Below are 144179 nucleotides of genomic sequence, written 5' to 3' on the forward strand. Positions count from 1 at the left end.
TGGGTCTAGCAACCATGCTAGACCATGACGACATGGGCCTGACAACCATGTCAGACCCAAGTCGTGCCAGCCCCAAGACACTTGAGTCTGGCGATTTGCATTTATTTAAAATTTGGAGGGCCAAATTGTAACTTTCCCTAAATGTCTAACACATCATCATGTTTGGGGCCCTTTTCTTTCTGGTACCTATTCTTTTGAATTCTCTCTTGATAGAGAAATCAAAATCAAAAGGCCTTTAATTAGGATTAGATCACCCATGATAAAACTTCGACAGCCAAAATGAATCATTAGAAATTGCACAATATATCCACAATATTTTTTTGTTTGTGTGGGTATTGCTAATCAAGGGCAAAAAAGCCAGCGCCTTTTAGATTTTTGCTTGATGTTCATAGTTTTGATATTTTGCCTCTATTTGATGTTTTAGTTTGATCTTCACACAATCTTCAACCACGCCAGGCATAAGTGACTTGGGTCTGGCAACCGTGCCAAGCCCCCAACGAGTTGGGTTGGCAGGGTTGCTAGACCCAAGAACTGGTGGGTGAGAGGAAAGGATGGCTGAAATCCGGCCTAGAGAGAGAAAATTGTCATTTCTTCGATTTCGGCAATCAAAATATTAGATTTTTGTTCCAAATAGTTTCATATGATGAGAGAAGTTTGACTTAGGAATTTTTTTTTTATCTTGAAAGTGCCTAAAAATATCAGATATGAGATCGAGAAGAAATTGGTTTTCAAGTTGATTTTTGGTTTTTGATCTGTTTTTTGTGCTTTTGAAGGTTAAAGATTTGCTTAAAAGGTTACTAAGGTGATTTTCTAGGTGTCTTGGGTTGAGAATGGTTTGAAAATGGGTTTCTAGAAGAAAAAAAAACAGTTACCCTAATTTTCTAGCAACTATGGTGGCCAGAATCTGGGTATGATGAGCGATACGTCGTCTGACGCGTCTTTTTTTTTTTAATTCAACTAGGACGGACGACATGTTGTTCGCACCATTATTAAACAAAAAATAATAAAGGCTCAAGATACTTAGGTCTGGAAACCATGCCTAATCCAAGTGCTTGGGTCTGAAAACTGTGTCAGATCCAAGTCGTTTGGGTTTGACTTGGTTGCCAGATTCAAGCGCCATGAGTCTGAAACTAAGCCAGATTCAAACGACTAGGGTCTGGCAACCAGCGCAATGATATAAAAATATGTCGCAACGGAGTGCGGAGATGTATTATATATATAATTTGATTAAGAAACTTCAAGCCAAGTCAATAAATGCATGTCTAACTCAAACTCATTAAAAATAAGCAAGAGTACTTACTAACTTGTAGCATCTAACACATTTTAATTTATCACTGCTTCCTCCAAGAGAAACTGAAAGATAAAAAGAAAAAAACTGTGTATGTTTTCAGCTTTAAATATTATTTTTGATATCATGTGCATGGAAATACTTAATATATTTATAGGTTGGAAGTGAAGCTTTTTCTTCCTTTCTCTCTTTCTAAATAAGACTAAAACCCGCGTATATAGAAACATTATATAACGTCAATGGTCAGCACCCTTTTAATTTTTAGAGCGATATAGCTAGTTAGGCTGTCATCTTTAAATTGTAAAACATCTCATTGGCTATATATTCCTCAATTTTCTTAAGATAATAATAATAATAATAATAATAATAATCTCACTTTGATTCAAAAGTTATTAATTAGTATTCAACCAGTATTTGTTTCCCGACCAAGAGTAGGAGACTTAATTAGTAGAAGTACAAAAGGACACTCATAAAGTGTTCATAATTAATTAATTCTACAAAAGCATAGTCATTGAACTCATTCATTCATCTGAAAGGAAAAAGAATCCCAAGAAATTATTTAAAAAAACAAAGTTGTCTATGATAAGCCTTATAGTACATGGATAGCATGCTATTATGATAAAATATTTAGCTGGAGATAGAAAACACCGACAGGTGACTTTCAAGAAGATCATGGCACACTAAGCATCACATGCACTTGCTTGCTTGCTTGCTTTCTTCATCTTGTACATATATTCCGTACTTTAAAGGACGTGAAAAAACGCGTTTTCATTAATTTCCATCGTTAATTATCTGTTAATAATATCCTCAATCAGAAATAATATCGACATATTCCCAGAAAGAAATTAATGCATCGATTCAGATTCTAAAATAAACACCGACAACCGCGTATATGGGCATATGTTTGCCTATAAAATGGAGACACTTTCCTCGAGAATTTTGTGTACTAAGTTTTTTGAGATTATTTACAAAGGAAAATGGGACCTTTTGTCACTCTTTCTGTTTTGGTTTGCCAATTTCTTTTCTTTGTTTGCTTGCTTAGTTTGAAGGGGATTAATGGTGGTTGGCTCAATGCTCATGCAACCTTCTATGGCGCCAATCAGAGCCCCGCCACTCTTGGTAAGTCTTAGTTTCTTAGAAAACAAAGAACCCAAGAATATTATTGTAATGTGAGATATAGAATATATGCATAAAAATGTATTATTTTTAATAATGAATACGCGTAAATTACAATAAAAAATTGTAATTTTAGTTTGCTTATCTTTCTCTCTCTTTTTCTCTTCCTTCAATGTTTTTCAGGCAAAATTTCATATATTTAATATAATCATCAATAAAATTTGATCATCATTAAAACAAATCAATCAAAATGTCCAACAATTTATAATTTTTTTTCTTAAAAGTTCCATGTAAATTAATTAAACCACTTTATGTACGGAGAATTTAAATGCATAGTAATTACTTTGGTGTGTATTCTATACGTCAGGAGGAGCTTGTGGATATGACAACACCTTCCATGCCGGATTTGGAGTGAACACGGCGGCCGTGAGTGGTGCACTGTTTAGAGGTGGAGAGGCATGTGGTGCTTGCTACCAATTAATGTGCAACTATAGGGCAGATCCCAAGTGGTGCCTCCGACGTGCAGTTATTACGGTAACTGCCACCAATTTCTGCCCTCCAAATAATAATGGAGGGTGGTGCGATCCTCCTCGCCAGCATTTTGACATGTCCATGCCTGCTTTCTTTCGCATTGCACGACAAGGCAATGAAGGCATAGTTCCTGTGCTCTATAGGAGGTAATAAAATCATATAACACGCACACAAATTCCCATATAAATTTATATTTTCTTTATAGTATGTTTAAAATATGATTTTGAAAATGCATGAATTGAAGGGTATCGTGCACAAGAAGAGGAGGAGTTCGTTTCACTCTGAGGGGACAATCAAACTTCAACCTGGTCATGATCTCTAACGTTGGTGGTAGTGGTGATATCAAGGCTGCATGGGTTAGAGGCTCAAGGGCAAGATCATGGGTGCCATTGCACAGGAATTGGGGTGCAAATTGGCAAAGCAGTTTCGATCTTCGAAACCAAAAACTGTCTTTTAAGCTCACTTTAGTTGATGGAAAAACACTGGAATTTTTTAATGTTGTTCCTTCAACTTGGATGTTTGGACAGACATTTTCTTCTCGAAGTCAGTTCTCTTAAAACTAAGGAGATTTTTTCCTCTTTTTACATGTCTTGAACTGGCATTTTTCGATGGTTCAAGAACATGAAGATGCATTTTTTTCTTTTTTAAGTAAAACATCTTTAATTTGGAGGAACGACATATTATATATATTTCGTGGATTAAGATATATGTTTAACAAGTTTTTGTTACATGGTGATTTACTTTTGCAAAGCTCAATAATCAAGAGCAATGCTATTTTGTAACCTGGATTGAAGATATATTATTGATATAGCAATAAAAGGAAAATTACAATAAATCTAAATATATATATATAGCATGACTGATACCGAATTTTTGCATCCTTCAAGCCTATGTGATTCACATTTTTCATCAAGGATTTGTTCCACTCATGTCAAATAACCAGGTTTGTGCTTCTCAAATTCAATTCCTAACAGTCACATCCAAACAATTCCACGTTTAGCCCATAAACCGTGCTTCCCTTGGTTGATTTTTTTTTTTCAATAAAAAAAATGAATAAAGAGACATTTTCATTGTATTTTGATTATAAAAAAAAAAAATACCCAATTATAAATTGAAATGCTTATACATACTGCACCAAATTAAGTCAAAGGATGAAATGTGAAGGAAAACATAAAAAGAAGCTTGAAAATCAATTTTCAAAATACAATAAATGTCTAATGATGAAATTAAAAAAATTAATTTAAAAAAATTCATAAAAAAATAAAGTTAACCTAAGTAAACTATCGAAACTCATGACCGTGGTCAAAAGGCCTGAACCAACCATATAGAAGGTAAACCCAAAAAAACAATGAAGCAAAGTTATTAATAAAAAAAATATTGAGTGACGAAAATGAAAAGAAAAATAAAAAAAAATAAAAAAAATCCTAGTTAACCTAGGCTAACCCCCTAACTACACAAAAGGAAACCTTACAGAAATGAGGATTGAGATAACCTAACAGAAAAAAAAAAAAAAGAACAAAAACTAATTAAAAAAATCAAATGTTCAATGATGAAATTAAAAATAAATCAATTCTATAGAAAAACCTAGAGAAAAAAATCAAAATCAAATCATGTTAACCTTCGAAACTCGTGACTTGGTCATGAGGTTGAAACTAACCCCATAGAAAGCCGTTTAAAAAAAAAAAGCTAATGTTAAAGGACAAAATTAAAAAAAAATTAAAAAAAAAATATGTCGACCTGCGCTAACTCTCCAAGCCCGTGACATAACAAAAAAAGAGCAAAGTCCAATCTCTAGTAAATTAAACGCTAAAGGATAAAATTAAAAAAAATCAATGCGACAAAATGATATAAAATATAAAAAAATTATAATTAAATGAATGATTGTGATTATCAAAATAAAAATTAAATCAAAGGGCAATAAAAAAATTTAGATCAAAAGGCTAAATTGAAAAAAACTTTAATAGAAGGGAAAAAAATCAAAAAAATGAGGAAAAAAACACCATAAACTACTAGGAAGAGGTGCCGCCCAATCAAAAGAATGAGGAAAAAAGCACCATAAACTACTAGGAGGTGCCACCCACGTGGCTTAAGGACGCAACACACTAGCTTTTTCGAATAAAAAAAATAATTAATAAAGGAAGAAAGACCAAACTACTCTTAATGGCAATGAAATTAACAAAAAAAAACTATATTGAAAAGATCAAAGTGCCCCTAGACCTATGTTTTAATTCCATGGGGTCAAGGGGCAAATATGTCTTTTCTATGTATTTAAAAAACTTAAAAGACCTAATTCTTTTCATCAAATAGTTAAAATAAAAATATATAATCTATGGAGCAAAGAGATTATTTTATTGTTCCAACAAACTTGAAAAGTTACATAATCACCCTCACAAATCATTAATTATGAATGGGATAAATGAAAAGATTAAAATACCCTCAACAATAGTCATCTCAGCAATGAATAGTAAAAACAAAGTATGTCCAAGTGTTTTCCATAATGTTTTTGCTTCATGCTTTAGATGTTGTTCATTTACACAGCCACATCATGTTTTTTATAAATTGATATTTTTTTGTTTTATTTTTTTTATTTTTAGATCATTTTGATATAAAAAATAAATTTATATATATATATATATTATTTTAATATATGTCTAAATAAATTATTTTTTTAAATTATCACCACAACTTTTTATTAATCGGTTGTTTATGCTCCAACAATGACAATTAAAAAAAGATTTGTAATTAGGTAGCCTCGAGTGGGATTTTGTTCAACTTGGGTGAAGTTACTCATCTAATTTCCTTGGACTGATAAGGAAAAAGTGGCCCTCTATGCATAGAGGAACTAGCCTTAGGTTAGCCATGTTGTGTGTCCAGCCCAACTTCCACTCAGGCTTGACCCACTCCTTTTGATATAATTCCCAAAATAAATAAACGCTTGCTCCTTTCTTTTCTGTCCCTTCACTCTCTCTTTTTAACACCATATTTTGTTTTTCTTTTTTTATTTCATTATTGTTTGATTGGTAGAATTTCTTTTGAAATAAAGAAGAAATATCGTTCTAAAAGCATTGCGTGGTAAACACCGACGGGTATTTCGTCCTTTGATATTATTATACAACTTCGCATACTATTGCAAAACGCGGCTGAGAGGGTAGGCCTTGTAGCTCCATTGTCCTTTGTCAACTTTAATTAATATATATATTTGTCTAGTCAAGACAAACAACTTGTGAGTTCGTGTCGATGTTTCTCTTAATCATTAAGTCACTATTAAGTGCTTAATTAGTTAATTGGCATTTAGTATCACGACAAGTGGCACATTAAAAAGCTTCATCTCTTAATTACAAGATTCAGGCTTAATCACTCTCGAGTGCTAGATGGAGTGCAGCTAGCCGTATATAGTGGGACTTTACATCTTGTGCATGCTCCCACTAAAACATCTTTTTATGCTTTAACAAATTCAAGTTGCTATATTTGATTCTATGGGCTTTAAGCGTTCATAAAACCATGCGCACTTGTTCCTAGACTGGAAGGAAGAGACGGTGGACACAAATTAACCCAGATAATTAATTAATTTTCTTTATTTAGAAGATCATATGACTACAAAATCCCACTTGCTATTTGAACCATGGGGCAATTGGGTGTTCGTCTTTCTCACTTTCTCAACGCATATATAACACGATCAACTAGTAAGTTGTGAGCTGTGGTGCTGATAATAAGCTCTGAGGACTGAGCCATGAAGCCTTTTTACTTGAGTTGCTTTATCTTAGCTTTGCTTCTCTTGACCTCCTCGGGTACGTATTAATAATTCTCTCTTGTTAATTTAAAGTTTCCCATACAACTCCTTGTGCGTTTCCCAATGTATTTAAAGATATCTAGAGGTGCCTTTTGATCGTCTTCAAAGATATTGGAAAAAGCACATGACATTCCTTGATAGTTTTATATCTTTATCTTGTTTCTCTCCCATGGTGTGTGTGTGTATATTAGAATAATGTGTTTTATATACCAATTGAGTTAGCAACCATGCACGCATGTAGAATAATAGTTTGTTTGCATGAAATACCAGTTTCTATGGCTTACATGGATATTATAAAGTTCCTGCTTCTCGATTTTCTTGGTAAAAACAGCGGAGATGATGGAAGTGATGAGAGATAACAATGGAAGGTGTGCCGCAGTGATGGACCCTGACGGATGCAATCTTTCATCTTGCAGGCAACGCTGTCTTCAGCAGAAGAATGGCAATGGTGTTTGTCTGGCCAATTTGAAGGGGGGGAGTTACCAATGTGTTTGTTACGTAAATTGTTAATCAAGCTGCTTCCTGTTGGGATTAGAACGAAAGCTCCTAAAGTTAATTAGCACGGATTAACGTTTGCAAAAGAAGCATTTTCATTACAAGCTAGTGTTGCACGAATGTTTTGTTGTCTTTCAATGTCTTCGACATTTGTATTCTTGCAAAGTAAGAGAAGCGAGGTCTTTGAGTTCAAGTCTTCCAGCACAGTTTTACTGCAAATCAGCTTAACGATATATCAGAAAATGAAATATCATTATATCGACGACCACCATCAACCACGGTGCCGATTAGTGTAATAATGTCTAATAATGTTTTACAAGAAACCAATTAGAAGAAGGGCGTTGCCTCGAGAATTACACTAATCAATCTAAATAAAGAATAGATCGTTCAGGAAAAAGACTTTAGACAGATAGCTGCAGCTTCTTTTCAAGGCCTTGTGGTGAAGGCTGAAGAATGGAATCTGCATTGTAAACAACCAGAGCAGGTATAATGGCATGTCAACTTCTGTTTACAAGGACTATAAATTATTCTGTATGCTCAGCAAATTGCTCTTCCTTCTCCCCGTCATGCGGGGTGCAATAGAAATGATCACACGTTGATTCAATCACGGGGAGGAATATGTACCGTTTATATTGAATAATGTTCTGCATCCAGACATTCTTAAAAAAAAAACGAAAGGGAAAGAATACGGAAATAATCTCACTATATTTAGGCACAGTTTTGAATTTTTTTTTGTTTTTTTAAATTGTTTTAATTAATGTGTTGATTTCGTAAATAAATTTTAAAAAATAAAAAATATTAATTCAGTATATATAATATATTTTTAAACAAAATATACTTTAAAAAATAATCATTACTGTAATATTGGGCTCTTAATCATTATTTGGCCAATCTCAGCCACCACCTTAGCTTTTAGCAACGCAGCTGGGGTGTATTTTTGTTAAAATTAATTTAAATTTTTTTATTTTAAATTATTTTTTATATTTATGAATCATTTTGATTTATTGATATTAAAAATAAATTTTAAAAAAAATAAAAAAATATTTATTTAATAAACTATAAAAAAAATTAAAAAAACATATAATCACAAAACCAATCATTACAGCTCCACCGCCAGGTCCTCCAGTGCTGTTGTGTGATAATAAAACAATTAGTTCTCGTAAGATAGCACCAAGCCACCAACCTCAGCAGCTCAGCCCCATTTCCTTAACAAGAATAGAACAGGAAGAAAGACTCCTCATTGCCAATGTGAATGCAAAATCTTATAAACATCAATCAGAAAGAAATAGGTGAGTTGTTTCAGCATTTTCTTTTGAAAAATAAAATCACCACATTTTTTTCTTAAATAGAAAAGTATTTTCTTCATATAAAAAAGAAAAGTATTTTCTTTTAAAAAAAATTATTATGGTATTTATCAGAATTAATTTTTGTTAGTTTTGGTTCAAAAAAAGGGTTGCAGGAAGAGTTGTATACACTATTTTTTTCATAATTTTCATATATACTATTTTTTTCATAATTTTCATACTCTTCCTCGCCTAATATTTTTAATTTTTCTCTTTGTTTTTATTTTCAATCTAGAATTTAGATTCAGTTTTGTAAGAGATATTTATATGTATTTTCTCGTGTTTGTAAATCTTGTTTAAAAGTATATCTAAACAAATTAATATAGTTAGAATCTTGTTTAAGCAAAATGTGCTGCTTTTATTTGTAAGTAAGGATATCCTTTAACTCTCTTTTTTTTTTACTTTCATTTTTTGTTTGATAGTAGATAAATGACATGAATTCTCAAAAACAAATAAGCTTTTCTTTGGAAAAATATTGGAAGTTTGTTGTGAGTTTCGAAATATAAGTTTTTCCTTCAAAAGAGGGGAGTTAATAGATAAAATGAGAGTATAATACTTTCTATCCTTCTTTAAAATAGGAGTATTTTTGGATTTTTTAGAATTTTAAATAAAAAGGTTAACTCTGCTAATTTGAGGATGGAAACCATAATTTCTCCAAAAAAAAAAAAAAAAATTGCAAAATATAACGGTGTTTAAAACGGAGGATGGTGGAGGTAATTAACTCTCAGCAAAAACAATTTGGAGTCACTTATACTCACCAAGGATGCATAATTTTGAAGGCATGTTGCAACTTATCACTGCCCCCACAACTGAGAAGTTACTGGAATTCAAAGAGCCCATGGACGAGAAATACGTGATTCTCAGAAGCATGCTTCTTCCTAGGCCTGAACATTTGCATAGCTAACAATCTGTATAAGAACAAATAAATATGATGAGATTGAACAAGGCCTTTAACATCATCAAATGGACAGCCAAGATACATGCATGATCAGAATTATTAGGGGGGCATCCAAAGAATTGAAGATAGAAATAAAAACGGGAAATTGCATGGGGCATTATTAGTGTCGCATCGCATTCAACAAATTGAAGAGAAAAACAACCATAATATCAGCAAAAGGCTTACAAATCAATGCAATTAGCTGGTGATGCTTGGAGGAGATCAGAAGGAATTAAGTTGAAGTGGAAACTTACAGAATACAACTTCAGAACCTGTAGAAGAACTCTGTCATGAACAATATGTCAATACGAAAGGTTTGCATTCTCTCTACCTTGCAGTTGTAGAGCACATCTGTAACAAAAACGGGTGCTGGGAACGAACAATTCAAGGCAAAAAGTCAATTTGATAAGCATATGCAGAGCCCTTTGGACAATTTAACAACCTCTGTATTACATCTTCTTTTGAATTATCAATCTCCATCTCGTATCTGATAGTCATCTTCTTCAAGACCCGAGCATTCCTTAAGCAATATTCCACAATTTTTATCTCTGCTAACTGCCCTTCAAGATTTTTAAACTCAATCACCTCAAGGCATGACGACAAGCAATGGGACAGTACCGCATTTCCATGAGGACCTCGCCATTGAGGGGTATCCTGATTATCCTGAATGAATATTAAAGTTAGAAACACACAAATGCATGCATGGGTTAATTAAGAGTATTTATATAATTGGAACTAACCTTCTTAGGGATTAAAACCTCCAAACTAGCACATTATCTGAGTATAAGAAGCAAAATCAACCACTTATCTGCACTGGCTTCAACCTCCAAACGAGTAAGATACCAAAAAGGCACGAAATTTTGCAAGACAAGACAAGTCCAGTTCATGTGCATCTTTTAAACTCCGAGGAGGGAATATGCGAGTTAGTGATTATCCAAACCACAATTAGGAATATAACCATTGAAAATATAAGCATAAAAGTAAATGGGGATGGGAATCATTCCTTCCATAGTAAAATCAGACAAAACTAGAATCCTAACATCAGAGATCGATCATTATGAAAAACCCAACCACCGTTTCTGCATAATCATCAAAATATTTGGTTAAAAAAGGTGGATGACCATGACTGACAGTTGCCTCTGCTAGTGAGAGTGTCTTGTGCAATATGTTCAACTCCTCGGATGCAGAATCAGTGAGTTTAAGAAGCTCTAGGTTCGGGGTGTCAAGAGTAAGTATTCTATAAGCTCGAAGATCATCATCTTCAAGGTAGTCATAAGCACGTAGTAATTGCATCATCAAACGTTTCAGTGATAATACTATCTCTATGCAAGCATTACCATGCATTGGGGAAAGACAATCAAGATGAAGGACCTTTAGACGTGGAAAGCATACAGTGCTTGGATAAACATGAAAAGCAATCCGATAACAACTAACGTTCAAAAGCACTAATGTCTCACAACTAAAAAGACTATGCTTGGTGTCTTCCGCAAGCATAAGCATCTCCCCAACTCTAGCCCTAACTGCTGAGGAAATCCATGCACTAACACTGGAAGAATGATAGGTTCCAGATATCCTGAGCCGAGACTTTTGCATGGGAGTGGAGCAGTACGTAGATTAAAACACCACTCCACGAAATTCGTAAACACTCTTTAACAAAGAACTAAATTAACTTAAAAGTATTAATTCGTAAACACCACTCAACGAGTGACACGTGTGATTTAAAAGTACGAATATAGTCTAGGGAAAAAAGTCACGGGTCAGCAAGATCACCGAGTCAACTCACCTTAAAATTGTAAATTGATTTGCAGAGTTTCAGGTTCAGCCGCAATGACTTGCCAATCAACATCTTAAGAGAGACTTTTACAGAACACAGCTCAGTTTGGACCCAGGATAAACTCTCCATTTACACATTATCTAGCCCGCAAGGCACAAACATTATTTGGAAATTTTTATCGACTGGCCACCCTTAATGATCAAAACTTCAACCCACCTTTTAAAGGATAGTCAAGTCTTCTGCTTGACAGTTTAGCATTGAGTTTTTCTAGTTTCAGACAAGTTGCTGCGAGACTTGATAACCTATGATGCCAGATTTTGGTTGTGAGCTCCTAAACATGTATTTTTCCGCAAAACTCAAGTGCTTTGGGTCAATCGCATCCACTTGAATTAGTATTATCTGACCATTCCCTTCATCAGTCCATTTGATTGATTCCTTCTCCAGTTGTTTCATGATCTACACAAGAAGATATGCAATGATAAAGCAATTCAAGAAGCTTACATCTGTATTAGCATCAAGCACCTAAACAGGGCATTCTATTTTAAAATACATCTCCCCTGCATAATCTCTAGATTAACGTTACAAATTCACTAGAAACTAGACAGATACGTATCCTACATCAGCCAAACCAAAAGGTTAAAGGCAGAATAATCACAGACACCTAGAATGTATGCCATATATGGTTAATTTTTCAAGAACAATCAAGTCCAGGTTCGTCTTTTCAGTTTTCACAGGAAGCGAAAAATAGTTGTTCTTCAATTCAGAAAAAGAAATGAAGAAGATAAAATGGAAAATCATTTGGCACATTTTTTCATAGTGAATTTTCTTTTTTCTTTTTTTTTTTCAATCAATTGTCATTCCTTCTATTAATGAAACAACTGGAAGTTTTTTTTAATGTTAAATATGTTGAACAGAACATAGTCAAAGCATCAAAAAAGTCATCAAGGGATCTACTAACTTTGCATATGAATCTGACTAAATCTTTATTGTTCTCCATTTCCGGACTTTAATTTATAATTGATTAACTCTTGTTATAGAATTATTGGTTTCTTGCAAATCTCAGCATCCTTGAATATTCTGTTACTAATCTATTTAGGTATCAATTAAGAACCTTGCTCAGAGACATTTAGAAGATAAAGCAAATCCAATGTTATGTATCTGATGAGGATAGAAAATCTATGGAAGAATTGTCTCCTTCTCACTTTTCCAGTTGATGCTGTAATATCGTTGGAACTTGACTGCTCCCAATCTACCAATGTAGTTTAAAAAAAATGCCTAAAGCTAACAGAAATGAAATTTATAGCAGAAAGTAACCTTTAATCTAGTCTTACCAGTCTTCTCCGTTTTCCTTTTGTGGTATCTTTTTCATCATTCTCAATTACGACTCTGAGGTATTTAATAGCTGACACAAAGCAAGATGAACAAATCACATAGTGCTTCTCTAATACTATGTGGAAATAGAAAGGAAGAGAAAAGTAGCCTACACGGGATGCCAGAAAAGGAAGTTAAATGAAACCTCAAAGAATGTAAAGCTTCCTTGGGTTCAAAGCCAAGCAAATCCAGAGATACTATTTCATCATCTCTACGTTCAAACTCACATTTTGTTACTTATCGTATAATATATAGACAGAAGTCAAAAGCAAAATATAAATTTTGCACCAACCTGGTTTCCATAAGCTTTTGAAAAGATTTTTCATCTGCTTCTCGAGCCTTTTCGTTAAAAAATTGTCCCTGGACATTCAACACATTCAGAAAATCAAGTATCATTGTCTTAGCTTTTTTAAAAGCATCATCCAGGTTAGATGCTCATGATGCTTGTACTTTTTTGAACTTCCAGTTAGTATAGGAAATCCTTTCCTTCTTAGAATGCCATGCCATGTTAGTTAAGTTTACCTTGAATCACAATATCTCAACTGCCTAGCAATTAGATTTATGGCAAAGTTACATACGTTGCTTGTTATTTATTACCATAATGTTGAAGCATTGATTTACTAATTGAAAGGAATTTTGCTTAAGGTAATTTTTTGAAAAAAAAAGGGAACTAATTGACGGTACTGATCTGTCAATGAGAGAATTACATCTGTAACAATGGTGATTGCTAATATTGAACTTTACACGCATAAGTAGTATGTTAGTAAGTGCATGTGGAAATGCACACACGCATGTATAGAAAAAACCTGGTCCATGAGTTTGTCTGCCCTTGCATGATCACCCTCAGCAAACGCATCAGCAGCCTGCAAAGCAATGTGGTTATGAGACAGATCAACAATGACATCCAACCCTACAGGTAGCATAGATGATCAACTTATCACAATTTTAAGACTGCAAAAGAAAATAAAAGGTAAAGAGCCAACCCGAAAAAAGTTCAAAAGAAACAGAAGAGTATGTAGTGGTTATTCAAGAAAAATGATCACCATTATATCTACGAATGCAGTGCAAAAATATCCTGCAAAAATATTTTCCACAAGTTTATACAGTAAAAAGCTTACAGCTTTGTAGAACTCTTTCTTTGTGATCCAATATTCCTTGACAGCTTTGCGTAAGACCTCATAGCTGTTTTCATCGCCTTCTGCTTCTACCAACAGAAAAATATTCATGTGGCATGGAGCAATAGCATTAGAAAAAAAATACTAAAAGATTAGAAAGGAAAATGTTAGAAAATAAACATAAACACAAACAGTAAACCATGAAATTAAATTGGACAACATGGAAAGTTAAATCACCCAACAAACTTAAGAATATTTGCTATTTGTGACTTCATGATTACTGGGTTTCAGTGGGTAATATAGCATCTTATATTACAAGATCAGTCCATGTGCAGGTGAACAACGAGTGGACCCTAATGAATCATAAAATCTAAATCACACATGAAAACTTAATCTGCATATTCAAGAAGGCTTCCATGTTTGTGGTATCGTGATTGATGGAGCTTGCATGAGATCAAATGGCATCTACCATAGCCCTAGGAGAACCAATAAACTCAATGCTATGATAGAGAAAGCAATACCTATGAACAACCATGGGGTGTATGTAGGCAATACAATTAAGACAGACTGCAAGGATCAATTTAAACTACCCCGTCATCTATATAACTCAATGTGCCATCTAACAAACTATTAAAAGCAAGACAGCCCAATTAAGGTGAATCAACATTTGGAAGTCCAAGTTGTTGAAAAACCAAAGAATAAACAGGAACCTGAAACTTCTTAACTTCATAAATGTCCTCCCTACTTTCATCTACTATGAAAATAATCTGTGGCATTAACAACTCTTTGAAAACTGTGAACAGCGTAAAAAATACAGTGGGAACCTCCTCTAGTATCTGCTAGTGGCTTTGCAGCAGAAGGCTTGTGTTCTTTAGCAGTGTCCTTGTGAGGGGTAACTGCCGGTTTACCAAAAACACTCCTTGCTTGCCTCACTAGGCGTGTCTTCTTTGGTGCCTCCTCAGATCTTTCTGGAAGATCAAATAAAGATTGCAGAATTTCCCTCTCGAGACTTACTCTATTGTGTTCTCTCTTCAACGATCCAGTTAAATTTTCTTTGTGCAACCGAGCTCCATCACTTCTTTGCATAAAAGGTAAAACAAAAAACAAGAGAGAGATAATGATTTATGCTGCTAGTGGACAAATATGACTTAATTTTAAGCGGCCTATTCCATAAATAACAAATTCTCTTGGCAAAATCGAGATTCAAGGAAGTAAACTAGTAAACAACAAAAATGGAGATGTGTATGGGAAACCTTTGGGTTCCACGTAGCTGCTGCGTCTGTTCTTGAAGGGAAAGGGATTCCTGGTCTGAACATTGTTTAGTGGACTGTTTAAACAAAATAAATGAAAAAACACTTTATCATTGTATTCTGGATTACATATTTTATGAAAGATGCAGCTATTATATTTACAAAAACTGGGTAGCATACATCAAAGGCTAAGGCAAAAGCTTACTTCTTCCATGGCCATGCTAACAGCATCATCGGATTTTTCCAATGTTGAAGCTGATAATTCAAGAAGTTCATCAATGCTCTGCATGACCAACAGAAGCAGTTTCAGAGGTTGTTGCTAAAGTTACAATGTTGATATGTGCCAACACAAAAATGCAAAAATGTACAATATATATGCTACTACAAAATTAGGTGACAGTATTCTAAAAATTGTATGAGCACTTTGGATATAATAAATTTCTCAAGGTTATTCAGCAGTAGTTGATAAATTGAAAAAAATCACTCAAGGAAAATTAGTGTATATTAGGCCAAGAATTGTTACGCCATGCAGCTTGGTTATAATAAACCCAAAAAAAAAAAAAAGAATTTGGAAGAAACAGTGCAAACAGCTAGGTTTATTCATCTTCTATTTTGTTAAACATGCAATTAGTTTCTGAAGACATGCACTCATAACAAAATTCCAGTCAATCAAGTAAAATAACAAATGCACAAAACAATGGCTCCCAACCTGTAATTTTTTCTTTCTTTTTTGAACTTTCAACAATGAAAATATGCAGTGTAAAAAATAGATGATAATCTTTTCCTTCTAGAAAACAATAAAAGAAAGGCCCAAAAATACAAAGACAACTGTAATTTGTTACTTTACCTTTTGAATATCATACCCACAACGGCCTGCAAGCCACATTTCAAATGACAGATTAAAGAGCAAGCCAACGAAATATGAAAAAGGAAACCAAACATGGACTAAGTTTAGGGGTAAAAGACAGAGAAGCTTTACCAAGAACTTCTTGAATCAGAGTCATGTCAAGTTGAAAGCCATTTCCAAGCATTTGAAAAAGAAATTCCTCAACGCCAGCTTGCATAATGCCATGTCTTGCTACCATACTTGGTGGGTTTTTCTCTCTCCAAACGTCAGAGACTGGAAAATCTTTGGAGTCTAATTTCAAAGGTTTTGTAGCTTCAACAGAACGATGCGTTAATGGCTTGGGTTTAGCATATTCTTTTCCAAGTACACTTGAAACGGCTCCCATTGATACAGGATATCTTTTTGACTTAAATTCTCTGGTATCTTTTTCTCCAATAGGAGCCATCTTAAAGACTTTAGGTGACAGTTCAGAGAACATTGGTCTCATACTGTCTCTTCCAGATGCCAACTTCATAGATACTGCATTTTCAGCCTCCGATTTGCCAGTATTAGCGGTAGTAGAGTTGCTACCGTGAATTCCACAAAGAGTTTCACCGGCCAGATTTTTATCAAAGTTGGCACTGACAAAAGCTGATGAAATGTCCTCAAGAGAAAATCCAGACCCAAGAACTTCAAATAACTCTTCTAAATCCTTCTTGTCAACATCACAGGATGCCGTGCATGAAATGTCCTCCATTTTTATATGCTTCACACATGAACAAGAATGGGAAGCAACAGAGGGAAATGATGTCAGCATACAGTAAGAAAACAGTCGACAAGGAAGAGGGTCAAACCAGCAAAATGGTAAGAATTTCATCTTGCACAACTTCATGTTACTGTGAATTCCCATGACTCTATCCCTTCTATTAGATAATTACGTAAAAAACACACAGCTCCATCTTCGCTATCACTACTATTCATCAAATTTTAAGAAGTTTAATAATTTCTTAAATAAGAAACTAATTAATATTAAAATAAAAAAAATATTCCCTACATTATCTCCCTAATTACTTAACAGATTAAAAATAAAGACAAGCAAAACACATAGAAAGGAACTTCAATCTAAACAAATCATAAATTGATTTCTTTTATTAAGATATATACACATACACACACCAAACAAAATTTTCTTTTAATTTGTTTTCTCTACAACCAAACAGGAATACTCCGAAAATGTGAAGAACAGTAACAAGCAAACAAATAGAGATTACAGCAAGCATTGATCAAACGCATTTCTTAACAAACTAGCGATTGAGCAAAAATCATATGTAACATTATAAAACGGAAAAAAAATCAATCGACAATGCTAAATTAGTTTCAAATCAGTATATGAGAAAATTAATGGAGTGATTAAAGTACTTACATTGAGATTGATTGATTGATTTTTGGGAGAGAGAACAAATGTGTTTGGTGTGGGGGTTGGCTCTAGCTATTTCCAGGGGTTTGCTTCGTATGCAAGTTAGCAAGAAAGTAGGAGGGTGAGAGAGAGTTTTGGTGTTCGGGTATACGAAGCTTGGTATAGTAATTAAAATAATTATTTTTTAAAATTATTAATAGTCAGTTGAGAAGGTAAATGATATATTATTTAATTTTATATGGACCTTGTTCCATTGAAGTAAGAGAAATGATTATTTATTTCAACTTCATAAATTACACTACAAAATAAATATTACTATGCAACCAAAAATGAAGTGATAAAATTAAGAATTTATGTGATAAAATTATTAAATCTCCATTGAATGGCATCCCAGAAGGAGCAAATTGAGGCGTTAGAAACTAGCTAGCTTGCAAACTGTGAGCTTGTTGGTATCTAGGATATTGTCCACCAATGGATTAGCCACACAGAGGAGGTGATCATGAAGGGACTAGGGAGGCGCCAACTGAAGCATGGACTTTTTCACATATATACAAGCATTCCAGATTCTTCTTGAAGTACACAGCACTCGAATAATTTTAAAAAAAAAAACTAAAAAGGCTCGGGTTTTACTTAGCTCCTCTCCTAATTCACTACGGATTTGCACCATAAAGTTATCAAATTATATCCCTAGAAAAGAGAAACACAAAAGATGGTGTTAGGGGGTATTTTTAGACTTTTACATGAGATATATTTGGTATTTTCAAATTGGTGAGGGGTATGTATGACTTTTATTCTTTTTATTGCACAGTGTGAAGTCCTCGATAACGTTAGGAGCAGAATTTCGGTTTGCTTCGGGAGAGGGTCTTTTTCGGTTTTTCCTTTTCTTGAGAATAGTGAGATTGCCAAAATAACTTTGGATTTTAAAATAAATGCTTTTGTCTTTAGAGGTATTGGCATCTTTTGGACTTTGGTTTTTTGTAAATTTTGTGTGGGGTTTGGAGTATTTTAGTATTTAAAAAAAAAAAAAAAATTGTTGGCGCTTGATAAAAACACGCTAGTGTGTGAAGGTTCTTCATGTCAATTGGGCGGTGTATGACACCTCCTTTGGTATCAAAAAATACTCAATCACCGTCTCAGGCAAAGCGGTGCTTTGTCCCGACCAACACGTGTTGACCTAAAGGCTGCCGTTAGATGGCGACTGGATTTTTTCTTCTCCACCCTCTTTTCTCTCTCCTCCACCCACCCAAAGTTAAAAAATGCCCTAATCTTTTGTATTATTTGAATTGTGGTCCTCATAGTTTTTATTGTTCTATATTTGTTTTAAATTATTTTTATGATTTTTTTCAATTTCATCATTTATCATTTTATTTTTATATTAGATTTTATCATCTTTCTTTTAATTAATATTTATTTTGCTTTTCACCCTTCTTCTAATTGATTTTATTTTCAATTTCATACCTAATTTATTTTTTTAATTTAGTTCTTATTCTTTTCATTGTAATTTTTTTTGGTCTCATTTATTTTTCTTAATTGATTTTTTTTTTCAGATTCATCCATCATTATTTGATTTTAATATCAAATTTGATCCTTATTTTTTCAATCTTGATTTTTAAACCCGATCTAGAGGTCGACCCTGGGCAAATTCTAGGTTACAAATCGAGTGGGTTGGTCAAGGTTACCCAGATCAACTTGGCCTAAAACAATATTCAACGAGTTTTAAAAAAAAATTACAAGTTGCATCCTTATTTTTTTAATTATGGTTTTTAAACCCGGTCCGGAGGTCGACCCCGGACAAGTCCCGGGTCACAGGTCGTGTGGGTTGGCCAGGGTTACACAGGCAACAAATTTTTTTATTTCACAAATATGTAAAAATGACATTATTTTGGTCAAAATTTTACAAAAAAAAAATCAATGGGTTTTAAGATGGGTTTAAAAAAATAAAAATAATTTAGTGAAGAAATTGGGTCCTCATTCTTTTGATCATGGTTTTTAGACCCGCCCTAGGGGTTGACCCCAAGCATCTCCAGGTTCATAGGTCGAGTAAGTTGACCAGGGTTACCTAGATCGACTGATTTTTTTATTCTCCAAGAAAGTCAAAATTATTTTTTTATATAAAGATTTAGCAAATAAAATCAATGAATTTTGAAAAAAATTTAGTATTCGTGATCGTGGTTTTTAATTAATTGTTTTTTTTGTTTCATCCCTTGGCATTCAGTTTATTGAGAATTTTGCTTTGTAATTTTTTCAGATTCACCTTATGTAATGTGGTCTCGGTCTTATAACAGGGGTTACAAGTTTAAAAGGTTAGCTGTAATTACTTTTATTTTTTTAGCGTATTTTTAAATCTTGTTTTTCAATATTTGGTTATGAATTAGCTTTTGTTATTTTTTATTAATTTAATTTATTTGTTATCATTATTTTTTTTAAGTATTATTAGATTAGATGAGATTCTTAAACATGTCGGTTCAATAATTCAATTCTCTAATTTTTTTAAAATTTTAAATTTCACATGAAGTCTTTTTATATTAAAAAAATAATCTAACCTACAACATATCACGAGTTATCTATCTACGGATCATCTAAATTTGAATTGTTTATTTGTTAACAGTTACAAACAAGCATTCCAGGGGAGAAGAGTGGTTCTCCACACCACGGGACATAAAGTACAAGAATTAACAATTAACAAAGAAAACTAAATCATGTGGCAAAAATGTTGTTCATCCACGCTCAATCGTATTGTGGGTACCAATAGTAACCTGCAGTAGAATTGAAGATCTTCTTCTTTAATTCTAGCCGTGCAAGAAGCAATATGTGACAGGTTGCTGGGCAATAAATGCACTGGCAGGCATTTAATGCTCTGACAAGCAAGTAATCCTGTCATGGCAGGCAAGAAATCTCAAGTATAGAAAGCAAATGGTTGGCCATTGCTAAATGAAATTCTGAGAGAAAGGAAAAGTCATGGCAAGAATTAAAGCATGCTATAGGGAAAGAGATAGAAAATTTAGAACCAAGTCAATAAACTTGCAGGAAGTCGATGAAAATATTGTAGGAAATGGGCCATTTACTTACTCTTCCCACAAACATAATCGTGCTATTTAAAGCTAATGGCTAATGCGTTAATCCAGGGCTGGCCTGCCATCTTTGGCAATCCCTTCTATGTCATCGAGACACCTTCTCCGAGACTCAAAAAAGATATTTATGTTGGAGAGATGCACTTGCTGATATCTAACACTGCTCATGCGAGCTCTTTAATGTGACTTCTAGGTGTCGCATGGTTCTAGACTCGTGGCGCTGGTTTCTAGGTCTAAGACGCTTAAGTCTGGTGTGGTTGTCAGATCCAAGTAACTTGGGTCTGACGCTTGGGATTTGCATAATTTTTATGAGCCAGGCAAATGAAATGGTTTTGTTAAGAATCAAAATACTCATGAAATATGTTGAATGGTCTGAGAACATCTAATTAATAATTCATTGTGAATTTTTAATGTATTGTTAAGAAAAAAAACAATAAATATCTCCATCAAACACTGTTGAATTTCAATAATTATATGCAGAATTTAAGCTAAACTCTGTTATGTTGATACCAATTGTTCTTTGCAAATTCAACATTAGTCTTGCAAAATATCACAAAAGTATGGTAATGATTTATCCATAATGAGTTAATAAATGCTAGCAAAAGAGTTTCTAGATCATGGTAAAAACAAAGCAGTGTTAAGGCAAATAACGAACTAAAAATTCCTTTCCAAAAGTGAGGGTCAATCCATTTCGAGCTAGTTGCCCTGCGTGAATCGGGTAAGCCGGGTTAGTACGCCGAACCTGTGAACTGGGTTATAGACTCTACTGGGATTATATTTTTTTTTTGTAATTTTTTTCTTTAACTACTTGATAACAAAAATAGATAATTGCAAAATCAAACACCAACTCAATACTGAGATATTTTTTTAGATCATGATAACCTCATAAAATGCGAAATAAAACCAATTATGAAACTGAAACCCCAATTAATCCAATATCTAAGGATTAATGTAACATCAAATGATGAATTATCAACATTATTATTATAACAATTATTATTCTTATCTTATTATTATCATTACTAATATTGTCATTATTATGACAGCTACCACCATTACTACTATCATCAATAAGTAATATCATAATTGAAATTTGTATTATTATCTTGATCACTGTCATTATCATTATTATTGTTGTTATCATTGTTATTATTATTATTGTTTATATTATTGTTATAATTATTTTCACCGCCACCATAACTAATATTATCATTATTTTTATTTTTATTACTATCATCATCATTATTATTACTTTTATAACCACAATTATTATTGTTGTTGTTGTTGTTGTTGTTGTTGTTGTTATTAGTACTACTACTATTACTATTGCCCGCGCTCTGCCACAATATTTTTTTTTATGTCATTGCTCTAAACTTGGTTCATGTTTGTGTTAAATATGTAAGATAACTTAAACTTTAACTACTAATAATGTAAAGAGAAATTAACACAAACCATAAGCAGTAACATAGATAGAAAGGTTTTAAGATGTAGAGAAGTTAATACACAACTAAGACAGCGAGAATGGAATCCAAATAAAAATTAAAGCTTGTCCATTGTAATTTTTGCCAATTCCACATAACATGGGTTAAGCATGCTTGCCAGACCCAAGATGCTGGACCCATGTTGCTTGGGCCTGACGTGGTTGCTAGACCCAAAGTGCTTGAGCCTGACATGGTTGTTAGACTCAAGTAGCTTGTTTGTTGAGGACCAAAATACTCATGCAAATGTGTTGAATGGTCTCAAGATATCTAACTAACAATTCTTTGTGAACTTCTAATGTATTGTTAAGGAAAAAAAGCAATAAATACCTTTGCCAAACACTGCTGAATTTCAATAAATAGATGCAAAATTTAAGCTAAACTCTGTTATGTTGATACTAATTGTTAGATACATGTCCGTGCTCTTGCAACTTTAAAAAACTCTGATCAAACGCAAGAATATACTTATTGTCCTCCAATAAAATGTTGATTCAACATACTCAAAGTTCCCTTGTTCTACCCATTAATTTGTTGTCCAAACTTTCTGTTACTCATTTCTAATCCTCCTAACATTATTGAAAAAAACAACAAAAACATGTTAGATATTTGGAAAGGATCCCACCTTTGATGTTAGAACTCATAAAGTCCAATATTTTTCCTTACAAATTTATGGGTTTGATGGTGAGATCAAGAATGTTCTCATTAGATACATCCATTTTGTTAATGGAAGAATAATTAATCACATCAAACTCTTAAGAACAGACAAAAGCAAACCACATAATTTTCTCCCATTAATCATACCATAAAATTCCACACTCTCTTTGTTGTCCTTTTCTCTCCGTCACAACTATGTCCTCTTCTCTGTCAATTTGGTGCCCTCTTCTCTTCCATTTCTTCTGCCGATTTGGTTGAGAATAAGGAGAAGGACTAAACACAGGAAGCACCATCTCCATCCTCTCTCTGCAGTTTCCTCTCATCTAATTCACTTTCATTCTCTTCGTGATCAGAGTTGTAAAAAAATAAAAGAAAATGAGAGAGAAGAAGCAATGAATGAGAAGAAAAGGAAAGTCAAATAAACATTTTTTTGCTTGCAAAAAGATGAGAAATTAAAAGTAAAATTACTATTACAATCCACAATAAAAGATCTCTTGATCCACAATGATTTTTTCAACCATTTAGGTTTTGTTATAATTTTAGATTTATTCATATAATTTTAAATTTGTATTAAAGAGTTACATGAATATCAATATAATTAAATTCATTTTATACAAATAGTAGTTTAACTGAAAAAATAACCAAGTAATTAAAATAACTTGAATATAAAGTAAACTCAATAACTTAGGAAAAGAATAATTACATTCATATAGTGATTCATACTTTGATTACATCCACGAATTGGAACTCCTTGATAATAAAATATATTTTTGGTATTTTTTATTTATAAAATTGAGATTGCAAACCTGCCTATTATAAAGAAAATTGCAAGCCTACTTAATTATCGTCTATAATTTTCAGGTTTGAAAGGTTCCGAGAACTTGATAAAACTACAATGCATTGATTTGAGTTTTTGTTTTCTTGTTTGTACCTTTATTTGTTTTACTATCTGCTTTATATAATTAAGTGATATCAACTACTAATAACCTCTATCTTTCAATCTTTTATAATGATTTCCACAATCTCACGTACACAGGAATTATTGCTCCTTTCTAATTACATAACTTATTATACATGTTTATTTACATGTCCCTTCTTTTATATATATATATATATATATATATATATATATATATATATATATATATATATATAGCAAACCTTAGTTGCCAGTGGTGGATTACTAGAAGGCCACCGGAGCTGATAAGAATTATTGCTGCCATTCTCGGGTCAGAAATTATCGAGATGACATGAGGTTCTCTCTGGGATATGAATTAAAGTGACACTAACAATTGTTCTTTCCTGGGTTTTGGATTTAATATTATATGCACACAATGTTTGATAAAATTTCAATTATGAAAGTTTTTTTTAATTATAACAAAGTATACAAAATTATAATATTTAATATGATTCCCTAAATAATTTGATTTTTTTATTGATTTTTCTTAGGTGAGATGTAAAATATTATAAACTTTAAAATATAAATTATAATTTTCAAGGAAAATTAAAAAAAAAACAACCTAATTATATAATGGTCGGGGTGATTTTTTTTTATTTTTTTATTATATTTTCAAGGGACAGGCCTGAGCTGTATAAAAATCAACCGGGTCTGACCTAGGCTCGGCCCGGACCATGAACAGGTCTACACGCTTAACGAAACGTGGAGACCTTGCTAGAAAGAGCTATTCGCACACCGCGATGTCTATTCGCACAGCTATTATATGCTGATGGACAAATTTGTCCCTTTAACTCTAGATTAACTTCCAGTCTGTGCTTTGGTGGAGCACAAATTAACATTTTTCAATTTAATTAATTATTTACAGTCTCTCTTCAACACTACGGTAGTGGCACTGCCAGTAGTTCCTTCGGCTTTCCCTATCCTACAAAAAGTCTCAATTGTTGTAGGGTTGTAATTGTTAGATTGCCATGAGGACAGATAAGTCCATTAACTCGAAATTGGTGTGCGGATAGATAATGAAGCTCTGCGAATACCAATCCCCGACCTCACAATAAAAATTAAAATCCCTTGATCTAGCTAAAACCACACTCCCGTTAACAGTCTTCTTCTTTGAAGAATCTGCTTCAACTCACAAACCAAGGTACTGTACTCTCTATACTCCATTTTATTCTTAATTCTAAATCAAGAAATGGTAAAATATCCAGATGGGTCTTTTACAATTTGCTTGTGTTTTGATCGCATCTTCTCTTAATCCTTTCCTTTTGGGTGTGTATCATAATGATATCTATTTGTTGTTTAGCCCGAGTTGTAGTTACTTAATTCTTGATCAGTTCTATTTCAATTCCTTAAATTTACTTTAGGAATCTGGATCAAAGAAAATCTAGCCAAGATGCTATTGATTTCTTCTTTTTTTTCACGAGCTATACGGGTTTAGAATGATTAATTAGTGTGTTTATCTCATCGTGGTGTATTCTTCCATTTAGATAAAGAAACTGTGTGATTCTAAACCCTTTAACTGTAGATTAGAAAGTGTTGGCTTGCATGCCCCAAGTCTCATATAGGCTTCTTGTTCTTACTGTAAATTTATTTATTTATTTTTGTTAAGGGAAAGTGTAGTGTAGGTAAATGACTAAGGACTAGCAACATTTATTTGCTTTGCTGAATATAATCCACTGGTTGTATCATGAGCAAATGGGAATTTCGAGCTCGTTTACACCTTCAATGTTAAAATGCCCACACATTTCTCCAGAATCATGCTTCTTTTGTTTTAGGAGGTTGAATTTGGGAAGTTAGGGAAAACGGGATTTTTGTTTTAGTTGATTAATTCTTTGATCCTTTTTAGGGTGCTATTTGTTGATCATGGTAATGTTAGCAAAATGCTTCAAGGTGGAAGTACATTTTTTTTCTGGAAATCTTTTTTCTTATGAATATTAGATATCCACTTCGGGATTTCTTTCTGCGAGCAAATGGTTTTCTTTCGTTAGCCATTGTAAAACTCTCTTGCACTCCCCTTTTTCCTGTTAGTCCATAATTTCCCCTCAACTGTTAGTTGATTAGCTGCTCATAGTTTTCTCTGCTCAAAATTTTCTATCTGTTACTTTTCTTACGAGATCTTCCTTCTCAGTTCCCCATTACTGCATTTATTATGTTGCTTATGAGAGAAATAATGAAAAGAAAAGTAGCCATCCAAGAAATCAACTTTGGCATTAATTTGTAGTGTATAATGGTATGTACTCAGCAGTACTTTAGTGGCTTTTTGCAGCGAAAGATGGGAGGCCGAGGAGTTATTGGTGATAAATGGTCCTCGAGGGTTCTTTGGGCCTGTGCTATTGGAAGTGTAGTCAGTATGTTTTCTTTACTCAACTCCTGATTTATTGCTAAAAATATTGTAAGACTGACAACCATTTGTTTTATTGGAATTGTTGCATCACGAGCTTTGTTTTTCCTCTAGGTTACCCTCCTTCTGATAGTTTCTGGTTATCTCTTATCTAGGCCTGTATATGGTTGTTGTTGAAAGACAATTACAAAACAGGGAACGAATGATGGCTGAAGGTTTAAAGAATATTGATGCGGAATCAGGCGCTGGTGACAATGTTTAAACGTGTGACTAAATGCCAATAAACTCTGCTGTATTTTCTTTTGAAGAGCTTTCTCACTGTGCTAAGTTGAGCCCCCTGTTAATGTAAAAGGTTGAAGATTTCCTCTTGTTTTGTTTTGCATTTGGAGCTTGAGGGTTCGTCTCTGGTAATAATTCATTTACTTCAGATGGATGTTAGTGTTTCATAGATCGGGATTTAACAGTTCACACCAAGGAATATAAAGGAGCAGCCTTTTAATTTTGCTATGCTCTGGTTAAAATCTTTTGGTTGTGTCATCAATATGGAAATGCTATGCCGTTGATGGATGACCCATTTTAGGTGATATGTTTTCTTTTTTGCTTATACAGCCAAAGAGTCGAATATTGTCCCGGCAGTCTTGCTTGAGGCATCTTACTAGATCTTCCGGGAAAAAGGTTTCCAGCTCAAGAAAATGATTACCACCACCCTTTCTGACGTTTTGGTAAGGAAAGGGTTCTTTTCTGAAGGACGAAGATTTTGATGTCTAATCAAAATCCTGACCGGAGGACGGAAAAGACCAAATCAGGGGGTTGCGCAAGGCTGTGGGCCGATTTAATTTTTTAAAAAAAAATCAAGCGGTAAAAAAAAACACTAAAACTTGGATTATTGAATTAATTAGAATTTAATAAGTTTGGTTTATTTAAATAATATAAATAAAACAAATACAATAATAATAAATAAATAGTTAAAAATACTATTAATGCAAAACAGATAAAAAAAAGAACCAAGTTTATCCTGATTAACTTATTAAATTTATAACTTTATTGAGTTACCAGTGTTTATGCCTTAGAAGAAGGTAGTTGCAATGGATGGAAAATTGAAAGTAAATTAAATAAAATCATGAAGTTCAATTATAAAATAACATAATGTATACGGGCAAAACTAGAAAAAAATTAATTAAAAAAAAGATTTGTGTCATTTTGGGTTTACCTGCTAACTCCACGGCCATAGATACATGATTAGGATAACCTCATGTAAAAGAAAGCAAAAACAAATATCAATTCTTAATAAATTAAATGTTGAAAAAAAATTACAAAAAATTAATTTTATAAAAGGACTTTAAAAAAAAAAACAAAATCAACCTGTATTAACTTTCAAAACCCGTGACCCTGAGACTAACTTATAAAAGACAAACCCTAAAAAAACAAAGTAAAATTATAAATCAATAAAATATTAGGGGATAAAATTAAAAAAATGCAATAAAAAAGTCTCCAAAGCAAAAGAAATGACAATTAAAAGAATGAGGAATAAATTTAATAGAAAAATAATTTGAAATCAAATGTTGAGGGGTGAAATTGAAAATAAATTTCAAATGGATTAGGGATAAAAAAACAACAATCAAAAGAATAAGGATGAAATTTGGTATAAAAATCAAATCAGACCAAATGATAAGGGATGAAATTGAAGAAGAAAAAATTAATAAAAATAAAATAAAAACAAAACAAATAACAATCAAAAGAATAACAAATTGGGTAAAAAAAAAAAACAAATGAAAGGACACATTTATTCTTTGGCAAAGAGAAGAGAGAGAAAGAAAAAGGAGAAGAAAAGAAGTTCATTAAGCCCAACCACTGCTATGATGGCAACACGCTCAGCATCGTTAGAAAAAACATGGCGAGTTGCTTTAAACACCACCCTGGAAGACAGTGTTTGGAAAGAGAAAGACGCTACAAACATCGTCTAAAAAACGCTGACATCACCGACTTGCTAGCACATACTAAAAAAACCAAATCGCTCCCAATACATATTAATTACAAAAAACCAGCTTGAAAATATGCAAATACCTCTAGTTCTAAGGTTTATTTGTTTTGACTTTTAAGGGAATGAATATCCTTAAAATGAATATCTTTACACTCTTTTTCATAAATATTAAAAGCTTAAATTCATCCCGAGCAACTTGTTAATTAAAAAAAAATCAACTTCATTACAAAAATAATCCTGCCTGAAAGTCTTTACAATGTTTTTTAAAAAATATATAAAAAAAATTAATTATCCTTAGACAAATTTAACAGGTAATATATAATGCTATTGAAAGGTCAAAAGACCAATTATCAACGACTCCTAGATTTTATTGTCTCTTTCAAAAAAAATTTAATTAAATTTCAATTTTACTTATGCATGAGTTAAACTTGCAGTTTTTTAATATATGATCAGTGGTTCTTTACAACTGATAAATTGGTGGGCACATGAATCCGAGTTGTTGTTTATGTCCCCATTTGTTTCATCATTCTAGTTCATAATAACCACTGGACTGCTGCTGCAAGAAGGTTTTTTTTTTTTTTTGTAATTATAGATATTTTGATTAGTTTACGTATGCTTTGATTAATTTTTAAAATTTTAAAATTAATTATCATATAAATTTTCAGTTACGGTTAAATATATAACACTCAAATTAATAATTAAAAAACAAACTCAACCTTACCGATTAAACTACATTCCATTCGATGACATTGAATTCAAAATTTAGCCGTAATCTCCAGTTATGCCTGTTGGGTTATAGGTTTGGTGTTACAGCTACAACACGTAAATTCTCACACAAGCATCGTGGCTGCGGGTTGCAAGAACAAACCAATGCAGACATTTTGCGCTTTTATTATTACACCATAAATACCAATTTAATTTTCCTCTTAAGCTTTCAGTATATAAAGCCATGTCTTGATTTGCTGTCTTGCAGATCGATACAAAACAAAAATGGCAGCACTAAAATGTGCCTACGTGGGTCTCTTGGTCTTGCTATGCTCAAGCTTCAGTTTCGCTCACAGATTCTTTTTGGACAATGATGACCAAATGCATGAAGGCGAACGCCATGGTAGTACTGATGATCCTGGGACCGGGACTGGAATTGGAAAAGATTTTGGGTTTGGCAGTGGCGCCGGGTCAAGTGGAGTAGGTGTTGGGTTTGGGTCAGGTTCTAGTGGACATGGCAATGGACTCGGGTCAGGATCTGGTGGTTATTGGTTAGGGTATGGAGTCGGGTATGGATCTGGTCGGAATGGATATGAAGATCCCGGGACTGGTGGATCCGGCTGGGGCATTGGAGTAGGTTCAGATGGGTCTGTGTCTGGAACTGGTGGAGTAGGCTTCATCCCAGGATTGCCTGGTTTTGGTCTTGGGGGTAGCATAAGATGGCCTGGCTTTGACTTTGGGGGTAACATAGGTGGAGGGATTGGAACAGGACAAGGCAGCGGTGGCAGCAGTGGTGGAATAGGGCAAGGTGGCAGCAGTGGTGGCACGATAGCAGGAATTGGTATGCCTCCACCACACTTCATTCCGGGGTATGGTCAAATAGGCAATGGATGTACCTGCAGCCCAGAATGTTATAATCAAGTTTCAACAATGAAGGGAGGATCAGCATCAAAAACAAATGATGAGCACAACAGTGGAGCTCAGAATGAGGTCTCTAGAGACGAGGCTCATGAGTCCATCGATGTGGCCATGGAGCCATGGAGTCCACATGAGACTCATGAATCCAACGTTGCAACCACGGAGCCATACAGTCCATGAGCAAGGCGCTACTAAAAACATGATCAAACACAGCGCAGAACCAATAAGTGAGAAAAACAGTCTGTGCTTTCCCCCGAATAAGTAGCTGAATGTTTCGAATAATTCCATCTCAAATTTCATTCAAGAATTGTTTAAAAACGAATAAAAAAAACCCTAATTCTGTATTATTTGGGACAAGAAACAAGGAGATTGTGAAGGTAGAAATGTAGAAAACATATATAAAAAGTAAATTGCCAAAATAAATAAATAAATAAATAAAACTTAAGGGAAAAACGGAAAAGACAGATGATCATCAAATCAATCCTGTTGGGTTAAAAAATCCTTTTGTCTCTAAAAAAAGATCTTGTGCGTTAATCATTGCATTACTTTAGCAGTCAATGTTTATGCATGGTAGAGTGATCGTATCATACGTGAAAATTCCGTGCCTTTTCTTCCTCCTAGCTATGTCTTCCCTAGCCATGCATGGAGTATACATTGTCTCCCATAATTATTCTCTTGAAATGGAGACGCTGCACAGTCTATGACTTTGTTCCCATCTGAAAAGGGGAGAAAGCCTTGGATGAGGATGATGATGATGGTAATCGGGCTACGATGTTAGAAATACTCCTCGCTTGATGCATGCATTGCGTCAACAACAGCTTAAGGATGGTTGCAGTCGAATAGGAGAGCTATACATATTTTGCACTACCAAAGAATTGGCTCACGGATTGCATTCTGCCTCTGGCTTGAAGGTTGGGGATCGATCTTCCTATCATGGCTCCGGATTACCCACTACCAAGGTTGTTAAAATCACGAATTGACTTTTAAAATCTTACGATTTTACGAGTCAACATGTATATAACGTGTCAAATCGGGTTAAAACTCGAAATCAGTCAAACTCAGTTAAAATCGGACCGATTTTATGAGTTTGACTGATTTCGAGTTTTAACCCGCAAAAGTTAAAATATTTACTGTCTCCCTGTCCGAGTCCCCTGACACTCCACTACTTAGTCCCCACTCCATAGTCTCCCCTTTCCCCGTTGCCCAAATCTTAAATTTTCAATCTTAATAGACTAACACTAGCATTAGAGGATCTTGAGTATGGGAAAGCCTTATACTGTATTTTAGGCCAGGAAGGCATGATCGGAGGATCGAAACCATGGGAAGACAGAGGTAGATGGTGAGGAATCAAAGGAGTAAAATAAGAGATAAGAATACTTATATAGAGAGAAATATTGTGTTTAAGACTAACCATTTGTTAATTACAAAGAGAGACGACAAAGACTCAGAGAGAACTTGAAATACATGTCTTGCTTGGTGGGATATTTGGACATTATTTCTAGGACTTGTTACTAACATAAAAAAGGTGGAAGGTGAGGTGGCATGAGATTAAATTGATGTCATTTTGTATGTTTTTGTTCTCGTTGTCACGGGTTCACTGTATTGGTCTTTGTTAATTTTTTTTTAAGTTGGTGATATACCTTAGAATGTTGTATCATCTCACTAGTTGCTTGCAGTGTGTTTCAAGACCTGTCCTCTAGAAAATGTTCTGAAACTCTATCAATAAAACATAGTTGTTCAATCTTATTTTTTTTCTTTTCGTATTTTTAAGTTATTTAAACCATTTATGAATTTTTATTTGAAGTATGTATTTTAAGGTGTTTGGACATTTGTATTGTTTATTTCAGTTTTATTTTAATTGTGTTATATTATTATTTACTACTTGACTGAAATTGTCAATATATAAATAATTAAAATATTTTTCTTGCGATTTTACGATTTTACGATTCGAGTTTATGATCCGAATTTATATTATATATTTCGTGTCGTGTCAAAAAAGCATTTTTGATAACCTTGCCCACTACCCATTTAGGAAGCGTTTGGGAACGCAGTTCAACCCGCGTTCCCAAAAAATTTGAATTTTTTTTTTTTTGCTAAAATTTAATATGGTTTGTACGTTTTGGATCGTTTTGATGTGCTGATGTCAAAAATGATTTTTAAAAAATGAAAAAACATCATTGGCATGCATTTTGGCACGAAAAGTTATTTGAAAAGCACCCGCAACCACACTGTCAAACACGCTCTTAGTCTGTCCCTTAAGCTTTCACTCACTATATATCCAAGACTTGATTTGCTGCCATGAATAACAAATCAAATCAAAACAAAAATAAGATGACTGCACTAAAGTGTGCCTGCGTGAGTTTCTTGGTCTTGCTATGCTTTAGCTTCAGCATTGCTCACAAGTTCCTTTTCGACACTAATGACCAAAAACTCGGAGACTTTCACCATGATAGTTCTCACGTTAGTGGGGCTGGAAAAGGTATGGGGTTTGGTAGCGGATCGAGTGGAGATTAGTACTTCCCGGGGATCTCTTGCTTAATTATGGCTATGGGATTGAAATAGGTAATGGGGGTAGCGGCCACAGCACAGTACCAGGAATCGGTAGAGGTTTTGGTAAATTAAGATGGTGTTTGGATATGCTGGTGCGGCTGCGGTTGAAAAAAAAGCAGTGTAACACATGTTTGGTTAACCACTAACCACAGTTTTTTTTTACGTGGGTCCCAGTTCAAACTGCGGTTGAATTGCAAAAATTGAAAAGCAATTACGCATTGCTTTTCATGCGTTTCTCCTCTCTCTCATCACCGATAATTTGCAATTACTTTCCCAACTGTCCTTTGTCCCTCTTTAACCCAATTTCCCAACGGTCACAAAAACCCAACAAATTGTTCACATAAGGTTTTAGATCAATGTTACCATTGATCTAAACTCCCATTTTCAACCTTCCCCATACTGTTCCTTCATGCGTTTTACTTCTCTCTCACCACCGACACTTTCCCAGTAACCATGGTCAATTACGGTCTTCTACCTCACAAATTTTTCTGTTACGGTTGCAGATCAATATTAGCATTGATGAACTAAACCCCAATTTCCTTCCCCAAACTGTTCTCCTCTCTCGTCTCTTACTACAACCCCGTTTCTATTTTACCCTAAAACCACCAACGCACAGGACGACGCCAGAGCAAGCTTCTTCCCCTCTGTCCCTTCTTTCCAAATGAAGATTAAAAACACAAACCTTCATCGATCTATCCCTCCATTGTTACAATTGCAGAAAAACCCAAGAGATTCGTGCTGGGAAAGGTCCACGAGCGAGATACCCGTAAGTACTATGCGTTCCCCTTGTCAATTTTGTTTAACATGTTGCTCAAAATCTAATTTCTGTAATGGGTCTCTATTGTTTTTGTTTTTGCAGAACAAAGCTGCAGCACCGTGGTGGTTTGCAAAACAAAGAGAGAGACTGAGGTAAGTTCCTGCCTTATCTCCATCTTCATTTTCATTTTTTTAGATGAAAAATTGCATGTTTGTGCTGCTGCATGCTCGATTATTGTTAACACTGCAATTGTTGAATTGATCTACAAATTTCATTGTTGTTGCTGCTTGTGTTCTATTTACTATGCCTTCGTCAAATTGTTTGAATTTATAGCAAATTTCATTGCTTCTTCTGCTTGTCTTCTGCTTTGCATATGTTTTTAAATTTTTTTTACTTGAAAACCTGCATTTCTGTGATGCTTCTGTGTACTGTGTTACCCATGTCAATTTTGTAGTAATTGTAGCTCAAAATCTAATTTATGTTCTGGATCTCCATTGTATCTGTTTGCAGGACAAAGTTGTAGAACCGTGCTGGTTTGGACACCTAAAGAGATAGACTGAGGTAAGTTCCTGCCTTATCTCCATCTTCATTTTCATTTTTTTAAATGAAAAATTGCATGTCTATGTACCTGCATGATCAATTACTGTGTGTTCTGCAATTGACAAATTTCATGGCTATTGCTGATTGTCTTCTGTTTATTGTGCCTTCGTCAATTGTTTTGAATTTATCAAAATTTAATTGCTTCTATGTACTACTTGTCTATTGTTGTTCTTTGTTTAAATCTGGTTTTGTTTTTTATGTCTACTACCAGCAGACAATGCTGATGCTGGATTATTTGCTTACTAGAAACAATGTGATGCTTTGAAATTTCATTTATGTGTTGTTCTTCATGGTCTGATATGTTTACTATGCACATTAATGTTGTTTCTGTTTGAGCAACCGTAGATTTCTTTACTGTGCGTGTGTTTATTGTAATCGTAATGAGTGCCCTGTTAGCATGTCGTGTAGGATTACTTTTATTTCTAATTGTGCAGTCAAAATCAGAATTTTGAGTTTCCTTTTGTGTTTGCATGCTGCGAAAGAAAGCTGGGTTACTTTGAATGTAGAAATAGATTCTGTTCTGTTTGTTTTTTTCCCTCTGTTTTCAGCTTCCAAACAACATGATGACAATGAAGTGTTGCTTGATAATTCAAATATTATATCATGGCTGAAACTGAGTTTTCTGAACAGTTGAAAATTAATGGGTTTCAATTAGTTTTCATTACAAATTAACAGGAACATTCTCATTCAAATACATGCATGGTTAATGTTTGTTGCTAACCACACAGCTTAAATGCTGAACATTGAGTGTTTTATTATTGTTTTAGTCCACGGTTTATGTATGTGCCACAATGTAATTAATATCATTGATTGATTTCAAACTTTTGTTAAATGTGTTAAAAGCTATCATGGAAGGTCTTGAATATTTTGATAAGGCTGCTTGGACAAAGGAAATGTTGCATATATTTTGTGATATATGCATTAAGGCAATTGATATGGGAATGAGACCTAATACTCATTTCGATAAAACAGGGTGGAAATTTCTTATAACATCATTTAAAGAACAAACTGGCCATGCATTCACTAAAACACAATTGAAAAACAAATGGGATGGATGCAAAAAGGATTGGAGGATATGGAATAAGCTGATTTCTGAAACTGGTGTTGGCTGGAATAGTGAATTAGGCACAATTTCAGCTAGTGATGAGTGGTGGAAACAAAAAATTCAGGTACATTCCTTGTCATCCTAACAATTTCTTTTATTGTTGTCAAATTCCAACACCAAAATTTTACTAGTCTTGATCCTTCATTACTTGATTTAATTTATATGCAGGAAATTAAAGGAGCCAAAAAATTCAGACATGTCGGTATTGAGCCGTCTTTGAAGAATAAAGTTGACCGAATGTATTCCAACATTGTCGCAACTGGAGCGTTTGCATGGGCTCCTTCATCAGGTGTACCTGATGGCAGTGATGTTGATCCTGGTACAAGCAATGCCGACATTGCTCATGATGGTTTGGAAGAGGGCAGCGGTGATTCAGAGAAAGATGTGATTCCAGATTTCCAGACTGACATGGCTCGAATGGTTGGAGGGATAAATATGTCTACCAGCAGCAACACAAAAAGCGGTGGCAAAAGAAAAGAACGAGATCATTATGATGTGCAAGGTAGAAAAAAGAAAACATCTGGAATTCAGCTATTGTCAAGGTGCAATCAACTACTTGAGAGTATGTCGACTAAGAGTGATTCCACGTCTATTAATTTGGATCGCGAAGGCTGTAGTATTAGCAAGGTGATGGCTGAGCTGCACTCAATTCCTGAAGTTTCAATTGAAGATGAGTTCCACGACTTTGCTACGGAGTATTTGAGTTTAAGAAGGAAAAGAGAAATGTGGGCTAGTATAGGTGATAAGGAGCAGAAGTTGAGATGGCTGCAACGAATGTATGCACGCACTAAACATGCTTAGCTGACATGGTATTATTACATTTTCTTAACCGTTAATCAATTAACTATTCACTTGCTTAATGTATTTATACAAGTTTATTTTATTGTTGCAGAATAATGGGATGCCGGTTTTAAAAAAGAGTTTTTTCCAATTGACGAAGTTTATCTGAGTCATTGTATTCTTCCACATTTCGTGTTGAGATATATGGGCATTTCCATTTGCGGTAATTTGTTTACTATTGTATTTATATTAAACTGCTTTTCGGGAGCTAATATACTTGTATGAGGATATTGTTGGTTTTTAATGTTGTATTTTATCAATGAATTAAAACTGTCACTTTTGTTGTTATTAATGTTAAATGGTTGATCATTGGATTGAATTTGTTGGTAATTTTCCTTCACTGTGTTGTTCCCTGAAGGTCTTGAATATTGAGTGTTGCTGTTAAAATGTATGTTCTATTATAATATACCATGTGCAGCCTTGTTTGTTTTCTTTTATACCATGAGTTAATGGGAGTTGTTGCCTTGTGTGTCCAGCTGTAATTGTAATAAACCATGTGCAGCTACTGTGTGAAATGTTGGTGTGTTTTCTTTTCTGCCGTGAGTTGATTAGTGCTGTATGGTGATAAGAAAGCTGCAAGTAATTGATATACAATGTGCAGCTACTGTGTGAACATTTGTTTGTTTTCTTTTTCAGTCGTGAGTTAATGGGTACTGCATGGTTATAAGAAAGCTGCAAGTAATTGAGATACCATGTGCAGCTACTGTGTGCTTGTGCAGTGTGATAAAGAGCATTTGTTTTCTTTTCTGCCGTGAGAATTGATGGAAGCTGATGCCTTGTTTGTTAATGCTATTCATTGCTGTTAACATGATTGTTTCAGCTATTGTGTGCAAGTGAGTTTTGAATATTGTCTCAGCTACTGTGTGCATGGGAGCCAGTGTATGAAATATATGTGTATGTGCTCCTATAAATGTTGTTTGAGCTGTCGGATTTGTCACCGATTATTGGAATACATGTTGCTCTCTTTGGTGCGTTGCTATTGGAGTTCATATATATAAATTATGTTTATTTTGTGAGGTGTCAATTGAATCTCCTGTTACAGTTCTTGGAATACAATATTTGTTGCTTTTTAGATGATTTCTGTACATGTTGGTGTGCACTGTCATGGTGATAAGAAAAGGAAAAAAAGTGGGCCAAGGAATCTTGACTAATAGAATGAGAACAAAAAATGAAAAAATACATGTCAGAATATATTAGCAGTAAGATTAACATTATATGTTACTTTTATAGTCTATACATGTGATAATGTACTTCTATTGAAAGCTGAATAAAATAACTTGTAAAAGAGACGTAAAAAGCAGTGAGTTTTTTCTATATAAAGAGGATTGTTGGTAAGCCAACTTTCAAAGAACTTTTTTGCTTCATAACAAACCTCTCAAACCTCAACTGAATTTCATACAAGCAAGTGGAACATTGTTTTTGTTGGCTTTACAGGTATGAAAAAACTTATGTTGCACCAACTATTTGATAGTTCTTTTTTATTGAATGATATTTAATTATTTAAATATTTTTATTAGCAACATATAATATTTTTTTTTGTTTTCATGTAATTGAAGTTATGGATGATTCACGGTTTAATGACATATTTAATGGGGATTTCGATGGCAATTATGATAATGTAATGAACCGCATTGTAGACCACATTAATTATCCTAGTTGTGAAGGTATTGGTGCCTCATTTTCTAGTGCTGGAGATGACAGTGATGGAAACGACGCCGACGATAGTAACCATTGTCGCACCCGACATCGCGGTGGCCTTAAAAATTAGTATTTTTAGGGAGAATGGATTTCTGGCATCCTATTCTTTGATGGGAAATATTCTTGTTTAAGGAGTCGACACCTAATATTATGGTCACTAGGAACCCTAACTGGTCAACAGAGATTCTATGGTATGAGACTGGTTACGTAAAAGGAAAGATATTATCACCCCTTAAACGTCTTGCCTAAGGCAGGCTGCATTGCTGATCTTTGTCATTGATTGCTAACATTTTTGTTGGTTTATACTATGATTGTTTGCGTGTAATATTCCTGACTCTGGCGCCAGTGAATATTCAACTACAGATATTTCCAACTCTGGCGTTGGTAAATATTACGTAGGTATCAAAATGAATAAATTTAAATCATTATTTCTTTTTATTCCTGACTCTGGCGTCAGTGAATAAACAAATAAAAATCAATTTATTTTTACGCATACACATTATTTTTATTTTTATGTAGCTAAATAAAAGCAAAATACAATAAAACAAAATAAAATAAATTTACATTAGTATTTTTATTCCTGACTATGGCGTCAGTGAATAAACCAATAAATTTATTTTATTTTATCTTATGTTTTTTTTTTGCATGCATATTTTTTTATATATATATAACTAAATAAAATACAATGAAATAAACTTGAATCGGTATTTTTATTCTGACTCTGGCGTCAATGAATAAAAAAAACAATAAATTCATATTTATATTTTTTACATACACAATTTTTATTTTTTCTTTATTTTTTTATTTACATTTTTGGTCTGGGCCCAGCTCAGCCCATATGGGCTGGGCTAGACCCAGCCAGCCCGGCCCGGTCACTGGCCCAAGCCAGTGACCCGGCTGGGCAAAAAAAACTAAAAGCACGCGTGAAGTGACTTCACGCGTGCATGAACACTGTGTGAAGGTAATTAATTACCTTCGCACAGTGTTCTTGTAACAATTCAATTTGAAATGAAGATGCAAAGGTGAATGAAGAAACGGGCGTACCTGCTTCTGGAGACCGAAGATGCTTGCAGCGCTGATGATGATTCTCGCCTACTGCTTCCCTTTGTCTTCCTTCTGTGCTCACTTGTCTGTGTTTTCCTTTTTTTTTTTCTCAGCTGCTTTTAAAACTAAGAAGATGATGTCGGCCTGCTGTGAGTTTGTTTTGGGTGTTTTCTTTTGTGCAGGGGTGTCTGCAGAGATGAAGGCAATGGCGGGGACAATTATCTTTGAATGCTGGTTTCCTTTCCTCTCCTTCTCTCTGTGTATTATTTCTTTCTCTGGTTTTTCGTCCGTTTTTGCTCTGGTTCTGACTCTGTTTTTTTGCTCTGGTTTTTTTTCGGTCTTTTTCCTTTTCTGGTTTTCTTCTTTGGTTTTCTGGGTTGGTTCTTCTTCTCTCTTTTTCTCACTGTGTATTATTTCTTTCTCTGGGTTTTTGCTTTGTTTTTGCTCTGGTTCTGCTTCTGTCTTTTCTTTTCTTTTCTTTTTTTCATTCTGGGTTTTTCTTCCCCTTTTATCGAGATCCAGCAGCTTGCCTCCAACTAGTCCTGCCTTTGCAGGACTGTTATTTTCCACTAACGAGATCGTGGGCAAGAGACGTGATCCACGATTGGTCGGATTTGTTGCAGATTTTCAGCTCCCCTGTTGAATCGGGATGGAGAAGACGCACGACTGTTCCCCAGCAACGGTGCCGTTTCGGCAGAAACGGGAATTTCCACTTTGACCCCTGCCTCTGGAAATTTAACAATTGGATCCCAAATAATAAATAAATCTTTTAATTTTGCCATTGAATTAATTTCACCTAAATCCCTAAAGTATAGCACCGTTTACAAAACAGTCCTTAATTCCTGGACTGTTCAATTTGGTCCTTAATTAACTCTTCAACTTTTAATTCTATTGTCTTAACCTCATTGTCTACTATATTTAATTTTTATTATTTGTTCAAAAATTAGGTTATGACAACAATGACGATGACAATGATGATGACGATGAATTTATTTTAATGAGGCATTTTGATACAAAAAAATTAATTATATACACAGCTAGAGCTATAAACATTTATTATATTAATTATATCTATAAAGAATCATGTATGATTTCGTATAATACAGGGATGCGTTGGTTGACAGAGGTTTTAAGAGGTCATTGGAAACGAAGTGTTAACATGTTTAGGATGGACGCAACCACTTTGTTGAGTCTGTGCACGGAATTAGAAACGCACCATGGCTTAAAACCGTCAAGAAGAATGAGCGTTATTAAAAAGGTGGCAATGATTTTATTTACAATAACAGTTGAGGCGTCAAATAGACAAGTACAAGAACGATTTCAGCATTCAGGTGAAACTATTAGTAGATGTTTTAAAGAAGTGTTTAAATCATTACGTTTGTTTGCTGTGGAGGTTATAAAACTAGTAGATCCACAATTTACGAGCACACCAAGAGAAATTGTTATGAATCCAAGATTTATGCCACATTTCAAGGTAAGATGAATTTTTGTTTAATTAAGTTTAATTAAGTTGTTTAAATGAGAATGAAATATGTTATAAATGTTTATGAGTACTTAACGTTTTTGTGGGTTGTAGAATTGTGTCGGTGCAATTGATGGAACACATGTCCGTGCCTGCATATCATCTGAAAGTCAAATTCCATTTATTGGAAGAAAAGGTGTACCAACACAAAATGTCATGGCCGCTTGTAGTTTCGACATGCAATTCATGTTCGTGTGGGCAGGATGGGAAGGCAATGCACACGATATGCGTATTTTTCTTGAGGCTATTGACAATAGCAATATCAAATTTCCAAAACCTCCAAAAGGTTGTGATTTTGACTAAATTGAAGATTTGGTAATTGAAGGAATATAATATTTTTTTTTAAAGTTCTGTTATTAATTACCATGTTGTTATTATTTACAGGAAAATACTATTTGGTTGATGCTGGATATCCAAACGAGTATGGGTATTTAGGTCCCTACAAAGGCAAGAGGTATCACTTCTAAGAATTTAGGCGACGTGGACAACCAAGTGGTCGGAAAGAAGTGCTTAATCGTGCACACTCGTCACTACGTAACGTGATCGAACGTTCTTTTGGGGTATGGAAACAAAGGTGGAAAATTTTGCAAAACATGTCTGCTTACCTATACAAAACACAAGTTGAGATTGTAGTTGCATCAATGGCACTACATAACTATATTAGAAGGAGATCGCAAGATGATGCAGTTTTTTCTGAGTATGATCGCAACCCCAATTTAATTCTAGATGACTTTTTACCTGATATTGTTTAGGCTTCGATCGTTCAAGGCTCACAAAAGCCTTCACGTATGGATTTTGTATGTGATGAAATTGCAAATAGTTTGATGAAACAATAAAAGAGTACATTAATGTATAAGGATATTTCATTTTGTTATGTAATCATAATTACAAAACACATATGTTTTGGAATTATATATATGTGTCTATATATGTCCTTTTAATTAATTCAAATCAAATATAAAACACAAACCATATTAACCAAACAAAAGAAACTATTTTTTTTAACCACAATTTAAATCACAGTTTTACCAAACACAAAATTGCTTTTTTTTCTACCACAATTTCAGCCACAGTTTTTTAACCAAACACAAGAAACTGTTTTTTTTAAAACCACAACTTCAACCACAGTTTTAACCAAACACCAACTTTTTTTAAAATCAACCTCATAAAAAATATATTTTATTAAACTATTTTTTTCAAATCACAATCACAGAAGTTTTACAATACCAAACACGCAGTATCGGTTACAGAAGCAGTTCCGAACGTCATCCAAGAGGGAGATCAAGATCAAAAGCAAATGATGAGCCTGACAGTGAAACCCAAAACTACGTCAACAAAGATGAGGCTCATGAGTCCATCATTGCAGCCATGGAGTCCACATGGCTCTTACGAGTCCATTATTGCGGCCTCGGAACCATGGAATCCACACAAGGCTCACGAGTCCATCCTTAACGCCCCAGAGCCATGGATTCCTTATGAAGCTCACGAGTCTATCATTGTGACCTGCCATGGGGTCCACCTAAGGCTCACGAACCCTTCGTTGCAGCTACAAAGCCATGGAGTCCCCGTGAGGCTCATGAGTCTACCGCAAGCATGGAGCCACGGAGTCCATGAGCATGGTGCTACGAAACGGTTGCAAGGCCACTCACGGTGCAGAGACCAGTAATTGAGCAAAACAGTCTGCATTCCCCAGGCAAAGGGGAGATGGTGTTCTAGAAAGTACGAGTTTATTCTTGTCTTATCTAACTTGTTTTTTAAAATATTTTTTTAGATGTTTTTAATTGATTTTATATATTAATATAAAAAAAATCTAAAAAACAATATATATATATCAAACATGAGCAACACACACTAAGTATTAAGTATTAGAATCAAGATTGTTAAAATCACAATTTAAGTATTAAGTATTAGGATCAAGATTGTTAAAATCACAATTTAGAATTCTGAAATGTGATAGTTATTGTTTTTTAAAATAATTTTTGTTTGAAAATATTAAAATAATATATTTTTTATTTTTTAAAATTATTTTTAATATCATATATCTAAAAATACTAAAAAATTAATTTTAAAAAAAATCAAATTTTCTTGAAAAATATAATAAACCACGGCTAGCATTGTTTGAGTTGACACATTGCATGCTATCAATTGAAAAACACGAATCAGCCTGATACAAACACATCAATTACCGAAAAAGGAAAAATAAAATCATAAAACAACGGGGGAAAGAAATATACACTCATCAAATCTTGTTGCCTTGAAAAAAACAACTTTCTCGTAGGTCCATCATTACTTCAAGCAAGAAGTTGGTTTGGTTCCATAGGAAACATAAAACATACAGTGGATCAATTCATAATAACTTGCATCATTTCTATTACCTGTAAGTTAATATTACAAAGAGCAAGATTCTATTACAGTAAACTAATGTATTGATTTCCTTCTTCTATGTACTCATGCTACGACTGAAATCCTAAGAGTATAGTATGAACCTTGATTCGATATTGGAAAATACCACATACGATCAAGAAAAGAGTACCTACTTTAGCTGGATCCTGAAAAGAACGAGGGAAAAGGGAACTGCTCAAAATACTAGGTTCGCTTATTCGTACGCTTTTCTACTTTCTATTTCATTCCCTTGTACTTTACAGGATCCCTGCAAAGCCTAAATTTGACGACAGAATACCTCCAATTTATTACCTTCTAACTGGCATAGAAGATGACCTAGGAATACCTTCCACGTTAAGATTTGGTGTTTCTGATGATGACACAGAAGCTGATGGACGAAGAAGAGGAGTGCCAACCCTACTTGAAGTTTCGTTGGCAACTGGGCCAGGACTAACTGAAATAAAAGCAGACTGCAACTCAATTTGAGTGACTGGACCATCACCAATCTCAGGAATATCAAGCAACTGATGATCATCTTCCTCAAGTGACATTACTGTGCTTGTGTCTGTGTGTATGGTAGAATCATCTGTGAAATTTCCATGCCTTCTCTTCCTCCTAGCCGCCTTCCCCCACCCATGGATTGTCTCCCTTATTCTTTGCGGAATTAATGCTGCCTTGTAGTTTGTTCCCATCTGAAAAAACAGAGGGAGCATTACATGATATTAATAATAACAGGAAATGATTGAACCTAAAAATATGAAACAATCCTAACCACCTTAACACAATGAAAACCTGCTCAAACATGATTCACGTTACTAGTCCTGAGGAGGGGGGCATGTCCTCCTCACAAGAGGATAAAGATGATTTAATGCCATAAAAAAATCAGGGCAATCTAGAGGACTCAACTCCATGACTTGTTCTCATGTCTATTAAAATATGAGGTTTGCTCCACAACCCATGCTCGGTGATGGATTGTGATACAAAACCACAGCATTGCTCCCAGAAAAGAAAGAGCAGAGGAGATTTAAAAAAAAAAAACTAAGACTTGGTAGCTGACAAATCAGTCCGTGAAGGTACACCCATAAACTGGGTGCTTGCGCAATACTGCATAAACATATAGTCACGAGGAACTTCACTCATCCTACTTGGACATATCAATGTATCTGATTGCCATTCAATAGTTATGTAACTCCGGCATTATTTATACACTGCATAGATAACTATATATAGATGAAGTGCCTTCTCTCTTTCTTTGAGATACTGTGGTTGGATTCAACAATAGGCCCAGGAATGGAGATATATGCAACTGGCATATGCTGGTAGGCTATATTGGCAGTCAAGAGTCTTTATCCCTGGAAGTTCCTGTATATCTGTACTGGATACAGGTTAAAACTAGCTTACAGTAGATTATGCATTTCTAATTTATTGCTCATGATATTTGTTTACTAGTAGATTATGCATTGGTATCTTGTTGCCTATAAATAAAAATTAACCAGTAATTTTCCTTGGGGAAAAGCACTTCCCAATGAATATGATACCTGAGTAACTAGTGCATATAGTGGCAAGGTGCTGTAGCTACAGAGGAACTGCCCAGCAAACCTACAAGATAATTCAATGATGCAGTGGCTGTAAAAAAGCTGTTAAATCCTCAAGAAAGTCTTAACTATCTCAGATGTATGCATACCCCAAAACAAGTCGTGTGTACACCAGCCAATGGTTCCTAATAAAGCAGGATTTGTACCCAAATTGCCACTGTAAATCAATCAACAAAAGACATATTAGTTCAATGTACAGATTCAAAATCTCATTAAGCAAGGAAAAGAAGATTTTTGTATTTCCTCATTTGTGATTCCTCTGGTCCGCTATATCATTCTTTAAGCGATTTCCAAATGTTTCTCAAATGAATTTAGTAAACATTGAGGCGACAAAACCGAGGAAAAAGTGAGATTTTTGTTCAACCAAATCATAGAAATTATAATAAATTTGAGCTTGGTAGATGTCAAGAAGGACAAAAGTGAACTCTCACAGTCCAGTGAATACCAATCAAGTAAGGGAAGAGGAGTTACCCAAAACCAAAAGAACGAAGCCAATTCAAATGCATTCTGCAATGAAATTTCAAAGGAAAAAAAAAGTGATGTCAGTTCTACTACTTTGGCACACCACCATAAAACCATTTTCTAGGAAAGAATGAACTGAAAGGATGGTATGTGTTACCATTTTAATTTGAGCAATTGATCACGGTGAGAATTGCTTACCTGGAACAGAACAAAATGAATCAATGACAACATTAATTCTGGCTTCTTGAACCAGAAAAGATCATCTCGAGGCTTCAGTTTTGCTCCCACAGAATGTCCAGTTAGACCAGCAGTCTCCAAAGCCAAGGTTGCAATTACATGCTGTAGCTTTGCACCCACAAGAAGAACAAGCTGCCCATGATGTGAAACATTAGAGAAACCCAATACAATTGCAAGGGTACATAAAGCTTTATTCACTCTAGATACAAAATTTGTTAGGTGCGATCAGTTGCCTGTTCAAGTGTCTGTTTCTCACAGCATACTTGTGCTACTACCTAAGAAAATGCCTTTTGCAGCATCCAAGTGATTGATAAAACCAAAACTCAAAAGAACCAGTACTCACAGTGATTGGAATGATTGCTATCCAGAAATAGAGATTAGATCCTGTAGGAGGTTCCAAATCAAACAAACCATAATTTAGTAAGTTTAAGACCTAGGATAACCCTGTCATACACTACACAACATATGACGTAGATCACATTATGTGCAGTCCAATGTATGAAAACTGAGGCTGGTAATTGTCGTGGTAGATTGAAAAGAGTCACAAATAATTCAAAAGAAAATGCACAAATCATCAAACTTGTATATTGTTATCCAAAAGCAAGTGCAAAACAAAAGAATTTATACCATCATTTTTCACCTACATAACTGTACCTTTTACATTAAAAAGCATGAATGCAACAACAAATCCCCACAATGGACCACTGCAAGGAATTGAACAAGCAGTCATTTAGCGGGTCCATTTTCTCCTACCTCAATCATACAAATGAATGACCTAAAAATACAAGAAACATCCAAAGTACATAGATGTTACCTCACACCAACAATTCTTTGGAATTCTTCTTCCATAGAGCGAATCATGTAGCTGTGAAAATCATATTTCAATGAGAGGTTGTGATTCTGCCATGATTAAGAAAATAGAAGGGATGGATGTTAATAAAGCAATCACTAATAGTACCACCAGTCTATCAGCAAAGACGTTCCAATTGCCAGATGCCTCAAACATGGATTTGGTTCTGACTCCGATTCAACATCTCATTTTAAATATCAAAAGAAGTAATATGGTGTCAAAATATTTTCCATTTACCATAATTTGAGGTTGGTTTCAAAATATTCCATGACAATATAATACCCATCTGTTATGGTCTATCTTATATTATGTTTTTTACTGCATGAGTTTATCTATGTATATATACTCCGATATCTTCTTTTTTTATAAACCCTAGTACAAGCCCCTGCCTTCCTTCCATACCATTGAATTCCTCACCTGATTCTGGGATCATAATTCTCCTACTTCCCTATTTCTCCAGGAGGAGAGTGCCATCTTACATTTGTAGTACATCCTAAATGCTAGTAAATTAAATTTCCCTTTATGCACCTTCAATGTTGTAAATGCTATTTGAAAATTAAACTTCACTTAAAGTATGGGCTAACAAATAACAACACAGTATACCATGATGAAGCCCTTACGAAGAGTAAGGTAGTCTGTGCGAACCACTGAACACCCAAATTGCCGGAAGAAACATGTCTGCAAGTTGATAAAACGAGCAACTTCAGCAGAAATTATCATCCGGACCCAAAAAAAAAGTGGCAAGCAAATATAAACAGATGCTCTTTCAAACAATAGAAGTAAAATGACAACAAAATGAAGAAAGAAAGGAGGAAACTAACAAGGTTAAAATGTACATTATCAACAAACATGAAAAGGAGGAAATTGCCTAATGCCCCTTCCTATACCTTCATGAAAGAAGAAACACTAGCATCTCAAAAACCCATAACAAAGAAGCTCCAGATGTAAATTCCAATGCTTCAATTTCAGTGATCCATATTTATTTATCTTTTTGGTGAGTTATGAGATTGTTTACAAAGTGGAGCATGGAGGATAGACACAAGGATTGTTTTGGATCAGGTGTGTGACATGAAGATCATATTGTGAATGCTGTCAATGTAAAATTGCAATACTGTCTCTCTGGTATTGAAATACATCAAACAAAGATCAACACAAAACAAGGCCTGGTAGCACAGCTCCAATTTTATCACAGAATTAGCATGAATAACAAGCAAGCATGGACTACCAGCATAGAGAGCATTAAAAGAGCAAGAAAAAGAGTTTTGTACCTACCACCCAAATAAGAAAACTATTCTTTACCAAAGGACCTGATGTATGATGTCTTACAAAGGTTGTTTGCCTTCGGAATGTCTTCTCTCTATTGATTTCTGTTACAGAATAAATTGCTAAAGTCATTATTTCTGTCATAAAAATATTTCTTATAAAAATATTTCTTAAATACGTATTTGCAATTGAAATGATTGGAATGTGAAGGTATCCCTTGCAAAACAGTGCTTTTTTATCACACTAATTATGGAAAGCATATCATAAATATGCTGAACTGCATCAGACGTAACGATAAGCCCAGGCCTACAGAGATCTGTCATGTTTCTGCTATAAGGATGAATGCTCAAATGAGAACTCAGGAGCCAAAGTAATATCTTTTCCAATTACTGTCTTCAATTCTACCTTCCTTCAGGCTCCTTGCTGACTTCATGTGAGGTCTCCAGTTTTCATAACCAAATCTACAGAGATCGGTCATGTTTCTGCTATAAGGATGAATGCTCAAATGAGAACTCAGGAGCCAAAGTAATATCTTTTCCAATTACTGTCTTCAATTCTACCTTCCTTCAGGCTCCTTACTGACTTCATGTGAGGTCTCCAGTTTGCATAACCAAATAAACCCTTTCTCTTGTCCAACTCAAAAAAAAAAAAAAACACTATTGCAAGTTCCTGTTCTTTCCTAAATATCTCAATTCCACCTTTGACCATCAAGATACATAAGATCAAGTCTCAATCTCCTTAAAGGTCTAGCATCTAGACATATATATGTATATAAGAACAAGCTAAATACTGTATATTGAAGAGAGTGAGAGATTGGGCATGCATATTCTAGATCAGCCATCTTCTATAAAGCTGAAATAGGCGAAAAGAATTAGGCAACACAACTACTGTTTAAAATTTTAAATCTATCCAAAACCACTTTCCTGCTTAAAGCTTACCTGTTAATACATCATGTCGATCCATATGAGCCACATCCTCCCATATCCTCCAACTGTGAATCTGGTGAACCAATTACAAAGTTAGACAGATGGCCACAGTGATAACAACATTATGGTTCTCTAGTTTCACAATTCAAATAATGTCTTGTCTTTAATGCAACTACAGTTCAGGGAAGAACTTGGTTTATATGGTCAACATGGTTTCCTCTCCTTGAGTCATCTTGACATAAGATATCACAAGTTTGACTTGCAAATACTGGATGGGTCAGCACATATATTCTTATCACAGAACAAACAGAACCATATTTTAGATACAAAGGACCAAAGGTTGAAACAGCAGATGCTGATTGTAAGGCAAGCATGTTGCTTCTGAGAATGCTGTTAAAGCTTCCAACCAAAAAGCTAATGCTTGTAGGAGGAGAGACACATATCACGAATTATAAAAGGCAACTAAACAAGATCAAACTGTATACTCTTTTCATAGTCATGCCAAACTTTATACTTATCCAGTAAAACATTACTCAACAACCCCCCTGATGTCCAAGCTTAACAGAGAGCACTCGGGCATACTTGATAGCAGCAACCATGGGCCCAGCACGAGGGGCAACAGCAACAACAGAAAACAAAATGGACTCAAAATAACTTGATGTTTAACACCAAAGAGTTAAACCTATAGGAGGAGAGGCCCGTATAAAACATGAGAACAAGTCATATTTAAACCAAATTGAAATCATTCAACCAACGGGGAATGCATACCTGGAACAAAATTTACAAACTCCTTTCCATCTAACAATAAACCAAAACATTTTATTTCTTCAAACACGAGAATAAATTGAATAGTGGATCTTGTTCTATACATAATTTATCCTTTTTCCTTTCATTATGTTGTGTAATTTTTTTATTATGTGAACTTAATCATTCCTAAAATCACTCCACCATTAAGAAAAGCAACAACTATAATGGAATACAAAAAAATGCTTAACCTTCACAATCGCCAGCAACATTGTTAAACAACTGTAAGATACATGTGTGATTGCCATGACAAAAATAAAGCGATGCAACTGCTCAAGACCTTGATATGACACAAACGGCTCATGTCCCTGCACATCAAACAGTTTTTAGAATACTAATTTGCCTTCTAAAAGTGACCCAAAAAGAAAATCTCTTTTCTACATATTTTATCATTGAGGAGACAAAAGCCATAATAAATCAATTTTATCAATACACTGTGTTGAAAATTCAAATATTTCAGACACCATAGATAAATCTCTAGCAAGATCATCAGCAATGTTCATATAAGATAAATGACATACCTCTTTGCAGGTATTCCGATCCAAGCCATTCAATATTCTTCGAAGTGGATGAGGAAGAACGGGAAGCATCAGCAGTTTACGTCCCTGGGAAGAATTATCTTCAACTTCCTCATCAATCTCAGACCTAGTGCAAGGAGCAAAATTACCATCATAGAACTTTGATGGAATGCAAATATTGGCAATGGTACTTGAGGTAGCTGTTAGTAGAAGTGATATGAATCCGAGCAGCATCAACTCTGAAGACAAGTACAAAACAATACTTGTGAATGAAAATTGCAAAAATATATGAAGGGGAACTAAGAATCACTTGTAACCAAAAGAACAAAAAGAACTTTCTGCAGCATCAAATGGTGCATTTAGAACTTGGAAAATACCTTCTTTCATTTTCTCCACGGCTGCAAGCAAAGGTTTCCTATTGGTTTTTCGCAACCACTGAAATACAAACATATAAAGCATCAAGTTTCAGAGCAGTCACCAAAGCTCTAGAAACTAACACAGTATTGACATTCCAGAAAGGAAAATAGACAAAATATGAGCTAAAATTACAAAAATGATCTGACAGATTCTGTTTCAGTTCATCTGTCAATATACAGTTCTCCTAAAGCAAACAGATTAAATTTATCATAACAGTCATCCAAAACGTAATTTTCAAATCTAAAGCATTTGATGCAATTGAAACAATCAATGAGATCTCAGCCTACAGCCATGACTATGACACAAACAGGAAACTAGAAGTATCAGCTAAAAGCCCTCAAAAAAGAAATAAAAGCTATTTCGCAACTCAAAGTCATCAAAACATGGGAAAAGAAGTAGTGGCAGAAATCAATTACCAAGTAAAGTGCCTTGAAATTTCAAAGGGCTCAAATATATAAATAAAATTTTAAGAGAATTCATTCTAGACCTTGAACTTTAAATAGAATGAAAGAAAAGAACAACAATCAAATTCTGTATAAACACAGACATCGCATGTCAAAGTGAGTCTGCTAAATCATAACAATGAGAAAATACAACCTCTGGAACAACAGATGAGAAAATAAGAAAATTACTATACAGTGGGTAGACGATGCCACTTACATTACTTAGTTTGTGAATTGAGCGCTCCACAATCAAAGAAACAACTACAAAGATTGTCAGCACAGTTGCTACTGACCATGTTGGAGTTAAGGCCAAGGATCTCATTTCTTTGGTATCTCCTTCCATTCTAAGCAATCCTACTCGGAGACACACGAACCTTTGTTTTAAATCTTTAACCCCCCAAAGTCTCTCTCTCTGTTAATTTTAAACCAACAGCAGCAAGCAACCAAATTTTTTGCCTAGAAAGCAAAACCTTTCTTCAAAACCACAAAAAAACACAACTTCAACTCCAGATTCCTCCTATAATGAATTAATCATACAAATACATATTGTACAAATACGAAAATCAAAATCCTAAATTTTGATCCCCTTAGTTTTCCAACTCCAGAAGCATTCATGTACCAGGGCCAAGTTCACATCTTTAGCTGTATAAAGAAACACACCAATAAAAATATCGTAAATGCAGAAATGGGATATGTCCCAAAACCTGAAATCTCTCTTACAATTGACTCCAAACTTTGAATTCTCTACAGAATCATGAAAAAATCAAAGTTCCTTCCTTTACCAATTTGCCTAGAGAAAACGCCAAAACTCCACCATTGGTGAGTGACGTTTTCTCAGTTGCATATCACAGTTGATTCAGGTACCAGAACCTCTCTCTCTAGAAAGATTGTATTTTTCTCTCTCAAAAAAAATAATTCCTCATGGAAAAGCTCACTTCTTTATGTGGTACGTGTAAAAGGGGCTGGTTACTTTATTGTTTGGGTTACTACATTTTGACCAGACTGGAAAAAAAATAAAATCCAGCTCAGAGACAACTGTAGAAGGTTTAAGTTGGTTTTTCCATACTATAGTCCCTGAAATTATAAAGGAGGAGACGGGTTTGTTTTTGGTAAAGCGGTACATATTATTTTTTTAAATGTATTTTATTTAAAAAATATATTAAAATAATATTTTTTTAATTTTTTAAAATTCATTTTTGATATCAACGTATAAAAGTATTTTAAAAAAATATTAAAACTAAAATATTTAAAATTTTAAAAAAATAAAATCTATCTTAATTTCAAACAATACTTTAATTTCGGTATGATAAACAAAGATAATATGTTTATGATGGTATTGTGTTTTAAAAAACATTTATTGTAAATTAAATTTTTGTTTTTTTTATTGTTTTGATATATTAATTTTTAAAAAAATAATTTTTAATATATTTTAAAAAATAATTATTATACCAATCACAATCACCACCCAAATAAATACACCTTCCATCAGCTGTTTAGATATCTGTCTTGCCTACCTTGTCCCATCTGGCTGTGATCATATTAACAAAATGACAGCTCAAATTTTATTTGAATTTATTGGCAGCCCGTTTAATGCCAAGTCCAGAAGGTTGCTGTATTAATGGTCGGGTTTTAGTATTATTAAAAAAAAACCTAACTAAAATAGTTAGACATTTCACTATAGATGGAACAGTATTTTCTTCTTCTTGACCTTAGAAAAAAAAAGATCCTTCCCATGTGTTTAAGGATAAAATAGTCTTTGTCTTAGGATAATTTTGGTGTTTTAAAATTAATTGGGTGCATGATGAGTATTTTGTGTTTTGATTATACAGTAAATTTACAACACTACTTTGAAAAGAAATAAATTTTTGAACTTTTGCTTAAGGTTAGTTTTGTATTTTCAATTAAAAATACAGAGTAAACTAACCTTTTTCCCTGTAGAATAATAAATAAATAAAAACTAACAGGCAGATGGCAAATGGAGGGTGTTTTTGTTATTTTCAATATTGTTATACAGTAAAAAGACTTTAGCGTTTTTGGTGTCAAATAATTTAAGTTTTAGATTAAAGGGTATTTTGTGTCATTTGTTACTAGTTTTTTTTTATATAATTAATTGGTCGAGTGAAGTCATTTGATTATTTTAATAATTAAAAAAGGATAAAAAAAGCTAACGCGTGCGACTTATTCCAACAGCCAAAAAGGTTATTCCAGGGTGGTCTTAGTTTCATCTCAACATCTCCTCTCTGGATATATGGTGCATGCATCGATAAAAAGATTTGGTTTGTCATCGGCAACCATTTTTTTTATTTCCTCTTTCTTCCTCGATGTTTGTGCCCTACCATTCTATTTTTTAAGTCAGCCCTTAAACTTCTTTATTTTATTTAGTCCCTTTTCTTTTGGTTATAATTTTTTTTTTAATAATTCATTGAATTAGATTTTTCTTTTGATTTCATCCTTGTTCAACCTTTTGCTTTGTCAAATTTGATCTTCATTCTTTTAATTGTTGTTTTTTATGGTCTAAGATAATTTATAGTTTTGTATTTTTGTTTTCAATTCCACCATCTGTAAATTTTTTTCCTGATAGATTTCATTCTTATTTTTTTTTATTCTTTTGGTTTTTTTTTTCTTTGCAAAATTTTCTAAAAAGGTATTTTTTTACCCGATTTAATTTTTCAACATTTAATTTTTTTGGATTTAAACTTGAGCCTTTGTCTGAGATTTCACGAGTTGCAAACCTTGAAAACTAACCTAGCTTCATGAGGTATGCCTAGGATTGCTTTAGTTTTTTTATCATTTTTTTAAGTTAATATTTTTTCGATTTCATCCTTTAAAATTCGTTTTATTGAAGATTGAGCTTTGTTTTTTTTTCCATGCTTTCTATGACCTTGATTTTATCAATTTTTTGTTTATTCTATATTTGAATTTAAAATTATTATTTGAAATCTTGAATAATAGTTTTTCAAGTCGGTAGCCTTTTCATTTGAATTAGGTCAGGTACATATTTTGAATATTTGAACTCAATCCAATCAGCTTAGGTATTTACTAGATTGGTGATTGTGTCGTGACTCAGGCTGTACCAAATTTTTTTTAACTATATAAATAAAATGTTGAATTATAAAATAAAAAAAATTAATAAAAAATAATAAAAAAATAAAATAAATAGCAATAAAAAAATAAAGGTTAAATCTGACATAAAATCAAAGGAGCAAAGATATTGAGGGATGAAATTGAAAAAATAATTCAATTAAAAAATTATATAAAATATTGAGGGATGTAATTGAAAAAATAATTTAATTAATTGAATAATTAAAAAAAATAACTTAACAATCAGAAAAACGAGAATTAGATCTAAAAGGTAAAAAAATCAAATGATGGTTGAATTGAAAGAAAATTCTAATTCTATTGATTATTTAAAATAAAAGAAATATCAATAAAATGAATAAAAATCAAATTTAAAAAAAAAGAATCAAATAGCTACTTTGAAAATATACATAGAAAGGCTTTGAAACCAAGAAAAAAAAAGGAAGGTAAAAAAACGACCACTAGTTGTAAACCAGATGTTCTTTCACCACACACGCCACCCAAGAATAAAGATGACACTGAAAGGATTAAAATGTTGTTAATGAAGCCAAAACTTGCCATCCGAACAGTGTGGAAACACCAATGCATGTTTGCGTGAATTTCAAGCGCAGTCAATTTTTAAAAATATATAAATATTATATATATGTCAAAATATTATAAAGTAACCTTCATCGAATCTAGAAAAAAAAAAGAGGAAAAGACAAAAAAAAAATAACCTTGACAAAAGGCAAAGAAAATTAAATGCAAGGGTACGTGACAATAATCTAGTTAATACTACTATACCTTGTAATTAAATTTATCAAAAGATGTTAATTACTAAAATAACCAATGGGAAATTTTTCCTTTCTTTGTTTCTTCTTCTTTGGGGGTGAAGTGGTTAAACAACACTATTAGGATCTTGGAACTCGAATGACGTATTGTATTTTTCTTAATAGTTATTTATGCTGCCCGATTTCAACCTTTTTTTTTTTATTAATTTTAAAGCCCCCGCTAATCTTGGATACTAAGAAGAAGACAAGAACACATGCTTTGGTTTTCTTTCTTGATTAGTGGATGCCACATGATTTGCTTCAAAAAATAATCCCACCAGACTCGACTTCTGGTCCCATTTTTCTTGCCCAATAGTTGACTTGTGCAGTACTGATCAGATTCCCTTTTGTTTCCCAGGTGAAATTCCTTCTCTACTCTAAACAACCATTTACCAAGAAATGTTTAGATCCATGTAGCTGCCCAATCAATTTATGTCTCCAGCTGATGAAGTCGGAAAAGAATCTTCACTTAAAAATCAAGTTTTTTACTGTATAAATTATTTAAATATCTTGATCATGTTGGTTTATCTTGAACATGAAAAGAAGTGTTTTAATTGATTGATATAAATATTAGTAGTGTCAAACTTTGAGAGTATAACTCAATTGATCAGGTTCTGGGTTTGTTCTCTAGAGATCATCAGTTCGAGTCTTACAAACCTCAAGGTTACTGGAGGCCTACATGGTTGTTAATTTCAGGGCTCGTAGGATTAGTTCAAGTGCACACAAGTTAGCCCGGACACCCATGTTAATCTAAAAAAAAATATTGGTATCCATCATTAAATAGTATCTAATACTATTATTGATTGGTAAATGTCAATCCGTGATATAATCACTATTTGAGAAAGTGGTGCTTGAGTTGTGTAGAAAATAGTTTGTATTTATACTCTTAATTATTAACTAAAAAATATGGTGAATGCTTAAAAATTTATGTTTGAAAAGAATCCATCAGAAAATTCAGAAAATATATCAATTAATTATAAAAAATATTGTATGTGTGAACGATTCACGATGCCGCATTTTGACTAATCAAAACTCAAAAAAATACGTTGAAACTAATTGATAAAAAAAAAGGGGGGGGTGGTGTCCGTTAGGCCATAACTCAAATAGTTGCGATCTTAGATTGTTGATGTCTGGGTCACATGGTCTAAACGGACGGGGACAAAAACAAAAGATTATTGTCGTTGGGGCAACAAATTAGTAATCATGCTAGAATCTTTGGAAAATCATGCTATATCATTATATCCTTGAAATTCTTATAATTCCATGGGTGGCTAGAATCTTACTAATTAGGTGTCCCTTAAAATGATGTCAAGTAATTTTACAGACTAAATAATTTATATATCTATTTTTTTTTACTATTAATATGAGTATCCGAGCCATCTTGTATGTACCTCGACTAATCCCGCAGGTTCTGAAGTTAACGATCATATAAATCTTCAGTAGTCCTGAAATTTATGGGAATTGAAGTGATAATCTCTGGAGACCATTCCATTTATATATCTATTTTTTTATTAACATGGATGTCTGAGTCAGCTTGTGTGTACCTTGACTAATCTCACGACCTCTGAAGTTAACGATCATGTAAACCTCAGTCGCCCTGAGATTTATGAAACTCAAACTGGTGATATTTAGAAAACAAATTTAGAACCGGATCAATTTAGCTACACTCTATAAATTTTATATATCTATTTTATTTTATACATACGTGTGTGTCAAAATGCTCAAAATTACAGTCAAAGTTTTTTCAATCCTATACATTGATCAGGGCGGGGGTCACGGGTCGCATTGATCTGGTGTCTTCTAACTACCGCATCCTATCACGGAGTATGGCATCAAGCCACCATCCATGTGAATCGACGGCGATGCCCAATTGCATCATCATGATTCATGAGCCATGCCCCTTGTACACTCTCTCCATATCCCTATTGGAATTTTGACTGCTATAGCTTTGCTAGTCAATTGATTCCACATAAATTGAGTGGTCTGGTTAAGATGGTCTGACTTGAAAACAATTTTTTAGTTTTGACTTTGGAATGAATCATTCTATTAGAAAAGGCGGTTGAAATTATAATTCCTAAAAGTTTGAATTTTTTTTAAAAAAATTATTATTTTTATATATTTTTAAATCATTTTAATATGCTGATGTTAAAATTAACTTTTAAAAAATTAAAAACATTATTTTGATGTATTTCCAAACAAAAAACACTTTGAATCGCAACCACTACCATACTTCTAAACATCCTTTTAACTACATTGAAGTTTAGATTTTATTCGAGGTGGTTCTCGTAGGTTTGCATGCTCTAATGCCAAAGTTTGTTTTTTTAGGATGCTTGCATTTTAGATCAACTCTTATGATCTTAGATTTTATTTTATAGTCTTAGAAACAGCTCAATCAAATATGTCTGTCAGATTTAATTTATGGAGTTAATTTTAGGGTCAACTAGCATAACTTACAAGGTATATGAAAGTCCTAACATTTAAGATCTAATTTAAACATAGAAAATGGATTCCATAGATGAGAGGAAGAGTAGTGATGATGCAAGCCAGGGACCAGCTTGGTCTTGGTCATGGGTTGCATAGTAGTGATGATGCAAGCCACGGACCAGCTTGGTCTTGGTCATGGGTTGCATAGGTAGAGCTTTGTCCTGTGACAAAATCAAAGTGAAAATGACAAGCTTAGATAGATCTCACCTTGCACGTCTTCTATTCACCCGTCAAGGAGGGATTGCCGGATGGTCGCTCATGTCCTTCTCAAACATACCTATGCCTATATACATACATATAGGTATACCAAGCACCTTTTCAAAGAGCAGTCATTGTTTGGTTTTTCGGGGAGGTATCGTTGTTATATTTTAAAGTATTTTTTATTTGAAAATATATTAAAATAGTATATTAAAATGATTTGAAAATATAAAAAATATTAATTTAAAATAAAAATTATAAAAAAATTTAAATATTTTTAAAATGTAAAAACAACATATTTTATGCATAGTTTTTAGATCCGGTCCAGTCTAAAGCCCGGGTTCTGGGTTTTGACTTGGTCGCCCGGGTTATTTTTTTTTAAAATTAAAATTACATCGTTTTAGTAAAAAAAAAAAAAGTCAACGGGTTGCAACCAGGTTTTTGACCGGGTCTTGCGGGTTAACCCGTCAGGTTACACTGAGTTTTTTTTTTTCCTATTTTTTCTTCAACCCGGCTTCATTTCAGCTCTAGATTCAAGATCAACTTGCCAGGCCGGATCAGATTTCAAAAGAATGGTTTTATGCCAATCGTTGTCGTGTGCTATACTTTCGATCGCTTTCTAATCTAGACCACTACACATGCCATGCAAAAACATGACGAAATCGACCATTCCTATCCCAGCATGACATAAGTTTGGCCCATCCATAAAAACCAAGGCCATGATGATTTGAACCAATGGCTCACAAGCAAGGCCATGACGATGCCAAATGTTGTTTTCTTGCAATCTTGCTGCCATGTTTAGAGAGCCAAAACGACAAATGAATGATCCAGTTTTTGGATGTCTCGCCGTGTTTGTGAAAAAAAAACACAGAGGAGTGGAAACTGGACCAGAAGAGCTGATGGTTCTCCTTTACGTGTCTGAAAGTGATAAAATTGAAGTAAGAAATTATGCCGCTAGAATTACATTTTTGCCCACTATTCGACCTTCCTAGCAACAAGGACTGATCCCTCTAGGTTTGAATAAAGTCACATGACATGTTGGCTCTGAAATTTTATCTGCTGCTCTATTAATGCAAGTAGATGCGCATTCAATTATAGGGTTTTCTCCTCTAATTAACAGATATAATAAAAGAGATTCGTGGTTTATCATGCTGCTATTATTCATCCTTTCTCATCTCATTATTCATAGCACTGCTTATCAGGCAAATTCCCTTTTTAAATCCCCCAAATCTTAGATGTGTTTTAGTTTGTTCACCGAACTTTATTTTCATTCAATTTAGTCCTTAAAAGCTCTGCTTTCATTGTCATGGGGTTCTTTATACTATTCAGATTGCATGTTATCGCGTGTCCAAATACCAAATATCATTTTGAAGCTCAACGGCAGGTGGATTTTGCATGATTCACCTTGGTGATCATTTCGGAGTTCAATAGGAAGTTGATTTGTATACTTTAATCTCTAATTATTGTAAGAAAAAATAATCATAAGAACAAATAACAAAGTTGACATTGATAAAATCAGAAGGCTTTCCTCATTATATTGTTCAAAAGGCGTGTAAAACTACATGTTAGCCCTTATGTTTTTACTTTTTTATATCATGTCCCTTCTATTTCTAGATTCTTCATTTGGTATCAAAGTTTTTTTTTAACTTTTCAATCCTTAGATCTTGAGAGAGTTGAGAGAAAAACACCAAAAAAAAAATTAGGAGAGGGAAAGCTCTTGGATGACAGGAATTCAATCACTGATAACTTTGATTTTGATTTCTATGAATTTATCTTTAAGAGAAAGACTCAATGGGGATGGTTTCCACCTTCAATAATGCAAAAAAACCTAGATCAAAAGTGGGGAATTTTTTTTATTTGATTTGATAATGAGTTTTTAGACTGATTAAAATGTGTTTCGTTGTTAGATATATGGTTTAAGAAGTTCATGGAATGTTTTATTTTTTTAATGTTTTTTGGATGAAAATTAGTTGAAATTCAGATTTTAAAGGTTAAAAAATATGAACCTTGATTTTTCAATCATTAGAGCCACCTCTAATAACAAGAAATGTTGTAGATAGATGACATATCGTTAGCCTAGATAGGTGACATATCATCCATTTACTTTTTTAAAAAAATAAATAAGGACAAACGATGTGTTGTACGACCTATAAGGAAAAAAACCCAAACATGTGGGCCTAAGCTTCCAGGCCCAAGCACACCTAGGTTTTAAATGTGGCTTAGGGGTGTAAGTTCATTTTTCCAGCCTATGCATGTCTAGTCCTTCAATTTTTTAAAAAAAATTTAATTATTTTTTATTTGCATTTTATAATTAGATTCTTTTGAAATAAATTTATTGAAATGATATTTGAATAATTATCCAATTATGTTATCGTTTCCAAATAATTCTAGCTTCTTTTATAATAATATTAACAATTATTTTTTTAATAATTATATATGAACCTTGAATATTTCATACAAATGAAATTTTGTTTGTTTATTTTTATATTATAAATTTTTTATATAATTTTCTCAAGTTTATTTTTCTTATATTTTTTTAAAAATGGAACCCCGAAAGTCAAAGGGAGGAAAGAAAAATGCAATTGCCACCTCGTTATATAAAAAAACTAAGAATTTTAAATATACACTGGTCTTAAAGATATAAGTAAGGAGTTAGTTATGCTTAAGAAAATATAGATATCTTTCGTACCACATCCTTCCAGCCGAAAGGTTAACTTTATCATATATTTTCTTCTAAATTTATTTTATGCATGCTATTTACTATCTAAAATATTTTATGAGCTTACTCGTGAGTTATTTATTTTTGGTTGATGTTTATCTAGTTAGTATTGGAGCCTGAATCATGAGTTTCACAACAAGATGATTTTTAGTTTTAGTTTATATAAATAATTTATCTTGACTCTTTATTATTATTGTTGTTGTTATTGTTGTACCAAAATATTGAAAAGAAAACCACGTTGGTCTGTATTTGAAGAAGACTCGTGGACTTAATATTGAACTCGTTTTAGGCTTTAAAGCATCGCACTGGGTCTACGCCAGTCTTTAAAACTAGGAGACATATCGATCTAATTGTTAAAAATTAAGCTTTGGTGAAAACATGATGTTAACTTGATGAAAACTCGTCGATGAATTTTTTATTCTTTGTTAGAAAAAAATATGAATAACTATACATAAGCAAAAATTTCAACACCTAGAACAAATTAATAATTACATCCCGGAAAAACTTGTTGAAACCCAACCTCGTCGCAACATATTGATTCCACTCTTAGTCCATCCCACAAACGACGCCAAATAATAAGGCTGAAAAAAATCATCAGGAGAAAGATTGCGGACACTTTTCATGGACTGATAAAATTGGACTTGGAGGATTTGGTTGGCCTGACGACACCTACAAGAAAAACACTTTGATGATTGAGTCAATATAGTGTTTGTATAGGTGACGGGGTGAATGGGTATTCTCTTGGCTTAAATATTCATTAAACCTTGTTTAAATCTTGTGTTAGACTTGTATTGTGTTAGACTTGAAGTCTAGAAAGATAATTCTACCCTGATCTTTTTATGCTTCTAAAGAGATTTATTTATATTAATATAAATATTTAATATAAATATCTTATAAATATATAGGATATTTATAGAGATATTTATAAAAAAGTATACATTATATAAAATATTTATGTAATTTTTTAATGTATCATCAATTATGATGTGAAGCCATGTAAACACATGCGGAGACTTCCTTTCTAACCCTTGAGTTAAAGGTCGCCCAACCACCATGGTTGGATAGCATAACATCATTGTTGAATAGTTTAGAGTATGTTTGTGTTTTTGTATTAAGAAAATATTTTTGAAATGTTTTTATAAGTTTTTATTTTTCTATGTTTTTGGATTATTTTGACGTGTCAATGTTAAAAATATTTTAAAAATAAAAAATATTATTTTAATATATTTCTAAGTTAAAACACTTTGAAAAACAATCGTTAACACAATATTTCAGTACAACAAAATTACGAGGGTTGATAGGAGCAGAGGTTCGATATGTACAACCCAATGAATTTATCATCTGAAAACTAAAATACTCAAAAGGAATTAATAATGTTATCACGGTACGTCTTTTCAGTAGGAAATGAAAACAGTTGCAGACTGAATTCTACAGGCCAGGCAGCCTCAAGAACAACATGGAACAACAGACCGCGAAGACCTTAGGGGGAGGGGATCACAAAAGTATGAATACCTAAAGCTAGCTCTATACATGAAAAAATTGCAAGCAAATCGGTATAGACGCTGCGATTAAGTAAGGTGTGACGAATATTTGACCTTCCAATACTTTCCAACAAGGCTCAGTTTCAATAATAACAAAATGTTCTCCATGATCGCGAAGAGCCTGAAATAAAATTCTCAAGCCCGTCACCCTATGCTGATGAGACAATCGCAACCCATGACAGGCAGATGGCAACAAAAATCCTTGCTTTTGCCAGCTTACCATCAAGAACTACGAAATTTGTCCGCTAATGGGTATCATTGGCTGCCATTCCTCTGTAACTTTCTATCACCATTGTTCTTATTTCGTATCCTTGTTGTCTCACTAACGGGTTGCTTCTACATTACAATCGAAATCCTCCAATTACAGACCTAATTGTTTTTGCATTAAAAAAAAAAATTAAAACATCTTGAAATTTTTTGTATTTTTAAATTCAAATTAATATTTTTTTTATATCTTCATATCATTTTAATATTTTAATATATTGATGTTAAAAATAATTTTTTAAAAATAAAAAATATAATTTTAATATATTTTCAAAAAAATAACACTTTCAAGAAATAAATGGTAACATACTGCCCGGAGTTTTTTACTGCGACTCCTCTGCCTTGCAGAACAGGTGTCCTAGAAGTGAAACTCAGGCTCAAACCAGCCCTCGTTACCTAACGGGAAAGGAGAAAAAGGGAGACAGTGCTAAGCCTTTATTACACAGTAGGGGGCTGAAAAACAAGATAAACGACTACGTATACTGGCACACAGTTTCTTGCAAAATCTTAGTCGTCTATTCTGTGGTTGGAAGCTCGTCAGCCATATCACCTTCTGTCCCTGAAGGCTCCTCAGGGATCTCATCCTCAGTTGCTACAGCCTGTTCATCATCATTGCCCTTTAACTCATTCTCACTAAAAAGATCCCTTTGAACAGGGACAGTTTTTTGTTGCTGGGATGACATAACATTTGCAATAGCTTTCAAAGCTGCAGATGCCTGATTACTATCCCCTGCATCCTCCGTGTCAATACCATTGACGGCATTAGGCTCCTCCTTGGACTCGTCTTCTAGGCGCGGTGGGGGAACAAAGAAAGGTATCTTACCCCTCTGCCAGTCATGAAGAACCATCTTTGCTGCAGTCATTTGGTCAGGTTCACCACCCTGAACACAAGTTGTTCAAAATATAGAGTTATAAGCATAATCCACGCAAAACATTGGATGAAACTTGATATTTATGTGTTTGAGAAGTGCATTTAAATGGTATAAGCAAAGCGAAGTGTTTGCAGTCGATACATCAAACATGCTGTTATCCAAATCTAACCCAGTATATCCTAAGTCAGACGCCATTAGCTCCATCTAGAGAAATTTTCCACTACATCATGCAATGCCAAATTATTTATCACTGTGTAAAATTGATGCTCTCGTTTTGGTTTTGCTTCTTGTGCATTCATTTTCTCTACATGTTAGGATTAATCAGGAGTGAGAAGCATTCTTCTCCTATGCACTTGGACAGACATTCAGCATTTTAAAGAGCTTGATGAGCCTACTGGCAGTCCCCCACTATTTCAATAGCACCAGGATAAACATGCAATCATGACAAGCATTTAACTGATTCCTTTTCTTTTCCTTTTTATCCAGGATAAACATGCAATCATGACAAGCATTTAACTGATTCCTTTTCTTTTCCTTTTTATTCCTCTCGTCTGATATTTAGGGTTTGGAAATTGGAAGCTTAGCACTCCAACAGCCTATCAATATTTGATATCAAGCACTTACAGGTTAAAACACATGTTCTGCTCTCACCAATAAACAAAACATACCTTCAAAAGTTTGCCCGTTGATTTGCAGAGCTGAAGCAGAAAGTCATTCTCATCATCCCTGACAACAATGAGGTATAGTTAATTGTAGCTCTTGCATGTTTTATATCAAATAAAGACTTCGGCGATAAGAAATGCATGTTTGGGAATCTCAAAACTCCATTTAAGGTCCATTGGTGCATCACATAGAAGTTAAGGTATACTTCTCAAATGACCAAATCCAATGAAGCAAAGTGGTAAATACAAATCAGTTTTGGCACATATTGATAAGTCGGAGTTTATAAACCCTCCAGTCCTCATAAGTCTCGAGAATCAGATGAACAGCAGAACAAAACATGGTGCATTTGTCAAAAATAAAATGCATTTCAAATTTATGACAGTCAGAATAACTGGCCACAGGCCCATGCTTCAGATCTAATGAGGATTCAGGGCAAGGGAAGAGCACTTGTAAGTAGCAATATGGTAGGGACATGGGCATAAAACCTCTGACACCCATCTGGAGCAGGAAGGCTTATAACTTAAATAGGAGAATTTATGGTAGGAGCCAAGCTCATCATTAGGCATTAGCCCACAGTCATACTGTTGGATTATGCATAAAGTGCATGGGAAAATGATGAGCCAAGATCACAAAATAATTTTTCTTTCACTAGGTGCTCCTTCCAATATTCTAGTTACAAACGCTCATTCCAGGTGCTCCTTGAAAAGAAAATCATAGACAATTAAGTAGCTCACCACTCTTTGATCTTATATGCTCTTCTTAGGTGCTCCTTCTTAACACGTTTCAGAACCTCTCCTATGTGTTCAGTAGCATCATGCAAGTTTGTGACACGTACCTGGAAAGGGCCCATTCATAAACAAATAAAAGGTAAATTAGAGTTACAGACTCGAGAGCAGAGACATTCACTAGAATATGCATGACTAACATATCTTTACCAAAATAAGCAATCATGGAACAGAAAACCCATGACCATGCATGGCTTACTTTGCAGTTACCGCGCATAGCATGTTCCAAAAAATGAGAAAGGAAAACAAGCAGCAGAGCAAATTCTGTTTCACCTATTTTTTGGTTTCTGAGAGAAATTTCTTCTATTGGATTAATTTTCTGAAAGCACTCAATAAAAGTTTTTCCTGGTCTCAATAATCAGACAGTTAAAATACGATGACCAGAAAAAGTATTGCAGAAATTATGATTTTCTGGTTTTGGAATGCCTAACAGTTATTGAGAACAAACAAACAAGCAGCACCTATGCTTAAATTGAATTCCAGTGCAAAAAAGGTCATGTCCATGTGTCATTGCTAGACTAGCAAACTCAGTAAAATAGTAGGAAAGCCAATAAAGAATAGACATGAAGATTGACTACCACACTTGTATATAGGTAATTTCTACAGGCAACTGAACAAACAACATACCACGCCCTTCAATACAATATCTGTTTCTGAGTCTTGGTTCTGGTATACAACCCCAGGGCAGTCAATCAAGAAAATCCTCTTTGTGAGTGTTATATACTGCCAGACCTTAGTTTCCCCTGGGATAGGAGCAACCTTGCAAACCTAAAAGGAAGGGACAAATTTTTATCAATTAAATTGGAACTAACAAACTTTGTGGCAACACATAACCAGAAGTAGCAAAAGGAGAGTGCAATGTTTACATTCTTGGTACGCAATGTGTTGATAACTGATGATTTTCCAACATTGGGGTAGCCAACAAAACCCACCGATATTGCTTGCTTGTCACTTTTTAAGCGGGCAAACTGTCTCAATACTGACAGAAGAGAACCCTAAGTTCAAGAAAAACAATTTAAAAAAATTAGGATACAGATTAACATCAAGATTAAAAAATGATTGAATGCTAAAATACGAGCACAATAGAGCAAAAATAAAATGTATGCGGGGGAGCAAGACATAATTTTTATAATTCTCAAGGTAGAAAGCTTGAATTTTTCTATCTATATTTTCCTTTAATTATAATTCTTTTCATATGCAGGTTGCAAATAAGATGGTTCGTTTGAAGATTAAATAAAAAGCTGAGAGAGACAACGGAATGAATACTGATTTATATCAAAAAATGTTATCAAAAAACAAGAGCATCCAAAAAGAAACAGTCCAATCACTCATGAGAAGGTTGCTAGGTGCATGGCAACAACTACAACATTATGGAAATCATAGAATTCAAAGAAGTAAAAACAACAGCATATAATCTTTATTGCATCTGAACATATTATAATACCTTGCCAAATGACTTGTTGATGCTTGCATGGAATGCTAGAGTTGGATACTCCTTGGATAAAACACGAAGCCATCCCTTTGTTGCCCAAGCAGGAATAAGATCACACTGTAGGAAAAGCGAGCAAGAAAGTACCAAATTATCAATATTTACAAGCAGCTTCAATTGAACAAGCAACATCTTCCTCAAATAAATGTTACAGAAGCCACAGAAAGAAAAAAACCAACTAACCTTGTTTAACAGAAGAATCATATGTTTGTGTTTGCAATGTTCTTTCAGATGCCTCTCTAAATGATAACATCTTGTGCCTTGGGGGTCCCTAGCATCTATAACCTGTAGTGGAAAGAAGGTGATATTCAGCATTTGGCATCAAGATTCATGGAAAATATTAGTGAATCTAAAATATACTTGAAAATTCTCAAGAAATATTTGGATATCCTGAGTATGAGAAGGAATGGTCAACATGCAATGGACATCATACTAATCACTAAATCACGGTCTGGGTTTAAACTTGCTTTTTTTTGGATAATCAGTGAATTTATGATGTATTTTATCATTTATAAAATCTCGTGGTTGTTGAACGTGACATAATTCTACAGTAGTAGAGCTCCATGTCTTTTGATTTAACCACAGAAAATTACACTAACCTGAACAACAACATCTGAAGAATCTATAACTTTGTATAGTTCACCCCATATACGCTTACTTTGGCCCTTCTCAAACATATTATGACGGACCAGATCTCTAAACCCATCTGCTTCAGTTCCTTCTCTAGTTGCCTCATCACCACACTTCTGCTCAAAATCATCTGCCAAGTTGCCAACAAAATCATTGAGCTTGTCATCTCATTATCTCACTCAGATATCACATATTCACATTCATTTACGATTCTAAGAAAAATATAAAAACAAAAACCAGCAGTTACATCTAAACAAGGCAAAGCCTGTGTATGGAAGGACAAAGATTTAATGAACCCCAAAAAACAAGGTAATCAAAATAAAAATCAAATCATTTACCCTGAGAACCATCAGCTTTCTTAACTAAAGACTCATAATCTGCTGCCAAAAGCCTTGGGCGTTTCCTCTTTGTCTTAGGTCCAAAGGCATCTTCAAAAGGCTGTGTATCAAGAAGATGAACTCTGGCTTGCTTCACAAATTTAAAACAAAACAAAATTTCAGAAAAAACTAAAATTATTAAATCAACAAAACCAAAACTTCACTCCCATGCATTGCATAACAATAGTTACCGTCAGACAACAGTTTCAAGAAAATCACCAGGAAGATATATTGAGAAATTACAAATTTACCTAATTGAGACTCATTACACATTGTTTAAACTTTTAACAAAACGGCATAGTCAATCATTCACTACCAAAAAAATATCGAAATCATCCAATATAAACAAGCATGTCAGTCAATATTGCAAGCTTATAATAGTAAAATTTCTCCATCTTTATCAAAAAAAAAAAAAAAAAAAAATGAGAAGGAGAAGCACTGGTGCCCTTATTTCATCAATTTTAAAATAAGTTCAAAATACACTACCTTCTGGTGATCATTCAAAAGCGACAAAGGCAGCTTCCTCTCCTTCAAAATAACATTATAACTACTAGACATCCGACTTTGTAACTCCTCGCGAAAAAATTCAAGCTCTTTCTGATTCACAACTCGTGTATTCCCTAAAATAAATAAATAAATAAAAATTAGCTAAGATATTTATAACTATGAAATTAGGACACTGCAAAAGTTAGTCATAGTCTGTTTGTAAATTGTAGAAATACATACCGAACCAACGGCGGTCGGGTTGGATGCGAGTGTTGGGAAGTTCGTTAGATTGAAAATCATGCTTTAAGATTTTTCCTTTGCTGTCACGTTTGGGCCTGACGTTGTACATCTGGAGGCGGCGCACGGTGGCGGCGCTGCGGGAATTGGTGTTTTTGATAGTTCCATTGCTGCGATTTGTGTCTAGTGAGTGTTTCGGCTTGCCGGAGATGTTCGACTTCCTCTCTTTCTGCTTTGCCATTTGTGAGGTTGGCGGTGCTAGCGATTGCAGACGAGATAGCTAGGGTTTTTCAAAAGAATGAGGAAATGGACAATTTGGGGATTTAAATCTAACTGGACCGGGTTTTGGAGTCGGTTCGATCCCCGCCCCATCAAGCCCATAGGCCTGAGCCTACTAAAATTCATTATAGCTCTAGCAAAAGTAAATATTTCTTTCCCTCAATGTGTGCACCTTTTTTTTTAAAAAAAAAAAAAGTTTAATCCATTTCTTTAACGTATTTTAATTTTTTCTATTTTTTATTTTTTAAAATATTTAAAATAATTCATTTTCTTCGGGCTTTTCAATTTCCTCTTTCAATTTTTCATTCTACTATTTTGTTTGAAATTACTTAATAATTTGCAAATTTGTAATTTTGATTTTTTTCTAATATGTCTTGGCTTTTTTATATTTTTTCTATTTTTCAAAAAATTAAAGTTTAAAATTCTATATTTTCTTATATGTTTTTTTATTTAATAAAAAATTTGATGAAATTATAATAAAGTGATTATATTAAGAAAATATTTGGAGTTGAAGGTTAGATAAATACAAAAAAAGAGGGAGAAAATTATTAAAGATAGAAAGACTAAATGTGCTCTTAATCTTTAAAAGGACTAATATCCTTTTATTGTTTTTTTAATAAATTAAAAAAACCTAAATCCCTATTTGTTTAATGAAAAGTAAATTTTTTTAAAACTTTTTCATATTTGTTTATCATTAGAAAATTTAATCAAAGAGAAAACATTTTCCGATTAAAGAAAAATTTAACTTATTTCTCAATAAAGTATTTTTCTTTTATTTGGGGTAGTATTCACTTTCTAAAAGTTACAGAAAATTAAAAATATTATATTATTTATTAATTGTATCAAATTTGATCCTTAATTTTTTTATTGTTATATATCTTGTTTTAAATTTATTTATTTATTTTTAATTTCATCCTTTTAGATTTGGTTTAATTTGATTTTTATATCAACTTTAGTCCTTATTTTTTTTATTGTTATTTGTTTTCTTAATTGAAACTTTTTATCTATTAGATTTGATTTTCATTTTTTTATTGCTATTTATTTTATCTGAAATAATTTATGTAATTGAAATTTTTTCAATTCCATCCTCCTTCAACTTTTTTATTTATCAGATTTAGTTCACATTCTTTTTATTGCTATTTATTTTATTTAAAATAAGTTATAAAATTTGATTTTTTTTTCAATTTTATCCCCTAACTTTTTCATATGTCAAATTTGGTCCCTGTTTTTTATTGTTATTTGTTTTATTGTCACCGAATACGTCTTTTGTCAATCAAAAATGGGTCGTCAATTTTTTCAATCTTGTACATTCTGTTCCTTCAACTTTTCACTTGTCATTTTGATCCCTCACCACCAACTTAGACAATCTTCTAGGCTTTCTTCATGTGTATCCTTTTGTGTTATTTGATTTTCTTTTTTTTTTTCTTAATTTTTTTAGGTAAAAAATGAGTAATAATAGTAATTCAAATAATGATTGAATTGAGAATGATGATTATATTCATGATGATATAGGAGAGCTTGCAGGATCTGATCAACATCAGGGGACCATTTCACGAGTGCAGACACCAGGTAGATGATTTACACATTCTTCACTTCATAATAATGTTAGGCAGAAATAATTGTAAATTATTTAATTGCAAAATTTTATATAAATGCTTGTTTGCATGTAACAATTTAAAAGGGGGAAGATCGACTAGCTACCCTAAATGAGACTAGTGGCATCAATTGTCTGACGACCGAGATATTTAATTGACTAGTTATCTTGAACAGGACTAGTGGCGTTAATTGTCCAACGACTGAGATATTTAATTGAATAGTTACAATGAACAGGAATATTTGCGTCAGTTGTCTAACGACCATGATATTTAATCGACTAGTTATCCCAATGCATACTAGTGACATTAATGGGATTGATAACCAGGATTCTTGATTTGATAAAAATTATCTAATGGAACCATAAAAGTAAATTGAAAGGAAAGTATATAATCGTGTTTGAATATTAAAAATGTATTTTTTTATCAAATAAAATCAGTCATTTGAATTGGGTGAATTAATCATATGGTTATATTTATGCTATGTGTTATATAATTTTAGGTACATCACAACCTTATACGAAGCAGTAACTATTCTTAGATATTATTGTGTCATAATATAAATCTTTATGGGATTTGTTTTGGAATGTGATAATATTAGAATAAATGATGTATATAATTTAATTAATAGTATTTACTCATGAGCATATAAATATTAAGAACTTCACCTTTACATATTAAAATTTAGCGTGATGATAAATGACTTGAAATCTGCACAGCAGGTCTCGAGTTTGAGTCAGGAAGTGCACCTCTTGTAAGAGTCTGGGACAACCAGAGCTTTCCTCGCTCACCTGAGCCCACAAAGTGCGCTTTCCGGGGGGTGGGGTTTCCTCGAATCCAAAAAAAAAAAATTAAAATTTAGAAATGCATGAATTTACTTTCTAATGTCTTTGTATGAAATGGTATATATAATTTGTCATGATTGTTTATTGTTATGTATCAATATATAAAATATGAAGTGGTTAAGTTGTGAGATTATACGTAGTCCAATCTTGAATTATGATGAGTGAAGTCCAGGATGGTTGGACCTTAATGACATGTTTCTTAGAATGACATGTTTATTGAGTTGTCGATAACTTTGTACCAATATTTTTAGAAGAAAATCTGTTGGGATTTTGGTAAAATATATTTAAAGATTTTTCCTAATTTTTCATTTATCTATAATGGTAAATGTGTTGATATGTGTTTTAAAAATTAGGGATGTTACAAGATAATTCTATAGAAAGTAAATCAAAATAAATTATGAAGTTCAATAGCAAGTAAACTCAATTTTAAATGATGAATTTTTTTTTTAAAAAAAACTAAGTTTATTAAAAAAAAAATCCTAAAAACTTTTAGGACTAAAATAAAAAAAAACGTTAGTATTTTATTGCTCTTTACCACAACTGAAATGACAAAACCTTTTAATATATATTAATGAGTGGATTAATGGCTATGCAGTGATAGAGCTTAACTGCTTCTTAAGAGATGGTGAAACCAAATATGATATAAACTCCAGTCATAATCACAAAACTACAATATATTATCAAATAAAAAAATAGATATAAAAACTATATACTATAAATAATTGTAAAAATATAATGTGTAAAATATATGAAATTGCATAATGCATTATTATTAATTAAATATTAACATTAAAATATGTATTTAATTATAAATTTTCATATCACTAAGTAGAAAAGAATTTGGTAATTCATTTTAAAAACATCAAATATAATTAAAAAAATCATAGACATAAATAATCTAAAATACAAAATACACTTCAATAATTGAAAATTAAATAGAATTAGAAACTAAATAAGAAACATAACTTTTCACTATATATCATTTGAAGAAAGGAATGCTAGGTGGCCTTTTTTTCCTAGACTTAAACATGAGAGGTGATATCCATACTCCCCTCATGTTATTATTATTAGTATTTATGTTATATAGCTAATTGTTTGGTTATATCATAGCATTGATTTTATTCATATAAAATATATTTATTATTAATAAATACATTTTTTATCTTTAATATTTATTTATGTTTGATTAATGAGTTTAGAGTAAAGACTATGTCTTTGAGACCAAAATGTTTTGTAAGAAAAATTATAAAGTTGTTATAATTATGATATTTTTATAGCTTCATGTTGCTCATCGATATTCTATTAAGATTGGACATTAATTATAGTAAATGAAACCGATACATATCATATTATTTTCTTATGAAAGGAAGCAATTGTTTTTATAAGCTGTGTTTGAGAAATACCTGAAATTAATATGTAAGTGCTTGTTAGATGATAAATATACTGGATAGATCACATATGTTTGTGAAAAGGCTCATGTAACCATTGTGTAAGTAATCCTAGACTTGAGATCATCAAGTTATATTATATAGAGAATATTATGCTTTGATCATGACTACACTTTTTCTTAATCAATGGTAACAAATGGAAACATATTGAGTATATTATGAACTATATAAAAGTATTTGAATGTTCAAGAAATGATTCATCACCCTAAGTGAATTAAGAAAAATGATATCGAATAATATTGATTATGAGATATTTGCGTAAGGTGGAATATGATTTGAAATCTTATTCAAAAAATCAATCACTATGATTTTGAGAACAAACATAATTTGATGAAGTAGATGCATTCCATGCTATAAAAAACCTAAAAGGGATAAGGGTTTCACTATAGCTCCAATCTCATTGTACTATGGATTGGAGCAGTGTGATGACCATGTTGTCATTTCAAAAAAATTAATGAACCTGTTATTTGGGGTAATAAAGTCTTTTAAACAATTCATTAGTTATTATCATATTAATTAGGTATAATTCGGTTTTCTAGATTTTTTAAAGCATGGTGAAATGACTAAAGTACCCTTTATAGTGAAAATTTTCAAACTAGCATCCAATGGTTCCTTTTTAAATTATTTTAGGTTCTTTTTCAAAATTGATTTTTTTTTCAATTTCATCTTTCAACATTTGGTTTATTGAAAATTGATCTTCATGCTTTTTTTTTCCCCACTTTTCTTTATCCTAATCTTATGCCTATAGTCTTGAGGTCAGCGGGTTAACCCGTGCTGACTTAGATTTTTTTTTAGCTCTTATTTTTATTTTTTATTTTTAATTTCACCCTTTAACATCAAATTATTTGATACTTGAACTTCATAGTTTTATTCAATTTTTTTCAATAGGGTTACCTCGAGATCATGATTATGTCACAAAATTTGCATGCTAACTCGAATAGGCTCGGGTTGGGTTTTTTAAACCTTTTTTACATTATTAATTTTTTTGTTGTATTTTTTATTCATATTATTTAAATCACTTGAGCTTACCAGTCACATCAATGACCCGAGTCTTAAATTGTTTTTCTTTTTTAGGAACACTTGTATTGCATTAGCATTTTTTTAAGATGGAAAAAAATTGGATTGGCCTGCGGCGTAGCGTGAGTCACCTATGAAGTAATGTCTAAATCAAAATGTTCACCATAATGAGATATTAATTACACTAAGAAACTAGTCACTAAAAGATGAAATCAAACCACGCATGACTTTTCTAATATCTTAATAATCATGACACGTTGCTAGATGATACTCTTGATCTTCAAATGTAAACAATCAATTATTTAATGAATAATAAATTAAGTTATTTAATTTATTTAATTCTATTTTGATTAAGATTATGATTTATATTTGGGCCAACATATTAAAAACTTAATGGGTCACACGCACATTAAGAACCATTGGTCAAGAATTAAATTAGGATGATTAATCAATTATGACATAATTGTAAATAAATTTTAGAAATTGAAAACTAGGATGTAATTAATACAAGAATTATAATTCTAAACCTATACAAAACAAGTAAGGACTTTATTGAATAGATTTCTAAAACTATCATGAAATAATATGTGTGATATTATTTAAATAAAAAATTAATATTTTATCATTTATAGGATTATCAAGTTTTTCTTATAAATAGAATGTCATGTCTTATATTTTGTGAAAGGTTATGTTACAAAACATATGGTATAAAGAAACACCTAAAAAAAAGTAATTACTCAAAGGCATATTGATCCCTATTTTCTAATAGGGTTCTAGGAGATTTCTCACTAGTGACTTTATGTGGATTATTGCTAGAAGTCAGACACTTAGATAACTTGTTATTTGTGACAATTCAACTTTGAAGAAGTTAATCAAACCTCAGAAAGAAGATATGATCTCCATTTAATCTTTGTTCAAACCTTAAACAACCATATATTGTCAAACATAGTCATTTAAAATTATTGTTTCTACTGTATCTAAGATTCTCGGGAAACCCAACATTGGTAGCGAAGCCATAACTAGATAATTAGGATTGTTAATTGTATGTTTTAATTGTTATTGACATTAATTATGAATTAAATTTATGTGTAAAAAAATTAAAATAATGAAAATCAAACTTGATAAGAAAAAAAATTAAAAAAAATGGAGACCATATATAAAAAGATTGAAGGATGATTAAATAAAAAAAACCAATTATATAAACTACTTTAAATAAAACAAAGTAATTAAAAGAATAGACACCAAATCTGTAGGAAAAACAAATTGAAGGGTTGCTTTGAGAATTTATAGGGTTAAACGTGAAAATCTAGTAGGAGAAAAAAAAAAAGAAAAAAAAGTTATCAATACTAAACCAAGATTTTATTTCTCACACACATTGTCTATTAATTAAGGGGTCATCGAAACAATCCAAACACCGCCCTTGAAGTCGGCGTTTAATTGGCGAGCATCACCTAAAATGCGCAACCACCACCCACCAGTTGAAACTTACAATGCATATGTTAGCCGTTATTTGAATAACACTTATAATTTTAAAAGAATAAAATTATGGTTCAACCAACCTGATAATAGCAACGAAAAAAACCCGGAAAAAAAAACGTGCTAGTCCAGCTTTAAGAAATCTTGAATCAAATTTTGTAATACAAGGACATGTCATATTTTAACGGAGGACACCAGACAAGCCATGGGAGTTGGGACCATCCACTAGCTCACAACATTTTTTTCATTTTATGTTAGACCCAACCAGCTCGCATCATATATATATATTTTTTATCATTTTCTCAAGCATGGGTCCGTCCAGCACAAGTTTTGTCAGAATTTACAAAAATGTCGTTCTCATAAATTCAAATCAGCTGTGCCGCTGTGGCTATTAAGAGGGCGTTTGTTTTAGGCTTTTTATGGTTGAGATTGTGGGAACGTTTGGGAACGCGGCTGTGGTTACGGCTGCGTTCCTAAAAAAATTAATTTTTTTTATTAAAATTTAATATGGTTTATATGTTTTGGATCGTTTTGATGTGCTGATATCAAAAATGATTTTTTTTTTTAAAAAAAATCATTGATATTCATTTTAGCACGAAAAATTATTTGAAAAGTACCCGCAACCACACTGTCAACTCGCTTTATGACTGTGTGTTTGGCCTGTACAGGAAATAATACGTGGATTAAAGGAGGCGTGTGAAAATAGCTTTAGCATGCCACGTGGCTTTCAAGATAAGAGCCGTTGCCTGCCCCTCCTCGAGGGCTTCATTTCTCTATAAAAGAAGGGATCGTCTCCTCCATTTCTCACAACTCAAAATCCCTCTGTAAGTTTAGCAGCTGAATTTCTCATCCCCTGCATTCGGTATGGCCCCTTTCCTTTCTTGGTTTTAACTCTTAATTATGGCTCGGCAGTGCTATTTTTAAGCTAATGTTTGTATGATCATTAAATCTGTGTGTTCTTCTCTTCTTTTTTTCACTATTCATCGTTGTTGCTGCCCGGAGGACAACAAGTTTGGTAGTCCTATTTTTAAATTAAAATGATATAATTGTAAATTCTCTCGATTTCTGTAATGTAACAATGGAAAAATTGTACTTTTTGGTGTTTTTATTAAGAAAACAAGATTTTCTTGTACTTGAAGGGAGCGTTTTGTAGTGCGTTTCTACCTGTGTTTTGTGAAAATTTGAATTTTTTTTTTTTTTGCTAAAATTGAGTGCGGTTTGTACTTTTTGGATCGTTTTGATGTGCTGATGTCAAAAATGATTTTTAAAAAATAAAAAAACATCATTGGCATGTATTTCGACACGAAAAGTTATTTGAAAAGCACCCGCAACCACACTGCCAAACACGCTCGAAAAATAGTACAAGGTACATGGCCAGGGTATATACGTTTTTTCAATCTGACCAGAAGCTTATTTCCGTGGAATCATTTCCTCCGTCGCCATCGAATCCACATCTCTTATCGTGTCGTGCAAGTAATATCTACGTACAACCATGCATTTGACATGCACATTTTAAATTAATATTTTTTTAATATTTATATTTTGACATGAAAAATAATTTTTTAAAATTAATTTAAATAAAAAATAATTTAAAAAATAACCACATTTATATTATCCAACACACTACAATTATTATGAGTTGAAAGTGAACATGTTGACTTTCGGAAAAATTGCAAAAATCACACTTGATTTTATATAATATATAAATATATTTTCTTCAAGATGATTAATGAACATATACAGTAAGTCGCCGGAAAGATTATCACGTTCTCGTAGCAGTAGCTACTAGCTAGATCAAGTCAGAACAGTACTAAGATTGTGACAAAAGGTCTCCGGTCCTTTTCGTTTCAGTTAATAATGCTAATTACTTTATCTTTTTTTTTTTTTTTGATATGTAGTACTTGTTCAAGAAAGTTAGTCAACACAACTGGCATCCATGGATTTCGACTTATCTCCAAGGTTAGCCCAACAGTTATTTGATGGAGAAGCTGGATCTTACTACAGCTGGTCAAGTTCTGAGTTTCCGTTGCTAGCAGAGGAAAAGGTTGGTGCAGGAAGACTTGTCCTTCAGCCTCGTGGTTTTGCTCTTCCCCATTATGCCGATTCCTCTAAAATTGGCTATGTTCTGCAAGGTATATGTACCAATTCATTAATTCTCTCCTCCTCCTCCTCCTCCTTACAAATCATTAGATATTTTTTCCTTTATAATTTATTATGGTTGGTGATGGTTAAATTAAGTGGGTCCGGTACAAGTTTTTCTGGCACGCGTGTCTGTAGTAAAAGACTGTAGAATTCAATTATTTGAGCTTTGATCATAATACAATAACACAACTAGCCATGAGAAAAAAATATATTTTAATATATAATATATATAAATTAGATCATGAGATCTTATCTAACGATTTTAAATTAAATAACTATTTAGTATAGTATTAGAATATTGTTATTAAATAATCACGATCTAAAATCTATTCATTTTATTATTTTTAATTATAATTAATTAATATTACAATATAATATAGTCTGAGTAAATAATTTAAAGTCTTCATTGTTTTTATACAATTATTGACATGTATAATCTTGGTCTCCTGCAGGTAGTGATGGAATAGTGGGAATGGTGCTCCCAAACTCGTCAGAAGAGGTGGTGTTAAGACTCAAGAAAGGAGACGTAATACCGGTGCCTCTTGGAGCATTGTCTTGGTGGTACAACAATGGAGATCACTCAGAAGAAGTCGTTGTAGTTTTCTTAGGGCAAACTTCCAAGGCACACATCCCTGGCGAATTCACCTACTTCTTCTTAAGTGGAGGCCAAGGTATCATGGGAGGGTTCTCGACAGAATTCATTAGCAGAGCTTATAAGATGAACGGAAAGGAAGCGGACAAGCTTGCTAAAAGCCAGACTGGGATTTTGCTCATTAAGCTAGAGCCAGGAATAAGCATGCCCCACCCTAACACGGAAATTGTTGAAAAAATGGTGTACAACATTGATGCTGCTTTGGCTGACGTTGATGTCAGAGGGGGTGGTGTGTTTAAGGCATTGACAGCAGCTAGATTTCCTTTTCTTGAAGAAGCAGGCTTAAGCGTTAACCATGTGAAAATGGAAGCTAATGCCATGTACTCGCCATCATACACCGCCGACGGCACATTTCAAGTTTTTTATGTTGCTAGAGGCACCGGCCGCGTCCAGGTTGTGGGGATTGGTGGTAAGCGTGTCCTGGACACCAAAATACAGGCTGGTCAATTACTTGTGGTGCCAAGATTCTTCGTGGTTGCTCAGATTGCTGACAGTGAAGGAATGGAGTTTGTTTCCATTCTCCCTGGTACAAGGTATATATTGCAATTTCTATTGCAAAATTAAATTAATATATTGGTTTAAAAAACCTCATATTGAATCCCAGTATTTCCATACATGTTTATAATTCAATCCCAGTAAGATTCTTGAAGAGTTTGAATTATTGTTAATGTTTTTTTTTTCTCTTGGCAGCCCCGCCGTTGAAGAGTTTGCGAGCAAGAAATCAGTGTGGAATGCTTTATCTCCAATAGTTTCACAAGTTGCTCTAAGCGTGACTCCAGAGTTTGAGGAATTTTTCAAGTCCAATATGCAGAAGACCACTATTCTTATCCCGCCCACCAATTAAATCTGAAAAATTAAAATTAATGTCTGTACGTGTATGATCATGATCTCCCCTTTCGGTCGATCAGGCTGTAATGAATAATATGTTGAGGTGTTAGATAGCACATCAGCAATGGTGGGAGCCATATGAAAGAATATTGATGATATTTGAGAATATTAATTATGACTTCTGAGGATTGCACTCGAACAGTCTCTGATTTAATTACTTTTGAAACTCTTGATCAGTAAGATGTCCAAATCTCTATAGATGGATTTTGGTATTTATCAAGATAGCATAAATTTAATTTATAATATTTAATAAAAAAATATTATTTTGATGTATTTTTAATTAAAAAATATTTTAAAAAATACTTAATTTACATTACAATTAATGTTAAACATATATGATTTGAGTATTATTTTTGCCTAACCATTATATAAGAAAATATTTGGCTTTGATATTTATATCTTTTTATTATTCTATACGGCATCAATTGGCAAGACCATAAAATACTAGTATTTCCATTGATTAGATATCAAGACATGTTTGTTTTTTATATTTAAAAAGTGTTTATAAAAAAATTAAATTTTTTATTTGCTTCAAATTAATATTTTTTTTAATTGTTAAAGAACCATAACTTAAGCTGTTAGGTAAAGTCTTAAGATATAATTTATATTATTCTTTAATATATCACCTCAAGTGAAAACTCTTTGATCTTGAAATTTATACAGACTCACATTACGTTGTGTTTAATTTTTATCAAATAAATAGAAATAGTGAGATTCAAACTTGTGATTACTTGATCATCAAAGCTATGATACCATGTTAAAGAATCATCTCGACTCAATAGTTTAAACTGTTACACAAAGTCTTATTATATGATTTATATTATTCTTAATATTTTCATATTATTAAAAATTGTACCGTAAATGGATACTGCATGTGGGAGTGGTTAGATGCATGCAAAGTAGTCCTAATTTTATGCAATCTTTTAATAATCACGTACAATTCCAATTTAGCTCCATAAAATTCTTCCCATATTGCTCAAGTTTTCATCACTTTGTTAATGTTTCCCCGAGGAATAATCTTGCCTTTAACTCCAATTGGCAGATAATCTAAGATATGCCACCGCCACATGCATTATTGCATGGGCAGTCCTCGTTTGTTGCCGTCGTGTAATGTTCTGCCGTAACAAAACTTTCCTCTGTCTTGATTACAAATTTGACTGCCGCATCGTCAACTTCGTTGCCGTAGTCTTTTTGGAAACCAAGACTAAACATCTGGCCAGAGGAATTCGGCGCCCTTTAGCTAGAACAGAGGAGTAATCAAAGTTTGAATGAGATCTAATCAGTCTCGTGATTCTGTTTCCATGCAACTATATCCATACATATCCGTCTAAATTGTGGAACTGCAGCATTGCACTGGCATAACTAATGTAATGTTGGCCTTTCTAACAGCTATAATCCTCGGTGAAAAGCATGATTTCCTGACGTAAAGTGCTGGATGCAGACCTATTAATATCAAAATTACTTGCAGGAAGATTGATTTTTGAGGAGTCGAAAACGAGGACAGCGAAAAGCCTCTCCGCAGGAAATTATAAACAGAGTGTTACATTATATACGTGTGTTTGTGTGTTAAATTCAATAAAATTGCCAACTACCTGGGACCTGGGAGAAACCTACTGAAATTACCTAACTAAGAAGAATCAGTTGTTACTATCATTAACATGGAAGTTCTATCAGGCTTTCTCTATTCAAGATTTTCAGGTTGCTGATGCCATTGCAGCATCTTCAACATTATAGAATAATATAAATCACATCTTGAAATTTTTTTTAATAATTTAAATTATTGGATTGAGATAATTTTTTAATATGGTATCAGAACCTTAATTACTAAGTGGTCACGAGTTCGAATCTTACTATCTCTATTTATTTGATAAAAATTAAACACAAAGTAATGTTTTAGAAGAGTGTGTTAAAGAATAATATAAATAATATTTTGAAATTTTATCTAACAGTTTAATTAATATAGTTCTTGAGATTCAGTAACAGTCTAAACTGTAGGATCTTTTGAACTTTGAAGTTGTGCAACTGGCTCCACTTCCTTAGTTTGAGCTTGGTTTGGATCTATTTATTATATATCTACCTGCAAAAAGGTTCGCTTCTTCTTGAACCAAAGGGGCAGCTTCTGCAAAGACACGTTTTTGCTGACAAAATTGCAGTAACAAACAGGAATCATTCAATTATCTTGGTGAACCATTGCCAGAAACAATTGGCTGCAATCAGAAAGCCAAAGCTGACTTGGTGACCCCGAGTCCTAGCTCATGCACCGAAGAGAGACGCGCTATCAAAATTTGATGCAAGGAAAGCAGCTTCTTAGTCTAGTTCCTTAAACCAAAGATGACGAATAGAGAAGAGCTCACCATTTTCTGAGAAAACAAAGCATGTACCAATTGTATCTTCGTACTTGCCAATCTGAGAAACCAAAAAAAAGAGAACCAAATTTATATTTGTTCTTAATTTGTCAACCAACTGAGAAAATACTTGGAACATGCAGGCATGCAGTGCCCTTCAAACTCAACATGAAGGCAAAATACGTCAAAATATATACATGATACCACAAGCCATACCAGCTTCACCTTGTCGTCTATAATCATTATTGGCTCCGGAGTGTCAAGACCCTGGAATTCAAACAAATGATTAACTATGACAAAAATGAAAGTTTTTGACATTAAAAATAACATCAATAGAGATCAATTGATTCCAAGGAAAAGGCACACTGAGTCAACATATTTCGGAGCCAAAAAAGAGTTTAGAAGCCATCATCACCCTTTCCAGCTATTTCCAACTAAAAACAAAGCACACAGCCAAGGCTTTTCCTTTCCAAATCATTCAAGCAGCACCATCAGCCAATTTTTTAATATGGGCTGGTGACAAGTAAGCAAAACGCCTTCTTCTTCATTACATAATTGTAATAAAACTTGAATTGCAGCAACAAAAAATCAATGAAAAGTATCCGAACTAGAAAATTACAAATCAAAACACGAACATATAATTGTTTCAGCCTATTTTAGAAAAAGCGCACACAATTTGAATTCAATGATCAAAATGATAACAATAGCATGGACATGTGAACTCAAAATAAGAAGACCTCCTCATTAATCCAAAAGAAGAAGAAAAAAGTCATAAAGCATGAAATGCAACAAGTAGAAATTAATAGAAAAGTTTCCAAATTGTAAACCACGGTACAGACTGTGTTTCAGCTTAAATAAACCAAAAAAAAATAAAATCTAAATTCAATGAGCAAAAATTATAACAATGGCAGGGATATATCAAAGAAATTGAAGGGCGAGGATGCCAAAGAAGTTAAAGATATAATCTTGAGTGTCAAAAGACACGAACAGAAACTTGGCATATTGTAAGAAAGGGATTGATTAGAACGTACAGAAAGAACATATGGTGTATTTGGAGTAATATCAACTTGAGCGAAGACAGCTTCAAGATCAAGAAGAACATAATCTTCTTCTTCTAGTGCTTCTTCATCATCATGGTGCATCAACTCTGCTTCCATTATCTTTCTCTATGAACACAAGAAAGGCTACACTAGTAAATTTGAAGCAAAAAAACTCAAAGATTTTTAGAAGCGTTTTTTGTACTGAAAAAACAAATATACTCTAAGAGAGTGTTTGGAAACGCGGTCCAACCGTGTTTTTAAATTTTTTTGTATTTTTGTATTTTAAATTAATTTTTTTAGTGTTTTTAAATTGTTTTAATGTGTTAATATCAAAATATATTATTTTAATATATTTTCAAATAAAAAACACTTTAAAAAACAACCTCTACCACTGTTTCAAACACCCGTTAAATGTAGCATAGGCAATGTGATATGGTGAGGTGCCCTTCTCCTTCACTTCATCCAACATCTCATAGGCTCAATCTATATTTTTAATTCTTTGATACCCAGCAATTAAAGCAGTATATATATTCACATCAATTGTGACATTATTTCTCTTCATATCTTCAATCAACATGTTAGCCATATCCAAGCGTTTTAACTTGCAAAATCCATGCATCAAGTAGACAAAGTATACGTCTTCACATCGGGCGTGACATTGTTTCTCTTCATTTCACACATGAGAAGTCCTAAAATTGTGAGAAATTTTTGGCAAGAGAAAGAGCCCATCATGCTAAAAAGGTCTAAAATTTGGCAAATTTTGAAAAGTTGATTGTTCCTGAACGTGAAAAATCTCTTTTGCAGAAAGTTTTTAGCCCACTGGGACTCATGATCCCATCAACCTGTGTTCCTATTAATTCCACTCGGCTGCAGAACAAGACCCCAGACAGCTTTTGAATGAGGGCAATTAAAGAGAAGATGATTTCTACCCTCATCGCCACCGCTGCGAAGCAAGCAAACAACGTCCAAATTTCTACCTGAAGAGGCTTGCTTGTCTGGTACTTGTAGATAGTCTATTGAGTACTGCGACCCGTGAAACAAAATTATTACTCGGTATAAATTTGAGGGGTATAGCTAAATTGGTCAAGTTTTGGATTTGTTTCCTAGATGTCATCAGTTCTAGTTTTATAAACCTCAGGATTACTGGAGGCTTACATGGTTGTTAACTTCAGGACCCGTAAGATTAGTTGAGATGCATGCAAGCGGGTCTGAACACGCATATTAATCTAAAAAAAATTATCCCTGGTATATGCAAGGGCCATACTAGTTTATACCAATATATAATAACTCCTTTGCTTCTAACAAAATTCCAAGCACTCTTGGCAGCGATTTTTCCATCTGAACTAGATTTTCAATTGATCTGATCATCGATTTAAGAGGGAAAAACACCACTGAAATGACACTATACACAATCACCATGACATCAGATCTTGTTGGAGGCCAACACCAATCATTATGGGTATATTTGACAGTGTGATAACGGTTGCTTTTCAAATAATTTTTCGTGCCGAAATGCATGTCAATGATGTTTTTTTATTTTTAAAAAATTATTTTTGATATCAGCACATCAAAACGATTCAAAATATACAAACCGTATTAAATTTTAACAAAAAAAAACAATTTTTAAATTTTGTGGGAACGCGGTTTCAACCGCGTTCCCAAACGCTTCCTATGTGCCTTTACTGCTACAACCTTGGCAATCAAGGGGACCTCCCGCTTCATAAGCAAGTCTCACTAAAAAACAATTGTTTGATTTTTTCTTAAGCCAGGGATTTGTGTTTGGTTTTTCTTTTAGATTTGTATGTGATAAGGAGAGCATGAGAGAAGAGAGAAGATGAGCATGATAAGAGAGAATAAGTAGGATGATAATGATTATTTTTCATGTTTTAATATATATATATATATATATATATATATATATATATATATATATATATATATATATATATATATAGGTGTATTACTATTATTTCATTGATTTTTAAAACATGCTTTAACTCATGTAGAATTCGTAATATTTAAAAACTTGATTGTAAAGTGAAAAAATAAAAACTAAAGGATGCTCGTAGTAATTTTTTTGAATAAAATATATTATTGTTAAACTTACATATTTAAAAATAATTATATGTTATTTATTTACTTTAGTTTATATTGAGTGTTGAAATTAATAATAGTATGATAACCCTAATTATAAAACTCGAACTTACTCAATTGACATGGGGCCTGTACCAATACAGGTTTTAGAAAAAAATAGAGAAAGGACTGACCGGTCTAATCTGATCAAAATCTGTGACTCGGTCAACTTATGGTAAAACTTGGTGAAAAATTAAAAAATTTGTTGAATTTTTTTTAGTCAAATCATGTTGTTTTGATCTTTTTAATTTTTTTTTTTACCAAAATCACGACCTTGGTCTTATCCCAAGTTGACCATTGAGTTGAGTTTTAAAACTATAATAATTATTATTTTTATCCTTACATGTCTTAATTGAATAATTTTGAAATTAAAGTTTTTTATACAGTGATATTTTAGAGTTAAAACATAATAAATATTGTCTCTAAATACGTGTCTTCTCTTTGCTTCATGTTTTGAAAGTATAGAGGTATATATTTTTTTGTCCTTTTCTCTTTAACAAAAATTGTTTTTGACTTCATTATTTTTGTCTCTTCTATTTTAAGATAATAACCAAACACTACCTAAGAGCTTTTTGGGTTAGTTTTTCAGTGTTGGCATTAAATCTTTTAATTTGGATATTAATCATTTGTGTTGATAAGCCTTTTTTAAGATATATTCTAAAAATCAAATCAATTATAACCACTGTTATTAAACCTAACCTGATTAAGTGGGTTGATCAAGGACCTAGCTATTTGTTCTTGGTTTAGGTCGAGTGTAAAAACAAAGCCACCTTGATGCTCACTCAATAAAACTGATCAAAATTAAATTGGTTTTTTTAAAATAAAAATTTTCAAAATAATATTATTTTTATTTTTAAATTTTTTTTAGTAACCCAGATTGATTTATATAACTCGAGTATTGCATTAAGTCAACCCTATAGTTAGTTTTAATAACTATTATTATAAGATAGGAAGTAAGAAGCAACTCCCTCGTTAGCCACGCTTAACCTCAAAGGTATATAAAAAGGAAAATAAAGAGTAACATTAATAGCTCTAGAATAATAGGTGTTTTTTTTTTCTTGGGAGAAGGGAAAATGCATATTCTCTATGAAATAAACCTAAAATTCTATGTTATATTAAAAAAAACATGGAATTTGAGGATTAAAATGGAAATTTTGTCAATCTTGGGGGTGATGGTCCTCTATTCTTGTTAAGACCAGCCATTTAAATCATGAGTTAATGGTTAATTTATGTTTTTGAAAATTTTCCTTAATATTTTTTTAAAAAATCTGCAGCAGGCCTAGTAGTTGATGACTGGCCCAAATTGTGCGATTATGGTTCAAGTTTCAGAATTGAGTTCTTTGCACCTTGAAAATCTTCAGCGAATTATCTTGCTTCGTTACTCATAATAATCATTGCTGTCTTTTTGGTTATAAGAGATAATTATGAATGTCTTCAATTACCTTTCAAGGGTGTTACTTCTCGCAGAATGTGTTTATATTTGTGGTTAAAAGTATTTTTTTAAAATTAATTTTTTTATATATAAAAATTATTTTGATATGCTAATATCAAAAATAAATTTTAAAAAATAAAATAAAAATATATTATTTAATAATTTAATTAGGAATATGATCTTTGATGACTTCAGCGAGTGCCATTGCCAGTTCTCCACGGGAGTAGAGCATGCAAATAAGACTGAGAAACAAACTAAATATCATTAGTATTAAGAACATCAAATCACAACTCACACAACCAACCTTGATTTCAACTTTATACCACCCACGGCTAACATTGCCAGCTTTTATACAAAATGTTTTTTTTTTTTTAATATTGTGATAGGTGTTTTTGTTAAGATATATTAAAATAATTTTTTAAATTTTTTGTTTTCAATATTAATATATTAAAATCGTTAAAAAATATTAAAAATTTAGTTTAAAGCCTAGTTTTTAGGAGATTTTTAGGAGATTTTATTCAAAATATCTCCATTATCTCGTTCGCATGTTATGCTACGTCTAGACATGGTGAAATTAATTGCTACCAAAAAAATGAAAATAAATTGAAGGACTTTTGAAAATAAATTGGGTAATATTATACTTGGTTCCCACTAGTCTCTGGAGATTTTAGAAGGCTCTAGAGTCGAGTCTCTCCTAGGCCTTTGGCGTCAAAAAAACATTGCACGCGTTACGCGCCGGTATACAACCGCCGCTTGTAGTTGTGTGGTTAAGGGTGCATTTGTTTTCCACTTGTTTTTATGTTTGTGGTGCAAAAAACATAGCAAGGTGTTTGGTAACTGTAAAAATTATATTTTATACTGTGAGACCCACTAAAAGATTAAGTTTGAAACGCAGTTTTTATGAAGCATTTTTTACATGTTTGTTTTACTGAATTTTGTAAAACACGTTTGTTTTTGCGTTTTAAAAGCGCTTTTGAAAAATTTTATAATTTTTTATTTTTTCTTTACTTCAAATTAATATTTTTTTGGTATTTTAAATTATTTTAATGCGTTGATATCAAAAATAATTTTTTAAAAATAAAAATAAGTTATTTTAATGTATTTTGAAGTAAAAAAAACTTTGAAAAGCAACCGCAACTATACAATTACCAAATATTTTATACGTGTTTTTTGTTGTACATAAACCTCAATCACAATTTTTACCAAATATGTATTTAAATCCAACTTACCACATCTAATTATATTTTTTAAAAACTTATTTTTTTCAAACTACAACCACAAAAGTTACCTAAGAAAAAACTTACTCTAAAAAAAGAGAGGCTAATCTCGTGTGTGGCCACTCATCCATGAGTGTGAGGTGTTCATAAGCCGCATCTTTTAAAGCTTGAGAATTAAAGAATAGATTACTAGTCTTGGTTATTGTGCTTAGTTGCGAGATTATACTATTTTTTTAATTACAAAAAATAATATTAAAATATTAAAATAAGGTTAAAAAATAACAAGCTTGAAAATATTATTTTAATAGTAAAGTATCGGGCCATCCTTATGCAACGTCTCCTGTTCGTTGACGTGTCTATAACACACGTCACCAGCTTTTTCTAATTAAAAATATTATTTTAATAGTAAAGTACCGGGCCATCCTTATGCAAACCAACAATTAAAAAAAAAATCAAAGCTAAAATACTCTAAGATCCCTTACCTTAATGCATTAAATTTCTTGGATCCAAATGTACATTTGTAATTCAACTATATATAAAAAAACCAAAAATACCAATATACCCCTACCGATACAATTGTTTTTTTTACTCCAAAGAGTATTTTTGTTATTTTACTAGTCATAAAAATATTGCATAATAATGAATAACCAGTGTAAAAATACCAAAATACCCTTGAATCAAAGACAAACAATTTTTTCCTCAAATTTATAGACGTCAGTTTACTATTGTAGTGAATAGTGTCCATGCGTTTTAGTATATTTGTTATTTTCATCACTTAATTGATGCAACTTGCCCATATTGAATAAAATCCATAAATCTTATAGCACTAGCAAACTTTAGTTGCATATTAATATCAATTTATTTGTATTATATTTAAGTTAAAAAAAAACTTTATTGATTGATATTTGTTGTTGGTTTAAGTTAATTTAATTGAAGTTATCTAATTAGAGATAACAATTCAATTCAATCCAAATCTGATCGATACCAATTTAACCTAAATAAATGATTTTTTGGATAAGTATTTTTACATGATAAATATTGAATAAGGTCTAAATATTGTTAAATATTTTGAATAATTATTTTAAGGACATTCTATGTGTAAGTTGACTAATGAATGAGAATCTCATTTACTAAATGCTCGACTTGTAGACCGAGATAAAATTTTGTTTTTGATCTCAAACTCTTTTTTTAAATAATTTATTGTCTTTGGTATCTCTCTAAGAGTTCATTTAATACTTAAATCATCAACATACATGCCAATAATAGCAAAATTAGATTCTGACTTCTTTATATAAACACATGGGCATATAAGATCATTATTATACCCTTTTTTTAATAAATATTTACTAAGATAATTATACCACATGTGTCCTGATTGCTTTAATCCATATAAGGACATTTGAAACTTAATTAAGTAAATTTTTTAGAGATTTGAATTATATGTTTCAAGCATTTTAAATCCTCAAGGGATTTTCATATTAACATTATTATTAATTAAATCATTTAAATAGATTGTAACTATATCCATTAGACACATATCTAATCTTTCATGAGTTGTCAAACTAATGACATGCCAAAATATAATTATATCTACTATAGGAGAATAAATTTCATTATAATCTATTTCAGGTCTTTGAGAAAACTCTTATGCCACTAGTCATGCCTTATATCTTACGATTTTATTTTTCTCATTTTGCTTTCATTCAAATACCTATTTTACACCTTTAGGTGTTTGGACTACAAGTCCAATAACTTTATGTCTTGCAAATGAATTTAATTTTGTTTGAATTGCTTTTTTCTATTTTGGCTAATCATTTCTACATTAACATTCTTCGATAAATTTAGGCTCAAGATCCTTATTTTTACTAATAATATCAAATGATATATTATATGAAAAATATTTGTCGATAACTATCTCATTTCGATTCTATTTTTTTGTAGAGATATAATTTATCCAGATCTTTTTTTTTTTTTTACTGTTCTCAGGTACTTGAACCTCTTACGGGGTTTTATGATTAGTTATGTCTTTATCCTTATAAATGCTTACCTCCTCAATAATGCCAATTTGATTATTTGTTTCTTTTATTTTTTTGAGGATTTTTGTCTTTTGAATCAGTTGGTCTACCATGATTCTAGCATGCTTTAAATTCATTTGTTATAATTTTAGTGGATTATCCTATAAGGACTTTAATCCAGGTCGGAGCATTTACAACTAGTATATGAGATCTGATTACTTCTTTTGAGTGAGTGAATGCATTTGATAGTTGATTTGCTATGTTTTGCAAGTAAAATATTTTTTGAACTTCTTGTTCATATTGTTTTGTACGAGGATCAAAATTCAATAATGATAATACACTCCATGTAATATCTTTATCGAACTATTTAATTTATCCCTCTAATGCTAGAAATGTAGTCTAATCAAAATGACAGTCGGTAAATCGTGTTGTAAATAAATTATCTGTTAAGGTTCAAGATATTTAATTATCAATGGGGACTCAAACCCAATATATATTCTCAACCTTTTTTGAGGACCCATCGTTTTACATTGTGGATAATAAATTAAAACATATATCGCATAACTAAATATTCTTAGATGAAAAATGTTTGGCTCATGACCGAAAACCAAATGTAATGGGATAATTTATGATATGATGTTGGCTTAATGCTTACAAGTGCTGCTACATATAAAATAACATGTCTCTAAATAAAGTCAGGGAGTTTTTTTTTTTCTCATGAGTAATGGCCTTGTAACTAACTGGAAGTGTTTAATAAATGATTCAACAAGATCATTCTGAGTATGAACATGAGCAACATGTTTCTTCAATTTTTATCTTAAGTCACATGCAAGAATAATTAAATGATGGGGATATGAATTCACCAGCTTTGTCAAGACAAATTGTCTTGATTATATGATCTGGAAATTATACTCATAATCTAATGATTTGAGAAAGTAATCTCGTAAATGTCAGGTTACAAGTTGATAATAAACACATATATGACCATCTTACAGATGTATCTATTACAAATCTTGGGGATTCAATCTCAACTTTAGATGGTGATGGTCTAACAACCAATTTTCCTTGAGAACAAACAACACACAAGAATTCTTTAAATTGAAGAATCTTTTGGTTCTTTAATAGATGACCATGAGAGTTTTTAATAATTCTTCGCATCATTATTGATATGGGATGGACCAACCGGTCATGCTAAATAATAAAATTATTTGGTTTATTGAACTTCTGGTTCATTATTGTATTGACTTCAATTGTACTAATACTTGTATAATACAAACTTGAAGATAAAACGAGTAACTTTTCTAATATTTGTTTTTTAGTAGAGACATTTGATACAATATGAAGATATTTTATACCATTTGTCATTGGAAGTCTCAATATGATACCTGCTACGATGTATATCTTTAAAACTTAATAAATTTCTCATTGATTTAGTAGAGAGCAAAACATTATCTATTATAAATCTTGTTCTCCTTGGAAGCATCATGTTGGCTCTTCTAGAGCTTTAATTAAGTCTGTTAAACCTGATATTGTATTCATTTTTTCTTTCATCATTCTCGGATTTGAAAAATATTATTTATGTTTAAGAATGATGTGCGTCATTGCACTATTGGCTAAGCATATATCTTTACCATTGATATTAAACTCATTTATAGTATGATGCAAGTCCATGTTTTCTTCATGAAAAGGAATAAATATATCATAATCTCATAAGAAGACATAGTTCTTAAAGTTGCATATGACAATTATTATAACACAATCCTTTACATTAAATAAGATAACAAGAAAGGAACAAATCAAAATGTATTGAAATATAATAGCATAAAAGAAACTCACCTAAAAGATTAACAAAATTTAAATTTTGATAGTCTTATATTTAACTAACTAATTATTATCAATACTAGAAATATCAACTTTCTTACTAGTTTGCTAAAAAAAAATAACAACATCAAGGAGTGCCATATCTAAAGGATCAAAATAAATATTATTATTATCATGATATTGGTGAGAAAAATTTCTTTATATGTCCTTCTCCTTTCCTTTCAATGAGAACTGATATAAATCAATAAGATGTTTGACCATATGACAAGCATGTGACCAATGTCTAGTCATTCCAAACCTATAACAAATATTTTCTATCTCTTGGTATCTCTATCATACATATTTTCCTCTTTTCTTATTTCTCTTTATTCTATGAAGGCTTATTAGAATTGTGACCATTATAATTGTAAAAATTAATCCGTCTTTGCCTATGGTCATGTCCACGGCTTCTACTATGACCACGACCACGACCATAATTATTATTATATCTCGTAGCATTCACTTCAGGGAATGAACCAGAACTAGTCGGTTATTTTATTCAACCATAAAGAGACAATATTTCTTAAAACCTCGTTCTCTATATTGCTGTTGCAAGAGCACATTCATGGAATGAAAAGTAGAGAATGTTTTTTTTTCTAATATATCTCCATCGGTGATATTATCTCCATATAATTTTAATTTAGAATTGATGTTAAACATTGCAAAATTATATTCACTTGCCAATTCAAAATCCTGCAATCATAAATTTATCCAATCATAACAAGCTTTTGGAAGAATAATTCTCCTTTGATGGTTGGTTCTTTCTTTTAAGTTTTTCCAAAGAATAAGGAGATATTTGATTGTAAGATACTCAATTTTCAACTCTTTTTTTCCATGGTCTTTGCCTTTTTTTTTTTATTAGATGCTTCATTTTCATGTTTAATAGTGTCACCAAAACCCATGACATCCAGATGAATTTCGGCATCAAGAACTCGTGATAAATAATTCTTACATGTAATATCAAGTTCCACTAAATCAATTTTGACAAGATTTGTCATGGTTACTTTATTAAAAATATCAAAATTATTATAAATTTGGTTTAAATATTATAATGAAAATTGAACAACCATTTGGTCAAATATTGAATAAGTTTGTTATGAACTTAAGAAAAAATATGATTCACTTAAATAACTAGAAGTATTTGAAAAAAAAAATTAAATAGATAAACATACTTTTAAATAAAAAATCATCTGCTTCAAAACGAAAATAAGGAGCATATGTGCCAATAATGTTTATTAAACTATATATTTAGAAGCACATAATATACTTAGTAAAGAGAAAATGAAATAAATAAGAATAATAAAAATTATAGGAACAAAAAAAAAAAAATTCTACCTCAACATCATCTCAATAATATTCATACTTATAATCTAACGTACATTAATACTTGTACACCTAAATGCTATAAAAAGATATAAAATTCAAATAAACTTAGAAATAATAAATAAACATAAAAATAAAAAGATAAAAGAAGATAAATAAACATACACATATATAATTTCATAACAATTCCTCGTATTATTATGTAAAATTTGAATCAAGAATATAAAAATGAAAACTAAAAGCTTAGTGGGGGCGAGTATGCCCATGTATCTACTCGCGAAAACTGGTTGCAGTTTGCACAATCATCCTTCTTTCCATGGGTGCAAAGCTGACGCATAAACCACTTCATTCCACCCACATGGCAACTCCAACGAATTCCACGTGTCAATTACAAAAAAGTCTGACAAAAAATTAACGGTGAAGTCAAAAAGTACAATCCACAAAAGAAGCCAAAAGACTTTTTCTTCTTCCCTTCTTTCTGTGCCCTACCTAATTCGCTCCAATGCAATCATCTCTCTTAAATCCAACCTTAAAATAAAACATTTAACAAAAATTAGAGTCTAGAGAGAGAAACCATGACTGACAACTAAGAAAAATGTGGTCCTAAAGATACCTCCAAAACCCTAGCTTTCTTTAATTTTCTCTTCCTTTGCACTTTATGTGCTCATTTTACCTACATTTCGGTTTATAAATTTGAGATCAGCTCTAAAAAAGTGAAATTCTATTGCTTTTTTCGTTGGTTTGGTAAGTGATCACCAGTATCAAAACCCTTTTCTTGTTTATTGATTTTGAACCCATTTTTTCCCTCAAAATCTCACAATTCATTCACTGTTGTGTCAAAGTAGGCAACTTTACTGAAACCCTTTCCTCTTTTATGGGTTTTGAATCAAATTTTAGTCTCAGAATCTTGCGTTTCATTCAGTTTTGTGTTAAAATAGTGCACTTTGGTCTAATTTATTGTTGAATTGTACTCAATTTTGCAGGTAAAGCTGTTGGTTTTGTAGAATTTGACTGATTAAATTTTGGGAGGTTGTGTGAGAATTTCGTCACTTCTGATGTTTTGTTTCCAATCATTTTATCAAAAACCCAATTTGATTTTTTCTCTTAGACCCCCTTTCTCGTATTCTATTCCGTATATTTTTCTTCCCTCTGATGTTGTTTTCTTCATATGTTGCTTTAATTGCAATAAATTTCGCCTAAAAATTTGATCTGTTTTCTTATTTACCGTCCCTGTTTGAGCTTGGTCTTGTCAAATTAAGTTCAATTGTTACCGCTTTTGGAGAGCTAGTGTTGGATTTTGAGGGTAAAAGATTGGTGGGCTGTTAGCGTGGAGGTGAAAAGTGAGGAACTTGATATAAATGGCTAATAGGTATAGGCTGGCTTCTATCGAGGATTTTCCATCACATTTGATTTTTGAAATTCTGACAATCGGTAGGCTTAGTGCTGCTGACCTCGTGTGCTTAGAGTTGACTTCTAGGACATTTGGAGCGAGTCATGGGCTGTACCCTCAAAAATTCAGGTCGTTGGTGGATTTTGCAGCACATCAGTTATGTGTGTCGCATAGAGTGTATGGCGGGATGGGGTGGAATGCTCAGAAAGAGTTGTTTGATCGTTGTGGAGGAAATTGGAAGCGGGTTTTGAGGTTCTTGCAGGCTGTGGAGGAATCATCAGGCATGGTCAAGACCTCAGCATGCAATGTATGCTCTCTTTTCATATACTTGCCTTTACATTTCAAATAAAAGAAAGAAGAACTACACATGTGCAGAAGTAATTGTATTGTTTTCACATGCACTCAACATTTTTTTGCAGTTGTGTCAATTGTTTTTTGCTGTGTGCAGTTCTTCTCTAACCCCCCCCCCCCCCCCAGCAAACAATTCTCAATGATGCAAATGTTACTAGGCGTTTGGGCTCATCATAAAGTGTGGTTATCACATTAAGGCTTTGTTGCTGTTATTCTCCTCATGGATCATCATAAATGTGTGTATCATGGCTTGGAACATTTCTGCCGGCTTTCTCATTATGAAATAAGATAAGGAAAAACCAATATTAGAGAGGGATCTAAAGTTCTAATGATCATTATTGTTCTAATGATCAATTGGCATACGTCACAAGAAGTGTCAGGTTCCTAGAAAGTAAATATTAGGAAAATTATTTAATTTCCCCTTTTCTTAACAAAAGGAAATTACAATTGATTTTTAAGAAGGATGGCCTTTAATTTCACGTGGTATTACCTATGTGGTTTGTGCCAAACCTCGCCCACTTTTTCTCTGTCTTTCTTTTCATTATAGTATTTAGGCTGATGCTTCCAGAATAGTTATTAACGTTTATTATCTTTGGCTTAAATCAACAGATGCAGGTTACAACTGGAAGATATCACACGTTGCTGATCAGAGATTCATCTGTATATTCTTGTGGTTCCAGTTTGTGTGGTGTTCTTGGACATGGTGCTGAAACAACACAATGTGTAGCATTCACACGGATTAGATTCCCATCTTTGGCTAACGTGGTCCAAGTCTCAGCCTCCCATAATCATGCTGCTTTTGTTTTGCAGTCCGGAGAGGTTTGTAACCATTCATATTTCATCAGTCATCTGTTTTGCTCTGAACTAATTGCTAGATTGAACAGGCTTAAGCGTAGACCTTTAGGGGGCCACTGTGGTCATGATAAAATTAAGATAATAATATTGAACAAGTTGCTTCATGGTTAGGCTCTTAGATTTTGGTGGTTTCTTGTGTGAATGATGTTTGACCCAGCAACGATGGTAAACACCAAGTGTGATTTGCACTGGTATTGTTTTAGGGATGCTATTGTTACATAGAATTGGATACCTAGAAGAAAGTTGTGTTGGTGCAAGTAATCTAGAACACTGCCTGTTCTCATTTTCATATTCCATTTTGTAATATTTTATTCTTTTGCCCATGTCTGATGCCTTGGTATGGGCACTCAGGAACTTTTTGTTTAGAGAAGTTAGGAGTTCAAGATTTCCAGTTACAAAAAGGTACTGATACTGTTTGGCATATTAATGATGAATATGCTATATAATTGTGGTAACCTTGGACTTGTATTGCTTTTGTGTTGCCTAGAAGCCTCAACTCTGTGGCATTTATCTCCTTCTGTTTTCAAATGATGCCTCTGATTCACTAATGATGTAGATGTTTTTTATGCATGACAAGCATAATATATCAATGAATTTTCAGACACTGTATTCTTACTGGCAGTTGACATATATGGTATTATAATCATGTGTTTGGTTTTGAGAAGTGGTTGTCATATCCGTCAGATGATGCTAATCAATGATGCAGGTTTTCACTTGTGGTGATAATTCATCATTTTGCTGCGGTCACAAAGATACAAATCGCCCCATATTTAGGCCCAGGCTTGTTGAGGCACTAAAGGCAGTTTCATGCAAGCAGGTAACATTCATTTCACTATACTATATTCTAATTGATGTTGTTTCTTAAGAGTGTTCATACCTTGTTTAATGGGTTCCTAAGCAACAGGCATGTATTTTAGTTGGTGTTGCATGTTCAAAGTAATATGAGCGAGGGGACATATGCACATGATAATTCCTATCCACATTCAAGTGCTATTGTTTCTTAACAATACTTGCCTTATTTAGCTTGGTTTTTTTATTTTCTGCAATATCCAACCATTATATTGAGGTTGAATACCAAATGCTTGTGTTTGATTTAGAGCCAGTTGCCTGTGAAGTATCAAGCTTTTTGTCAAGCTGCCTGGATAATGCATTGTGCCATGCCTTCAATGCCAAGTTAATTTTCTGATATGTCAAATCACCATTTAATTTTTTAAGGGCAGCATCTATGAGTATATTTTGAAAGAAGATCCGGACCCCCTAGCATCAGTGACTTTTTTTGCTGAATCACATGTTACTTGATTGTTTCTTGAAGACTTGATTAAATTAAGGAAAAAAGCATTTAGCTTATGCATAGGAGTAGTACTTTCTTCCTCCTAACAATTATATGGTTCTTTCTTCAACACAAAATATTGTTAGTGTTATTGGACCATTTGGCTTTTCCCACCTGCTTTTGTTTCTCTCGTGATTTTTTTATTAAAATTTCAAAAAAATAAAATAAAAATGGGAATTGTTTCAGGTTTCTGTGGGCCTTAACTTTACAGTGTTCCTCACAAGACAAGGCCAGCTTTATACATGTGGGTCGAACACACATGGGCAACTTGGTCATGGTGACACGCTAGACAGACCAACACCCAAAATCATTGAACTGCTTGAGGGAATTGGTCCTGTGGTTCAAATAGCTGCTGGTCCCAGCTACGTGTTAGCTGTAACTGACAATGGTGTAGTTTACTCTTTTGGTTATGGTTCTAATTTTTGTCTTGGTCATGGAGAGCAACACGATGAGTTCCAGCCACGTGCAATCCAGACATTTAGAAGAAAGGATATTCATGTGGTCCATGTTTCTGCTGGGGATGAGCATGCTGTGGCACTTGATTCAAGTGGATTTGTTAGTCTCTGTGCCCAATATGAACTTGTGTTTCATTGATAATTGCTTTGTTTGTCTGATCTAAACTCTTCAAAGAATTTTTCTTACCTTGTCCTGGTGGTTGTAGGTCTATAGTTGGGGAAAAGGTTACTGTGGAGCATTAGGCCATGGGGATGAGATTGATAAGACTCTTCCTTCCCTTGTGAACTGCCTTAAGAGCCGCCTTGCTGTGCAGGTTTGGTCAACTTTTACTATTGTACCTTGAAGTAAATTGAGTATATTCATTGATTTTCGTTGATCTCCACTAAGAATGTATGCATATTGTGTATTTAGTTTCTAGGCCATGTATGGTTCTTGGTAACTGAGGGTAGAACTGAAATCCCAGGATGTGCTTACAATAAGCAGTTAAATGTTGTTTAGGGACATGTTTAGAAGAATTTCAGTTAGAATAAACCTGTTAGCAATAATCCGTGAACAGTAGCACAGATTTTATAGCATAAAAGAAGAACAAGAGGAAAATAGAAGAATGAGAGGAAGAAAACTCTTAGGCACCAAGCTTTCAAAAAACTCTAGTAGCTCAATTTTATTCCACCATTCCACTCAATGAAAAAAGTTTTCACATAGGCATTTATAACAAGTAAAATAAAACTCATAACTGGGCCATAATTCCCACAAAGACTTGGATTCTTATGTAGTATTAAAACTTCTAACTAAAACAGGATTGCTAAATAGACTAGGTATATTAGAAATACTTAAATATATAGAATAAAAGATTAAATTAAAAATCATTTCCTAATTTCTCTCCAATTGATTGCACCGCCCTCCTTATCGTATGAATTATACTAGAACAACTCCATAACCTTGGTAACATGCACTGTGCCTGCTGGTTGTTTGCTGTGTCCTTTATGTTCTCTTTCCTTCTAGTTCTCTGCCTTACTCTTCTCTAAACATATAGCTGCTTCATCTCTCCTTTCTGTAAGTTTAAAAAATATTTTTTTCAAGCAAAACCATCCTTCGATGACAACTGTGTGTTGGCTTAATTCATGCATCTCATGTCTGTTTGCATGTTGTGTATTCTTTTTCCAATCTATTTTATCTGAGACCCAATCAGTGACAACTCTTGTTATTTTATAGGCTTGTGCAAGAAAAAGAAAAACATTTGTTCTGGTCGATGATGGTTCTGTTTATGGCTTTGGGTGCATGGGATTTGGTAGCCTTGGCTTTCCAGATAGGGATATAACTGAAAAAGTGATGACACCTCGAGTCCTTGATAGCTTAAGAGCTCATCGTGTTTCTCAGATTAGCACAGGCCTCTACCACACTGTCGTGGTTACCAACCAGGGCCAAATGTTTGGATTTGGAGATAATGAAAGAGTACAACTTGGGCACGACACATTGAGGGGATGCCTGCAACCAACTGAAATATTTGTTCAAGAAACAGCAGATGATACAGGCCTTACTTTGGAAAGGAAATGACTGTCAAGTCTAGGAAACCTTCTCTGCTTTGTGGATGCCACTGTTATATCAGAAGTTTAAACTCTCAACACAACTACTCAAATGAGTTAATATTCTCATACCAGATTGAGTCGTCTCATATTTTTGAAAACTTGAGTTAGATTGCTTTAATTGGACCTATGAAATGCACTTCATGTAATAGTTGTCCTGTGAAACAATTGTCACTCATCGCAACGTTCTTTCTATTGATTCACATTTAGCTGCGTATTCTGTGGATACCAACTTCCCCCCGTTACCTGCCTATTATTTCCTAATGCTCTTTTCCCCCTGTGATCGCCATTGCTGTTTTCTGTGCTGTTAAGGTTCTTTGATTCATTACTTGCTTTCAGTTGCTTTGCAAGGTTATTTGCCACTAAAGTCTGAAGGAGCATGATTCAATAATAGGTTGACCTCTCTTCTAATCTTAATTTTTGAAAATTTCATTATTACGTTCTTTTTTTGTCAAGTTTAAATTTGTGTCTGGTCTCAGTGCTTGAATTTGATCATAGATTATTGTTCAAGGCCTCAAATAATTCAACTATGTTAATTAAAAGCAGCAGCTATCTTGTTTAGTGTACGAGTAATTTATGGTAATTGTTTGTGTAGTTCTGGGGTGTCTAAACAAGCATTGGTTAGTAGTAATGATCAGCTATTAAATTACTAATCCTTTGCTCTCCATCATGTTTTGTAATTTGTTTTACTTTCTCGTCTCTGGACATCCTACAAACGCTACCGAATAGTCTACTTGCGGCCATTGCAAACGAGCCGATGGGGGGAGATGCTGCGCTGCTTTAGTTTGTCATGTTGGATGATACAACTAGCATGGACCGCTTGTTCTTGGTCCCAGCTTGAAGGATCTATGATACATTACGTATAAATTCACATAAATTGGTATAACTCCATGGTACTTAACATAAATTCAGACGGTTTTTGTTGTTGGGGGAGTTACTGCAAAATTATGTCTGGGACTCTTGCATTATTTCTCGGATCAGAAGTGGATGCGTGCAGCGAGTGCACTGTAGACGCATCTAAAGCAGCAACCGAGAGTCCTCATCTGGTGGTGGGAATAGGGAAGAAAAACCCTCTCATTTACTGGAAACCGTACAAGCCACCAGAAGTAGGTGAAAATTAAATTTAATGAAAGAAAAGTAATAGGGCTGCTAATTGCAGTGAAAGAAACCAAGTGGAAATTTCAGGTCCCTCTCTTTTCCAACAACGTTTTTATCATGAGTTGAAATACCTTCCAGCTGTATTGACCACACCTAACTGAACCCACCAGCTATATATAAATATATATATTGGAATATTTCACTTTCTTCCGAAAAGATGCATTGAATTAAGCTGTTTTTGTTCGAGGGAAATGATGACAAAAGTAGGAAAAATCTGAATGATCCTCATAGGGTCCATCTGTATTTTGAAACAATTAAGCATGTGGAAAAGAGATTTAAAGATACCTATATTAGAATTTAGATTGTGTAACGATGAGGGCATCTGGTGTTTCCAATTCCCTACAGCAGTGTGGACTTTTTGAGAGGTGACATTTTTTGCAAGGAAGAGAGAACCTGGCATGCACTCCTTGCAATGACCCCAGTTACTTCATCTGTTTTTGCCTTGCCGAAGGTTTATTAAGAATGCCAATTCTGAGGAGAAAGATACATGGTATTGCATTGTTTCCTGTAGATTGCATGCTGAAACAACTGAATGAATCATCGAAGGCTGTTGCTTTTGTTAGTGCCATGCTACCATGTGCAATTCAAGCATGTATGTGCATCACTAATTAAGCATCAGTGTCTTCCTGCCTGCAGAATTTTCATATTTCTGCAGGAATGTTACTTTTCCCACTTCAATGAGCTGTCATCATAAAGACTAGCAACTCTGACAGGTTGCTGGTAGGAATAGGTTAGTGTCGGAAAGACCAACCCGCCCACATGTGGGCTGATTCACACACGATGCTACAAGAATTTCACTTCACTTAAAACTATGATTTAATATACACATGACATAATCTTCAGCAAAGTCATGATCCACAAGGCACACACTCTATAAACAAAGGACAGGGTGTCAAATCTGCCTATACCAGCTCTTCAGCTTCAATAATTAAAAGTAGAAAAGAGACAAACAAAAAGACCAAGAAAAAGAAAACACATACATTTTGTTATACAACCGAAGGCCAACTGTCCTCATCTCAAAAAGTGTTTCAAATTCACTCAATTCTCTTACCACTTATTTCCTTAATCTAATCTCACCATGATCAGGATTGAGCCTAGCAGATGATATAGCCATAAAAAAAAAAAAAAAAAATTAACACAGAAAGCTCCTCATCTTTTTAGGCCATATCCTCTAAACTTTCCCTGAAAACTTTTAGCATATCATAAAATCTGACAATGCCAACCAAGCTACAGTCATCCTCTATGACCCACACGTAATTTACTCTATGAGCAATTGCTTGAATCATCACTGCAACAAGTGAACTCTTGGGATGACAAACTATTGCCTCCGCCCTTCTCACCATCCTGGCTGAATAACTCATGGACCTACTATACTTTCCTGATCTATGCAGTGTACTGACTGGGGTGCTGCTTGCTGACTCTTCATCAGATGACGAAGATTGTGATTGACATGAACTGGTAGTTGAGTAGCAACTAGAATTAGTGAATTCTTGAAGCATTGCTTCTAGGCCTCTCTCTTTAAGTCTTGCCATGACCACCTTGACAAGGTCCTCTGGGGGTCCTCCACAATCAATGTAGGCCATCAAGTCCCCAGAGGAAAGGGTAGTGATTGCAGCTGCAACACTGTCATCACAGCAGGCTAGAGTGAATGGAGAGAGCTCCCCAATCAATATGCCATCACTGTCAATGACAGCAACTGAAGTCTCGTCTGCTAGAGAGCGAGAAATGGCTTCAAGTTCTGAGATAGCAGGGGAGTGATAATCAATTGTAAGAAATTCAGTGCTTATAATGCCAAGTGTATCAATGGAGAGAGCTGGAAGTGGAGCAAAGAGGCCAATTGAGCCGAGGAAGAATCTGATTATGTCTTCCTGTGTTAGCCAGCAGAATTCCCGGCCATTGTGGATGGTGGGGCTGGTGATTGAGAGTTTTTGGTGCTGTTTTCTTCTTGTACTATACCTGGTCTTTATCGGCACTACTAGATTCTTGGCTCCTTGAAGGATGAGATCAATTGCTTCCAATAAGCTGAAGGATCAAAAAAGTATAGTGATTATTAATGGAATTGAAAGGAAAAGAACAAAAACTCAAATTTGTGTACCAACTAAACTATTGGTGTTCAAATTGCTGTCTATTATATATATATAATCAGATTTGATACCAAAGCATCCTGATTTGTATATCAAATTGAGATTTATAATTAAGGTTAAGAACAAATCTTAATTTTTTACATAAATTTGATCAAGAATTGGTCTTGATTAAGGAAGGAAGTGCCACATAACTAACGGCAGAGCATCATAAATCTTATGCTAAAGTGATTACTGCCAAGCATGCCTTTGAGCAAAAAATAAATAGCTTGGAAACTCCCATAAAGAAAATAAAACTGAAAAATCAATAAAAACCCAGATAAGAACACCAATAAAAACAGAATAAGAAGAGCTGCAGATTTCAAGAATATGCAAAAGCATAAAACTTCAAGAGATATAGCAAAACTCCAAAAAACACAATTCTCAATACCTTGAAGTTGGTTCCACATGAACAACCATTCCAGGAATCTCAGGCAAGAGAACAGAAACAGGTGCTTTCAAAGCATCAGAAGGGAACAACAAGTTCTCATCCTTGCAAAGATAGCATACCACATCCACCATAGAAACCTTACCGACACATTTACATTCACAAACATCACAACCTTCCTCTTCACAATTGCCTTTGTAATCGTTGTTAGTCTTTGCTGCGTGATCACAATTCCATACACTTATAAAGTTATCATCAGAGTTTTTAAGAGCAAATAGAGCTTCAGCTATTGTTGTGGTGAGTGCGAGAGACCTCAAAGCAGGCTTGCCTAAGCAGAGGTCAGATACCTCATGTGCAAGTAAACTCACTGCCATGCAAGGATTAGCAAATCAAATATAAAACTCCAAACAAAGAGAATAAAAGAGCAAATTCAGTGGGCAAAACTAGTGATTAAGGGTTGTTGGTGTAGGGTTATGAGGGGGGATATTTATAAGGAAAACTTGGAGTTATAGGTGGGTGGGGTTGATGATGATATTATAGGTACGGTATCAGGTACAAAAAGCTGTGGGGTCTATGAGTTTTTGCTGGCTTCTTGGTGTTGCAGATTTTACAGATCAGCTGCTGGTGTGTTCAGTTTGGGTTAATGGGTGCTGCTGTGTGTTGCATGTGCGTTTCGACTTTGAACTTTGACGAGCATTTATAAATAATTTTAAGATAAAAAAATAACTCAAAGTTATTTTTTTATATATAAATCTTTAAAAACATGATCTTAATGTAAAAACAAACAGTGAAGTGTTTAAAGCTGGAGTCTATCTGGATATTTATTGCAAGTTTGTTTGGTAGTGTGATTGCGGTTGTGTTTTAAATTATTTTTCACTTAGAAATGTATCAAAATAATATTTTTTTTTATTTTTAAAAAATTATTTTTAATATCAGTGCATCAAAATAATCTAAAAATACCAAAAACATATTAATTTAAAGTAAAAAAAAATTAAAAAAATTTAACTTTTTTAAAAACGCTTTTAAAAGTAAAAAAAACAGAAATAAGAGTCTAACATCAGTTTAAAAGACATAATTTATTATTCAAATAGTAACCGAAAAATTTACCACTAATATCAGATTACCACTAATAAACAGAATTGGGAATGTTCTTGCCACAATAAAAGGTAATGTGATTCGTTATAAATCAAAATTCTCAAAGGTGAATAATATCATAATATAAGAGCTTAAAATATTTATTTTTTTATTAACTATAGTTTAGCTATTACTAGGGGTGTTCAAAAAAACCGAAAAACCGATTAAACCGAGAAAACCGAAAAAAAAATAACCGAAAAAACCGAACCGTAAAAAAAAACCGATTAAACCGATTAAAATTTTGAAAAAACCGACCGGTTCGGTTCGGTTTTTTAAGCCTGGAACCGGAAAAACCGAACCGAACCGGAAAAAAAACCGAGCCAAACCGAAAAAACCGAGTCAAACCGAAAAAACCGAGCCAAACCGGTTTGAACCGGTTTTTTCTCTAAAAAACCGAACCGAACCGAACCAAAACCGGTCAGTTTGAACCGGTTTCGGTTTTTTTTTTTAAAAAAAAAAATTCGGTTTGGTTACTTTTTTTGATAAAAACCGAACCGAACCGAACCGTGAACACCCCTAGCTATTACGATATTTTATATAAAAAAAACTAGAATATTATAATAATACCATATAAAAAAATAAAATTTTAAATTAAATAAGAATAAAATTAAAAAATATATAATTTTCTTAAAAACTGATCAATCAATCTCTCCGGTTTAGAAAGAAATCATCCTGAGTTCAAACCTAAGTAAAACATTGTCCTTTAATCATGTCTTCTACTACCGTCAATTATGACAATAAAAAAGCTTTACAAAAACAAATGATAACATGTCTTTTCAATAAACTTAATTAATTTCAATAATTTTTATCATTTTATTTTAATTTTTATGTGTCAAGTTAAGTTAGAAATAGTAAAAATAAACAAAAAATAAAAATAAAAAACACTTGCCAATATAATTTTAAAAAAGTTATGATCTTAGATAAAAAAAAATTCCCAAAATAATTTTTAGCCAATCTACTTTAATGGATTGAAATTAAAAACATTGAAAAAAAAATTCAGGCTAGACATGTGTGCCTAAAAAGACTCCCCTGTGTGCCAGGTCCATAAAGAAGGAGTCATGAACTATATGTCAGGCCTCCCTTTTTCTCATCATGTTAAAGGATGGATGACACATCGTCCATTCTTAGATTTATATAAAAAAAAACACCAACACAAATGACATGTCATTTAGAACAATAAAAAACACGTCGTATGTTGGTGTATTATTTGATGACCGAAGAGGTCGCTGGAAAATCAAGATAGAGAGTTTTTTTTTATTTAAAAACTCATTTCAAGTTATTTTTACTTGAAAACACCAATAAAAACTTAATAAGCCAATATCTTAACCAAAACACCCTTAAATTGATCAAAAAAACACAAAATCTAACCAAAGAGAAATTTTATTTCTCAACCCTAATCTATTTTTTCAGAAAGATAAATGATAAAAAAAAAAAGACACATCAACAGAACTTTGCTCATCAAATAAAACACATTGATACCAAAAATAAGTTTTTTTATCTTTAGAAAGTGGACAATCATTCGCTTTCCCTCTTTTCTCCTGTTTTTTGGCAACTCTCTCTCATTTCTCAAAATCAAGGACTGAAACATGAAAAATAAATTTTGGACCAAAACATAAAAAACTTCAAAAAACAAGGATCAAAATTGAAAAATGAAAAAACATTGTGGACCAAATTAAAAAATACACCTCATATACAGTTAAAAAGAATAAATATGGGTTGTAATTTTTTTTTATATCAATTTTGGCCCTCAAAATCTTAATTTGCATTATTCAAGTGAATGGTATAATGTGAGGGGAGAGTGAAATCAACAAACCTTTTAGGTTATTATATTGTTTTTAACACATTATGCCAATTATAATTATCAAAATGTTTTTTATTTTATTTTAACGTGCTTTTATGATTTTGATGACATGCCTTAAAAAACAAAAATTATGGTAAAACATGCTAAAAAAAAGAGCATGTTAATAAGATAATGGAGTTTTAATATAAGAGATTCTTTATTTATCCTTATTTTAAATCATCCAAAAAACAATTTAGGTGGCGATAACATTTTTAAATAAGTAAGAAAAATTCGAGAGCCAGGTTAAACCTTGATTAATTTAATAATATGATAAAAACAAATTAGCAAGAACAACAACAAATAAAAAAGAGAGAATGATATTAAGTTAGGTCAAGTTAGGTTAACATGTGAAACTCGTGACCTGACGCATAAGATCGAGATGACTCCATAAGAAAAAATCAATTATAAAAAATGACCTGAAAAAAATATTTAATCCAAATTACTCTAATCTTTCAAACCCGTGACCTAAAATGTTAACAAAGTCTCGATCAATAAAACTACGAGGGATAAGATTGAAAAAGAAAGTTTCAATAAAAAAAATTAAAAATAAAAATAGCAATCAAAAGAATAAGTACCAAATCTGATATGATATAAAACAAAATGAATTAAAATATTAAGGGATGCAATTGAAAAGTAATAAAAATAATAGGAATCAAATCTGAAAGAAAAAAATTTAAAAATTGTTTTGAATATATATAAAAAAAGAAAAAGGAAAGAAAAAGAAGACAGTCACCAGCATAAAACCCTACATTTTCTTGCTGCTATCCAAGAATGAAAACGACGTCATGAGAATTAAAATGCTGTCGTGCAAGCCATCATGTAAACAGTAATAAAGCTACAGTAGCTCTTTTAGTTTCTTTTGACGAGTCACTGAGAAGAAACACTTTGCTACTTGACTACCTCTCTTTCGAGACCTTCCCTAGTTCTGATCATCTCCTCGGTTAGCACCTTCTTCTTTCCACAAACTTCCTATTTGCCCGGAGAGAAATTAGGTTTTTTTTGTCATCTTTTCCTGTCCCTTTGTGAATTAAATACTGATGACAATATTGACATTAGCGGAGGTAGTGCTCCTTTAAAGGAAAAGTGTTATATAACATTATCCTTTGCAATATCACAGTAAGAAAGAAAATAAATAAATAATAATAATAATAAGAGCATTTTTTATTTTATCCCTTCTTCTAGAACAACCTCGTAGAGAGCCCAATAGAAATACAAAAATCATGGTATGAAAAATTGTCAAATCTACTCACTCTGGGCTCTTGGTCTGTCTCTTCTATGCCAAGTTTTCAAAGATTTCTAGGTTAAATAAAAGAAGCCTCGATAATGACTTCTTCCCTGAATCCATGACACAGTGTAAGATTGGTCCATCAAGGGTCGTTTTTCACATGAAAGTTATAGAGCAAGAAAAGGTGATGGGATATATTAACTTTATATTCTCTAGCTGCATGCTTAACCAATCTGTGAGTAGAGTGAATGGCTTGAACTTGCTGAAAATTAGCTTGATGTGATGAAAAGAAAGAAGTGCCCTGCATTATGGCCCCTCGTTTCTAAGATTCGAAGTCTTCGATTTGTGTTTTACGTTTCATGAAAGGCAATTAGGAGAAATGAACCGCTGATAAGTTTCTAACACTGTTAGCTGAATAAATTATATGACCCACGTAATTATTGTCCTCTCTCAAGTCGATCTCAAACACATCAAGATGAAGTTCATATTGATGGAATGATCTGACCAGATGCAAGGTGGTTGATACTGAAGTCATGGCCATGAGTCGTCAAAACAGCGCTGAGCTTGTGAAAATTTGTATATATATTGGAATTTGTCTCCACCTGGTCCACCGTTTCGATTATCTCCCCTATTTTGGACTAACACTCATCCCTCCCGTATTTTTGTATAGTAATGAAGTATCGAGCATGATCGCCCCGACGACATCTATGCTCTAGCTGTAAACACAATCATGCCAAAATAATTTGATTGCTTGCCACAAAAAATAATGACAACTAATATTTCTCAATAAAAGAATTTGAAACATTCATTCACATCTTTCATCTCGTCCAATATCACTTCATATATTAGATGGGGTTAAAATCTTTACCTCCTCCTATTTATATTTTGGTGCCATATGTTTAATTTCCCTTTCTTTTTCTTAGTTATAGGGATTGAGATCTTGCGTTTACTTCACAAAGATCCAACCCTGTGCTTCCACAAGCTAGTATATAACTTTAGTTGTAATTAGGATCCTTATTTATTCGAACATCATGTTCGCAGGGTTACGTAACCCAAAACCAAGATTGAGAAATAATCTCGGAAAGCCAAAAGAAATCTGATAGGAGTGTGACATAATAAAAACATATTCCAAAACACTCGCACTATTGGAATGAAATCAAATGATGCCACGAAGTCAGTTAATCTTCGATAAGTGAGATTCAATTCGTTTAAGAACCAAAGAATGCAAGAATCTCTCTCACATGTTAAACTGAAAAGTTCAGAATTGTTATTCATCAAAGGTGTCAAAATTTAGGCTTAACATTTGTTTAAATAGTTCTGAGAAATTAATCATAATAAATTTATCATTGAGAGCTGAATTGACTCACTTACAAAAACTAATCCAAAACCTTTAATAGTAAACTCAAATCCTAATCCAAATTAACAAGCCTTAAATCTTAACTGAAATCCAAAGAATTAATTAAGCTTAAACATAGAAATAATAATAAGAATAACAAGTCTAAACAGTAACTTGTTGATGCCATATATAATAGAAATAAAACAAGATAAAATATCTTAATTTCCTAGCTTAAATAACCCTTGGTCGAGATCCACCTTCCTAGATACTTTAGAATTGCTTCGCTAACTTTTAAAATCTTTTAGATGCTAGGAAATCTTATCTGAATAAGAATTTAATTGCCGAAGTCTTTTTTTTGTAGCACTAATCCCTTTAGAACATGAAAAATAATCTTTGAAATTAATTCTCCTTGTAGCTGCCCATCAATTTTCTTGATTGACTAGGAGAATCAAATCTTTAGCATTAAATAATTCTTTCAAGTCTAGGATTCAGATATAACAGTCCCTTTAGTTTCATTAGAAAACTTCCTCTTGACGATTTTTATAGTGTTTTTCGATGAATTTTATGTGTTGATGTTAAAAATACAAAAAAAAATCTAAAACAATAATCTTAATTTATTTTTAAATAAAAAAATATTTTAAAAAACATTTTATACTACAATACCCAACACAAGAGAGCAGCTACCCAGCTTACTGACTTCTTTTAAATTGTCTTGTTACTAGTTTGCTTGTTCATTTATGCGATCCATTTTTTATAATGATAACTTGTGGTCCACTTAATTTTAAATGGTGTCGTATCATTCACCCTAATATCACTTAAACCACCAACACCTCCAGTACTCTCACACCCAACACCCACCATCCTGCAACCACAATTTCACTTTAAACCTTTTTGTAAATGATCAATCACTTAAATCCTTGATCACCATATATACATCTTTTCTTCCTCTTTTTTTAATTACCTGGAGAAAAAGTGCTAATAATTAATTATTTTCTATGTGATTTGTAGGTATAAACAGGTAAAAGAGTATTTCGCCTGGAGTCTTGACCATTGGATCTTTAAATCAACCATGAAAGATTAGTTTTCAACAAAGATTTGAAAAAAAAAAGAACTAAAAGAAAAGAAATGCAGTGTTGAATCTTTAAGAATCACTCACGTCTTATTGAACCAGAATCATTTTCAGACTCGAAAGATGCACAAGCAACAAAAATTAAACTATAAAGTATAAAACATTGACACCAATTTTAGCAAGATCCCTTAAATTTATAACACCAACTTGATCACCTGTGAAAATCCCATATTACAATATTAGTGCAGACACATTTACTGGGTCCGCCCCAGAATTGTGATCAATTTTCTTCGAGCTTCTCCTTCTATATATTAACTCCAACTAAGTCATCTATGAAAGGTACAGGACGAATTATTAATAAACTAAGTGACAAAAATACAGGTGAGTTCTTATCTTACCAAATTAAAGAAGGCATGCACGTAGTTGTTGCTCATTCAAATCATTTACCGCACAAGGACCCAGTCACCCAGTCAAAGACATTTTTATTTTCGTACTTGATGTAGGAGGCTGGTGGGCTAGAACATAAGGAATATTTAAAGGAGAATTTCCAGCACCTTGGCTTCCCATTTCTTAGCTAGAAGTTCCTGTGATTTAACCATAATTTGCATCCATCTTGACAATTTGCTTAGAGCTAAACAACTAGTGAAGAACCCGTCTCCAAAATGAGTCGGTGTATCCGAAATGACCAAGCTAGCTCCATACTAGTGTGATAACAGCATATACCTGTGTTGATGGTGAACCCCTTGCACCACAATCCCAAGCTCAAGCTGTCTCTTAGAATCCCTCCAGCTACTACAACCATCCGCATTTAATAATATACCCATTCTTGAGTAGGATACTTCCACCCCCACAGAGCTGGTCTGCTCTCTTTTTTGAACAATATTTGCATGGAAGTTGATGAGTATGTAGAAATGGGCCTTGATGTTACAGTACTTTTTTTATTATTATTAATGTGGATGTTCAGGTCAACTTGCGCGTATCTTAACTAATCTCACGGACCTTGAAATTAACAACCATATAAGTCTCCAGTAACCCTGAGGTTTGTGGAACTCGAACCAGTAATCTTTAGATAATAAATTAAGGATCTTATCAGTTAACCTATACCCCTTTATGTTTTTACAAAAAAAAAATAAAATAAAGAAAAGACAGAGGCTCCACGCGAATGCGTTGGCCCCTCGGCTAGTTGATTACTAGAATTAGGTCGTGCTGGTTCGTGCTTAAACGGTGTGAACCATCAAGTTCATAATTGTCCTGTTTCCCTCATAAAGAATTCTGGTCTTTAAAAAAGGTGATGCATGTGATTTGCTGGTCATTCTCATAGAGAAATGCAAATATCAGACGAACCACATGTTTTCGAAGCTTCTTAATTACAGAGACTGTTTTCTATAACTATCAGAAGATAAGACAGTGCAACCCTTCCTAGCTAATCCTTCTATTAGAATATGCTATTGGCAATCGGTAACCATTTTTATGGAAGACAGATACCTGTACTTCGTGTAGAGCTGCATCTCTTGAAGACCCAGATGATGAATTGAGAGACACAGGTAAAATGGCGAGCTAGCTTGTAGCTATCCCACGCATCTGCATCATGACATGCATGTTTCATCAAAATAGGATACAAGATTAGACAAGGGTACAACGCCTTTGATTTTCACTGAAGAGAGAAATGGATGGTGATAATCATGTGTCTGGGGATGGACCTACCTACCATGTGGGTTACTTTTATTTTTTCAATCCATGTGAAAGGTTTAAGATTGGCCTACATTCATGGACAGCATTAATTGCATATTAATCTTGGTATTATCAAATAGAGGGGTGGTGAGGTCAACTATATCTTAAAAAAAGGTAAAAACATAAAAAAATAATTGTTATTTAATTTAAGGTAACTAAAATATTCTAACTAGTCTGTTAAAAACGTGGACAAATAGTTGGTCATGTAATAAAATAAAAAGATAGCAATCACTTTATATATTATATCTAAAATAAGTTGTATTGTTATTTGTTTTTAATTATTAATATGTTTAATATACTTACATGCTAAGATTTGTCTAAACTGGTACATGTTTATTTTGTTATTAAATGTGAAATACTATTATGACCTAAGACAAATATTTTAAATCTGTGTCTGGTAATAAGATCAAATTCTCATTTTTAAAATGCCAAAACATGAACACCAGAATAAATTCACACCCATCATGAACATAAGAAATTTTGATTTTAATAACTAATGAATATTTACTTTTAAGGTCCTGTTTGTTTCATGGAACACTACCAGAAAATCGATAAATACAAACGGCAATACCTAGAGAATATTTTTGTCTATAAATTGCCGACGGATTTTACCAACGGAAATATTCCCTCGGTATTTACCGAAGGAATTACAGTGGGAAAAAAATTTAAAACAAAGCAAAAAAAAATGATGACTAGCCATTTTTACCAACGGAATTACTGACGGAATTTATTCCATCGGTAAATGTCATAGGTAAAATCGTTGGTAAACTATTAACACTATCCATCATGTCAATTACAAAGGAAATCACCGAAGGAAACTTCCGTCGGTATTTTACAAAAAGCTCTAGAACTATTTACTTCCCAATTGCACTTTTAATTATTGTTCTTTACAAACAAAATCACCGACGGATTGAAAAGTCGTTGTTGTTATTTGGTGGTTTTCTGAAAAATTTAGCTTAAATTAAAATTTTAAATTAAATATTACTGACGGAATCACCGACATATTGAAAAGTCGTCGGTGATATTTGGCGGTTTCTGAAAATTTTTTATTAAATTCAAAATTTAAATTAAATATTACAAACGAAATCACCGACGAAATGATTAAAAATATTAATATTTAATTATCCGTTAGTAAAACGCCCCAATAAAAAGCATAGAATTCCTAATTTCACAACAGACCCGTCTCCATTCTTCTTCTTCTTCTTCTTCTCTTCTCTCCTTAACTCCTTCACTTCTCCTCCATGCTCAGGTATGTCTTCTTCTCCTTTCTTATTTTTTCTTCTCAGTTTTTTTTAATTAGTATACTTTACGAATTTGTTTTTTTTTTCTCTTCTTAGCTTCACTTGCAACTACATTAAGGTAAAAAAAAATTCTTCTTTTTTCGTGTTTTTTCACTATATTTGTTTTTTATTTTATTTTAATTGTTTTTGTTCTTAATAATTGTATGAATGTTGTTGTAGGATTTTTTTTCATATGAGATCAATTTTTAGTTGATTTATTTATAGGATTTTTAAATTTTTTCCTATGAATTTTTTTAGTTGAATTTATTTTTTCATGTTATTTATTTGTTGCAAATTTGTTTGAGTTGATTTTCTTCTTCTTTTTTTCCAATCATTTTGAGTATTATAGAGTGTTGATTAATATTAATTTAATTATTTTATAGTTTTTTAAAATAGATTTTTTTAAATAATTACCAACGGAATTACATACGGTATTTTTCCGAGGGAATTACCGACGGAATGAAGCGGGTAATTTTTTTTTTGCTCGCTTTTTTCATCAGTAAATCCATCGGTAATAATATTTTTTTATTACCAACGGATAAAAAATTACCGACAAAATATTCACAGACAGAGCATTTCCGTCGATGATTTCGTTGGTAAATTAATTACCAACGGAATGGTAGTGCAAATACCGACGGAAAATTCCGTCGGTAAATCTAAAGATTGTGGTAGTGGAAATGGTTTCTTAGAAACTACTTTCTAAATTTTTCTATGTTTGTTTATTATTAAAAAATTTGGTCAATGAAAAACACTTTTCAGTCAAAGAAAAAATTGTCTTGGTTTTCAGGAAAATATTTTCCTTTTATTTTGGGTGAAAAACACGTTCTAGAAATTGTGGAAAATCCAAAAATATCTTTTTATTTGTTAATTATATCAAGTTTGGTTCCCAATCTTTTGATTGCTATATATTTTGTTTTGAATATTTTTTTCTTCAATTTCATCCCCTAGAATTTGATTTTTATACCAACTTTGGTCCTCAATCTTTTGATTGTGATTTGTTTTTCTCTTATTATTTTCTTAATTGAAATTATTTATCTATCAAATTTGGTTTCTATTCTTTTGACTGCTATTTATTTTATTTGAAATAATTTATGAAATTGGTTTTTTTTCAATTTCATCCTCTTTCATATTTTTTATCTATCTGATTTGGTCTCCATGTTTTTTATTGCTATTTGTTTTATTTGAAATAATTTATGAAATTGAATTTATTTTTTCAATTTCATCTTCCTTTAATTTTTTAATATGTCAGATTTGATCCACATTCTTTTAATAAACTTGAAAAAAATTAAAAATTTATTTTCTAGTTCATTTTTCATGACATAGCTAAACACTAAAAAAATATTTTTTAACTTATTTTTCATGACACTACCAAATATAAAGAAATAATTCATTTTATAGGAATTCACTTTTCATGAAAATTATTTTTCAAAAAGAAACTACTTTCCGACAAACAAATTAATAAGATTTAAAACTTTATGTTAAGGATTTTACAAATATTTACATTTATAATTTTAAAAATATTAACCTCACCGGTATTACGAGGACATCCTCGAACCCACAGGTCTAGATTAACAAGAAAAGAAAAACAAACTATATTATTGTTTTTCTTTCTTAAAACAAAATCTCGAGAAAGAAAAGAAACAATATCTTGAAAATATTTTTCTAATAACACCCTGTAACACTATTTGGTGTGAGAGAGGAAGAAGTGCCTTATGTTTTTTTTTTTTCCTTTGTTTTTATATAACCTTTTCTTCTCTCTGCACACTACTCTCTCTTCTATTTTGTTTTCTCAAAATCTCTCTTTTTTTCACTTTTTTTTTCTTCTTTCACTCAGTTTTTTGTTTATTTTTCAACCTGATCCCTTATTCCTTAATTATAAGTTGACATACTTTTCATTGATTTTCTTTTTACAAATATTTCTCAATAATTTAATTTTTAAAAATTCATTAACATAAATAAAAAGGTTGAAAATCATGAAATGATATATATATATATCGTTCACCTCATGCAAGACATGAATTTGCAGTGTGTTTCATTTATTTATTTATTTTTCTTCTATTTTAAAAATATAGTAATTAATTATAAGGTATATTTCATTAAGAAAAACAAAATATTTGGACTAGATCAATAAATAAAAAATTGAACATGAATCATTTAATTTTGTCAAACTTTATTAGTATCACACAAAATTCATTCTGTTAGAGGTTTAGAGAGTTTAGTTTTATTCTAGAGGTGTTGCCTCTATATAAAACTAATAAACACTTTAAAAACAGTGTTTTCAATCCTTAAAACAAACTTTTTATTTATTTTCATATTAAACAGTTTCTTTTACATTCAGGACAAATAACTTAATTTTCATTTAAGATTTTAATTGGTTATATTTATTTAAGTATTACTTCAAAGCATCAAGATGATGTTTTTTTTATATAGTTTTAATGTGATGATATCTAAAATTAAAAACAATCATGCAATACAATATTAAACACAATATTAAACCATCTAGCAAGTGGCTCAGTGGTAAGAATTTGAGATTAAGGAGTTTGCTCCTCCTGTGGTTTCAGGTTCGAACCCTGAGGTTGCTAATGTTGATGGTCACTAGAGACTTACTTGGTCGTTAACTTCAGAGCTCGTGAGGATTAGTCGAGGTACGCACAAGCTTGCCCGGACACCCCTACCCCTAGTGAATAAAAAAAAGAAGTAATTTGCAAGTGTGAAACGTTACTGTTTCTTAAGGGAGCCGCTCAACAATAATGCTTGATCGATATAGCTTGTTGTCAACAACATCTGAGGTCATGGATGATGGGAAATCGAAAGCTTAATTAGCAACGTTATTCATGCTTTAATTTTGATCAACAAACAGCTAGCAAGACACACACAGCTAATTCACTTTCTTTTCTCATCTAATTACTTTATTTAGCTATCCATATCATCATTTCCATGTGTCCCTAGCTTAGCATATGCAAAGCAAAGCATTAGAAGTAGACTAATACAAGTTGGGGGATTGGAAAATGGGTTAAATTGCAGCCTGTTTAATTCTCTATTTGTTCATCTCCAACTTGAATCATGTGCCTTTATGAAAAGTTGAATTAAAGCAAATTAATTATCTTTTATTTTTTTAATTTTACGTTAAATATTGAATGCGAAACATCAAAATTGGTAATTAAGGTTTATAACTTAATTAATTCCACTTATTAATCCCCAACTTAAAATCACTTTTAAACCCTTTATTTGTTTTTTGGTTTTTTTTTTAATGATAAAAGAGAAGCTTGAACTCAAGACTTGTTGAAGGAAGGAGAGGTGTTAATGTCAGTTGAGCTAACTTTTAAACTTAAAAGCAACTTCTAATTTCAAGATGTTAGGCTGAATCGCAAACGAATGTGAAACACCAAGATTGACGATGATAAGTTATTACTATGAACATCCATGTTTTCTTGTTGAATCACGTATATACTTGTAAATGCTATCTTCATGCCAAAAGTTGTATGATTAAGGGTTATTTATTTTTGTATTTTAAAAGTATTTTTTTAAAATAATTTTTTTTATTTTTTTTATTAATTTTTTTGATATTTTTAGATTATTTTGATGTGTTGATGTCAAAAATATTTTGATACATTTCCGAGTGAAAAACACTTTGAAAAGCAACCACGATCACACTCTCAAACACCCCCTTAAACCTCATACAACTACGCGGTCATGCCGTGTTTTATCAAAAAATTGATTTTTTATGCTTTTTATTAATTTTTTAGGTGTTTTTGAATCGTTTTAATATACTAATATCATAAATAAATTAAAAAAAATATTTTGATATATTTATTGGATTTCTTGAATATAATAAACGTAAGAGAAATAATAAAATATAATTATTTAGCATTCTCTAGTATCCTATAAAACAAATCTAGAAAAAAAATTTATGATTTGATTTCCTTTACCAAGTCATACTAATCAAACTCTATTTGATCCCCCCGTTAAGAATGTAGAACATGCACGGGATGCGACTATTAACTTAAATATTTATTAATAATAAATATATATATTTATATAAATATAAAAAATATAATTTTTTTTTATGATGTGTGATCAATTAATTAATTACAATACATATTAAATTAATAATATTTTTTAACAAAAATATTATTAATTTACAACTATTAATATAATATCAAACACGACTAAATTAGTAGAATTGTTTTTCATTACATGAATAAATTATCCTTTTATCATCACCGTAGTGGCATGATGAGCCCAATATTGTACAAAATTTATATTTTGCTATAGCTACATTCTTCACGTGCTGGGGTCAGTACCCTAGTTACTTTTGCACTCTGTTCTCTCATTATTATTATTGTTATTATTAGTAAAAGGAAGAAGAGGCGGAGGCCGTGATATTTTAAACAGGAGAAGGAATCAAGATCAGATGAAATCTGAAAGTAGGGGTGATCATTTTTGGTTCGGTTCAGTTTTTATCAAAAAAAGTAATCAAACTGAAATTTTTTTTTTGAAAAAAAAACCGAAACCGGGTCAAACCGACCAGTTTCGGTTCGGTTTTTTAGGGCAAAAACCGGTTCAAACCGGTTTGGCTCGGTTTTCTCGGTTTTTTCGGTTTTGGCTCGGTTTTTTTCGGTTTCGGTTCGGTTCGGTTTTTTCGGTTTTTTGCTTATAAAACCGAATCGAACTGGCCGGTTTTTTTAAAATTTTAATCGGTTTAATTGGTTTTTTTTTCGGTTATTTTTTTTCGGTTTTCTCGGTTTAATTAGTTTTTCAGTCTTTTTGCTCACCCCTATCTAAAAGTGGCTGCTTGTACTGTTGTCTCTCAACCCATTAATTACTAGCTGACAAATGCCTACTCTAGACATGACTAATATTAAAATCCCGCTTAAAAGTAATTTTATTTTGAAAAGTGAATTTAAAAAAAGTGAATTAATTTTTGATATTTGATAGTGTAGTGAAAAATAAGTTGAAAAATAATTTCTAGTATTTGGTTATGTCATGGAAAATGAGCTGGAAAATAACTTATTAATTCTCAAATTTATTAAAATAATGAGGAACAAATCTTATAAATTAAAAAGTTGAATAAGAATGAAATTGAAAAAAAATATAATTTTATAAATTATCTCAAATAAAATAAATAATAATCAAAATAATAGAGATCAAATCTAAAAAATAAAAAAATTAAAAGATGAAAAAATTAAAATAATAACAATTAACATTTCATAAATGATTTCAAATAAAATAAGTAACAATCAAAAGAATGAAAATCAAATTTGATAAATAAAAAATTTCAATTAAAAAATAATAAGGGAAAAGCAAATAACAATTATAAAAATGAGGACCAAAGTTAATATAAAAATTAAATTCTAAGAGATGAAATTGAAAAATAAATATTCAAAACAATATATATATATATATAGCAATCAAAAGTTTGAGTATCAAATTTGATATAATCAGCAAATAATATGACATTTTTAAATTTTTCACAACTTCCGGAAAGTGTTTTCTGCCTAAAATAAAAGGAAAATATTTTCCTGAAAATCAAGCCAAATTTTTCTTTGACTGGAAAGTGTTTTCCGTTGACCAACTTTTCTAATGGCAAACAAACACAAAAAAGTTTAAAAAATAGTTTTTTAAAAACCATTTTCTAGAAAACAAACGCAGCCTAAAAAAAAAGCCCTTATGTTTTAGAAAGAACTTAAAATGGATAGAAATTAAGATTGGATCAATACTTAATTATAAATTAGAAACACAAGTTAATTTTTGGCCACTTATGATGACATGATAAGGCATCGAACTACTAGAAAATGGGAGCTGATAACATCATTTCTTGTTGACGAATATATCCACATGATTGGAATGGAAATCTTGACACGATGCCGTCTTGCCATTAAAGAATTCCATGACACCTTATCAAACAATTCAATAATGTAATTTGATTAATAACCATAGCATATAAATTCCAAATACAAATTCTCACGCAGGCGAATATTCTCTTTTATCTCTGTTTTTGCTCAATTTATATAGCTACATTATAATGACACTGAGAAATTAATTACTATAAATTGGGTGACAGTGCTGGAAAATCGAAGTGTCACGCTACCAAGTGATTAAATTTAGGTGTTGCTTACCAGTGCATAACCGCGTAAACCGCGTATCAATCAATCAATCAATCAAATAAATAAATAAATAAATATATATATATATATATATATATATAAAAGTTGGTGGTCACAATTGCACCAACTCTAACTAGCTTGTATATAAAAACAAATCATGCAAAGTCAAGAATCTTTTCGGTCAACTGAAATAATACGATCAATAACTTATATTGGGCATTTGCTCCATTGGTTGCAAAACTAAACAAGGAGCAAAGACAAGTCTTGAGATCTATGGACTTGTGCCCTTCTCATCTTATCAACCAAACAAATTTATTATAAAAAAGACAAGAACCAAAGAAATTATTGCTCGAGACTAAATTATTACTCCTCATATTGGATATTGTGTATTGAAATAATCAAGTCTTTGAGTTTGTTTGTTAATGCAGCCAATCACGTGATTGGCCGCTTAACAAACACATATTTAGACCATGTTTGATATTGAATTTTAATATTTTTTTATTTAAAAAACAGTTTGAAATTCAATATCAAACAAGCAATTAATCTTGAAGAACAAAATCTAATAAGAAATTGAATTTTGTATACAGAGACAAGTCACCTACTAGACTTGTGATAAAATAAATAAAAAAGAGAGAAAGGAAATAGCTATTAGATTATTTTAAAAAAAAAACTAATGCATCTTTACCCTATAGTATTAGTAGAATACAACTTTACCCTGTAAAACTAGCTCATGCATATGCATTGTGTATGTGTGTAAACAATCAATCATATAAGAGCACACAAAGAATTTACTTGGTTTGGTAACTTATGCCTACTTCACGGGCAAGACAATAAAGGAAATTCATTGTGAAAAAGTAGGAGATTACTGGGTATTATACAAAATTGATTTCTTTCTCACCTAAAATCCCAAAGTAACCCAAACTTGGGTGACTCAAAATTAACGCACCACAACCGATATTCCTTCACCTTAGATACATAGCCTAGAAATATGTATTTTCTCGCTCTCGGCCCAAGTTTATCTTTCTTAACATAAACAGAAGTAGGACAATCAAATATTCTTAATTTAGAGTAATTGGTAGGAGAACTAGACCATACTTTATATAGAGTCTTCAGCTCTAAAATTATTGATGGATATCTATTCACCTAATAACAATTCATGTTAACTATTTTAGCCTCTAAGTCCTCTGATAATATGAAAGATTTATTCTCAACTTGTGAAAGCATACAACAGCTCTTTCCAAGAGTGTCCTGTTTATACATTATGCAACCCTAATTTGTTGTTATGTATTTCTGACAGTACAATGTCTAAGAATTCCTTTATTATTGTATAACTCTTCAAAATCACCTAAGCATAATTCCAAACCATTATGAGTTATTAAATATTTGATCTTTTTATTAATTTGTTTTTTAATCAAGGCTTTTCACTGCTTGAATGTAACAAACACATCACATTTTCTCTTTAAAAATACACTCAGAACTTCATAGAGTAGTCATCAATAAATATCAATAGATATTATGCTCCATCTTTTCACATAACAAGAGAAGGACCCTAAAGGTTAGAATGAACATAATCCACAGTACCTCTTGTTATGATGAATAGTATTACTAAATTTTACCCTATATTATTTACAATAAACAAAATGTTCACTTAAATTTAATTTACTTATTTTCTGACCACATAGCAAATGTTATTTGCTTAACTCTATCATCCCCCTCTCATTCATATGTCTTAGTCGCACGTGTCATAACTAAGTAGAACCATAATCCAAATAAACAACATATGATACATGATACATGAGTTAAATCAATAATTGTTGAACCTTGAAGATGGTAGAGGTCATTAACCAACTTTCCTTTCATCACGACAAGATCAGCCTTGCGAACTTTCAGAACTCTACGTGTATTAGAATAACCATAACCTTTGAAATCAAGAAGACTAAAAGAAATTAGATTTTTTTTCATCTTCGGAACATGTCAAACCTTTAGTGTCCTAATAATATCATCATACATCCTAATTCAAAATGTACCCATACCAATAATTGAAAATCCTTTGTTGTCTCTGAATAAAATAGTATCATTAACAACTTTATAAATATCAAGCCAGCTTCTATTAGGATAAATATAAAATGTGCAAGCCACATCGAGAATACAACTATCAATTAAGCTACCAACAGACACAATTAAAGCACTTTTAGCATCATCAGGAATTTCTCCTTTCACTAACAATATTTGCAGCATCAAAAGTTCTCTCATTTTTCCTTATATTTTCACTGAAGAGAGTTCTTCCTAAAGTATCCTACTACATGGCATTCAAAACATTTATTTCCCTAAATTTTGATTTTGATTTAAATCTATCCCCACTACCTAGACTCTTATTATTTTTTTATACCCCTCATAATCAAGCCCTCTGCATGATCATCATTATAACTCTCTAACACTCATTTTTTTTACTCTACAAAGTTTACGAAGCTTTGACATCTTCTGAACTAAAAATATACCTTCCATATAAAAAAGTTTTTTCCTTCGTTGTCTTCTAATAAAACAGTATCATTGATATAGACATTTCCCCACTACTTAAACCTTTTTTTTACCTCTCATAATCAAGCCCTCTATATGATCATCACTATGACTCTTTGGCACTTATTTTTTCAACTCCCTATAGTTTAAGGAAGGTTTGACATCTTTTGAACTATGACTATATCTTTCATGCAATAAAGTATCAACAAAATGATCATAAGTTAACATCAACATCAACATTTTATAAATCTAGAATTACTCTGTTGAATTCATTAAGATGGTCTTTAATGAGTATAACTTCTTTCATCCAGAGAGTAAACAATTAATGCTTCAGATATAATTGATTTGTCAAGGATTTGGTTATGTAAAGAGTTTGGAACTTTATCCATAATCCAATAGTTGTAATCTCCTCAATAACCTCTCTCATAACCTAATCAGACAAACAAAGTTGAATAACAATATGTGCCCATTCATAAAATCTTTTTTCTCCTCATCATTCATTTCTTTGTGCAAATTATCTACACCTTTCATTTTCTTAAATAAACCTTGTTGAACTAATAAGGCATGCATCTTGATACATCACAAGTTAGAATCGTTTTTACCATTAAATTTCTATACATCAAAACTAGTTGTCGATGTTACTTTTATCGCCATCACAAAAGCCAACTGATAACTAGGCAAATTATCAATGATTATAATGTTGCGAACAAATATGATTTGATATAACAGACATACTTCATGCTAAAATATCTAAATCAGAATATTATTGATGAAGGGATAATAATTACATTGAGAAACCGATCACTAAAAGGTTAAGTCAAACCACTTATGAATTTTCTAATATTTGAAGGATCATGACACGTTGCTAAACGGTGCACTTGATATTCAAATATAAATTAATCAATTATTGAATTGATAATAAATTAAATTTTTTGATTTATTTAATTCTATTTATTTATAATTATAAATTATACTTGAGACAACATATTAGGAACCTGATGGGTCACACACATTAAGAACCATTAGTCAAAAATTAAATTGAGATGATTAATCAAGTGTAACTTGATTGAAAATAATTTTATAAATTAAGCACTAAGATGTTTTTAATTCAAGAATTATAATTCTAGTACTAGAATAATGAAATAGGGACTTGATTGATTAAATTTATAAAATTATCCTTAAATAATATATGGATATTATTTAAGGGGCAAATAGATATTTTGTCATTTATAGGGTTTTTAAGATTCTCTATAAATATAAAGCTATGCCTCTTATTTTTTTAGAGATTATTTCTTAGACAGAAAAACTATGTAAATCATTAAATAGAGAGCTAGCACTATAGGCATAACAATCATTCTCTCCTAAATAAAGATTTATGAGATTTCTCCCTAGCAGTTCGTGTAGATTATCATTAGAGACTAAACAAATTAGACGGCTTGTGGTTTGCGACAACCCAACCTTTAAAGAATTATTCAAAGCCGGAGAAAATCAGATCTTTAGTTAATAAATTTCTAAATAATTTTAAATCTGTCTAATGCAATCCTAGAAATTTTTAAATATTATTTTAAATTTATTATTTTTACTGCATGTATAAATTATAGAAAACCAACAGTTAGAATAAAAAAAAAAAGAAAAAAAAAAGAAGCATGCTTTCAATAATTGATACGGCCTTGAACATAACATGCAATACCCCGACACTTTTTCCAAACTAAATAAAATTCAATCTTTTTTAAAACGATCACAAGACGGCCAGTACATCATGTTTTGTCTCATTGCAAATAAAAAGGCATATTCTTGACTACGAAAAGAACGTGAGTGGCATCTTGAGTTGGGAATATATGATATTTTAGTTAAGTTTATTTTTTAAAATATTTTTTTTGTTTAAAAATATATTAAATTATATTTTTTTATTTTTAAAATTTATCTTTGATATTAATATACTAAAATAATCTAAAATACTAAAAAAAAATTTAAAACAAATAAAAAAAATTAAATTTTTTTAAAAACACTTTTCAAAATAAAAATAAACATACTTTAACACAGATCTAAACGCAACTAGACATGTTCTCCTATCCCCTGATTGTGTTTACACGTATCTTTTTATGTTTGAAAATCTTATTTAATTTGCTCTTTTAAACTTATGATAGAACATAATTGAGACAAAGACACCAGCCTATGACCATAATAGATCACATGAAGTTGAAGTTTGAGCTAATTTTTCAGATTTAATCCATTCTTAATTCATGATAACGTGAGCCATGCTAAAATATATTATTAACAAGCTAACTAAAATCTTTAATTAATATTTTTTTTCCCTTTGTCATGCCAATATATACAAAGTGTTACGTTTTAATCTTGTTACATGTTATCTTGATAAATATAATACATAGACAGATATTGGATATAACATAAACTATATAAAGGTATTTGAGTGATCAAGAAAGGATTCATCACCCTAGGTGAATTAGAGAAAATATTTCACATGTTCTCAAAGTATTGATTGTTAAATCCTTGCGCAAAGTGGAATGAGATATGAAAAAAAAATTAAATCTTATTCAAATGATCAATGACTATAATGTTGCGAACAAATATGATTTAATATGACAAACATACTTCATGTTAAAATATCTAAATCAGAATATTATTAATGAATGAATAATAATTACACTGAAAAACCGGTCACTGAAAGGTTAAGTCAAACCACTTATGGCTTTCTTAATATTTAAGGAATCATAACACGTTGCTGCTAAACGATGCATTTAATCTTCAAATATAACGATGACAAAGACATCAGCTTATGACCATAATAGATCACATGAAGTTGAAGTTTGATCTAATTTTTCAGATTTAACCCCTTCTTAAATTCATGATAACGTGAGCCATGCCAAAATATGTTATTAACAAGCTAACTAAACTCTTTAATTAATGTGGGATTGTCCTCTTTCTTTTTCTCAAGTTGCCAATTGTTTGGTATCTTTCCTTTTCAAATCGCTACTAATAGAAAGCTATGCATCAACAATTCCAATCACGCAGAAAAACATCACGAGGAGAAGAGAACAAAAGGTTAATTAACTCAGAATTTCCACTCCTAATTTCTTTGAGTTTGGCAAACTAATTTGTCCATGGCCAACCCCAAGAATGGAAGTTACTCGTTATTCATAACTTAATTCATCATTTTAGGCCACAACAAGGCAGGCTAAGCCATGAAAGGAGATGGAATCCAGTTGTCCATCCCTAGAATAAAAACAAGAAGAAGAAGAAGAAGACGTACGACGCCATACCGTCAAAGTACAAAACGTAGAAAAGTCCAGATTAGGAGATGGATTCACTTGATCTAGATTTGAGAAATTTATGGGTGGTATTAGCTGTCAAGATCCGTACTTTTCATGTGCGACAAGATAAGTACTCAGATTTGTCTGGTGCTCTCTCCCTGTTGAAAAATCAAGAAATTAATTGAAACATATTATTCCAATATTCATATTCCTCATCTGTCGACAACCCGAGTGATGGGTGAAATGTGCGGCAGGTTATCATCAATGTCTTTTTCTTAGTTGTCCTCTCATTACAGCTAGGACTGCTCTACGCCATGGATCTTTTATCTTCCCCCATTTTCTTTAAAAAAATATGTGCCTTGCATCGTCCCCAAGTCTCTCTGTGCTCTGTATATGCATGCAATGACTGGAAATATAAGAGAGATCTATCCTCTTGAATATCAGTTGAGATATCTTCAAAATCACATACGCTGTGTCAAGATGTCTTTGTGTTCAACAAAATCTCTCAAAATGTTTCAGATTTTAACTAAAAATTAATAATAGAGTTTGGCAGATGTTCAGCATGATCGTGGTCGTGGATTATCATGTTATGTTTAAGAACATGAAGTTAAAACTATAATTATAAAACTCATGCACATGGTTAACCTAAGAAAATGGAGACTCTGACTTGGTGAAAATCATGGTTGAGTTTTTTGTGATTCAGATAATTTAATCAAACATGATCCAAACCCGATTGGATCAATTGAAAACCAACTTTTTTAGCTTTTTAATGTTTTCTAATTATTTTAAATATATTTAAAAATAAAAATACTTTAAAAAATAATCTTTGCCGTATTCTGCTGCCGTAAATACATAAACTTTAGCTCTACGTTGAGAAAGAGAAATTCAGCGGCAGTGGAAGGCTCACAAGACCACATAAGGGCTTTCTCACAACCAACCAGCTTCATCCATGGCGTCGATGATGAATGCGAAGGAAGATCAAGACTGGAAGGGCGTTGCAAGTCCGAAGAAGGTGGCGTGCAAGGGAGATATTGGGCCTGAACAATGTTATTATATTGCATAGCGAACCCCATTCCATGGGCTGGACCAGTTGTTTGTAGCGTAGGCCCATCTAATGACAAAGGATACGAAAGTCCAATCTTCGAAGTCCATCTACAACGTCATTCGTATTTATGTAATGGGCTTTTTAGGGCATCAGGCTATGGTCGCTAGTGACGGGGGGTCCTATCCAATGCATGTTCTGCCTCCCAAAAATTAAAATCTAAATTTTATAGTTGTAGTCTAAAAAAAACAAAAGGAAATAGTACTTCTAGTGCAGAAAAGGGAAGATTTTTACGTGCAAAAATACTTTTGAAAAAATTAAATAAATTTTATATAATAAAAAAATATTATTTTGATGTATTTTCAAATAAAAAAACACTTTAAAAAATAATCGTTTTTACGTTCCAAACCTCCATTAATCAATTTCTTTCACCGGTTTCTGCTTCTTTTTTATCTTGAATTTTTTCCGAGGTTACAAGTTTCCATAGATAAAGATTTGGTCAATTTCTCTTACCGAACAAGCAAATAATTTGGATGAAAAGACGAGTTTTACAATATTCCTCCGTGTGAGTAACCATTATTATATGGGGCTCACTCACCTACACCATCATTATGCCCTCGGCATGGCTCCGGCGATAAACTCATATCGGTTTAACAAAAGAAAGAATTATAAGAAGAAAAAAAACTTATGTGAAAGGCTATTTTAATCAATTTTATATTTTTATCAACTTTTTTTTTTTACAAATAAAAAAAATAGATAATATTAACCAAGGAGCACAGACATCCTCCAGGAATTTAAAAACTAGGAGTAATATATAATTTACTCAAAAAAAATAATTCCTCAAGGATGTTTTACTAGAGGAGCACCCCCATAAAAACAAAAACAAAAAATTTAGTAGGTGGTCAGTGATAAGAGTTTGGAACTAAGAGGTTTGCTTCTCTTGTGATCTCAGGTTCGAGCCTTGTGGTTGCTAATATAATGGTCATTAAAGGCTTACATGGTCGTTAACTTTAAAGTTTGTGGGATTAATCGAGGTACGTGTAAACTGATCCGGACATCTATATTAAAAAAAAAAAAAGTTAATTTTCCCTTTCCCTTTCTCTTTCTTCTTTTTCTAAATGAAAGGCTGCTAGTATATTTTTTCTCCTCTGTCATGCCAATCTTCAAGGAGTTAAAAGTAAAATACAGTATGCTAAGCCAAACCACCCACGGAATACCTAAAAAGGCACACTGAATGATTAGCAGCGGACCTTATCCCTGTCACGATTACCACTTTTTGGATAAGCCCTTCCATCACCCTTACCCAAACGTATCCAATTTATTCAAGAAAGTTCAGCTTAATATAAAGAGAAAAAAAATGTTGACGCTGTTTTGACTGCATGCTTCCACGTAAGATTCTTTGGGATTGGAAGCCTTTGGATGTGGATTTTTTTTTTTTTTAGTTTAACTTGGGTGTCCGGACCAGTTTGCGCGCTCCTCGACTAATCCCACGAGCCCTGAAGTTAACGACCATGTAAGCCTCCAGTGGCCATCATATGAGCAACCACAGGGCTCGAACCTGAGACCACAGAGGGAGCAAACCTCTTGGTCCCAAGCTTTTACCACTGGACCACAACCTAGATGGTTTGGACGTGGATTTTTAGATTTTTAGAGATGGCTATTTGACTATAAGATCGATTTCGCATTTTTTATCAATGTGTGTTTTTGTGTGTTCAGAGTTTTTAATATGAAAAAAAATTAAATTTATGTTTTGTTTAAAATATCTTTAAAATTTTAATGTATTAATGTTAAAAAATTATAAAAAAAATTATTTTAATATATTTTTAAATAAAAATAAAATTTTAAAAATATCATACATCACAATATTAAACACACGCGTAATATCCCAACCCATATATACCCAAATAAAAGGAATTAAAAAAACTATTATTTACTGAAAATAAACAGTTGATTATATGCGTCAAAATTTAAATAACTCTAACTATTAGTATTATTAGCAATGTGATACAACAACAGTACCCATCACCATTTACTCGTGAGGTTGAGAAGAACCTCTATTAACCCCCTTTTTTTCTATTATACAAAATTATTACAAGAAAATAAAACAAAACATAATAGCTCAATTATACAACATAATAATGCAAGATGTCTTAACACCTTACACCTTACGACCACCACCTCTAACGGTTTCATCTCCACTAGTTATATTACTATTTATTTCTGTTATTTCATACATAAAAATTTTCACTGATTTTAAAAATACAAAGTTATTAAGTTTAATAGAGTTCATAACACGAATTGTAAATTTGATAGGTTAACTCAGGTTTACTCAAGTTTTTTTTTAGCCTTTTCTTTAATTAAATTTTCTTATTTACAACTTTGTCTTTCAATATAGGGTTGATTGAGAATTAGATATTATAATTTATTTTGATTTTCTTTTTAAGATGTTATTATGATTTCATGACCTGATTTCTAAGTTTGGTTGGTTGATTTAAGTTGACTAGGTCAATTCAATATGTTTTCGTCTTAATATTTTTTTAAAAATAACCATCTAATATATCACCATATTAATATTTAAAATATATCATCCAACATGAATTTGATTTTGAATTCATTATTAAAAAAACCTTTTAGAAAACACATCATCAATGCCTTGATATTTTATTTTTTTTACATTAAAAAAAATTATGATCTGCAGCATAATACAACCAATTAGCTAATTAAAAAAACAAAGTTATGTGGTGAATTCACTATAGCATTTGTATTATACACTCTCTTACTTTCTATGGATTGAAATAGTTATTTTTTTATAAATTTTTAATTTGACTCTCTAACTTTTCTTTGCACAATTAAGCCATTTTAAGCTCAAATTAGCAACCAATAACTCTTTTTATTTAAGGAATAACTGGATTGAAAGACAAATAACTAAAGTAAAAAAAGCAATTATTATAGGTGGTGGCTTTAAATTTTAGTTGAAAAGTTCCTTTCAATCCCCTATTTTGTTTTTTAGTTATTAAATAATCGGTCACTTGAATTATTAAAAATTTTATTTTAGTACCAAACTTTATTTCCTTCATTTTTCAAATCCTTTTTGTGAGAGGAGAAAGAGGTTTGTCGAATTTCAATATAGAGAGATAAAGTCACCATTGACAACTATTCCAACCACAAAAATGATCGATATCGATATCAATGGGTTTCATTTCATGAGAGGGGTTTCACATAGGTGTTTGTTTTATCCTGCTCCTTTTCTTATGAGGCATTTCTGACTGAAGGGATATATTTGAGTTCGGGTTGATTTTGGTTTTTTGAGTTGTATTTTAAGTTTTTTGAGGTCACGTATAGGTTTGTTAAGGTGTTTAGTGTGTTTTTTGTGTATTTTTTCAAAAACAGGTTTAAATGAGTTTTTTAACAAAAAAAACACTTAAGGCCTTATTTTTCTGGCAACTTTAGTCGTTGGACTTTGTATAAAGCAAACGACACACCATCTGTTATCCTTTTAAAAAAAATGGGGCGAACAACAAGTCGCTCACGGGCTGAGCTAGAAGGTCTAGGCACGCAGACTAGGCTGTTTTTCTTTTAATTTTAATGCCCATGCAAGTTAGGCCACCATAGCCATATGCCTAGGCTCCTTTTAGTTTTTTGTTTTTGATTTTATTTTATTATTTTATATTTGGACTAGAAAATAATGATAAAAAAAAAATCATGGACCCAATTAAATTTATAAGTCAATTCGTAGGTTTAATGAGTTAATTTATAAAATTCAGGCTATTATTTGTTTGTTTTGTTTTCCTTCAATTTAATATATATATATATATATATATATATATATATATATATCATTATTTTTTTATTGATGGTCTATTTTTTTATTTAACTCAAACCTAAAAGAATGTAATTTTATTATTTGTTATTAATAATCTATTTTTTTTATCTCGACCCCACACACTTACCATATTTTTTTTAAAAAAAAATCATACAATAAAATTATCATGCATTTTATTATTATATAATTAAATGAAAAATAATATCTATGATAAAAAAAAAAAATTATTAATTCAGATGATGTGCGAGTCTTATTTATTAACTTGAATTCATTTAGATTTTTTAAATTAAATATTATTTTTTATTAATTTAATCATTTAATATTAAATTAATTAAAAATTAAACATTCTATTTTCAACTCCGGAAAAGCATTCACAAATGAGGGTGAAGATAGTGGCAGGCAGCATCTTCTACATCAGGTAAGATGTTGTGGATAAACAAAGAAGACAAAGAAACAAACTCAAATTTAGATAAGACTACATCGAAGTACGAGAATCCTTATCACCAATCACACTAAGCTCCACGCCCCCAAAGATGGATAATATTACCTATGTCCACCTTGGAAAAACATAACCTTAATGTCTGAAAGTGATCCTATAAATACTACTTCAGACCTTGGTGGTCACCTCTCCCCGTCTGTGATCGTATATCAATTCTGTAAACAAAAAACAAAGGCATAAATTTTAGGCAATTTTACAGGTTTATTTTGTAAGTGTTGGCTTGGAAAGCAGAGGATTAGAAAATGTTGGCAATTTTTCACAAAGCTTTTGCTCACCCACCTGAGGAGCTTAATAGTCCAGCATCTCAAAATGTTACTAAGAAGCCTAAGCTTCCTGAGGAAACACTCAATGATTTCCTTTCTCACCGCCCTCAGAAAACTTTCTCCATGAACTTTGGTCAAGCTGCTGTGCTTGCCTATGCTCCCCAAGATAACCCTTTCTCTCCTCAACAAAAGTACTTGCATATTGATTGAATTTCCTTTCCATTGTTAAATATTTGTTGTTTGATTCATTCAAAAATTGTTAAATTACTGTCTTGTTGATGGTATATGTTCTGCAGGCTGTTTTGTGGTTTTGATGGTATATACTGCCTTTTCTCTGGAAGCTTGAACAACTTATGCACACTCAATAGGCAGTATGGATTGACAAAGGGGACTAATGAGGCCATGTTTGTGATAGAAGCTTATAAGACTCTTCGTGATCGAGGTCCTTATCCAGCTGATCAAGTTGTTAAGGATCTTGATGGGAGCTTTGCTTTCGTTATCTACGATAGCACGGCTGGAAGTGTTTTTGCTGCACTGGTATGTTTAATGCTTCATTTTGACTCCTTTTGTCAATTGGTTAATTCCATCTAATGAGCTATGTTCAAATCATATCCAAGCATGTTTTATTTTCTTGGTCTAGCTTCCAAGTTTACTGTATGGTCACAGGGTTCTGATGGTGGAGTTAAGCTGTACTGGGGTATTGCAGCAGATGGCTCTGTGGTGATATCTGATGATTTGGAAGTCATAAAAGAAAGCTGTGTCAAATCGTTTGCTCCCTTCCCAACAGGTACTTTGTATTGTAATAGCAAGGGCTAATCACAGATGACAAACAACATCAATGTTTTTGGAGCTGCATTAATATCACAATCTGGATTTGCATTATAATCATCTCTCTTTTACATGAGAAAATGTTGCTGTGTGTCATATATAATGGTTGATTTACTCATCAAAATGATGATGGTGATGGATGTACAGGATTCATGTTCCATAGTGAAGGAGGCTTGATGAGCTTTGAGCATCCAATGAACAAAGTTAGAGCAATGCCAAGGACTGACAGTGAAGGATTTCTCTGTGGGGCAAATTTCAAGGTTGATGTCTACACAAGGATCAACAGCTTACCCCGTAGAGGAAGTGAAGCTAATTGGACCGAGTGGCAATCACACAGCTAAGAATTTGTTCTGCTTCAATTCATAACCGGATCAAAAAATGTTAGCATCAGCTACCATCTTCCAAATTGTTATCTATTCTTAACGTTTTCTCTGCTTTGTTTTGTTTTCGTTTCTATTTTTGTTTATTTTACTCTGTTTTCTTTTCACTCGGTAGTCGGTACAGCTATCAATAAGAGGGCAACGTGTTCAATCGGTGCCCAGAACTTTTTATTTATCTATTCACTTTTATGAATCCTTTAAACCCCCAATCAAAGCTCGGGCAAAAAATCATTTCTGCCAATTACAAAATTAGAGAATCAATCTGAATTTGCAGTTTTGCACACACTTAAAACGTATTGATCCTAAGGAAAAGGCATAGGCAATGCCTCTCAACAAATACTCACAAAAGAATCTGCTTTAACAGCAAATACCAAAGCTGTGAAAGCATTTAGAGTCTAGTTTTAAGAAATTTTTTGAAAAAAAGTTTAACTTCTGATATTTACTTGCCGCGTGATTATGTATTGAAGAAATCGAAGCTCTGAGATGCGGAAAAGGATGGCGTGCCAAAAAATACCAACTTGATTAAAACGCATGATAAGCTAATCCAAGGCAGGGACAAAAAACTTGTAATGCCAACGAGGGCAACAATACCAAAATGGTCATATTTTCCATGTAGGATACAAGGTGATATAATAAAACCAACAACATGAGGAGGAGGAGGAGATCATTCCTTCCACATGTCTGCAAATTCATCAGGCTCCAATGGATTTGATAGCTCGTGCATCTTCCTCCTCGTCTTGGCTTTGACTTTCTTGGCAAACTTCCCAGCCTTCTGCTTTTTCTCCAGTGCTCGAATCTGCAAGATTGAAATGAATATCATGCCATTGATGCCAAAATACTAAAAGAGAGAAAAATGAATTATATATAATCACAGCAATTGAGGACAAACACCTAATAACCTCTGAACAAAAAGGTCAGTGAATGAACAGACAGTGCATGGTCGCATTGGCTTGAACATTTGTTGAACTCAGTTATTAGGCAAACCCAGTAAGGGGGGGAACTCGACCATGAATCTAGCCAGAAGATTCTTGACGGTTTCATTTAAACAAGAAACTTATCACTATGGAAAACCATCAAAATGGTGGATATTTTGATACAGCTCATCAAACGAGGAGCTCTTCTCTAACTAAAGAAAAGTTAATCATACTTGTGATGCCAAAATGAAAATTAACGTGAAGAAAACTCTGACCTGGTTAGGTGATACAAAAAAGGGATTTTCATACAATGTTGGGCCTCCAAAGCTGCCACCAAAAATCTTGATAGGATTCAAGCAAAATCTTGGACCAACCTGCACAAAATCATTCTATCGAAATTAAATAACTACCGTAGGTGTTTCACTGTGTGCATAAATTCAAAAGTACATCAGAGCAAAACCTCAACAAGGGTCATCTTATCCAGGCCTCCTCGAGCTATTTTATCTGTTTCGTTATGAGGAACAGATATCTATATCAAAGAAGAAAAGGAGACGGTTATGAGTTAGTTTAAAAAAAATAATGAAAACAGGGTGAAAAAAGCTTCATAGCAAATAAAAACAAGGGGTATAAAAAACATTTTCAAAACGCTAGAGAGCATTCCAAAATCATGCTACTAAGACACTTGTATGCAATTGCAACATGCGTTGTGCATAAAAAGTTGAGGTATATACATACATATATATTCATATGCATAAAAATTTAGGTATTTTTTGAAAGTTTGAAAGCAGTGCAACTGCTGATTTTGAGCAACCACTTTATGGGTCCAGAATTGTTCTCTACATCACATTGCTCTTGCACTATTAAAAGGGACTCAGCACTTCAAGCAAAGAAGATTTCTGAGTGCTCACATTAGAATAAAAGAACTGGGACTGAGTATTGGTAATTCTAATTGCAATAACATGGTTCTAATTGGTGATTACGGATGCTGATAGCTACATCTGAGAAAGTTATCCCACAGAATAATGGAAGACAACATTGTGAAGAGGAATGTTAACCTGATAGCTACATCAAAGGTTAACCTGAGACATGCAACATCTATCTGGAAGGGTACAGTCAATTAAAAACTGTTTTGATATTTAGTAGAAATCCCAGCCTAGGAAATTTGCAGAAAAGGTGAAGAGGAAAAAGAAATAACTTTTTAATATATGTGGGTTTCTGAATAGGGATTTCCAAGTGAATAATGTAGCACATTGTTTAGGATTCCAAAATACCAGACAACTAAAAGGTCTTCAATGATATGTGCCCAATCTACAAAATAGCAAAGCCCATACCACTTCATATGTAAATTTCTAGCTTGAACGACTTGTGGAAGGGGGTAGTTCATTAATTTGTTATAATTTCCAAGTTAGAAACATAAAGCTAGGAAAAACATTAAAAACCTCAATGCACATTAGCAAGGCAGAAATTGTATGAATGCTTCAATAAAATTTGACTTCCAAATACGGTCTAATATACCTGGTAATTCCGAAACCATATATGGTCATCAACAATGGAGAAAACAAAGACATGGTCATAAAAAGGCTTAGATTTCCTGTGATCTTTTGGAGTTCCAAATATCTGAAAAAAAAGATGATAAGGTCAATGTCCAAGTATCATATAAAATGACTTTTGAAGTTAACACACAGAGTTCATCATCAACAATTGGTATAGCATATGAGAAGGAATCAGAAGTTACATTTTGCAACCTTGAAAGAAAAGTTTGAGTGTTGTATCCGTGCAGTTAACAGATCAGTATATCCTCAACTAATCTTAAAAAGCAAAAATGACTAAATCTTGAGCTAAAAAAGTTGCTTTATGAATGTATCTGATTCTACACAGCACCAGAAACAAAAAAGTCCAAAATGGTCATCTCTCTCACCATACTGTTATGAACAAGGCCATAAGATGCGAGAGGAGCACTTGTATTATTGCAAAAATTGTAGATACTAGAATATCAATCATATTTGTTTACCATATTTCCTGGCAGACTTTGCCATTGGAAGATATTTTGGAAAGGTATTTCACGATTGTCTTTTAGAGAATGAAGAATCTGGTGGTATAGTCATGCATTATAAGATAGAACACAGATAAATGTTGCTTCTAAGGTGAGAAACAAAAATCAAAATACCTGAATGATCATCTCCTTCAGGAGTTTCCAGTGGGCATCTTTATCAAAATTAGCTGAGAAAGTCAAGAGGGGTCTTGACCCTTTCAGATGATTTCCTGTAAGCTTCAATTCTTCCATTGTGTGCACTAAAATGAACAAGACAGGTTGCAATGGTTAGGCTACTTAGTCATAATACAAGAAAAGAGCTAACCATGTGAACAAATCAATTTATTAGATTAATCACAACAGCAGCTTCTTTTTTCTTTTCTTCCTGTTTCTGTTTTTTTTTTTTTTTGGTTAAAGAGATTATACTATCAGAATGGGAACAGAAGAAAATTACAAAAAGGACTGCAGGGTATCCTCCATAGTAGATTGCAAGAAATTGGATCAAAGAAAATCAGGAAATGGCTCTCCAGTGCCACTGAATACTAATGGAAGGAAAATGTTCGAATGCCCAACCCAAAACACCACAAGAAGTCAGAAGGACTATTCTAGACCATAACAACTGCTTAGAAATAGAGAATTTTTGAGATTTTCAAATTTTACTCCACACAAATACTCAAAGTCAAAGCAGACAAGGTACATCTCTATGAAGATTTCGCTATCTTCCACCTCCCAATTCCATTAAATGCATGTGTTAAAATTGTGATGCTACAAACATTAGCATTTGAATATAATAAGTGCAAGCCTATTAAAAAACATGATTATAAAAAATATCACAAAAAAATAAAAAATTAACATACCAGCATTGACTAAGAATTTCACAGACGGACCACTAGGGCACTTGACCATCCATAGATACAAATCTTTATGTTTCCTGCACTGAAATAGAGAGAGAAAGGAGAACAAAAAAATCATCAACAACAAACAATCTAAAATATGGCAACTTAAGTTCATCTTTTTTTCCTAATCTCAAAGTCGATAGTTATATAATCACCACACCTCCTCTCAAAGTTACCTAGTTATTTTCCTTCAAATTACCAAACCACGCAAACAAGTGGAACAATTATCAATATTAAAATTCATGTGATGAGTTATCGTAGGTATTAAACCAGCAACCACTTGCACAAATAATATGGAATTAACCAGGTCAAATTGTTTCTTTAAGGAAGAAAACAACTAAATTTGAAGTTCACCTCAAAGAACAAAGAGGAAGAACCATTCTTCAACTCAACAAGCTCATTCAATGTCGCGCCTTTAGTACTTGTAGACTCAACCTTACTATCCTTCTTACAATGCGGCAGAAGTGACACCAAATTCAACATCAAGTGCCTATACCTGCAACACCAACAATTCTTTCAAACACCAACAAAATCCAGCAACCCCCCAAAATCCCAACAAACCCCGAAATCAAATATATATATATAAGCATTAATATAAAAGGATTGGATCTTTATGGAACCTGAAATTGATACGCCTAGAACAAGTAACCAAGACTTTCTCTTTATTTCTAAAACCACCCTGTTGAGGAGGTATAAATTCAGTCTCTTTCACTTCGGGTTTATCTTTCCAACCCAAGAGCGTCCTTTTGGGTCTCTCTGGTGCACCTTCATCTTTCTTTGCAGGTTCAATGACCTGTGTCTCAACGTGCTTTCTCTTCTTTCCCATAGTTTTCTTTGGTTACGTACAGATACCTGAAACACATGAAATCTTTAGCTTAAACACCATGAAAACAATACAAAGTTTGTATTTAGTTGTCAAGAGAACTAAGCAGGAGAAGGGTTGGTACCTAAAGAAGGGAAAGCTAGCTGCAGAGAGGAAGATACAGAGAGACAACGAGTTTCTGTCAACGAGGAGCAAAACCGTGATAAAAACCTAAAAGTTTTAAAAAAGGTATTGAAAGTGCTCACGGCCCAAACTAGTCGATTGGACTCTTACAGCTTAGATGGATTGGCCCAATAAATGATGAGCTCAAGCCGAGTAATCCCAGATGGGTGGATTTTTATGGAGAAAAGTGTCCTGTGTTTTTTTTTTTAGTGTTTAACCTTTTCTTATGTTAACAACTCGAAAACTCTTTCTATTTATATGGTAAACACAAACAAATTAGCAGAATGCTTTTTTCTTATTTTAATTAAACATCTAAATTGTTTATATATATAGCTTTACAAAGATAACATGCTTATTAATGCGGTAAATCTTTAAGAATCAAACATCTTGTTCATAAAAAATAGGAATTATTCAAGCCATTAATGTGTTTGGAAATGTGGTTATGGTTGTATTTTAAAGTATTTTTCACTCAGAAATGCATCAAAATAATATTTTTTTAATTTTAAAAAAATTATTTTTTATATTAGAGCATCAAAACGATCCAAAAATATTTAAAAAATATTAATTTTAAGCAAAAACAAATTTTTGAAAACACAAGTTGGACCGCTTTTCCAAACGATCCCTCAAGTCCTAAAGACTATTAATTCTAACAACTAATAGTTTTAATATCCTCCCTCTTGAACTTATGTCTTAACATAAGAACATAACCTAAAGTACTTATTCTGATATAAACCTGGTGGATATAAAGATACAGAAACTCATGGTCAAGATTGATCATGAATCCTAAAAAAAAACTAAATTCAAACTTTTAAATTGAGCTTAACACTACGATGACTTGTATCGAGACACCAAGATTATAATAATTGAGCCCTCCAATGATTATAAAGAACTGCAAATGAAAAGAATACAAGACTCTATGAAGATTGGTTAATACTTTGATAATTCAATAGAATTTCTTTGCATAACCAAAGCAAGAGAAATCTCTCACAACACATAATAATAATTGTTGAAATCAAAATCTAAAAAACAAAAACCTAATTACAAGATAAATAACATGTTTATAATAGGTAAAAATATATTAAATAATGTTGGAGAATAATAAAAGAGTTCTAAATTAATTAAATAAATATAAATTAACTAGGAAACTAATACAATTCTTGTATAGTAGATTATGGACCTTATCGTAAGGCCTTATCGATGTCCGATTGATCTAAACTTTTAACCCAATATAAAACAAGGCCTCTGAAATCTTCTGATAAAACTTCAGCTTGATCCAACAGTCGGATCGAAAATTATGCATTTTAGATTAAAACTATATATTATGAATTTATTAGCCCATAAAATAGATGGATCAGGCCCTTCTTGTGCATAAATTAAATTGACTAAGATCTGATCATCACTTGTTGAAGATGTAGCCTCGTTGACCCAAATACTCCAAATAAACCCATTGAATGCATCATTGAGCTTTTTTGCCATTGATATTGTAATATGCTCATCTAAACTTCTAGTGGATCATTTGGTGTAGTTTGGATCGCATAATCCTTTATGTCCTTAATAGGATTTGACCTTGAATCTCCACCAATATCAAATAAAAAAATAAAAAAAATATTGAAAGTAATACTAACACTATACTCATTTGGTAAATTCACTTTACAGACATTATCGTTAATTCTTTCAAGGATTTGGAATGACCCATCTCCTCTCAACATCAATTTAGATCTTCTTTGTTTAATAAATCTCTTCTTTCATATATCCACCCAAACCTAATCACTTGGTTTGAAAATATATATCTTTCGCCTTTTTATTAGCTTTGAATGTATATTACTCGTTTTTTTTTTATTTGTCGCCTCGCATTCTTATAAAAATCATTTACTACCTGTGATTTTTTATTGTCATTAAGACTAGCCCTTTCATCAATAAATAAAAAAATTCAAATCAAATCCAAAAAAGTTAAAGGATTAAAGTCATAGACAATTTCAAAATAAGAATATTCAATAGTAGAATACACACTTATATTATAAGCAAATTCAATAAATGGCAGACAATAATCCTAGTTTTTTAAATTCTTTTGAATGATAGTTCTTAATAATGTAGTTAAAGTCTGATTAACTACTTCAATTTGATCATCTATTTGTGGATAACTAGTAAAAAATAACAATTTTATTCCTAATTTCCCTTACAAAAACCTTCCAAAAGTGACCTAGAAATTTAACATCATGGTCGGACATAATGCTCTTAAATACTCTATGAAGCTGAACCATCTCACTAAAGAATAAGTCCATTATGTTAATTGCATCATCGGTTATTGCTACCCAATGTTTTCCTTCATTTTTTGAAAATTTTTGAAAAAAAACTAAAAATAGCAAAAAACAACAAAAACCAAAAAAATATGTTCTTGATGTCTTTGCGTCAGTTGCAACGTCTTTTTCTATGCGATCAGTTATTAACGCGTCTTTTTAAGTCAACATTGATGTTACTTTTTTTTCAAAATAAAATCAAAGTAAAAAAAATAGAAAAATCAAAATTTACGAAAAGAACAAATGTGAAAAGAAAAAAGTTGAAAAACCAAATTGTTTTTTGAGTTGTTTGATCATCAAGTTTGCTTAGAGACTAAACAATTAAACATAATAAAATCTTTTACTTATAAATAGATGATTTCCCCCAAAAAGTAGGAATTAGTTAGAGAAGCAAACAAGAAATCAATAAATAAACCTTCTCTCCCTGAAAACATGAAAAAATATGACCCCCTCTCATTCTCTCCCCATTTACCACCGCTGGTTAGGACTGTTTTCCCTTTATTCTTTTCCTTTATTAAGAACCCTCTCCAGACCATGCAAGCCACCACCATTCACCATTACCATCTTTAACCCATGATCTCCTTATCCCATCCACCATGATGGCCCATCAGACGCCAACAAATCCAACCACAGCTCATCGTTAGCAGAGTTTCGAAAAGAAAACAGTAGCAATGCTAATATAGTGATAGTAGCAGCGACTGTCATTTCCTTCTATTTTCTGATGTTTTTAGTGGGGTCTAAAAAGACTTTGGGGTCAGCAACAACACCTGTAAGCAATAGTAAAGGTGATGACAAGGGTTCAAGAACATCAACAACAATAACTTGGTTGATTTCCTTAGAAGAGATTTCGTAGCAGTCCAACCATACATGTTTGATATTGCAACAACAACAACAATAGCTTTCAGCATCTGTAGCTCCGATCCCCAAAGTCCCAACAACTGTAATTTCTCCTCTGTTTCCTTCAAGAGCAGCAGTCTCTCCTCAGAAGGTGCGAGCACCTCCACAGTGATTTTCCAGCTCCAGCACTTCAGCACAGCAGCGCTGCATCACATGAACTCCAATGGTATCAGCTTCAACACAAAAGCCCATCTATCAATCCAATCGGCAGCTCAACTAAAGTCTCCCTATACATGGCAACTAGCAGCAACAACAACATTCATTTCATCATCAATCAACTACAACAATGAAGGATTTTTCTACAGTGAAAGATAAAAGAATAAAAAGAGAAAGATGTGCGGAAGAAGTATTACAGAAATATATTTACTTAATTAATTTCTATATTGTTACATCATGGTCTTATACATATTATAAGATATACACTTAATTCCTAGAATATCTGTTGCAAATATGATTACCATTATCTTCAGTATCAGTAATCTCTTATGCAGATATGATCAGAGATCACGATTATCTTCAGTATCAGTGATCCCTGATCATGATCTCTTCAGTATCAGGGATCCCTGATTATGATAGCAATCCCTAATCATGATTATCTTCATTATCAGTATTATCTTCAGTAGATATGATATTATCTTCAGTATCAATAATCACTGATCATGATTATCTTCAGTATCAATGATAATCTCTTGTGCAGATATGATCAGAGATCACGATTATCTTCAGTATCAGTGATCCCTAATCATGATAGTAATCCCTGATCATGTTTATCTTCAGTATCAGTATTATCTTCAGTAGATTTGATAATATCTTCAACACACCCCCGCAATCTGAACGGGAGGTTACGAACGTTGAGATTGGAGCACAGAATATTGAACCGAGCAGCAAAGAGTGGTTTTGTAAAGAGATCGGCTAGCTGATCACGACTAGATAGAAAATTGACAGTTAATTTATTTTTAGAAACAAGATCTCTGACGAAGTGAAAATCAATCTTGATGTGCTTTGTGCATGCATGAAACACTGGATTGGAGGATAGATATGTGGCACCAATATTATCACACCAAAGAGTGGGACTTTGAGATAGGTGCAAACCAAGTTCTGCAGCTAAAAATTGTAACCATTGGAGTGCAGCTGCAGTGTCTGCGAGAGCCTTGTATTCAGCCTCGGAATTGCTACGAGCAACTGTAGCCTATTGTTTGCTACGTCAGGAAATTAAATTTGAGCCAAGAAACACACAGTAGGCACCAACAAAGCGACGATCATCTGTGTCCCCTGCCCAATTTGCATCAAAGAACGCCTGAAATGTGAAGGAGCTGCTGCAAGACAATAGTAAACAGTAGGAGATGGAGTGTTTGAGATAGCGCAGGATTCTCTTTACACATATCTAGTGGGACTGTTTTGGTTGATGCATGAATTTGCTAACATGATGAACGACGAAAGCAATATCAGGCCGAGTGAATGAGAGATAATGAAGGCTACCAATAATGCTTCTGTACAGGGTAGGATCATCAAATGCTTCAGTATCAATTGTTGTCAATGCCACAGTGGTGGACATTGGAGTGGAACACGGCTTAGCACCATCCATTTTGGATTTTGTAAGAAGATCAGCAATGTATCTGCGTTGAGTGAGATAGAGACCTGTAGCATCACGTATGGCTTCAATGCCTAAGAAAAAGCTGAGAGGACCAAGGTCAGTGATAGCAAATTCCTTATGCAGCCGCTGAATGATATCTGTGACAACGACAGCATTAGAACCATTGATGATAATGTCATCAACATAAATGAGGATGTAGATGATGCTAGAGGTGTTGGCGTGCACAAAGAGTGACAAGTCTGCCTTGCTGCCAACAAAACCGAATTGTATCAACACAGCAGCAAGGCATGAAAACCACTGGTGAGGCGCTTGTTTAAGGCCATATAGGGAGCGTTTGAGCTTACAGAGATGATCAGGAAACTGAGGATGTTTGAAACCTGGAGGTTGATCCATGTAAACCACTTCTGACAGATTGCCGTGAAGAAATGCATTTTGGACATCCAGCTGACGAACTGTCCAATTGTTGCAGACTGCAATGGATTAAACAAGCCGGATAGTTGCAGGTTTTACAACTAGACTGTAAGTTTCATGAAAATCCACCCCTAGCTGCTGATGATAACCTTTAGCTACCAGTCGGGCCTTATATCTTTCAATGGAGCCATCAGCTTTCGTTTTAGTCTTGAAAATCCAGCGACAACCAATGACATTTAAGATGGCGTGATGGAGGGACCAGTTCCCAAGTTTGATTGCGGAGCAAGGCATCAAATTCAAAATTCATTGCAGATCACCAGTGACAAGATTTGAAGGCTTCAGTAAATGAGGTAGGTTCCTTGCAGGAGGGAGAGGCAAAAACTTGTAGTGCTCGAGGTAGGGGATATAAGCTGTGTCCATCAGGGGTTCTTTTTGGTTTGGAAATGTGATTTTTTGATCTTGTAACCATCGGGTGAGTATTTGAAATGGCTGGGATTGTGTCTGTGGGATGTGGAACTAGTATGGGAGGAGAGGCAGGGGTAGTATCTGCTGGGGATTGAGGTGCTGGCTCTGGAGTTGGAGACGATGCTGGCAGAGGAGAGTCAATGTGTGGCGATGGTGAAGTTACACATGTACCTGCAAGTGTTAGTGACAAGGAAGAAATAGTATTTGAAAACGAAACTACGATGGAGGGTGTGTCTGGACCATAGTTTTGAAACCCGACCCGGTCATCGACCCGGTCAAGTGATCGGGTCACGGGTCAGATGGGTTGACCCGGGTCAACCCAAAAAAAAAACCTATAAAAAAAAACACATAACTAGTTACAAAGCAACACTTACATAAACCAAATTTAAATTATAAACCAACAACATAAATTTAATTCAATATCCAAAACACAAACAAAATATAAATTCTAAAATATTTAAAACAAAACATCCAACCACATAAATTCTAAAATATTTAAAACAAAACATCCAACCACATAAATTCTAAATCAACAACACATTCACTTTTGTTGAATGAACACATTAAGTTCTTCTGTGTCCATAGAAGCAAAATTTGGATCAAATGTCGATGGAATTGAGCCAATCTCGTCAACACCTAATAAATCATCAGCATGCTCCTTTGAAACTTCATCGTCACAATCATCTTCAATATCATTAACATTTATGACATCTACATTTCAAACACAATTAATAAATAAATATTATGTGTTAAACAAAACTTTATTTTAAATAATATTTATCACTAAATAATCAATCATTAATTACCATCATCTAAAGTATCTTGCATGGTCATAGTTGATAGAGCTTGGTGAAAACTCTCTGCTTCTTCAGCTGTCAAGATTGACGGGTCATCTTCTACTACCCAATTTTCAATGTCACAAATTGTCTCAACATTAATTGGATCATAATTTCATCCTTTCCAATAATTTCTATATATTAAAAGTGAAGATAAACACAATATAAGTATTAATAATGTTACTAAACAAGATAAAATAATATTTAAGGAATTAGAGAAAAGAAAAATACTTTTGTTTCAATCTTAGATTGTAGTGGACGTAAACAAGGTCATTAAGCCTTTGGTGCTCCAATCTATTTCTCTTCTTGGAATGAATATGTTCAAACATACTCCAATTTCTCTCACATCCCGAAGAACTACAAGTTTGACTTAACACTCGTATAGCCAACTGTTGTAGATTTGGAGCGCTGGTTCCATATGTCATCCACCATTCATCTATATAAAAAAATAATAAGTAAAAGGAGACTATGTCAAATAATATTTTTAAATATAAAAATTATATACCTGGAGGCATAAGGGTGCGATTATTTATTGCGGACACTCGACCAAAGTCATGTTCAGCATTCCTAAACAACTTCATCTCACTTGTAATCTTACTTTGCAATGGTAGATTTCCATGTGCATACTTCTCAAGAACATCTAGAAGTCCAGAAATGGTGCTCATATGTTTATCCATTATATTTGCATCATATTGAAATCAAGGATTCAACCAAAATGCCGTTGCATAAAGATGTCTATAAAATTGTCCATCCCACCGATTACTAATAATGTCTATGAAAGGTTTCACTCTAGCCTTTCTCTTTTGAAATCTCCTCATCATTTCTTCTTTTGCATGATGAATAGCATCATACAAATATCCCATCGAAGGTCTATCATCACCATCAACCATTCGTAGAACTCGAATTAAAGGCTCACTCATTCGCACAATTATTGCACATTCTTCCCAAAACAGAGAGTCTAGCACACTCTCAACAAACTTTTTTCCTTTGCTATCTTTAGCATAAGCAGATGAGACCCATTCCCTAGATGTCACCATAGCTCTCAACTCATCTTTATGAGCTAAAATGCTTTGCAATGCAATGAAATTGGTAGCAAAACGAGTAGGAGCAGGACGAAGTATTTCTTTTCCTCCAGTGAACTTCCTCATCAAATACAATGGATAACAATGATTATAAATGTACTTTGTGATACCAGAAGCATGCTCAACAACACAACAAACCGACTGCAATTTACCAATGTCCTGGAGTATGAGGTTGATGCAATGAGCAGCACAAGGAGACCAAAATATTGAAGGAAATTCTTCCATCAATAACTTCCCAGCAGCAACATAATTTGCAGCATTATCAGTCACCATATGCACAATGTTTTCTACCCCAACATACAAAACAACCTCTCTAAACAACTGATACAACAATCTAGCAGTCTTTGAGACATCTGATACATCCATGGTTTTCAAAAAAACTGTTCCTTTAGGACAATATACTAAGAAGTTAATTAAAGTCCTCCTCTTCTGATCTGTCCATCCATCAGCCATTAATGTGCAACCAGTCTTCTTCCAAATCTCTCGATAAGTCTCAACATAAATCTTGACTTCATCAACCGCTTTTGCCAAGTAATAACCACGAATAGCATGCAAGTTTGGTCCTTTATAACCAGGACCCATGGCTGTTACAGCATCTATGGCATGCTGATAATACACAGAATTAACAGCATTAAATGGCACACATGCATCAATCATCCACTTCGCTAAAGCAAGATCACACCGTTCAACTGCTTCCTTCCTTTGCCAACAATTCTGAATAGACTTTTGAGCACCAGGAGTTGTTCTCGGCATGAAATATGTCCCTAATGTTGCAGATTTCTTTTGTTTTCCACAACTTGTAGTCGATTGTTTTACAGTGCTGGTGCTTTGAATCTTTTTCTTTTTTGCAACCTTCGGTGGTAACATATGTTTTTTAGTACTGACATCCTCATCATCACCATCATCATCATCTTCTAATTGCCTAATCATCATCTCTTTATGCTCCCTTTGTCGTGCATTAAATGGATTGAATTCTGCTTGCATTTCTCTAACTCTTTTTTTTGTTTCAGCATTTCCTTTAAGATTCAAAAGCATTTGATGTCGAACATCAGGAGGACATTTACGACATTGTTCAACTTCTCCTTTAGCTCCAGCTAAATGTTGCTTAAATCAATTAATGTCACCACCCGCAAATACTTTAGCACAATATAAACAAACTAATTTTGTTTTTTTACACCCAACACTAAGTTCAGGAGCTTCTCTACAATGAGCCCATGCCAAATTTGTTCTTCCTCTACTACCACTTGACATGGAAATTGAAGGTTGAGATGATTGGGCCGTTGAAGGATCACTAGTTGGAGTACTACCATCATGTGAAGACATTTTCAGAACCTAACATAATTTACAAGAGGGAATATAATTTCAAGCCAAATCACTTTGCAATCCATTAATTAAATTATAGAATTGGGAGAATTTAGTATATAAATATACTGGGAAAGGAGAGGCAATTGACATCTGTTGGATCCAATTACCAAAGAACAAAGACACAGGCCATCATTAGGGTAAATAGATGTGTGGAGAATGAATGGATGACATCCCAGAATGAGATAAAGATGATGAGAAAAGAGGTTGAGAACATGAAGATGCAACTAAGTGAATTGCAAATATGCAAAATGCAGATCCAGAGAAGAGCCAAGGGATGCCTAATATGAAAGAGAATTTTCGGTTCTGAGCATTCTGTAGCATAGAATTAATATCCCAAGATATTGCAAATTTCTTACATGTTTCCGAACCTGAACTACCATATAATCTATGGAGAATCAATATGACAATATTGATACCATTTTCTTCTCTTGACATAAAATTTTGCAGCATAGAAGTCGTAGTAATAGCTTAGCAAAGGAAATCTTTGGCAATTATAAGGTAGAGATATATAGTTTTAAACTTGAACCAGAATCATTTATGGTTAATTCATGATATAATCCATTAATTCATGATTTAGCAGAAAACAGATTTAGCAATTCATCATTTATGGTTAATTATCTAGTTATCCATCACACGTTTGCTTTCGTTCATGAACAGACAGAATTAGGATTAGGCATGGGATATTTTTCCATCTGCAGTTTGGCCATCATCTTAGGGCAGTAGAAATTGATATTTTCACACATCACACTGGACTCAACATCTGGCAAAGGAAAAAAAAAGGGTTGTTTAACAATTTCCTGGGAAATAAAATTATTCCAGTGTATACCGATATTGTTACAAGGCGATAAGAAATGTAGATAGTTCATTGTTTTCTATTGTGTTTTACTTATGTCCTCTGTCCCTTTCACCACTTAATGACTCTGTAGCTAAAAGTTGATATCTATTTCATGGCGTTTTCATCTCTAGCATCCAGTTCATGGTTTTCTTAATAGCTGATGAATTTCAATGGCATAAATCAAAACAGCAATTCAATCACCAACCCCTATCCATGCACTGACTCGTAGATGCATGGAATTTAGCAGAAGCAAAGGCAGAACGAACAAACACACCAAAATATAGTTTCCTCATCCATTTCCAACACTTCCTAATAGCAGAGGAAGTTATTACGCTGCAGAAAAGAAAGAACAGAGAAACATACCTGAGGTTGAGATGACTGGGCTGCGACTGAATCAACGAGACCGAATCAACGAACAACAAAATGATGCCCAGAACTGCAAGTTCAAAACACGGCCAAGAATAAAGAAAAGAGAGAGTGAAAGAAGAAGATTTGTGAACAGAAACAAGAAACTAACCTTTTTCGCAGTGAAACAACAATGATCAAGACGTCTTCGGTCTTCTGCTCTCCTTTGCTCCTCAGCTCATCGATTGAAATTGATTTGTTTGTTAATTAGGTTTGCTTTGTAATCAAAATGCCCAATTCTGCTTCATTGTTCTTCGTCGTTTTGGCCTTTAAAACAAAGGCCAAAACGACGTCATTTAACATCAATCAGTCTAAAAAAAATAGACCGGGTCTCATCCGGGTTTTACCGGGCCAACTCCCGAGCGGGTTTTTGCCTCCACCCGGACCGGTCCCAGGCCCGGGTCGGCCGGGTCCCGGGTCGACCCGCCGGGCCGGTCCGGGTTTTAAAACACTGGTCTGGACAGATAGAAGGTTGGTGATCAGGACTTTTATATGGAAAATGGTTTTCATCAAAAACGACATGACATGATACATAAACTTTACCTGTTGCAAGATCAAGGCATTTATATCCATGATGGTCCAAGTTATAACCAATAAAAATACAGTTTTTAGATCTGAAATCGAATTTTATGTTTGTTATATGGTCGAAGATAAGGCCAGCATGCACAACCAAAAACTTTAAGGAAATGATAGTCAGGAGTATGACAATAAACAATTTCGTATGGAGATTTTTTATTGAGAATAGGAGTAGGGAGACGATTGATAATATAAGTGGCCGTGAGAAAAGCATCTTCCCAAAATTGTTGTGGAAGTTTAGAATGTGAGAGTAAGGAAAGACCGACCTCAACAATTTGTTTATGACGACGTTCAACTGCACCCATTTGCTGATGAGTGTATGGGCATGCTCTACGGTGATGAATGCCAATTTGAGTTAAAAGTGTAGACATACGGCGATATTCGCCTCCCCAATCAAATTGAATGTTTTTTATGGTACGATTAAATTGTCGTTCAACTGAAGTTTTAAAGAGTAGAAAGACTTTCTCAACATTAAGTTTAAGAGGAAACAACCATATGAATTTAGTGCAATCGTCTAAAAAACATAAATAGTATCGAGCACCACTGGTTGACAAGATGGGTGCTGGTCCCCAAACATCAGTATGCACTATGTCTAAAGGATTAATAGATTTGTGATTGCTGGTTTTGAAAGACAATTGACTGCTTCTAGCTAGTTGACAATCGGAACAAACTGGAAGCCTTTTATTTGCAACAAGTAACGTAAATGTTGAAATAGATTTTTGAAGAACTGGAAAGGATGCATAACCAAGCCTGTTGTGCCATATTTGGTAAGAAGCTCGTACAGCAGTGAGTGCATGAGGAGGGAGTGTGTCTGACAGGTTGGAGAATGAATACAGACCATCTTTAAAGGTGCCGCGATGAAGGATTTTCCCCGAGTAGTCCTTAATGAGAAAAAAACGATCATGAA

The 144179-nt window shown here is 32.8% G+C and overlaps 13 protein-coding genes and 1 long non-coding RNA gene across 20 annotated transcripts; 9 read left to right on the forward strand and 5 right to left on the reverse strand.

Moving 5' to 3' along the window:
* The first annotated feature begins 2225 nt into the window (after nt 1-2225).
* Nucleotides 2226-3770, forward strand: LOC18095598 (expansin-A12). Its single transcript, XM_006370214.3, has 3 exons — nt 2226-2407; nt 2772-3081; nt 3180-3770. The coding sequence occupies exons 1-3, from the start codon at nt 2266-2268 to the stop codon at nt 3490-3492; spliced, it is 765 nt and encodes a 254-aa protein (XP_006370276.3). The 5' UTR covers nt 2226-2265; the 3' UTR covers nt 3493-3770.
* A 2676-nt stretch (nt 3771-6446) lies between these two features.
* On the forward strand, nt 6447-7413 carry LOC112328982 (uncharacterized). Its single transcript, XR_002984380.2, has 2 exons — nt 6447-6723; nt 7057-7413. It is a non-coding gene; the product is annotated as an uncharacterized LOC112328982 (long non-coding RNA).
* Nucleotides 7414-11254: 3841 nt separating this feature from the next.
* LOC18095599 (putative nuclear RNA export factor SDE5) lies at nt 11255-17390 on the reverse strand. 4 transcript variants are annotated; one of them, XM_024610763.2, is made up of 12 exons: nt 17260-17390; nt 15990-16602; nt 15858-15883; nt 15216-15293; nt 15014-15087; nt 14585-14835; nt 13764-13843; nt 13452-13508; nt 12938-13005; nt 12759-12856; nt 12606-12676; nt 11255-11730 (listed from the first exon to the last, which is right to left on the reverse strand). In XM_024610763.2, the coding sequence occupies exons 2-12, from the start codon at nt 16591-16593 to the stop codon at nt 11548-11550; spliced, it is 1590 nt and encodes a 529-aa protein (XP_024466531.1). In that variant the 5' UTR covers nt 16594-16602; nt 17260-17390; the 3' UTR covers nt 11255-11547. The 4 variants fall into 4 exon arrangements, 3 of the variants coding, with proteins under 3 accessions (XP_024466531.1, XP_024466524.1, XP_024466545.1); XM_024610756.2 differs by having other exon boundaries at nt 13764-13849; XR_008058301.1 differs by lacking the exon at nt 12759-12856 and having other exon boundaries at nt 11652-11730; nt 13764-13849.
* A 7000-nt stretch (nt 17391-24390) lies between these two features.
* LOC18095600 (uncharacterized) lies at nt 24391-26259 on the forward strand. Of its 2 annotated transcripts, none has more exons than XM_006370216.3 (3): nt 24391-24555; nt 25678-25759; nt 25908-26259. In XM_006370216.3, the coding sequence occupies exons 2-3, from the start codon at nt 25684-25686 to the stop codon at nt 26012-26014; spliced, it is 183 nt and encodes a 60-aa protein (XP_006370278.1). In that variant the 5' UTR covers nt 24391-24555; nt 25678-25683; the 3' UTR covers nt 26015-26259. The 2 variants fall into 2 exon arrangements, with proteins under 2 accessions (XP_006370278.1, XP_024462440.1); XM_024606672.2 differs by having other exon boundaries at nt 24392-24555; nt 25665-25759.
* Nucleotides 26260-28723: 2464 nt separating this feature from the next.
* LOC18095601 (glycine-rich protein 5) lies at nt 28724-29536 on the forward strand. Its single transcript, XM_006370217.3, has one exon. It carries the CDS (start codon nt 28724-28726, stop codon nt 29534-29536), a length of 813 nt encoding a protein of 270 aa, XP_006370279.2.
* A 4575-nt stretch (nt 29537-34111) lies between these two features.
* On the forward strand, nt 34112-35169 carry LOC18095602 (L10-interacting MYB domain-containing protein). Its single transcript, XM_006370218.2, has 2 exons — nt 34112-34432; nt 34537-35169. The coding sequence occupies exons 1-2, from the start codon at nt 34112-34114 to the stop codon at nt 35167-35169; spliced, it is 954 nt and encodes a 317-aa protein (XP_006370280.2).
* Nucleotides 35170-37921: 2752 nt separating this feature from the next.
* LOC18095603 (uncharacterized) lies at nt 37922-40265 on the forward strand. Its single transcript, XM_006370219.3, has 3 exons — nt 37922-39424; nt 39527-39758; nt 39857-40265. Exons 1-3 carry the CDS (start codon nt 38948-38950, stop codon nt 39937-39939), a joined length of 792 nt encoding a protein of 263 aa, XP_006370281.3. The 5' UTR covers nt 37922-38947; the 3' UTR covers nt 39940-40265.
* A 1553-nt stretch (nt 40266-41818) lies between these two features.
* On the reverse strand, nt 41819-50320 carry LOC18095605 (MLO-like protein 11). The gene is made up of 15 exons (XM_006370221.3): nt 49587-50320; nt 48887-48944; nt 48513-48748; nt 48183-48299; nt 47200-47260; nt 46271-46365; nt 45602-45676; nt 44963-45048; nt 44803-44852; nt 44492-44532; nt 44110-44280; nt 43921-43956; nt 43539-43606; nt 43393-43453; nt 41819-42546 (listed from the first exon to the last, which is right to left on the reverse strand). Exons 1-15 carry the CDS (start codon nt 49710-49712, stop codon nt 42163-42165), a joined length of 1665 nt encoding a protein of 554 aa, XP_006370283.1. The 5' UTR covers nt 49713-50320; the 3' UTR covers nt 41819-42162.
* Nucleotides 50321-60757: 10437 nt separating this feature from the next.
* On the reverse strand, nt 60758-66301 carry LOC18095606 (nuclear/nucleolar GTPase 2). Its single transcript, XM_006370222.3, has 11 exons — nt 66005-66301; nt 65765-65898; nt 65240-65369; nt 64871-65031; nt 64455-64556; nt 64227-64331; nt 63649-63777; nt 63410-63550; nt 62732-62832; nt 62003-62060; nt 60758-61343 (listed from the first exon to the last, which is right to left on the reverse strand). Exons 1-11 carry the CDS (start codon nt 66240-66242, stop codon nt 60978-60980), a joined length of 1665 nt encoding a protein of 554 aa, XP_006370284.1. The 5' UTR covers nt 66243-66301; the 3' UTR covers nt 60758-60977.
* Nucleotides 66302-73370: 7069 nt separating this feature from the next.
* On the forward strand, nt 73371-76479 carry LOC18095607 (cocosin 1). The gene is made up of 4 exons (XM_006370223.3): nt 73371-73520; nt 74557-74790; nt 75253-75985; nt 76143-76479. The coding sequence occupies exons 2-4, from the start codon at nt 74595-74597 to the stop codon at nt 76294-76296; spliced, it is 1083 nt and encodes a 360-aa protein (XP_006370285.1). The 5' UTR covers nt 73371-73520; nt 74557-74594; the 3' UTR covers nt 76297-76479.
* Nucleotides 76480-90195: 13716 nt separating this feature from the next.
* LOC18095609 (PH, RCC1 and FYVE domains-containing protein 1) lies at nt 90196-95887 on the forward strand. Of its 3 annotated transcripts, none has more exons than XM_024605014.2 (7): nt 90196-90449; nt 90689-91402; nt 92056-92265; nt 93008-93118; nt 93818-94186; nt 94293-94400; nt 95300-95887. In XM_024605014.2, exons 2-7 carry the CDS (start codon nt 91064-91066, stop codon nt 95639-95641), a joined length of 1479 nt encoding a protein of 492 aa, XP_024460782.1. In that variant the 5' UTR covers nt 90196-90449; nt 90689-91063; the 3' UTR covers nt 95642-95887. The 3 variants fall into 3 exon arrangements, with proteins under 3 accessions (XP_024460782.1, XP_052305894.1, XP_052305893.1); XM_052449934.1 differs by having other exon boundaries at nt 90196-90418; XM_052449933.1 differs by having other exon boundaries at nt 90196-91402.
* Nucleotides 95888-97612: 1725 nt separating this feature from the next.
* LOC18095610 (CBS domain-containing protein CBSX5-like) lies at nt 97613-99984 on the reverse strand. The gene is made up of 2 exons (XM_006370229.3): nt 99340-99984; nt 97613-98850 (listed from the first exon to the last, which is right to left on the reverse strand). The coding sequence occupies exons 1-2, from the start codon at nt 99708-99710 to the stop codon at nt 97986-97988; spliced, it is 1236 nt and encodes a 411-aa protein (XP_006370291.3). The 5' UTR covers nt 99711-99984; the 3' UTR covers nt 97613-97985.
* Nucleotides 99985-126183: 26199 nt separating this feature from the next.
* On the forward strand, nt 126184-127857 carry LOC18095611 (stem-specific protein TSJT1). The gene is made up of 4 exons (XM_006370230.3): nt 126184-126665; nt 126771-127011; nt 127141-127261; nt 127450-127857. Exons 1-4 carry the CDS (start codon nt 126454-126456, stop codon nt 127641-127643), a joined length of 768 nt encoding a protein of 255 aa, XP_006370292.2. The 5' UTR covers nt 126184-126453; the 3' UTR covers nt 127644-127857.
* A 326-nt stretch (nt 127858-128183) lies between these two features.
* On the reverse strand, nt 128184-132595 carry LOC18095612 (ribosome biogenesis protein BRX1 homolog 2). Its single transcript, XM_006370231.3, has 9 exons — nt 132472-132595; nt 132145-132376; nt 131879-132020; nt 131486-131564; nt 130764-130888; nt 130112-130213; nt 129057-129125; nt 128872-128970; nt 128184-128478 (listed from the first exon to the last, which is right to left on the reverse strand). The coding sequence occupies exons 2-9, from the start codon at nt 132348-132350 to the stop codon at nt 128347-128349; spliced, it is 954 nt and encodes a 317-aa protein (XP_006370293.1). The 5' UTR covers nt 132351-132376; nt 132472-132595; the 3' UTR covers nt 128184-128346.
* Between the last annotated feature and the right edge of the window lie 11584 nt (nt 132596-144179).

Source organism: Populus trichocarpa, chromosome 1 (genome assembly GCF_000002775.5).
Source record: "Populus trichocarpa isolate Nisqually-1 chromosome 1, P.trichocarpa_v4.1, whole genome shotgun sequence".
Lineage (NCBI taxonomy): Eukaryota > Viridiplantae > Streptophyta > Magnoliopsida > Malpighiales > Salicaceae > Populus > Populus trichocarpa.

Bases quoted from the DNA above. Each gene is read 5' to 3' on its own strand.
- LOC18095605 (XM_006370221.3), bottom strand. From the start codon at position 49,712: ATGGAAGGAGATACCAAAGAAATGAGATCCTTGGCCTTAACTCCAACA. The intron at 44,281-44,491 runs GTGAGTACTGGT...CATCATGGGCAG, and splicing joins TAGCAATCATTCCAATCACT to CTTGTTCTTCTTGTGGGTGC. The intron at 43,454-43,538 runs GTATGCATACAT...ATTATCTTGTAG, and splicing joins TACACACGACTTGTTTTGGG to GTTTGCTGGGCAGTTCCTCT.
- LOC18095600 (XM_006370216.3), top strand. From the start codon at position 25,684: ATGGGAGGCCGAGGAGTTATTGGTGATAAATGGTCCTCGAGGGTTCTT. The intron at 25,760-25,907 runs GTATGTTTTCTT...TCTCTTATCTAG, and splicing joins TGCTATTGGAAGTGTAGTCA to GCCTGTATATGGTTGTTGTT.
- LOC18095602 (XM_006370218.2), top strand. From the start codon at position 34,112: ATGGAAGGTCTTGAATATTTTGATAAGGCTGCTTGGACAAAGGAAATG. The intron at 34,433-34,536 runs GTACATTCCTTG...ATTTATATGCAG, and splicing joins GGTGGAAACAAAAAATTCAG to GAAATTAAAGGAGCCAAAAA.
- LOC18095603 (XM_006370219.3), top strand. From the start codon at position 38,948: ATGAGGCATTTTGATACAAAAAAATTAATTATATACACAGCTAGAGCT. The intron at 39,425-39,526 runs GTAAGATGAATT...TGTGGGTTGTAG, and splicing joins GATTTATGCCACATTTCAAG to AATTGTGTCGGTGCAATTGA. The intron at 39,759-39,856 runs GTTGTGATTTTG...TATTATTTACAG, and splicing joins ATTTCCAAAACCTCCAAAAG to GAAAATACTATTTGGTTGAT.
- LOC18095606 (XM_006370222.3), bottom strand. From the start codon at position 66,242: ATGGCAAAGCAGAAAGAGAGGAAGTCGAACATCTCCGGCAAGCCGAAA. The intron at 64,332-64,454 runs GTTAGTTGGTTT...CTTTTCCTACAG, and splicing joins TGATTCTTCTGTTAAACAAG to TGTGATCTTATTCCTGCTTG. The intron at 63,778-64,226 runs GTATTATAATAT...TCTTGAACTTAG, and splicing joins TCAACAAGTCATTTGGCAAG to GGTTCTCTTCTGTCAGTATT.
- LOC18095599 (XM_024610756.2), bottom strand. From the start codon at position 16,593: ATGGAGGACATTTCATGCACGGCATCCTGTGATGTTGACAAGAAGGAT. The intron at 15,294-15,857 runs GTAAAGTAACAA...TTGGTCATGCAG, and splicing joins GTGGGTATGATATTCAAAAG to AGCATTGATGAACTTCTTGA. The intron at 11,731-12,605 runs GTAAGACTAGAT...CTTCTTGTGTAG, and splicing joins AAGGAAAACGGAGAAGACTG to ATCATGAAACAACTGGAGAA.
- LOC18095612 (XM_006370231.3), bottom strand. From the start codon at position 132,350: ATGGGAAAGAAGAGAAAGCACGTTGAGACACAGGTCATTGAACCTGCA. The intron at 130,889-131,485 runs GTATGTTAATTT...TGTTCATTTTAG, and splicing joins GAAATTCTTAGTCAATGCTG to TGCACACAATGGAAGAATTG. The intron at 128,971-129,056 runs GTTTTGCTCTGA...GATTTTGTGCAG, and splicing joins ATAAGATGACCCTTGTTGAG to GTTGGTCCAAGATTTTGCTT.
- LOC18095611 (XM_006370230.3), top strand. From the start codon at position 126,454: ATGTTGGCAATTTTTCACAAAGCTTTTGCTCACCCACCTGAGGAGCTT. The intron at 126,666-126,770 runs GTACTTGCATAT...TATGTTCTGCAG, and splicing joins CCTTTCTCTCCTCAACAAAA to GCTGTTTTGTGGTTTTGATG. The intron at 127,262-127,449 runs GTACTTTGTATT...ATGGATGTACAG, and splicing joins GTTTGCTCCCTTCCCAACAG to GATTCATGTTCCATAGTGAA.
- LOC18095610 (XM_006370229.3), bottom strand. From the start codon at position 99,710: ATGGCAGTGAGTTTACTTGCACATGAGGTATCTGACCTCTGCTTAGGC. The intron at 98,851-99,339 runs GTATTGAGAATT...TTGATCCTTCAG, and splicing joins CATGTGGAACCAACTTCAAG to CTTATTGGAAGCAATTGATC.
- LOC18095607 (XM_006370223.3), top strand. From the start codon at position 74,595: ATGGATTTCGACTTATCTCCAAGGTTAGCCCAACAGTTATTTGATGGA. The intron at 74,791-75,252 runs GTATATGTACCA...GGTCTCCTGCAG, and splicing joins AATTGGCTATGTTCTGCAAG to GTAGTGATGGAATAGTGGGA. The intron at 75,986-76,142 runs GTATATATTGCA...TTCTCTTGGCAG, and splicing joins TCCATTCTCCCTGGTACAAG to CCCCGCCGTTGAAGAGTTTG.
- LOC18095598 (XM_006370214.3), top strand. From the start codon at position 2,266: ATGGGACCTTTTGTCACTCTTTCTGTTTTGGTTTGCCAATTTCTTTTC. The intron at 2,408-2,771 runs GTAAGTCTTAGT...TCTATACGTCAG, and splicing joins TCAGAGCCCCGCCACTCTTG to GAGGAGCTTGTGGATATGAC. The intron at 3,082-3,179 runs GTAATAAAATCA...CATGAATTGAAG, and splicing joins GTTCCTGTGCTCTATAGGAG to GGTATCGTGCACAAGAAGAG.
- LOC18095601 (XM_006370217.3), top strand. From the start codon at position 28,724: ATGGCAGCACTAAAATGTGCCTACGTGGGTCTCTTGGTCTTGCTATGC.
- LOC18095609 (XM_052449933.1), top strand. From the start codon at position 91,064: ATGGCTAATAGGTATAGGCTGGCTTCTATCGAGGATTTTCCATCACAT. The intron at 92,266-93,007 runs GTTTGTAACCAT...TCAATGATGCAG, and splicing joins TTGTTTTGCAGTCCGGAGAG to GTTTTCACTTGTGGTGATAA. The intron at 94,401-95,299 runs GTTTGGTCAACT...GTTATTTTATAG, and splicing joins AGAGCCGCCTTGCTGTGCAG to GCTTGTGCAAGAAAAAGAAA.